This window comes from Moschus berezovskii, chromosome 7, assembly GCF_049115385.1.
Source record: "Moschus berezovskii isolate FMDL1 chromosome 7, NW_MosBer_1.0, whole genome shotgun sequence".
Lineage (NCBI taxonomy): Eukaryota > Metazoa > Chordata > Mammalia > Artiodactyla > Moschidae > Moschus > Moschus berezovskii.
The window spans coordinates 97,031,587-97,175,765 of NC_142466.1; the positions used below are offsets into that span (position 1 = coordinate 97,031,587).

Here is a 144,179-nt window from a genome sequence, read left to right on the forward strand (position 1 = left end):
ATACTACGCCTCATCACACCTCCCCTTCTGAGAGTCTTCAGTTTTGGGAGATGATCCATTCTTGTCTGAGCCAATGTTTTCTATCACTGTTGTGGAAAATACCCTAAGTGGTACTTTGTCTAAAATTTCTATCTTGTATAAGGTATCATGCCACATACTTTTCCTGCTGAATGTGATGGAATCTCAGGGAGACGAGGCAGTTCAGAATCACGATTTGACAGGTGCGTCTAGTCAGACCTGCAGTGCCCCTTCCTGGGGTCACTCTGGTGGAGGTCACACTCACTCCCTGTGACAGCCCCTTTCAGTTCAGTTCAGTCGCTCAGTCGTGTCCGACTCTTTGCGACCCCGTGAATCGCAGCACACCAGGCCTCCCTGTCCATCACCAACTCCCGGAGTTCACCCAAACTCATGTCCATCAAGTTGGTGATGCCATCCAGCCATCTCTTCTCTGTCGTCCCCTTCTCCTCCTGCCCCCAATCCCTCCCAGCATACGGTCTTTTCCAGTGAATCAACTGTTCACATCAGGTGGCCTAAGTATTGGAATTTCAGCTTCAACATCAGTCCTTCCAATGAACACCCAGGACTGATCGCCTTTAGAATGGACTGGTTGGATCTCCTTGCAGTCCAAGGGACTCTCAAGAGTCTTCTCCAGCACCACAGTTCAAAAGCATCAATTCTTTGGCACTCACCTTTCTTCACAGTCCAACTCTCACATCCATACATGACTACTGCAAAAACCGTAGCCTTGACTAGATGGACCTTTGTTGGCAAAGTCATGTCTCTGCTTTTTAATATGCTATCTAGGTTGGTCATAACTTTCCTTCCAAGGGGTAAGCGTCTTTTAATTTCATGGCTGCAATCACCATCTGGAGTGATTTTGGAGCCCCCCAAAATAAAGTCTGACACTGTTTGCACTGTTTCCCCATCTATTTCCCATAAAGTGGCAGCCCCTTAAAGAGGTCCTAAAGGGGATAATGAGCCCATTTTAAAGGTGGAGATCTGAAGCCTGACCACCACACCCTGAGTGACAGGGCATGAAGACAGAGATGAGTCGCCTGTTAGGACATGAAGAGCTGAAATGATTTCTTGCTAAGAGATGGTTAGTTTCCAATGAGAGATCTAAGAGTTCCTCATGTACAATAATGGAAACCATTAGCCCAAGGTACCTGTGTCAACTGTCTCCAGACTCCCCATGTACAGCATCCTTCAAGCCTCTAAAAGCACATGGTGAATGGCTGGCATTCTGACTATCCTTTCTCTGAAACCCCTGCCACTGCTCACTTGCATGTTCTCTCTCTCTCACACACACACACAAATACACGGGACCTCAACCTACTGTCCTGGCACTCAAACTTGTTTTGCCAGAACAGAATATATATTATGTTGTTGCTTTGCTTACAGAGGATCCCCTAAAACACAGGGCTCTGTGTAGTACCCTCTCGCCTTCTCTACCACAGAGATCTGGTCCACAGGGAATGACTCCGTCAGAGAGGATTATTGTTTTCAGAAACCAACGCGCAGCCCCATAGACCTCAATTGTAACTACAAATGGAAGTCCCTGTAACACCCTTGAATGAACTAACAAAATGCATGGAGGGCTCTCTGATAGATCACAAATGTGTGGCATGAGGAAGTTCATGCTCATGGCCGGTTGCTTAGCCCTGTCTGACTCTTTGTGACCCTATGAACCCTAGACTGGCAGCCTCCTCTGTCCATGGACTTTTCCAGGCAAGAACAGTGGAGTGGGTTGCCATTTCCTCCTCCAGGGGATCTTCCCAATCCAGGGAGCTAACATGAGTCTCCTGTATCTCCTGCATTGGCAGGCAGATTCTTTACCACTGAGCTACCAGGTAAGCCCCCATGAGGAAGTTGCTGCTGCTGCTGCTAAGTCACTTCAGTCGTGTCCAACTCTGTGTGACCCCAGAGACGGAAGCCCACCAGGCTCCCCCCTCCCTGGGATTCTCCAGGCAAGAACACTGGAGTGGGTTGCCATTTCCTTCTCCAATGTGTGAAAGTGAAAAGTGAAAGTAAAGTCGCTCAGTCGTGTCTGACCCTCAGCGACCCCACGAACCACAGCCTACCAGGCTCCTCCATCCATGGGATTTTCCAGGCAAGAGTACTGGAGTGGCTTGCCATTGCTGACAAGAGTTGATCTTACAAAGAAGTCTGTGAGAGAATTAAAACAGAGAAATACAAAGTGTGAGTGCGTATTAGAGGATCCAGGACGCAAGCAGGTGTAGCTCTCACCCGCCCCCTCTGGCCTGAGGATGCTAACACTGACCATTAATCATATTGCCTGAGATGGTTGTTGAGACCAAACTTCATTGCCATCCTCGTTTCTCTAACATAACAAGCCATGTGCTTCCTCACCCCAGGGCCTTTGCACATGCTGTTTCTGCTGCCTCTCTTCAGCTCACTAGCCCTCCCGATTCAGGCCTCGGCTTAAATGCCATCCCAGCAAGTCCACCTTCAACCCCTGGACCATGTTAGGCCAGGTTAACTCACACTGAGCACGTTCCACTCTGTAACCAATTAACATAGCTGTGTGAGTCGTACAACTGTATAAGTTATATACAGCTTATATAGTATATGCAACCACATGGGTGTTGCAGGATAGTTAGTGATACTAGTAGCTTGAGCCCATCCTCCCGTGTGGGCTGTGAGCTTTGTGAGGAGCAGGCTGACTCTCCTGTTTAAATTTGGGCTCTGGATGGCTGGCATGAAACTGACATAGCTTGAGCCTCTAAAGTCCTAGACTGTCAGACACTTGCCACATAGAATGAAAGTTGTGAGTAAAGCAGCCCACTGTCCCTAAGGGACCTGGGTCTCTGACACAGGGACACAGCCCAGAGGTTCAACCTGGGGGCACAGCTTCTCTCAACACACGCTCTTGCCTCTCTTATCTTTGCGGTTCCCAAGGAGGCCCATGCAGCTCTGCAGGGCAAGCCTATCCACCCATAGTTTCATTCCAATTTCACCTAAACTTCCTCATTTACAAATCCTGAAAAGATTTTCTTAATTGGCAAGATGCCCAAAGATCTGTTTGGCGAGCAACGGGCTCACTGCAACAGGTCAATGAACGGGAGGAGGTCCCAGGTGAGAAGGCGCATCGATCTTAGACAGAGCGTGGTGCTCCGTGACAAGCTGGGTGCTGGCCGCGCCCCCAGCACTTGGTCCGGTAGGCTCCATGCGGTGACCTGGCCTGTGGTCTCTGTCTTCTCCAGATTCCATCACTGACCTTTTAAAAATTGAGATAAAATTCACCTACTGTAACGTTCACCCTTTAAAATTGAAAAAGTTAAAGTGTTAGTCACTCAGTCGTGTCTAACTGTGACCCCAGGGACTGTAGCCCGCCAGGCTCCTCCATCCATGGAATTCTCCAGGCACAAATACTGGAGTGGGTTGCCATTCCCTTCTTCAGGGGATCTTCCTGACCCAGGGATTGAACCCATATTTCCTGTGCCTTCTGCATTGCAGGCAGATTCTTTATCACTAAGCCACCTGGGAAGCCCTGTAAAAGTAAACTTTTAATTCAGTAGGGTTTTTTTTTGTTTTTTAGTATATTTACAAGGTTGTGCGACCATCTCCACCATCTAGTTCCACAACATTTTCATAATCCAAAAAAAGAACCCCCAGAACAGTTACTGAACTGAACTCCCCATCCCCACCCAGCCCCTGGCAACCTCTGATCTGCTTCCGCACCTGTCTCTATCAGTTTAGTTCAGTTGCTGTCATGTCCGACTCTTTGTGACCCCATGGACTGCAGCTCGCCAGGCTTCTCTGTCCATGACCAACTCCCGGAGCTTGCTCAAACTCACGTCCATCGAGTCGGTGATGCCACCCAACCATCTCATCCTCTGTTGTCCCCTTCTCCTCCTGCTTTCAATCTGTCTCTATAGATTACCCTGATCTGGACATTTCACAGAAATGGAAACCTGACATGGCCTGTGTGTCTGGTTTATTTCACTCAGTGTGATGTTTCAAGGTTCACATGGACCAGTATTTCCTTCCTTTCATGGCTGAATACCATTGCACCATATGGGTAGACCATATTTTGCTCGTGTAGTCATCAGTTGATGGACATTTGGGTTGTTTCTTTTGTCCACAGTGAATAATGCAGCTATAAACACGTGTGTGCAAACTTTTATGTGGACATGTTTTCATTCCTCTTGGGTTTTAAACCCAGGAGTGGAAGCACTGGTTTGTGTAGTAACTCTACCATTTTAAGGAACCGTCAGACTGTTTTCCAAAGCGACTGCACCATATGCCTTCCCACCAGCAGGGTGAACAATGGTTCCTGTTTTCCCACATCCTCACTAACACCTGTCTTTTTGAGTAGAGCCACCTTGGTGTGGAATGAGTGTGAATATATTACTTTTGAGTAAATAGATTTCCTCTATCATGCCAAAACTCACAATCCAACACATAATCATGAGCATGTCCATGTGTACTTGGAACTGTGATATGAGAGCTGTGTATGTATAGGATACTTGAAGCAGGTTCAACCACTTCTTACCTGCGTGACCTTGTGCAAGTTATTTATCATTTCTCAACCTCAGTTTCCTTGCCTATAAAATGGAGATGGTAATGTCTGTTGGGAGATTTAATGAGATAATATACACAAAGTCTCTAGAAAAATGCCTGGCAAATAGTAAGCTATCATGTCTCTCATTATCATTAATTTAAAGATTTTTTTTGATGTGAACCATTTTTAAAATCTTTATTGAATTTGTTACAATATTGCTTCTGTTGTTTATGTTCTGGTTTTTTGGCCATAAGGCATGAGGGATCTTCGTTCTCCCAACCAGGGATTAAACCCACACCCTCTGCATTGGAAGGCAAGCTCTTAACCACTGGAATGCCAGGAAAGTCCTTCTCATTATTATTTTAATGTAAATTGATGCTGCTACTGCTGCTGCTAAGTCACTTCAGTCGTGTCCGACTCTGTGTGACCACATAGACGGAAGCCCACCAGGCTCCCCCGTCCCTGGGATTCTCCAGGCAAGAACACTGGAGTAGGTTGCCATTTCCTTCTCCAATGTGTGAAAGTGAAAAGTGAAAGTGAAGTCGCTCAGTCGTGTCCGACCCTTAGCAACCCCATGGACTACAGCCTATCAGGCTCCTCCATCCATGGGATTTTCTAGGCAATAGTACTGGAGTGGCTTGCCATTGCCTTCTCTGAAATTGATGCTACTGAGCTCCTTTTAGTGACAGAGTGACTTAATTTGTTAGTGCCAATTAGAGACACCATAGTGATCCACTTACCATCACTTGATGTAACCAAGGGACCCACAACCCAGAGACAATCTCTGCAGACAGTTGGCCAGGGTGGGTCTGAGGCCCGAAATGTGTGGTTAACCTCAGAGCATGGTGTTACAGGCTCCAGCCAGCTGGTCAAGATGGGCACTGACCACTTAGGATGAAGCCCAAAGGTAACAACTCACACAACTGCGTTCCTAGTGGTTTGCCATAGCTCTCAGTAACCTCTTTCCCGAGGTACCCAAGGCTGACCTGCAGGGCTGCAGAGCTGTCCGGAAAACACACTGCTGGCAAGCTAGACTTTCTAAAGCCCTTTCAGTTTTCAGTCTCCAATTCCTCCTTCCCCAAGGCTGATTCATCGCCTCATCTCTGGACGTTTCTTACCGGTTCCAGGCCTGGTGACCTTTTTCTCCAGTCATGACTGCGCAGACCCTCTTGTGGATATAAAGCACCTGTCTTGGTGTCTCCTGCAGTTTACTTCACAGTGGTTCATCCAGCCAGCCCGAGGGGTGACATGGTGTCACAAGCTCATGGGGTCTTTGACCCTCAGAGCAGAGCAGAGGCTCCGCATACCTCGCCATCTTGTCTTACATCACAGGGGGCCTGTGTGGGCCTCTTTCACCTTGCTTGACTACAGCTCCAGAAGGCCAGGCGACCTCTCCAGGGCCCTGAGGCAGCTCAGATAGCCCAAGTATTTGGGTTTCTCTGTGCAGCCCTGTCCTCTACATACCAGGCTACTCTGGAGGCAGCTCCAACGCGGAGCTGATTAGAAACGCAGATTCTCAGGCCTCACCACACGCCCACTGAGTCAGAATCTGCATTTCATGCTTCAGGAGAATCATGTTTTTAACCCACTAGTCTCCAACCAACAGACAAGTCTCAGAGCAACGCCCTGGGCAGCTGCTCTGCTCAGAGGCCCTTAGTCAGAACGTTCTGTTCTCTGCGGGCCTCGTCCTCATCAGCTGATCAGGCCGCAGCCCTCCCCTCTCCTCACTGGCCTCCACAGCTGCTTCCTCGTCCCTCCATGCGTGATGTCACCCCCAGCCGCCAGACAGGTGTCTGCTTCCCGCGCACATGCACGCTCACCTGTTCACACTCACCTGCACACGCATGTGTGAGCTGCGTCACTTTGGGCGTCCAACTCCTTGTGACCCTGTGGACTGTAGCCCACCAGGCTCCTCTGTCCATGGGATTCTCCAGGAAAGAACACTGAAGTGGGTTGCTGTGCCCGCCTCCAGGGGATCTTCCTGACCCAGGGACTGAACCCGCGTCTCACATGTCTCCTGCACTGGCAGGCAGGTTCTTTACCACTAGCACCACCTGGAAAGCCACACATGCATATGCTCACACATGTCCACGTGTTCACGTATTACACACGCGTGTACTTTATACATGGGTGTGTATACACATGCACGCATATTTAAACACATGCTTGTATACCCACTGAACACACACACATGCATACTCATGTGTGCACACTTACACACTTGTGAGTACACACGAGACCCTGCTCTCAACCTCTGGGACCAGCAGAGAAAGGGAAAAGACAGACTGATTCTAACATACATGCAGACTCTCTATAAAACCTGTGGTAAAATACACAAACCTCTCTTCTGAGAGAGATCAGGATTTTTCAGCCTGTCCTTTGAAAGCCTGTTTTGTAAATCTGTATATATTGAGAAAAAGTGAAATATATTGAGGAAGTCAGAGGTCTGAATGAATGAAGATCAGCTGCATGGAGGCTGACTGACATGGTCAGGTCCTGATCACACTGGCAGGTGTGAGTTCATGGAAGGACAGGAAGTACCCACTCTGCGTTGCCCTCCAACAGGCAGGTGCCCAGAACTGGATGGACCCTGGACCTTGAGGTCTTCCTGTCCTCTTTAAGATGTGACCACCCACCCTATTTCAGTCTTGTGCACATGATCCCTGCCGGCTCCAGGGCAGAAACTGAGGCTCTCACAGCCCACTGTTCAAAGACCCTTTGCCCCTGAACTGAAGCCCCTGAAAAAGTCACACTGAACTTACAGGGAGAAACAGGAAGAAGGCAGATGGCCAGCATTGAAATGCATGGAATGTACCCTATCTACTGACTAATACATGGTATCAAGACTTACCTGTACAGTTTACAGAACAGCAATGAGACAGGCACCACCGGGTTAGGTTATGCTAAGGCCCTGTCCGCACTATCTGCCACAGCAGCTACAGGACACATGAAGCAATTTATATTACAATGAAATGAAATTCAAAATTCAGTGTCTCAGCCCCAAGGACCATTCCGGGTACTTAGAAACCACATGCAGCTAGCGCATTGGGCAGCACAGACAGAATATGTCCCTCATCCCCCAAGGTTCTACTGGACAGTCTTGTCTAAGCTGCTCAGTGCAAGCTCAGCTTTCTATACCACAGGTCTGAGTCTTACTACTCAGACACTCAAGTGGCCCCATCTGTAAAATGATGATAGTGCCTAACCTTGAAGAAGTTACTGTAAGATTTTTATAGCTCATATATGAAACATACACACAGAGCAACCAGTTTCCCAGCACGTACACACGTGGTGTTTTGCTGCCTGATACTGAGAGTCCCTTGGACTGCAAGGAGATCCAACCATTCTAAAGGAGATCAATCCCGGGTGTTCACTGGAAGGACTGATGCTAAAGCTGAAACTCCAACACTTTGGCCACCTCATACGAAGAGTTGACTCACTGGAAAAAGACTCTGATACTGGGAGGGATTGGGGGCAGGAGGAGAAGGGAACGACAGAGAATGAGATGGCTGGATGGCATCACCAACTCGATGGACATGAGTTTGGGTGAACTCTGGGAGGTGGTGATGGACAGGGAGGCCTGGCGTGCTGTGATTCATGAGGTCGCAAAGAGTCAGACATGACTGAGCGACTGAACTGAACTGAAATCTGAGTAACTACTGGGTCTTGGTCCACTTGGGCTGCTGTGACAGAAAACCAAATACTGGGTGGCTTTTAGACAAGAACTGCTCACAGTTCTGGAGGCTATAAGTCCAAGATCCAGGCACCAGCAGGAGGACCGGCTTCCTGGTTCATAGACGGATGACTTATTGCTGTCCACCATCACAAACAGGAAGGGGCAAGAGAGATCTCTAGAGTCTCTTTTGTAAGGTCACCAGTCCCATCAGGGGCTCTACCCTCATGCCCTATTCACCTCCCAAAGGTCCCACCTAATACCATCACATGGACCATCAGGATTTAACACAGGAATTTGGGGGAGACACAGCCTACACCATGGGCTCAAGTTTCTGTGAAGTGTCTTCATGCAGACACACATGCTTCTCCTTGGGGTCCTTATTTGTCTCTGATATGAGATACAGAAACCTGTATACCGATCAAGAAGCAACAGTTAGAACCGGACATGGAACAACGGACTGGTTCAAAATTTGGAAAGAAGTACGTGAAGGCTGCATATTGTCACCCTGCTGATTTAATTAATATGCAGAGTACATCATGCGAAATGCTGGGCTAGATGAAGCAGAAGCTGGAATCAAGATCACTGGGAGAAATATCAACAACCTCAGATATGCAGATGACACCACCCATGTTTCAGAAAGCGAAGAGGAACTAAAGCGCCTCTTGATGATAGAGGAGAATAAAAAAACTGACTTAAAACCCAACATTCAAAAAATTAAGATCATGGCATTGGTGCCATCACTTCATGGCAAATAGATGGGGAAACAATGGAAACAGTGACAGACTTAAATTTCCTTGGGTTCCAAAATCACTGCGGGAGAGCCATGAAATGAAAAGATGCTTGCTCCTTGGAAGAAAAGCTATGACAAACCTAGACGGTGTATTAAGAAGCAGAGACATTACTTTCCTGACAAAGGTCCATATAGTCAAAGCTATGGTTTTTCCAGTAGTTATGTACGGATGTGAGAGCTGGACCATAAAGAAGGCTGAGCGCTGAAGAATTGATGTTTTTGAACTGTGGTGTTGGAGAAGACTTTTGAGAGTCCCTTGGACAGCAAGGAGATCAAACCAGTAAATCCTAAAGGAAATCAACTCTGAATATTCATTTGAAGGACTGATGCTGAAGCTGAAACTCCAATACTTTGGCAACCTGATGTGGAGAGCCAACTCATAGGAAAACACCCTGATGCTGGGAAAGATTGTGAAGGTGGGAGAAGAAGCAGACGACAGAGGACGAGATGGTTGGATGGCATTACTGACTCGATGGGCAGGACTGAGCAAACTCTGGGAGACAGTGAAGGGCAGATAAGCCTGGTGTACTGCAGTCGATAGGGTCGCAAAGCATATGACAAGTCTGAGCAACTGAACAGCAGTATCTCTGATCCCATAAAGGCCTGAGGAAATCTGACTCTGAAATGCTTGCAACATTCCTGTCCAACCCAGGATTTATCTCCACCTTGGATTCTTCCAATATGTTCTTCTGAAATGCAAGGTCATTTTGGAAGACTTTACCCTGATTTCAGCTGCTTTACCCTGGTTAGGTCTGAGTGGCTTGTTACTCCCTTGGAAAGGGTTTATTGCTCACCGTTGTGCTGGTAGCCATCAGCGGATAAGTGATAACTCAAGGTCCATAACGTCTCTCCACCAGAATCCTCTGCAAGCCACAGGTTGCAAGCTTCTCTTTCTAGGTCCTTCATCCACAAATCCAAACCACCTTTTAGGAAATTCCCCAGCAGCCCAGCAGTTAAGACTCTGCACTTAAACCACAGAGGGCACTGGTTAACTAAGACCCCACATGCTGTTCACTGTGCCTCTTGGGAAAAAACACCTTTTATTCTTGAAAGATTTTCATCTCTCATTCAAAGATGCACCAGTAAATGCCATTTCTTAGTAGCAACCACCAGGCAACCATATTTCTAAGGACTTCCTTAGAAACGATTAAATGTGGATTTGTGGATTTTAAAAGACAATTTCAACTTACTGCAAAGTCAGGACACACCCCTGGAGGAGGCCTTCCAATTCACAACTGCTGTGGGTCCCAGACAGAGAAGGATGGAGGCAGTGTGAGTTACTCATTAACCACTAATTCACTGTTGTGGTGGCCAACCTCTCCAAAATACATTATTTATTTTGAAAGACATTATAACCTAAGACTGATATTAGGTTTTACTCTTTTGTACATAATTTAGACAATAATATCACTGATATTCAGAGAGACAGATACATCTACACAGACATGAAATAAATCAGAGAAGTTTTGGAATGACCAGCATCAGAGGCTTCTAAGACATGGGTCGTAAAACAAAGCACAGGCCAAGGCCAAGTCTGCCACAAGAACAGAGGTGGGTATCACCTGGTTGCCTTTTCCCCTGGACTCAAAATCTTATGTTCCTATGCTGTGAAAGATGGCAACCAGTTCCTAAGCATGAACATTTGTCTTCATTAGAGTGTGGGCATTCCTTTCAGGGCTCCAGGTCTCATCAAACACTACACATTTCGGAACACATGGTGCCCACTAGGGGAAACAAAGCTCTCATGGCAAAGTGCAGCCAGCAGAACCCAGAGGTGATCTCCCATAAATGTGGCATGCTGCAGTTCATGGGGTCACAAGGAGTCAGACACGACTTAGGGACTGAGTAACAGTAACGTGGAAGGTGGCTCTCTTCCCTTTGCCTCTGGATGCAGCTGTCTTTCTTGTCTGGACCTTGAAGGAGGAAGCACACCCAAACCTGCGAAGAAATGAGAAACTGGCGGTCACTGCCCTTGAGGTCAAGGCTGTGGGTGGCATTAGCCAACCACTAACTTACTGAGTAGAACATCCAGGCCATGGAAACACCAGGATGGCAGGGGCAGACTGCAAGGGACATGCAAACTGCCCAAGAGGAATAGCAAGGTGTTTCCAGTTATGACTGTGGAGGAATTCCCTTGCAATGACAGCAACTGGAAACTGATATGGAGAAACCTCATAAAGTAGCACATGCAGAAACTGTTCAGTTGCTGTCATGTCTGACTCTTTGCAACCCCATGAATTGCACCACAGCAGCCTCCCCTGTCCTTCACTAAGTCCCAGAGCTTGCTCAAACTCATGTCCACTGAGTCGGTGATGCCACCCAACCATCTCATCCTCTGCTGCCACCTTCTCCTCTTGCCCTCAATCTTTCCCAGTATCAGGATCTTTTCCAATGACTCGGTTCTTCACATCTGGTGACCAAAGTATAGGAGATTCAGCTTCAGCATCAGTCCTTCCAACGATGGATGATTGTAATGATTCAGGGTTGATTTCCATTAGTAATGACTGGTTTGATCTCCTTGCTTCTGAAGGGACTCTGAAGAATCTTCTCCAGCATCACAATTCGAAAGCATCAATTCTTCAGCGCTCAGCCAAAGAAATCATTGCTGTTGTTCAGTTGCTAACATGTCCGACTGTGAAACCCTATGGACTGCAGCATGCCAGGATTCCCTGAGCCTTCACCAACTCTTGGACTTTGAATTATGGTCCAACTCTCACACCCATACATGACTACTGGAAAAACCATAGATGGCCTTGATTAGATGGATCTTTGTCAGCAAAGTTTTGTCTCTGCTTTTTAAAACGCTGACTAGGTTTGTCATAGCTTTCCTTCCAAGTAGTGAGTGTCTTTTCATTTCATGGCTGCAATCACCATCCACAGTGATTTTGGACCCCAAGAAAATAAGTCTGCCATTGCTTCCACTTTTTTCCCTTTTATTTGCCATGAAATAATGTGACTGGTTGCCATGATCTTACTTTTTTGAATGTTGGGTATTAAACCAGACTTTTCACTCTCCTGTTTCACCTTCGTTAAGAGGATCTTTAGTTCTTCTTCGCTTTCTGCCATAGGGGTGGTGTCATTTGCATATCTGAGGTTGTTGATATTTCTCCCAGTTATCTTGATTCCAGCTTGTGCTTCATCCAGCCTGGCATTTCGCAAAATGTATTCAACATAGAAATTAAACAGGGTGACAATATACAGCCTTGTACTCCTTTCCCAATTTGGAACCAGTCTATTTATTGTTCCATGTCCAGTTCTAACTGTTGCTTCTTGACCTGCTATATATAGGTTTCTCAGGAGACAGGTAAGGTGGTCTGCTATTCCCATCTCTTGAAGAATTTTCCACAGTTTGTTGTGATCCACACAAAGAATTTAGCACAGTCAATGAAGCAGAAATAGGTGTTTTTCTGGAATTGCTTTGCTTTCTCTGTTATATAACAGACATTGGCAATTTGATCTCTGGTTCCTCTGCCTTTTCTAAACCTAGCTTGTACATCTAGAAGTTCTCAGTTCTCATACTGTTGAAACCTAACTTGAACGATTTTGATCATTACCTTGCTAACATGTGAAATGAGCACAAATGTGTGGTTTTAACATTCTTTGACATAGCTCTTCTTTAGGATTGGGATGAAAACTGCCCTTTTCCTGTCCTGCAGCCACTGCTAAGTTTCCAAATTTGCTGGCATATTGAGTGCAGCACTTTAACAGCATCATCTTTTAGGATTTGAAATAGCTCAGCTGATATTCTATCACTTCCTCTAGTTTTGCTCCTAGTAATGCTTCCCTAAGACCCACTTGACTTCGCATTCCAGGATGTCTGAGAGCTCTTAGGTGAGTGATCACACCATCATGGTTATCTGGTTCGTTAAAGACGTTTTTTATACAGTTCCTCTGTATATTCCTGCCACCTCTTCTTAGTATCTTCTGCTTCTGTTAGGTCCCCATTGATTCTGTCCTTTATTGTGCCCATTTTTGCATGAAATGTTCCCTTGGTATCTCTAATTTCTTTGCATTGATTAACGAGGAAGTCTTTATCTCTCCTTGTTATTCTTTGCAACTCTGCATTCAGATGGATATATCTTTTTCTCCTTTGCCTTTCACTTCTGCTCTTTTATCAGCTATTTGTAAGGCCTCCTCAGACAACCATCTGGCCTTTTTGCATTTCTTTTGCTTGGGGATGGTTTTGGTCAACACTTCCTATACAATGTCACCAACCTCTGTCCATAGTTCTTCAGGCACTCGGGAGCTGGCAGACAGCCTGAGGTGGACAGCCATTTAAAGATGGGCCTCTCAGGTGAAGCTGAGATGGATCTGCTCAGAGTGCTTCTTCTAACACATAAAAGTAACCTAGGCACTGTATTAGCTTACTCCTTTTTTCAGCAACATGCTTTCATATACTTCCCTTTTGGGGGGATTTTCTGCTCAAAATAACTCACACCAGAACTCTTTCAAAAGGATACTCTGGATAGTACTTCCCAGGGGACTAGATAGGACTTTACGATCTGAAAAAATCTGTGACACAAGAATCTTAAAATCTCGCCTTTAAAGATCATAAAAAGTAAATAAATTAAGCACAAAATTATATTAACATGACCCTGAAAAAAAAAAACAAAGGTACGTCTAATTTATGGAAATTATGGTTTCTACAAAGTGTAAGGGCTTCCCTGGTGGCTCAGAGGTTAAAGCGTCTGCCTCCAGTGCGGGAGACCTGGGTTCGATCCCTGGGTTGGGAAGATCCCCTGGAGAAGGAAACAGTAACCCACTCCAGTATTCTTGCCTGGAGAATCCCATGGACAGAGAAGCCTGGTAGGCTACAGTCCATGGGGTCGCAAAGAGTCGGACACGACTGAGCGACGGAATGGAACGGCACAAAGTATAAAGGGATTTTGTTAATACGGTTAGCTACAAAACAAACTTAATTTTCTTGGTAAAATTAACAATCAGCCTCAGAGTAAAAGCTTTAAATAAATTTTGAAAAATTTCTAATTCAGTTCAGTGCTGAAGGAACACAAACCTACGTCAAACCTAGGATGCTTTCCACAGTATAATGAAAACATTTTTAAAAACTGGTACACAAAGGTCCCATTTTAATAGTTTCTCTCCTCAAAATATTTAAAATGTTTTGAAATCCAGTAAATTCTCCCATATCAGAAAGATAAAGCAGGTAAAGTTGGTCTTTTCTCCAAAGGAGATAGAGATAAGAAAACAGAGCTACTATAGTAAGATGGCATCCAGACAAAAATCATGCCTTTCTGTCGGAAGCCGGCATGAGAGACCCCGCCCATGACAAGGTCTTGGCTTGAGGAGCTGGCACGCAAGGCCGTCCAGACCTCCGGGGATTTCTCGGGGCCGCCCCATCATATACTCCCGGGCCTCCGTCTCTTCTTCTTCTGATGCTTGGTAGTCCTCTGTGCTTTCTAAGAATTCTGACTCCTGCTCAAATATCCCCCTTGAAGCCTTTGCATGGTAGCAATACAGTCCCTGGGGGTGTATGGGCCCTATAAACAGGCCAGAAATGAAGAAACTATTTTTACACAGAACATCCTAACCCTTCTGGCCCTGTTGGGGTTATAAATGTCAATTTAGAATTTGGAATGCTCAAGACTGCACAAAGCGCCCCTGGCATAAAACTAAGTCTGCTAACAATAGGCCTAAACACTCCACAAGCAAAATAGATACAAAGCCTTTCACGAGTTTAGAAGGGCCCCTTAGAATGAGATCTGGAGGGAGCTCATGAGACTCTTGGCCCTCAAGGTCACATACCAGTGCTTCCTGCCCCCTGTCCATGGTGTGCCTGGGAGTACACTAGAAGAAAACATAGAGATAAAGGTTGATAACAAAATGAATAAGCATATAGTATTAGTGTAGAAAATTGTCTCTGCAGATGTATGGGGATAGAGCCCAAAAACAAGATACCATGCTACATAGGGAGTCACAAAGTCTGCCCAGAACTGAGGCTCACAAGATAAGGCTTGCTAATAGTTTTTACAGTTGACTAACTGCTACACACATAAAGCCATTTCTCATGCCTTGTGGCCTTGATGTCTTAAGAGCCCATTGTTTAAGAGTTATGCGTAAAGGTACTGACTGTTCTAGAAGATGGTCTATGACTGCATTCCTGGTACAATTTTATCAAGTCAATCCCTCCTCCCTTTTTAGTATTGCTGGTTTTAGGGTATATAAGCACTGATGTAGAAAAATAAAGCAGTCTTGATTTTGCACTCAACTAAGACTCGATTCACTTTTTTTTCTCTTTTCTCGCCGACGCCGCTCATCTGGAGGGTACCCCTGGACTCGGCGGGGGCAGGACCCCAGCACCTTTCACCCTTTTTCCGTGTGAAATCAGATGGGTTTAAGCACTTTGGAAACAAATGACAAACAATGTTAGAATATTTTAAATTATAAAGACAGAAACTGAGGGAAAGATTTTGGATTTTTCCGATAGTAACAGTAAGTAACTTGAAATCTAACTTTGCACCTCATGATAAAACTATAAAGGGTGCGTAAAACCTGAGAAGCACAGGTATGACAACCCAACCAGGCAGGTCCTGACCACAGTCAAACAAATCCTGCTAGAACAAGGAACACGAGTTAGTCCTGCTGCCTCGCAGAAAGCCCTTGGCTGGAGGAGGCTGGGCAGTAACAGCCCTAGCGGATTCCAATGTATTAGCAGTCTGTTGCCCAATGGTGGGTGGCTGGAAGACTTTTGACTGAGAACATGCTGCAATTTACATTCTGTTTTCTCATCCTAAAAGTTACAGCACACCCTTCTTTAGTGTCACAGAGAACTACAATGCTTATATGGCAGTTGGAAGCTACTCCACAGGGCACAGCCTAGTAGGGATGACACTGGTTAGGAACAAACACCTTCATAAACTTCATCAGCCAAAGTAATTGTTGATATAACCCAACTTGCTGAGCCAGGTGAGCAGTGGGAAGACTGAGATATAGTAACACTTAGAACAGATACAAGCTAACTGCTATCCAAATTACTCTGCTACTAGTTTAAATGTCGTAGTTTAAATAAGGTCCCTTATTCTGAGGTATTTTTGCAAAAAAAAAAAAAAGTTACCCTTTCCTAATGAACAGGAAATCATAACTTATTCTGGATAAACAAATGAAAAGTTCAGGGATGTTTAAAAAAAAATCATGCAAAGAAAGAAACTGAGCACAGAGATATTTTCAAATAGAGAACAGAGAGCAGAGTGTAGATATCTGCCCAAGGCTGATTCTGTTAGGCCTTGCGAACTTACCCTGTAAAGTCCAGCTGCTGAATCACACTGTCCCCCAAAGTCCCAACTTATAACCACCATAAAACTCATGCACTGGTGAATTTAACCACATAACAGTGACCACGAGTTTTAGGAGCCATCTCAGTAAAGTGTCTCTCTGAGGTGGCAGTTCAGTTCAGTTCAGTCGCTCAGTCGTGACCGACTCTGAGACCCCATGAATCACAGCACACCAGGCCTCCCTGTCCATCACCAACTCCCGGAGTTCACTCAAACTCATGTCCATCGAGGCGGCAGTACACTGTATCAATTTATATCATCTGAAAAGAGAGAAGACAACCCAGAGGGATAGGGTGGGAAAGGAGGTAGGTTCAGGATGGGGGGGAAACATGTATACCTGTGGCCAATGCATGCTGATGTATGGCAAAAACCATCACAATATTATAAAGTAGTTATCCTCCAATCAAAATCAATTGATTAATTAAAAAAATAACTTTCTTTAAAAAAAGAAAGAGCAATCTTCCACAGGAGACTTAAAAATTCACTGAAAGGTGGAAAATTTTCAAGGGCAAAGTAACAATGTATACCTGCTTTGTTCTATACAGTATTTTAGGTATCTTATGAAATTATTTTATATTATCCACATTTACAAAACATACCACAGGCAAGTGTATATTTCTACTACTATCTGAAGAGCATTAAAGCTGAATTGTGTTAGAATTGACTTATGTACAGGTTATAATAAACACAACATAGCAACATTTGAAATTTCACTTTTAAGTCTGTATAAACCCTCACCTCCAGTTTTAACTTCTAGACCAAACGTCTAGAATGTTCCCTAAACATTAACCCTTTAGAGGAAGGACAAAACACCCTCAACCACTTCCCAGGCGCCCCACGGAACACAGGCAATGGCATAGTTATATACCAGCTGCCAGCTATCATTCTCTCACAATCTTGAGGGTTATTTCTTTTAGCACCCATGAAAATAAAATGAAATTCTGTTGCAGTTTAAATAAAGCTGTTGGCATTACTTAGAGTGTAGGACCCAATGTTAAAAATCCATACCAGAAATTAATAATGGGATGTCAAATACCAAGGTGAATTTTAATACCCATAAATTTCCACACCACTTCCGCGACCATGCAGAAACATAATTAACTTTTAAAAGCTCTCCAAAGAGGGACCGATCTCAGACCATGTTAAAGAAAAAGCAACTGTGGTGATTAAAGACACAGTGAATCAAGGCCTCACTGAGGTGGAAGGGAGGACAGTGATCGTTACTCTATTACACGTAACAGTTACATTTCATGGGGCTTAACTATCCTGGTTTAAAGACACATGTCCCCTCATAGGCGGCAGGACACTGTTTAAATTACTCTGAATCGGGCTCCTGGCTGATACCACAAACCTCTAGGCACCTCTAGGCACCACGTTTAACAAAAGCCCTGAGGAGGCAGTTCAGTGTTCATGAGCCCTATGACAATGTGAGAACATAAGCAAAGCTTTATCCATCGAGATTACCTTTATAGTCTACTTCTCAGTCACAATAAAATGGAAAACACGGAACCACCACTAACCCTTCAGCAGTGCTTTTTATAACAATTTTTACATATGCTAGGAGATGCTAGTGTTCTGAAAAAACACAAAAACGGAAATCTTCCCGACTGATGTTATATAAGTGAAACTAAACTTAGGATCTCAAAGATTATAAAATCAAAGCAAAACGTGGCAATGCCTGAAATGACAGAGCCACTGCCTGTATATAAGGCTCTGCCACTCAATGAAATCCCAGCACAAAAGGGACTCATCCTTCCTGCATCAGGCTCAGGCTTGCACCATTGGAAACTCACAGGCAACTTGAGTGTGTCGGGCAGGATTCTCCCTAACTAGATGAGGAAAAGAAGGTACAAAGGCTAAGTAATCTGCCTAAGGTCACACCAGTAGAAAGTGAGTGACTAGAACTCAGACTTGGTTCTTCTTTTAATGCTCTTTTTAGTACACTAAACTATCCATCTCTATTATATAAAACCAGAATTAGTATTAATTTTTAAATAAGTAGACTGCCAAAAATAATGCCCTCCCAGTAAGATTTCTTTTCCATTTTAAGCTTAACAATAAGAAAATCCAATATGGTGCTACAGATTGAATTGCATTTCCTCAAAATTTACCTGGCACCTCAAAATGTGACTGTGTTTGGAGACAGGGCCTTTAAATAGGCCCTGGTATTTTCCAGGCAAGAATACTGGAGTGGGTTGCCACTGCCCTCTCAGGGAAACTTTCCAACCCAGGGATCAAACCTGGGTCTCCTGCATTACAGGCAGATTTTCTACAGTCTGAGCCACCAGGCAAACCCTTTAAATAAGCAGTTAAGGTTAAATGAGATGGTTACAGTGGACCCTAATCCAATATGACTGATGTTTTTACAAGAAGAGATCAGGACATGGACACAGGGAACACCATGTGAAGATGGAGGGAGAGAACACATGTCTACAAGCCAAAAATTAAAGCCTCGGGAGAAACCAAGCCTGCTGACATCTCAGTCATGGACTGTCAGCTTCCAGAACTGAGAGAGAACAAATGTCTATTGTTTACTAAGCCCCCGGGTCTGTGATGTTTGTTACAGCAGCCTGAGCTGATACATATAATATGCAGAGCAGTAGCAGGAAAAAATCCTCCACTGGTCTACCACATATAATTTGATCAGAGCATGGCCCTTTTAAAAAAACTGCAACTATCAAATTTTTAAAAAGGGCCAGTGACAACAGCTTCTTCTTTTTTTACAAATGCTTGTGAATTAAAGAGACATCCAGTAATAGGTGTTAAGATTCCTGTGCTGTGTGATCTCCCTCTTACAAACTGATCAGAAGCAGTGATTCTGGTTGTAGGACAATTCAGACCGTGGACTCCATCCCTTCAGACATGTTTTTCACTGCTCTACTCTGCTGGACTGGTCTGAAAATGAGCACAACCTTGTCCTTCTAGTGTGACAGATCAGATTTGGAATATTCAAGACAAATTCAGTGGTTAAAACTACTTTACCATTGTACTACAGGACATGAAGCAGTACTTTGCTCAAAATAGGTCCCCCATAAATCAGACACACAGAGAGTCCACCACAAAGTCTAACTCTTGTGAGAAAAGCGAGGGTCACCAGGGATTACTCTCCTTGTTTCTCTATTGGGAAAGTGCACAGTGCACAAGTAGTCACGTCCAGATTTCTTATAGATCCTGTAGGAGACAAATTCAAGGCAAAAGCTTTAAAGCTACTTTCACAATCAATAGTTGAAGACAATTTAGAATGCTGAATTTCAATCTTCAGTTGTTAATGTCTTTATGTTAATGTCAAGGGTTTTAAACGGTCTTCCTTCTCTACTTTTCACATCATGATCTGCTCTGGTTCCAATATGAAGACACAGAATTCAAAAACTCTATGTAATATGCCAATCCTATAAAAGATTTCCAGGTAGTTCACATGGTACTTCAAGCTCTTATGTTTTCCCAGAGGATGAATTTTCAAGGCGTAAGCTGAAAGTAATGGCGGAGGATGGAGATAAAAACAGAAACAGGAACGTGCCTACAGTATACATGGCAGCCTACTCACCTACTGTTAACAGCCAACATAAAAAAGAAATGCATGGAAAGGGCCCAGACTTCCAGGTCGCTATCACCAGAGCTGACTGGTGTCAACACACCACCTGGTCCAGTGCCCTTCACATAAAAATTAAGCAGAAAGAATGCAATGTCATTTTAAGCAAAATAATGTGCCAAGGCAGTACCCCAAAACCATCTGCCACTGAGTTACCAAAACCTACGAGTTTTATGGCCAATGTAAGGACAGAGACTATCTAAGAATGTCTGGAGAAACAGTTTACAGACTCACTTAATCTGAAATTCAGCAGCCTAAGAACTGGAGAACTACATATAAATTCAGCAACCTAAGAACTATATATATATATATATGAATGACAAACTAATTACTCTAATTAGATAGGAGTCCAGGTTTAATAGGAGTAAAAATATAAAATGGTACCTACATTCTTGTATTGGAAATTTTTTAAATATTCCCCATATAATTTCTCTCTAAATAATAGATATTTTTGTATCTTTTATTAGCTATCATTTTGGGTTATAGTTCTCACTATAAAGAGACATAGCTTTCTGCATTCTAGTGACTTAGTCACTCCACTGAAGTAACTTAATTCCGATGCAAGAATGCAGCAGCTTGCAGCCTTGGCACAGTGTTGGGGGGTCTGAGTTTCGTTCGCTTCTGTAATCCTAGACAAGGGACCCCACCCTCATCTCTTTTACAACAGTACAACATGAAAAAACATCATGCCTTCTTCACAGGATTAAGAATGAAATGAAGGGAATTCTCTGGCGCTTCCACTTCAGGGGGCATACGTTCAGTCTCTGGTTGGGGAGCTAAGATCCCACATGCTGTGTGGCATGGCAAAAAAAAACACACACATACACAAAAGCCAACAGCAAAACAAAATACACAACCAAAACAAAAAGCATTAAATGAAATGGGTGGAAAGTGCTTGGTAAGGTACTTATTAGGCACTTTTGCTAGTGCTTTATTAGTGTCAAATGCTCTTATCACAGAGCTGACGGTACCAAATGAAGAAACAATGCGAGGTAAGCCCACCCCTGCAATTCTCCTACAGTGGTGACTGCTTTAGACTCAGGTCTTCAGTTTACAAGTAGCAGTCCGCAACCGCCCACCTTCAGACTAAGCCTGCCTTGTTATTTTGGGGAAAAAATATTTCCAGAGCTGTACCTTCAGTTATTGCTGAAAAAGTGATTTACCTTCAGGAAGAAGACTATAAGATCTCGCTCAGGGTGAACACCTATGCTTCCAGGTCCATCTCCTCCCTATATCTGTCTGTGGCTCCTCCCACCAGAGCCTGAGAGGCGATCCTGCATCCCCCTGGCCACTGCCTTGGCAGTGGCCATTGTGCCTGCCACGCCAAGCCTCCCCAGCCACTCTGCTAGCAGGAAAGGTGACCTGTCCTGTCCCAGCTTTAACCATAGACCCTTGGGCCAAACAAGGTAACATTAAAAAAAAAAAAAACTAATTAAGTGTAGGAATACCATAAATTCTTTTTCCTCTGATAAAATTATCCAGGAAGATAAAACAGAGTACATACAGTTTCAGTATTACTTATATGCCTTGGTGCGAGATTTTTCACTACAAAATCTAATTGGTACTTAAGTATTAATAAAAACAATATGCAATTAATAGCAAGAAAAGATATGAAAGTATAAAACACATTATTTAATCCTATTTAAAACAATTCTTTTTAAGTTTAAAATTTTATGATAAACTGAAACTTCTTATTAATTGCTAATCACAAAGTTTAATACTTTGGACCATATAAAATATTGAGGCTACTGATTATTGCCCCTTTTCTTTTCAGGTAGTATTAATTATCATTCAAATAAAACTTCTACTTCTTTTTTTCCTATATGAATACCTGACATTTACATTGGTGAAAAGAGGTGAAAAAGTTACTTAAAATCTTCAAATAAAACTTCAAAAAATCTTTTCACAGAAGCAGGTTGAAGACATTGCAGTCTGCTCATAAGCACAAAATTTGCAGTCAAAAGTTGCACATAAAGGGTTTATTTTAAATGTTTTAAGGATAGGATAGAGTTACATCATAATTATAAAAATTACTTACAGAATTAACAGCTTTATATTGTTTATACTTCTAAATGCAGAGAACAGGGAACTGTCTACACATTGTATAAAATAAAATTAAAATTAAAAATGAATTCAAGCTTGAAAGATGAGGTCATTTACCTAATTTTAAAATGCGAACACGAAGACCTCTGAACTATACACATTCGTTCAACTGCACTAATGATGGAAAATACAAAAAGCGCAGCATTTCCAAGGAACCACAGACATTTCAACCATAATTGTTTTCTGTTATAATAATTATTCCTGTTTTGTCTTTGGAGAACTTTCTTTTTTTAAGACAATCAGCTTAATAATGTTTTCAGGCACTACAATTTGTGACAATCAAAACAGTCTTCTAATGGGTCCACGGCGTTCAGAGATTCAAGCCCAATGCACTTCGGGGTTTGGCACGTAAAACAATAATAGAAATGAAATCTGGTTTAGAAGCCAACTGTGATTGTTTTAAGAATGCACAGTCCCTTCAAATGCTGCAAGACATACACAACGGGAAAAATCACCTTCTGTTGGCACTACATTTGCTTCACCAGTGCATTTATATCCTACAACCACTAAAACAGCACAGTTAAGCAAATATACAGAAACTGAAAACAAATAAAAACAAAGATAGAAAACAAAAAACCTAAATATATTTAACATGCAATTTTAGTTAGTTACATTGAACATTCTACTTAGAATAGAGCATGCAAAAAAGGATGGTCTGCTTTTAAGGTCTTCCTTTGAAGCTTTACATGGCAGCCAGACATCACACACGCACACACACGACACAATAATACTATAGCAGGTCAATGAGAAAGGCCAATACATTTTATACAGAGATTCATGTCTTGTGTTGTCACAAGTCCCATGATAATTTTGGAAATTAATGTTGTATTCCTAGAACAAGGAACCAACATTCCGATACCAGGAAAATGCAAGCAATGCATGCAGATCTGAAACATGAGCCTAAATGAAGCCTGAAATACTCAGCTGGGAAGCAGAGTTAGTCACGGCATCAGGAAGTGTGGTTTAAGCCACCAAAAGAAAAAGAATGAAAAAAAAAAAAGGGGGGAAAAACAACAACATAAATCCCCTTCCCCTTCCTTCAACTCTAAAGGCAATAAATGGAACAATGATTAAAATAATGATAACAAATCACATGTCACATTTATCTAGAGAGTGGCAGATCATGTGGTATATTAAAAGTTGCTAAAGGTACTTGCAGAAAAACCACAATGCAAGTCATTAAGTAATGCAAGAAATGGTTCAACTGATCCAACCCTCAGGAATACCACCAAAGGACTTTGTTTTTCAGCCTACAGTCACTGTGTCCTATTCATGCAGTGCACACTGGACAACTCACTCTCTTGGCCATCCGTGTCCACTTGGACTCGGGAAGCTGGGCTCAGCCTTGAGAGTCACATGCAGGAACCCTTACAAGAGCCACCAGCAGAACAGACGACAGATCTGTAGCGTGACACTTGCTTCAACCACAGAAGGAACACCTAGACCTAGGTACTCACTGCATGGAGAAGCTCACCCCTGACCACCCTGGGTGAGGGCACACTGCAGAGAACCAGGGTGCTGGATTTACATGGTACACAAGGTCACCATATACCAGCACAACAAGGCAAAGCCTTCCTGAAAGCAAAAATGGGCATCAGACAAACCACGTACAGCATGGCCTTGAAACTAAATCATCTCTTTAACATCAAGAACAGCTATGAGAGGGGTCACACAGACCTGGTGTTTGATCGCCAGCCTATGTATTTAAGCTTTCTGTCCAAATCTTAGGTAAGATTTTCAACCTCTACAAGACTGGTTTCACAAACCATCTTTCTCCCAGCCAGCTTTCAAACTGCCAGGGATCATCCAAAACATAGTGATAGGCTGATGTTTTGCTGCTAAAAGAACCACTTTTGCAGTTCTATTTTAGTTCAAACAGCCTTGCAGGGAAGGTTTCAACGGCTAAGGGCTGCTATCAGTCGCACCCACAAGCCAGTGCAGGTGACCGACCCTGATGTGGCGGGACCCACCAAATGAAATGAATCCACATTAACAGCACACCATGATCAAGAGTACACAGCACCAAAAAAGGTGTCAGGAATTTAAGCTGTTAATTGTCGAGACATTCTTTGAGGGGGGGAAAGTCGAGGGGGAGAAGCCTTCTGACCATAATCATACACCAGTAATAACAGTAATAATAACAAAGGGATCCGCAAGAACTTGGTAAAGACAACAATGCCATTATTACATTTCTAATATAAAAGTACTATGTTCTTCCAGGAACTTACCAAATACACATAAACCACTGATATACTGTTGCCTTTTAAATCCAAGTACTAAAACCCAGACTAGTACTAATTTGTACAAATAGTGGACCAAATGCATTATCCAAAATACACTTGTATGACACAATGTGGACCAAGTACCTGGGCTTTGCTTTAAAGAAGTATTTAAGATTAAAAAAAAAAATGTAAACAAAAAATGTACAAAGCTTAGAATTAAAGGCAGTCTTTTACCTAGATTTCTAATTGTTTTGTAAATTCTAATGTGGGTCATTAAACATCCGCAAGTGATTCATGTTTGAATTTACAATTTAAAGCCTCTGGATTGAAATGGTGCTCTGAACTTCTGACTTTCAACATAAGCTGAATGTCCCCATGTTCTTCCTGTGCCCAGATTTAATTTTTAAATAAACAGCAGTGATATAAAGTCAAGCACTCCTGTTAAACTGGAGAAAATTATTTAACTCCTATCTCAATCCACAAAGAACTGCCAATGAAGTGTGTGTGTGTGTGTGTGTGTGTGTATACACAGATCTGTGTGTGTGTGTATATATATATTATATATGTACACACACAGATATAGATAGGTAGAGATATACATACATATATATCTAAAAAAAAAAAGGCAGTAACAAAAATGCAACCAAACTATGCTTGCATTGTGGCAGCAGAATAAGTGTTAAGGGTGAAGGGGAAAGTGGATAAGATCTATTACAGTTTTAAATGACATGATACTAGCTTAACTTTTACCAGACTTGCCTGTAACTCCCTTCCAAACAGACAGACTTCTTTTAAGAGGAAGGAGTTCCTTACACAAAATGCTTTGTGTTCACATAAATCTGTACGATTCAGAACAAAACCAGTTCTGCTGGCAGAGATTGTGGGTTCGCAGGGACATTTAAGCTTTCATTAAACTGGAAAGCAATCAAGTCTTTATGTCTACAAATTATACATTTAATAGTTCCACAAATTTGGTAAAGTTCGTGATGACATCTAGGATGTTTTCACCAAATCGTAGACATAAATATGGAAATCATCATCAAACTTGATGAAATAGACAGACGGTTTGGCTTCTACTTGATGAATGACCATGCCAGTCCTTTTAGAGCCATCTTCTTTGGCATATTCCACTTGTTTGCCCACCAGGCTGTCCACAACTTCTCCCGGTTCCCTTTCTGCTGGAGGTGAATCATCTGTATTTAAAGGGGGGAGATAAAGAAGAATTTAGAGTCAGTTTTTAGATACACACCAACTCACGTATTTTAATAATTTTTAAAAATGTTTTTAATATCCTGCAGTCAATCTTGATTTTCTAGACCAAGAGTCAGCAAACTTTTTCTTCAATGGCCAAACAATAAATATTTCAGGCTTGAAGCCATATGATCTCTGTACCAACTACTCAGCTATATCTCTTTGTGTGAAAATAGCCACAGATGACACATAAATGAATGGTATGGCTGTGTGCCAATAAAACTTTATTTACAAAAATCTAGATATGTAAACAATTTCAAAAATCATAACCAGAAATTCCTCTGGCTCATATTTAATTATAGATATAACTACCTAATGAAGTAATAAGGACTAAATGAAGGAAAAGGTCAAGAAAAAACTAAATACCGTTCACCCTTGAACTACAGGAGTTTGAACTGTATGGGTCCACTTATACCGGGATTTTTTCCAACAGGAAACAGATCTGCAATTGCTTGAATCCATGGATACAGAGGAACCACAGAAATGAAGGGCTGCCCATAAGTTATATGCAAATTTTCAACTGCCCAGAGGGATCAGTTCCCCGCCTCAACCCCGAAGTTGTTCAGTTGTCAACTATAATAATATCTCCTTTAAAAAAAAAATTTTTATTGACATACAGTTGATTTACAATGTTGTGTTTGTTGATTTACAATGTTGTGTTTGTTGATTTACAATGTTGTTGTGTTTTATAACTTCTTAAAAATAAGTCTGCATTGGTGATTTCCCTGGTGGTCCAGTGGTTGAGAATCCTCCTTCCAATGCAGGGGATGCGGGTTTGATCTCTGGTCGGGTAACAAAGATCCTGCAAGTCATAGGCCAACTAAAGCCCATGGGTGCTGCAACTAGAGACCACAGGCTCTGGAGCTTGCACACCTCAACCAGAGAGAAGCCTGCACATTTCACAAGGAAGGTCTCGCATGCCACAACTAAGACCTGATGCAGCCAAATAATAAATCTAATTCCTTTTAGTGAAACAAAGTCTTGCTTTACTCTGAAATGATTTTAAAGCAGACAATGCCTACTGCAATTACTGAGAATGTACTACACACTTAAAATGCCTAAGAATCCCTGCCTTATCTTGGGACTTCTTGAAGCTTTTTTCCCTCAACTTCATTTCATTACACATGGTCCTCCTAACCCAGTTTCAAAATAAGAGAGATTTCTCATGCTATAAAAACAGGTGCTAGGTGAACTCAACTGAATCTCAGAGGATGGATGGGGCACCTGAACTTTTTTTAAAAGTCCCTAAGAAAATCTGAGTGTTGAAATACATTGCTCACCCTATGACCTAACAAGAACTCTGTAAATTCTAGGAAAACACATAAAAATGAGAGCAGATTATCACTGTCAACAACAAAGAAACAATGGACAAAGGGGACAGGGGGTTGGCAAGGGGATGGCGCTAGGCAGTTACATTTCTATTTTAAGAAACCCCTTACAGGTCCCGAGTAACTCAAACTCTTTCCTATGGAGCGACAGAGAGCCTTCAAGTAGGACGACCAGGTATCCTGGTTGTCCATGCTTATGCCAGTCAACCTGACACACTAGTTAGCAGTGCGCCTTTTAATTTCCACATGTATCTTGGCCTGGACCATATCTTGTATTTACATTAACAGCAGTTTGCTCTGTGATTATAATAAATTCTCTCACTGAATGATATAATCCGGAACCTGCAATTCTGATCTCACATAATACAAACAATCCACATGAGCATGTTATCAGTTCTGGAGGAGTAAAGAGGAAATCTAAGCTGAACTCTTCTTCAAGTAGCAGCATCATACTACACCACGCTTCCACGGCATCTCATGTGGATGAAGAAATCCCATATACATGACTGCCATACGTTTTATAGTAACCATGAATGAAGAAGCAAGAGACTCAAACAAAGGCCACCACAGAGCTCTTTGTATCGGAACCTCATCACGGATTCTAACAGCAAATAAACTTGCATACCACTCAAAAGAAAGAAGTGAGAGGATAAAGACATGATCGGTACAGGTAATGGGTGATGTGCAAATGACCCCATACTTTCTATCATCAAGTCAACAGTACCTGTTTTAGACATTTCTCTACAAAAACGTTAAAAATTTCATACAGGTTGGAGAAAAGCTTTTAAGGAATGCTCTCACCCCTAAATTCTTGCCTATATAGTTTCCGTTATACATTTATAACAAATACACACAAACTAAAAAAAAAAAAAAAAACCTCTAAGAAGGCAGAAGTCGGGGCCAGGTGACCATGAGTGGGTTCACTGAGCAGCATGTTCAGAGGGAGAGCTTAAAAAAAAAGACACAAAAACGAAGAGAGGATATCACACTGCTAATATATCCATTATCTATCAGCCACATCTAAGGCCAAGACTTCATGTGTTTGAGGAAAAGCTATTGAGTAGTTAAAATAAAGGCTCACCTAAATGTGAAATTAAGAAAATAATTCTAGTCACAACAGCATCAAAAAGAATGAAATACTTAGGAATACATTTAAAAAGTGCAAAACTTAGAAAACTACAAAACATTATTCACAGAAAAAAAAAAATCAATGAATGGAAAAAACATCCCACGCTCATGGGTCAATAGCTTAACATTGTTAAGATGGCAATACTCTCATGCCAAACTGACCGAGAGATTCAACACAATACCTAACACAATCTCAGCTGACTTCTTTGCAGAAATCAACAAGCTGATTCTAAAATTTATATGAAATTGCAAAGAACAGCCAAAACAATTCTGAAAGAAAAGGAGGAAGATTCACACTTCTTGATTCTAAATGAAGAAGTTGGACCTGACATCACTTCACAAACAAAAATTAACTCAAAATGTATCAAAGAGCCAAGTAAGAGTTAAAGACCAACATATACGAGGCTTCTGGAAGACATGAGGTAAATCTTTATAACCTTGGATTTGGCAAGGGATTATTAGATATGACTCCAAAAGCATGAGCAACAGAAGGAAAAATAGACAACTTGGATGTCATAAAATTAAAAACTTTTGTACTTCAAAGAAGGCTATCAAGAAAGTAAAAACTCTGAGAATAAGAAAAAGTATCTGCAAGTCATGTATCTGACAAGAGACTTGTACCTAGACTACTGACTCCAACTCAGTAACAAAAAGACAATATAACTGAAACGACAGGCCAAGGCCATGAGTAGATTTCTCCAAACAAGACAAACCAAAGGCCCGTAACACATGAAGAGATACTTGACAATTTCAGTCATCAAAAATATGAAAAACAAAATCACAATGAGGTATCATTTTACTACCACCAGGATGCCTAGATTCGAAAGCTCAGAGATGAATGAATAAACAAAATACATCTATCCAATGGAGTTGTATTTGGGCATTAAAAGAAATGAAGTATGGACACACAGTACAACATGGGTGAGTCTGGAAAACACTAAGCTGAGTGAAAGAAGCCAGTTACAAAGGACCCCATATTAGATATGCCATTCATATAAAAATCCAAAGTTCAGAACAGGGAGAGGAAAATATTCTTGGCAAGAGGGTGAATAATTTTACAACCTACCTAAAACGATCACTTACCCCTAATAATTAAAATTTTTAAATGTATCTCCATAAGAATTCATCAAAGACCTTGTTTTGAAATTCAAATTCCTTTTGAAGTATCAAAAGTAAAAGCTGTCAATTTATACTTACTAGAATCGGGCATAATGCGAAGGTCGCCTTCTTTATAATCATCTAAGAGCTGGTACATGTATAAGACAGGATCTTTCTCATAGGTGATGTAAAACCATGTGTTCATGATAGGGGCGCGAGCTAAGACCATTCCCCTCCACTCGTCTTTAGAGCCATCCTCTGTCTCAAACATGTGCTCCACTGCTTTGCCAATCATTGTGTCGGCTAGGTGTGCATCACTGATTCGAGATGTTGCTAGGGACAAAAAAAAGCAAACAACTGTTTACAAAATACGCACTGTGAAGACTGAGCTTACTTAAAGAAATGATTCTGAAGTACACTACCAGGCTACAGAATCATGTGGCGGGCTGTACAAAGGACAACCACCAAACTCATATTACTGACGCAGCCCAGGATGGATACCATGGAATTACTATGCCCCAAGTCATGTTACTGACAGAATCTGTTTTTCTCTGAATTCATCTGCTCTTGGTACTGTACTTAATTATAACTTTTAGTTGTTTATTCAAGGTATAAAGTATTTTGGTTACAATTTAATAATTATTTTTAAATTATTAATAATTATAGACTTACAGAAGAGTTTCAAAATTAGTATTGTCCCTATATAACTTTTACCCACTTTCCCTTTACATTTGTTTATTTACAAAATGGTCATTTATTAAAATCAAAATATTAACCTTCAAGGCATAGGTTTTTACTCTTGCCCCTACAATCTATTTTTTACAGTAATCAGAGTGGTATTTGTGGCAGTTACACCTGATTATGTTGATTATTTGCTTAAAATACTCCAGCATTTTCTTTTCATAATCTGAATAACAAAGCGTGTCTCCAGAGCCAAAGCCCCTCAGCCATCATTCCCTGCTGGTCCTCTGCCCTCCTGTTCTGTGACCTTCTTCCTACTGCCTGCACATCAGCAGCACAGGCAACTTTTTCTGGGATGCCCTTGGGCTGACCATGGACCCCACATCCTCAGGTGCTGGCTCTTCCTGAGCAGGTATCCTGAGGCTCTCCAGGACCATGAGGCTCTCCAGGTCCTGAGGCTCTCCAGGACCATGTTATGAAAAGCGCCCCGCTGCTCAGTCACCTGAGTTTTATTTCTTAAAGACATTCACCACTGTCCATAATCATCTTGTTTTACACGTTTGTTTACTTGCTTTTAGACTGCACAGTGATGACAGCAGAGGCCTTTCCCATCTTATTTTCAATACTATGATCACAGGGGTTCAACATTTGCTGTGTGAATTAATTATTTCAGAGGAAAAGCAGGTTGTTCTAGATTGTCATTAGGAACACCGGTGAAAAATGACAAGCTTCTTTTCTTTTTTAATACTGAGAAAATTATGGAGGAGCCTATATTGGAGTTGGTGATGGACAGGGAGGCCTGGCGTGCTGTGATTCATGGGGTCGCAAAGAGTCGGACACGACTGAGCTACTTAACTGAACTGATTGATGTTAAGATTTTTCCATTCTTCATATTTCAGATAATTCTTTAAGGAAAAAAAGGCACTTCTATCTCATTCATGAGGGCTTTTATTTTTGTTTAAAGATACTGCTATTCAATTTTATCAGAAAGACACTCTAAACACAAATGGTAGTTTTGTTTACATGTGCAATAATTACCAAAAATAATAGATTCTCTGTTGCACAACACTAAAGCAAAATCCCACCAGTTTCTCCAAACCAGAAGATATCAAACTTTCTGATCCCAGGACTCCTAAAATTTCTGAGCATTTGTTTCTATGAATGATAAATATCAGCATCAACTATCTTAGAAATTATAAATGATGTACCTAAAGATATTTTAAGACACCCACAGAAATACATTTTTAAGGAAAAATAACTATTTTTTATATATTTTAATATATATCTAGCTTTAGAAACAAGCAGCTAGACTCATATCTGTTTCAATATTCAACCTTTTTGCATGCACTTTTAGTTGACATGTAAAATCACAAAGATATGCTGCTGAAAAAGAGTATTTTATTAGTTTTTTCAAATAAATCTAGATATTCTTCTCTGATATCACATCAAAACTCAGCAAGTCTTGGCTTTCCTTAAAGGTTAATTGCACTGTAGAACCTGAAATCATTATCAATAAACTTCTGTCAAAATACTAAATTAAAATTCGTCTGCAGAATACATAAAGAATTCCTATAACTCTGCAACAAACAAAACAAATTGAAATAACCCAATAAAAAATGTGGGCAAAGGAATAGGTATTTCTGCAAAGATGACATATGAATGGTCAAAAAGCATATTAAAAGATGCTTAGGAGAAGGAAATGGCAACCCACTCCAGTGTTCTTGCCTGGAGAATCCCAGGGATGGGGGAGCCTGGTGGGCTGCTGTCTATGCGGTCACACAGAGTCGGACACGACTGAAGTGACTGAGCAGCAGCAGCATCACTAATCATCAAAAAAAAAATTCAAATCAAAACCAACAGAAAATAACAAATGTTGGTGAGGATGAGAAGTTGAAATCCTTATGCACTGTTGGTGGGACTGTAAAATGTTAATGAACACTATGGAAAAACGGTATGTATACAGGCACCTCAAAAAATTAAACAAAAATTACTACCACTTCATGGTAAATGCCCAAAAGAACTGAAAACAGGGTTTGAAGAGATATTTGTACATCCATGTCACAGCAGCACTTTTCACAATAGCCATGGTAGAAGGAACCCACCAAGAGTCCAACCAGGGATGAATGGGGAAAAAATGTGGTATACACATACAATGGAATATTACTCAGCCTTAGAAAGGAAGGAAATCCTGTCACGTGCTACAACATGAATGAACCTTAAGGATGCTATGCTAAGGGAAAGAATCCAGTCACAAAAAAGCAATACAACATGATTCTACTTATGATATACCTAAAGTTATCAAATTCACAGAAACAGGATGGGGGGTACAGGGGAGCTGGTGGGAGGGGGAAAATGAGTTGTTTAATGGGGAAAGAACTGCAAAATAAAAACATGTGGAAATGTATTCCATGACAATGTGAATATACTTAACACCTCTGAACTGTACACTTGAAAACAGTTATGGTAGTAAATTTAATGTTTTGTGTTTTTACCACAACCACCAAAAAAACCTGTTGGTCTTTGAATGGATCTTTCACCAATACATGATTTGGTAACATCATGCACTGCTCATATCAAAAATATATTCACTGAGCTATGCAGATCTTCGGAAACCTCAGTATGTAACTGTGAAAGGATGAGAGTGATAAAGGCAAATTACACCTAAAGATTATTATGAATTTTGATCTCATAAGGCACGTGAATATGCTTCAGGGAACCTCAACAGTCCCCAGACCACGCTCTGGGAGTCAGAACTCTGTGATGTCCCTTTCTCTCACCTTTAGCTAAAGTTAAGGAAAACAAAACTAACTTAAATGTATTGCCTACAGCAAATTAGGAAAAACCATTTTCTTTCTACACGGAATATAAATGAAGTCCAAATAACTTTTCAGAATGAAGTATCACAGGGAATACTATAATTAACTAATAATTATATTAGGCATATAACACTGCTGGTTTGCACATAGGCCTTTGGATTTCCTTTTGAAAATTGTTTTTCTGCTTACAAAAGCAATCTATGTCTATTGATGTAAACTGAAATGCCCAGAACTAGAAAAAAAAACATTAAGAAAATCTTAAATCTCATCACCAGAGACACTCATATATCTCTGGATATCTTGGTTTGGTAAAAATCACTGCTTTTTTTATAAATCAAGCTAAGTTTTTTCTGCTCTATGATGACAAAAGAACTAACACAGGTCATGTGGCAGAATACAGTAAAATCTCAAATAAACTAGCAGTCTTGCCCTTGAAGGGGTCAGAAAAAGAATTATGATAATTAATGAGCACAAATAATTGATATAAAGGTGAGGATATTTTTTAAGCCCTGAAGGGAAGATTCTTCCATGTTAGTTTCTAATGTGGGAAATGGTCTGCTCTCAAGATCAAGAGGAAAGAGGACATGCCTCGCAAGGAACAATGTGTTCAGTCACACTTAAAAGAGATAAAGTTTAAAATGCCAAAGATTTACTATTACACAATTAGTTACCTGTAGTTAAAAACACAAATTTAAAGAAAGACTTCTGTGAAAACGGAACTATATTTATACAGGATGAGTAAAGACAACACCTGCTATCTAAAGCGAAGATTAAAAAGTAACTTGCTGCTCTGCTAAACTTAACCTGATGGGGAAGCATTGTCCAGGAACAAAGGGACAGGGGACTGGGTAAGCTTCTTCCCTTGACAATCTGATTCCAAAATTCTGTCCTCCAAGTACAGAACTGCTGAAGCTATATTTGTAAAAATATAGGCTTTTAAAGGACAATTACAAAAACATAAACCAGATTCAGGCAACAGCAGCATCACTGTAAAAATGCAAATACTCTGAAGAAAGGAACATTAATTTGGGAGTATTCTATTGATCTTAAAAATAAAACCTATTTTATTTTATTCTGAAAAATAAAACCAGTCATTATGCCTAAGGTATACAAGGCAAAACTGATTCATATGACATTTAAAGTCATTCATAGCTCCTATGACCATTTGTGTATATAAACTGAGGCTGTCATTAAAAAAAAAGAGAGAAAAAGCCATTCATTTCTCACAAACCTTGCAAAACAAACCCTTAAAAATGTAATAAAATTCACATGCATTGGTTGCTTAAATTTTGGCTGAAAGTGCAATGATCACTTTTGTAATAATACACAATGAAAGATACACTTCACCTAAAAGATTCTAAATTAAACACATGAAAGTTTTCTTAGCTATTATATGATGAAATAAGTACACTGAATATTTGAGCTAATGAGAAACACTCTTACCCATCAGAGTCCAGATAAACTGGGAGCAAAATGTGGGAAATAATCATATTAGAAATTATTAGACTGTCAACTTCTTAGACAACAATTTTATACATCTTTATATCCCTCACAGTTCCTTTGAACTGTGGTTTCAGGACATCGGCTCAGCAGTTTTCATGGTCTTAGGTGACTGATTTAAGTATGTATCAGAACTGCTTACTCTCCACTAAAAAGACAAATACCAGTAATGCAAATAATCAAAAAGCATCCATTTCAGAAATCCTTTTTAAAGCATATAATGCACAAATAGTAAAGAGAACTTACCAACTCTATCAGGGAGGACTTCAAGCGCAGAAACTCTTTCATCTTTATTAAGTTCTAGTCCATAAACACAGTCAAATCCATCGTATTTTATAAGATACAAAGAAGGGTTTACAGGCACCTGGTCCAGAACGGTTCCTTTCCACTGGGTGACAGGGCCATTCCCCTCCTTCCACCCATGCTGAATCCTGCAGCCTACGATGTTCCGCCGAGGCTGGGAAACAGGTTTGCTTGGTCCCACACTGCTCCGATGTTTTCTGCATTCACACATATACACACGTAAGGTATCTTCTCAAAGTATGCACTCCGACCAACACAACTACTGCTAGCTAGCACGCTCTCATCAGAAATGATCCCTGTGCTGGCTAACGCTGCCACACCCAGGGTTCAGGTGGCTCCAGCCAGCCATCTCCCAGTCCCACAGCCTTGCAGCAGTGGCTCACAGGGGGCCCATTTCAAGCAATAGGAGCTCCCTGTGCACCTTAAGTGTGGAGGCAGAAAAACACAGGACTAGCCCGTAGCAACTAAGCCCTAAAATAAAGCATCAGTTTTTCAGCTTTCTGAGTTTCTTTCAATTCAATAAACTTTCAGTTATCCAAATTAATCAAAGAAAGACAAGGGCTGACTACATGAAATAACTGCGTGTGCATATGGCTTTATGAAACAGAAATCCATTTCTGGTCAAAACGAAATGTGTAACTATTCAATTTCAACCATTCTTATGCCCACATAACTTTATTCCCACTGGCTTAAACAGTAAGAATAAACTAGACATTTAACTTTTTCTTAAACTAAGTCCAGGCTGGCTTACATTCATACATTTATACCATCATTACTTCTCTAGAAAGCACATAACCTTCAACCCTTAAATCTGTAGCAAATAATGTACTATTGAAAATTATTCAAGTGACATACATCAGTTACAAACAATTGAAAAACCTACATACAATGTTTACAAATAATACACCTGGCTCTTGATGTCAGGGGAAAAAAAACCTTCATTTCATGGAGCAATCCAAAGACAAGGGACAAGACTTGGCTTGAACGCAAGTTGAAGGCCAAAGCCATGCTGGCACATGGATGCTGCTATATGCCAAGAATGAAAAAATTTAGAGGGCAGAAAAAGTTGCTCTTCTGCCTCACTTTTATAGGCATAAAGCTCTCATGTGGTAAACCATAAAAGTGGTGAATAAATGGCACAAATACAAATGTACCTTAAAAAAACAAGCAATTTATTATAGGATGTAATATTTAAAATTACAATTGTATATATTTGAAGTAGATCAGCTTGGTAAACTTAGTGGGTTTGTGAAACAGAGAAAACAGGTTATACAGCAAACCATTAAAGCTGCCTTAATAAGGCCTATAATCAGTTGACACAATCCTTTACCTAAGCAAGAGAGGGAACACCATTTGAGGAACATCTCAGAAGGAAAACTCCTCCAGTCAGACTGTAAAAGGATTCAAAGGATTACATACAGGATTGTGAGACCATGAGACCAGAAGATGCTGTGTCTGCCCCAGCACTTAAGGCTATGAACACACACAGCCAAAAGGCCTCCCAGGAAAGGCAGAACCATGCACTGAGGCCATAAGCTGAGAATAACATCCTGAATAGGACGAGGCCTGGGGATACAGGAAAGATAAGGGTCAGGTGCTAGGCAGACCTCAACAGGCAATACAGAGGAGACAACACAGAAGTGTATGAAGTGCGCCAAGAAGCTCTGCAGCACGGACAGCTCTCCTGGTATAGTGTCACCCCTTCCCATGTACACAAGTCTCAGGAGAGGACCATGGTGGCAACAACGGGCAACGGAAGCAAACCCAAGAATATGTCCATAAGGTAGATGGAAACTACCACCTAACATTATGCACACACAAAGGCCATGAAAGAGGTACTTACATCAGAAACAGAACAGCCCAGATGAGAGGCAGCCACACGAGAGAAGATGCAAGAAAAATCAGACACAGTCAAGAAACAAGCCGCAATTTGAAATCTTTTCAGAAATGAAGACTAGACTAGAGGAACGTGGAAGAAACTGACACCAAGGAGCATTTAAGGAAAATTGTTGTTTTTGGGTCATTAAGTCGTGTCCAACTCTGCAATCCCACAGACTGCAGCACATTAGACTCCTCTGTCCTCCAGTATCTCCCAGAGTTTGCTCAAATTCATGTCCATTTAAGGATAACAGATAATAAAAAAAGAGACAGATGGGAACAGATATGAAATTCCAACTTCTATATAACAGAATCACCCAATAGCTAAAATCAGAGGAACAGAAAAAATACTAAAATAATTCAAGAAAAATATCCTGAAAGACTGAAATGTACAAACACATCCCTGGTAAAACTGACACAGAACTACTGACGCTGAAACAACCAGTAAAACAAAAAAACTTTAAGGAAAATAACATCTCCTGGGCATCCAAGCAAAAGAACTGCATCACTTGTAAGGAAAAGCAAATCACAATGTGACAGTGATCCTGTGTGCCATCAAATAAGAGTGATGAACTTTCAAGTTCTCAGGAAAGAAAATGTGAGGTGATGATTTCATAGTCAGCCAAGAATTCTATACTATCCTCCAAGTAAAAGTACACAGATAAAACTGTAAACAAATAAGAACTTGAGGAATATTGTTTGTTCTTACAGATGCTTCCTGAAGAAGTTAACAGTTGGCCATCCACATCCATGGGTTCCACATCCTCAGATTCAACCAAATGTGGACAGAAAAACAAAGTTCCAAAAAAGCAAAGCTTGAATTCGCCACATGCAGGCAACAATTTACACATCATCTACATTGTATTCATAACCATTTACACAGTATTTACTCTGTATTAGGTATTATGAGTAATCTAGAGACAATCTGAAGTATACAGGAGGATATGTGGGGCTTATGTGCAAATACCAGGCCATTTTATATAATGGACTTGAGCATCCGTGGATTTTGGTATAGAGTCAAGGGTCCTAGAATCAATCCACTCCAGATACCAAGGGACCACTGTATAGGACAGTTTCAGATAATCGAGAATGCTTAGAAAGCTTTCAGCACAGAGCTGATAGTAAGCAGTGAGCATCTTTTACTGCAGAAAAAACATAGGGAAAAGAGAAATACAGCATATGTAACTATTATCTGCTCTGACAAAAGAGTTAACACCACTCTGAAAAGGGGAAGGGAAGAAGAATACCTGTAAAGTACAAGTTCACTAAACAAAAGAGTATGACTTGGAACAGAGTACCTTATATTAAATGGAGAGAAACCAGAGAAGCGGGAGCTAAATTCAATACTGTTCATAGTAAGGAACCAAACTATATAACCTAAAATAAATAAAGATTGGTTAATTTTAAAAGACTGCAGTATAAAACTTAGTGAAGAGAAAAGCCTTTATAACATACCATCAGTAACTTGAAACTACTAATACTACTCAAACCTAAAAGTGAACTCAAGACCTCTTCATAATCCCTAAAAATGGGCCACTACATCCAACTGGCCCTCTGTGGGGATATATGGCTGTGAAGATGACTACATTTCTTCTTTAGAATACAGGTATCTTTTCGAGCATTACATTTTTCTTTAATAGACAATTACCTATCTTCTTTTGATCTTTAGGAAAAAGTCCTAGTGAGCCATCCTGTGTACAGGATCAGGTTTTCTTCAAAGCAAAGGCAGAGGTTGGTCCCCAAAACTCACTGAAGAAAGAATTCAGTCATATACACCATTTTATAATTCCCAGACATTCTATTATTATTACCAAAATTATAAGCAAATATAGCATCTTCACCAGTGTGATGATTAATTTTAATGTGTCAAGTCTACATGAAACTAACATGTAAATCAGCAGATAGACTGCCTTCCATTACATAGGTGAGTCTCATCCAATCAGTTGAAGGTATTAATATCAGCTCTTCCCTGGATTTCCAATCTCTCTGTGCACACACCATTGGTGCTGTTTCTCTGGAAAACACTGACTACAAACAGAAAAGATTCTATCATAGATTCAGAGGCATGAAATTTTCTACTACCATGATTCTCAACAAAACCAATATACAATTAGCAACTGATAGCAGAAAAGGGCAAATGGAAGACTCAGAGTAGTTCAGTCATTCATCCTTCCTGCACTCACTAGTGGCATTCTTCTGTAATGTGCAGTTGCTTCTGAAGAGGGAGATGCATGATGCTCTCTTTAATCACATCTCAGAACAAGCAGTTTTCATCCTGGTCACCTCCAGTGGAAGTACAGGAGACTCTCTTCCCTCTTCCGAACAACACGAGGGACTCAAATCTAGCTAGCAAGCAGCCCTATTCAGAGTGGTTCCTATATCCTTTAATTCTGAAGAAACATGACCCTTCCTTTTTTGCATGGATTTTATTTTCTCACTTTCTTTAAGGGAATTTTAATCATTAACTTTTGTTACGTAATATGTGGTAATAATATGCCTGGATTACTCCCTGGTTCAGGGAACTTCCTGCAAGCCGTATGGCACGGTCAAAAAAATACAAATAAATAAATAACCTACTTATTAAGTTTACGATTTTCTACTAAAGTACACAATTAAAACCAAAGCAAGATTAAAAATAACCAAAAAGAATTAAATAACATAAAAAAATTCTTAGTAAAGGAAGGAAAAAAACTTTAAAAACAAACATCTTAGCACCTTAGTAACCCTTTCCTGGCCACTGTCACCACACTACCAGAAAGTTAGTCTTTTGTTCCAAACTATTATTAATCTTGCTCGGTTCAGTTCAGTCGTTAAGTCATATCCAACTCTGCCACCCCATGAACCACAGCACACCAGGCCTCCCTTTCCATAATCAACTCCCGGAGTTTACCCAAACTCGTGTCCAATGAGTCGGTGATGCCATCCAACCATCTCATCCTCTGTCATCCCCTTCTCCTCCTACCCTCAATCTTTCCCAGCATCAGGGTCTTTTCAAATGGGTCAGCTCTTCGCATCAGGTGGCCAAAGTATTGGAGTTTCAGCTTCAACATCAGTCCTTCCAATGAATATCCAGGACTGATCTCCTTTAGGATGGACTGGTTGGATCTCCCTGCAGTCAAGGGACTCTCAAGAGTCTTCTCCAACACCACAGTTCAAAAGCATCAATTCTCGGCGCTCAGCTTTCTTTACAGTCCAACTTTCACATCTGAAAGTTTCCAAGGCTGGAAAAACCACAGCCTTGACTAGACAGACCTTTGTTGACAATGTAATGTCTCTGCTTTTTAATATTCTGTCTAGGTTGGTCATAACTTTTCTTTCAAGGAGTAAGCGTCTTAATTTCATGGCTGCAGTCACCATCTGCAGTGATTTTGGAGCCTCCAAAATACAAAGTCAGCCACTGTTTCCAGTTTCCCCATCTATCTGCCATGACTGGATGCCATGATCTTCGTTTTCTTAATGTTGAGCTTCAGGCCAACCTTTTCACTCTCCTCTTTCACTTTCATCAAGAGGCTCTTTAGTTCTTCGCTTTCTGTCATAAGGGTGCTGTCATCTGCATATCTGAGGTTATTGATATTTCTCCCGGCAATCTTGATTCCAGCTTGTGCTTCTTCCAGCCCAGTGTTTCTCATAATGTACTCTGCATATAAGTTAAATAACCAGGGTGACAATATACAGCCTTGACATACTCCTCCTACTTGGAACCAGTGGGTTGTTCCATGTCCAGTACTAACTGTTGCTTCCTGACCTGCCTACAGGTTGCTACTATCTTAAAAATAATTTTTTTAAAACATTCCCTTATTTAGTAGTAAACAAAGAGGATTTTTGTTGCTTTTTGCAACAAATTTTGCAACATTTATTTTCTTCTCATGTATATTTGGTCTTTCTAGATATATTCTCTGGTAGTCAGACAGGGTTCACAAATGCAAACTACAAATTCTTGCAAGCCTCAAAATACTGTTATTTTGTTCTCATCCTTGACTCGCCTAGGTATGCAAGGCAGGCTCAAATTCGCTTTGCCCTCAGTACCTTTATTGCAAAAAGGTATTTTCATTGTCTTTTATCTTCCAGAGTCACAGATACCAGATGCCAATCTGATCCTTGCTCCTGTGAGGGTAATCCATCTTCCTCTTCAAGTTGTTTTAGAATTTTGCTACTAGATTCTGAAATGTCCCTAGGACTCGTGACATGTTTCTCAGTATCCCTCACTAGGGCTTGGTCAATTTCTTGAATTAGGTAAAATAGGGTTGAATTTCAGCTTATCTATTGAATATCTTACCTAATATTTTGATTTCTATGAACTGATCATTTATCTTAAATGACTCTTTTCTGTAACGAGTGCAACACCTGATGTGAGGATACTTCTCACTTTTCTGACTGCTTACGAACTTCTGGGTTCAGCCTTGTCTTTGTTGCATCTGCTGCCATCTGAGTGGCAGCATTCTTCACACCTGCAGGAGAGCAAGGTTAACTCTCCTGCTCTATGTATGACTTTCTTTGATGCTGTCAGAGTTCCTCAGGTGCCTGATGATTCCTGGTGTCCATACTTTCAGATGCAAGGGAAGATAGAAAGTGGTATCCATAACTGAGATGTATTTCTTCAGGCCAAGTCAGGGTCTGTGATGTCTGAGTATGAAGTACAGGTTCTGATAAAGCAGCCAGGATCCGGGTAATTTCAGAGCAGCTGAGACTGTGTGGCAAGTTCAAACCAAGGGAGGTAAGGTGAACACCTACTGCCTAATGCAGCTGGTTTCTCACCCGTAATGACAAAGGTAACTGCAGCCAGCCTGTGCTGTCCAGAAGCTAGGGGTCTAGTTTGAACATTCAACTTTTTGGAGGTCTTCTTTTTCAGCTCAAAGTTGTTGAGAGTTCCTGAGCTTAGCTTAGTTTTTATATTGATATAAATCTATTCCTGTCTGCTGTGTATCTTGCAGAGATTTCTCAGTGTTCTGATCTGTTGGTAGGATGATCTTTCTATCTCAGTAACAAAAACTGCAAACTTAATGCAAATTACAGGGAAGTATTATTTTCTATCTGCTTATAGAATAAATACAACCCTCCTAGTGAACAAACAATCTGGCATCCATTGTCTCAGTGATTTTATGTCTAGGAATTGATCAAAAGAAAACAATGGACAAGCACAAAACTACAGCAAACAGTATGTTCTGAGCAGTGTTTGTATCACAGGAAACTGGATATAAAGTTCAACAGGTCTCAGTGATTTATAAGTAATACTATATATGATGAATAACTACATAGCTATTAAAATCACAGAAAAAATATAAAGACATTTTATAAACAATATGTCTTTAAAAATATAAAGACATTTTAAAAACATACACAATCATCCAAACAGATATGCAGGAAAAAAACTTTCAAAACAAACATTAAATTAATCTCTGGATGACGGTGGATCAGAAATGTCTTTCTCTGCATTCACCTGTTATTTTCAAATTTTTCTATGACTTAAGTACTTTACTTTTATAGGCAGATAAAATACAATTTGTAATTATGCTTAAATTAATGCAATGGATTCCTATTCTGCAAGAAACTATATATAAAAATAGATTTATACATATTAGCATTATAAATTTCAATTTCTGTTGGCTTTTCAGTCAAGAGTAATTTCACTTTTAGAATACCATTTCACTAATTCTAAAAGAAGAATTAAATATCTAATATAGGTACCATTTTTGCCAAATTTATTTAATGAACAACCTAATTTGATTGAAAAGGTAGAGGCAGGAAAGAATGAACAATGGGACTTCCTGGAGGTCCAGTGGTTGGGACTCCAAGCTCCCACTGCAGGGGGCACGAGTGTGAGGAACTAGGAGCTGCACACCAAAGTGCAGCCCCCAAAAAAAGAAAAAGAAAAAAGAAAAGAATGAATGGATGCCTCAATGAATACCAAAGACAAAAACAGCAATAAGAATAATACTTTTAAAAATCGTAAGCCAAGTTTTCCAATTATCGCTCCCTGAATGTCCAAACTGTTCAAATACCCTTACAGCCAAAGTTTACAAGTATTGTTTTAAAATATTTTAAAATGTCAAAATAGCAATTATTATTTAATGTTAAGAGTGAAAAAATATTTACTACTTTATTTTTGTATTTGAAATTTTCCATACTAGAGAAGTTAAAAATTACATATTAAACAAATTTTTTTGTTTTTTTTTAAATTCTAATCACTAATTCAGATTCAAAAATCAGTAAGAAAATTTTTAATAAAAATTAAAGCTTACTTACATAAGTTGAAATAGTATATATAAAAGTAAACAATAAGAACATGTCAGATAACTAGCAGAAGATACAAAAAGATCAAAAACACACTTAGATGGTCACATCTCTAGGTAGTTCAATCTAACAGCAGTATAGAGCTTCCATGATGGTCCTACTGTGGTTAAGAACCTGCCTTGTAATTCAGGGGACACTGGCTTGATCCCTGGTCCGTGAAGATCCCACATGCCATGGAACAATTGCAACTACTGAGCCCCCACTCCAGAGCCTGCAAGTTGTACTGAGCCCGTGTGCTGCAACTGCTGAAGCCCTCAAGCTCTAGAGCCCATGCTCTGCAACAAGAGAAGCCTCTGCAATGGGAAGCCAATGCACCACAACTAGAGAGTACCCCTGCTCTCTGCTAGAGAAGGTTCATGTTGCAGCAACAAAGATCCAGTGCAGCCAAAAATAGAACAGAACAGAACAGAAACATATTTTTTAAAGGAACAGTACAGGGAGTTCCCTGGTGGTCCAGTGGTTAGGACTTCAAACTTTCACAACTGAAGACTGAGTTTCAATCTCTGGTTGGAGAACTAAGATCCCACAAGCCAGTGCAAAAGGGATGCAAGAGTAACAATTTAAAGCAACTTACTTTTTTTAATTTAAAATGAGAGTTTCTGGAATATGGTGATTTTGCTTTATATGTTTTCCTTGAATATGTTATTTTTAATAGACTTAGTGTCTGGCATTTTCTTGGGGAAAAAAGTCTTTTAGACTTTAGTGTTCTTAACTATCACTTACCAGGTAGTCAATAAACAAACAGCAAAATTATAAACAAATACCAAGACATCTCATTCAACTGAGGACACCTGGAATTACAGAACCAAGGGCAAATAAAAGACTGTATTGTGTCAGGATCCAAACGATTCAAGGGTAAAAGTAGAGAAACAAGAATTAAACCTCTATAATCACTTTCCTTGTCATCTCCATAGGCTATACACAGCTTTTCCTGTAGTTTCAATGGGAGTAAATGGTGACCAAGTATACAGCATCCAATCACCTTTCATTGCTGTAATTGTGTATATTAATTTCCAAACAACTTGACTTTGTTATCTGATATGCTTTAAGATATCAGTTCTGATGATGGTTTAGGCCAGTGCTTCTCAAACTTGCTGCTGCTGCTGCTAAGTCACTTCAGTCGTGTCCGACTCTGTGTGACCCCATAGACGGAAGCCCACCAGGCTCCCCCATCCCTGGGATTCTCCAGGCAAGAACACTGGAATGGGTTGCCATTTCCTTCTCCAATGTGTGAAAGTGAAAAGTGAAAGTGAAGTCGCTCAGTCGTGTCCGACCCTTAGCGACCCCACAGACTGCAGCCTACCAGGCTCCTCCATCCATGGGATTTTCTAGGCAATAGTACTGGAGTGGCTTGCCATTGCCTTCTTAGGCATGCATCAAATCACCTACAGCTTCTGAAAACAGTTACCCAAGCCCTGTCCCAGAAACTCTGAGTTCCATTCTGCAGGTCTGAAGAAGAACCAAAGACTTTCTAATAAGCTTCCAAGTGCGCTGCTGACCTAGGTACCACACCTTTGGTAGCAGAACTGATCCAGAATAAACAGTAACCTCTATACATCCATGTTCCCAAAAAGGAAAACCAAGACTACAGAAAACATTTCTGTACTTTGCTCAATACTTTAAATAACGGTACCGAAAGTACCATTCCAATTATTCTGTCATCAAGAAAAGAATTCCTGAGAGCAAACTAGTGGTTACCAGTAAGGAAAGGGAAGGTGGAGGGGCAAAGCAGAAACAGGAGATTAAGTATAAACTCCTGTATATAAAACAAACAAGGATATACTGTTCAGTATAAGGAATCTAGCCAATATTTCATAATAACTACAAATGGAGTATAATCTCTAAAAATTGTGAAATACTATGTTGTACGCCTAGAACTTTGTATAACTCAATTATATGCTGATTTAAGAAACAAAATCTGTGCTGAAAGACCTTTCACCCTTTATCTAGACTCCCTTAATGACTTAAGTTGACTACTTCTCATCAGTAAATATCTTACTTTTACAGTCAATATTTAAAGGCACTGTACTTCTTACATTTTCAACTATTATAATTCTCCTATAATAAACCAGTAATGACTGCCACATACTACATACTTTGGTGTATGAATTAATTAACTGACCTCTTTCCTTATTTTTTTTTTTTACTTTTTTAATACTGTGAGATAAAAGCAGCTTCCTTACTGTGTTCCAGCAGATTTCAAAAGAAACTAAGTCAAAATAATTGTCTTTTTGCAAGATGCACAGCAGCACATAGAGAAAAAAACTGCTTCTCTAGTACTTGTTGCTTGTTAAGAGTTCTACAGCTGAAACTGGCATTCCCAGCTTAAACCGACAATAAAAAAACAGGATGGAGAAAGTCAAGTTTTCTCTCCAAATCACTCTGTTTTTTTCGTTATTTTGTCTACACACTGTGCACACTGAGAGTATTCAGATGTCCATGGCAAGCATCCAAACGCCTCAAGGGTTTTCCAAAGCACTATTCACTTTCACTGGTGTGAATAACAGAGCTACTGGCAAATTGATTAAAAAGTATTCCACATTTGACCAGTTTAAGACTGTCAATACCATGGTTCATTTAGATGCTTGCTCCAACTGTGATCCAGATCTGTGTGCTTGTGACAGAAATATTTTTCATATACGAGACAACAAAACATACAGTTCAGGAAACAGGACGTGGTATCAATAGTTACTATGGCTTCCAGAATCATACTGTCCTGTTTCTGAATCCTAGCTATTTCTTAGATGTGATGACCGCAGACTCAAACTCTCTTCGCACAGGGTTCGAGGTCCCTACTTGACAAGGGATGTCATGAAGGAGACTACCCCGGGGACAAAAGGAGGAGGAGGGGAAGGGACACAGTGACAGCCTTGGTCAGTGACTAGCACTGGTGTCTTAGAAAAAGGAAAACATTCCCTGGAAATCCTCAATTCAGTGTGTTAACAGCTCCTGATCCATTTTCCAAATGTACATTAGTGGAAAAGATACCAGAGCCCAGTCACACCTCCCTGAAATGTAAACCTATCGACTATCCAAATTAAGGAAGAAAAAGAGCCAGACCCACATTCAAAAACTAAAACAAAGAGTCACTACAGCTACATCCACCTTATTTGTCACCCAACTACACTTGCCTTCAGGATGTCCGTCAGTGAAGACATAATTCCCAAACAACCTCCTGGGAAGCCAGAAAAGAAATGTCCACCAGCTTGCCCCCAAAGTACACCAAAGACCCTGGCTCACTGGCTCACAAGAAGCACAAAAGTTTCTATTTACTTCAAAAAATGAGAACAAGACTTAGCTATGCAACATTTCTGGGTGCAGAGACACTGCTCCAAGCACTTTGGACCTGATTACCAGAATCCCCTCACACCCACGGAGGTAGGAGGTGCCGTTTACAGGACATGGGCCCTGCCAGCCCTTGTCTCCTGGGTGTTCCTGTGACTCTCTCAAGCAAGCAGAGGCACGTTCACATGGAGTTATTATCGCGCAGTCCCCCTGGACCAACATGGAAAGCGAGAGGAGACACAACCACGGGTCAGTGGCTGCACGAGGAGTCTGAGTGGCTCACTCTCTGGAGGGCCACAGTGGAGGCGGCACGGAGAGAGCGAGGCTCCAAGTTCTGCTTTCCTGTATTTGCTTGCTATAAACACTCCATCTGGAATGAAAACCTGAAAACCTCTGTTCCAGTCCAGCACCATGACTTAACACAAGTTAAGCTGAGCGTTATGCACACGAGGGTTTTGGTAAAGCCCACAGCTGGGCCAGTGGGGCTTCCCACTCCAAGGCCAGCCCCTCCACCACCCATCATCCCCACTTACCCATTCAAGGACAACAGTTAACAGCTTTCATTTGTGATATGCGGAAACTTCTGTTTCAGTTTTTCCCACCCCACCCATCCTCAAATTTGCACTGACATCAGAAAAACGTAGGAAAATGACTGATAACTTTTCAACTTCTCCTTTTTGCTATGTTCAAAACTTCTACTCTTTAAGTGCGACAAGCATACATTAAAGCCCTAGATCACATTTCCTGCATCATGTAATAGATGGGATGAGAGATTCTTTAGCTGAATATGTATGGACTTCAAAAATCAAATGCATAGGTATTTATTCCTTTTTAGGGGAAAAAAGATGAACAATGCTAGTTTTGCAAAGTTAATGTATAATTCACTTTCATCTCCCATTCTATTTTTCTTTCATTACCTTCTATTTATGCCAAGAGATGGTTTACTACTTACGGTAAAGATAATGAGTGGAGATATATTACATAAATTATTAGATCACTAGATATGACAGAACTGTGAAGATGATGGCCAAATAAGTGAAATTTGAGAAATGTTTTATCAAACCTCAGGACTTGCCCTATCTTCATATTTTTACTTTTCAAGTCATTTCTTAAACTGAGTATCACATATACTTACATTACACATCCAAGTTTTCCTTTAAATAGAGACATGTTTTAACTACCAACAATTAATGAAAGGCACCTTTATTCATCCAGACCTTCTATAACAGCCCAGAGGACTCTCACACTTTTCGACTACTACAGAGTGGTGACTAAGAGGCACAAGCATTTCAATATGAATAACTTGAAAATAACTGTATAATCAGTCTTGGGAGGTGCTAGGGTCATAATGAGGGTCTCCCATATTTAACAACCTTATGATGAACACTCATACAATCATAGTTGATTTGTTAGAGAGGATTTCATGGTGCAGTAGCCATCACAGTACCACAGTACCAGTCGATGCTGTTGTTTAAGACAGTAACTCAATTTTATTTTTGGATATAACTATACACATACAAAAATATTGCAGGAAGGAAAAAGGTTGCTTTTACACTCTAGTACCTACAGAATTTAAGATTCATACCACATTTGTCACTTAAAATTATCTTTCAACATGAATATGCTTTCTCTACAATATCCTCATTCATTTGAAAATCTTATGAAGAAGTGAGTGTGCCTGGCAGAGTGCTAGCAAGGTCCTCGATGAACAGGGACAAGATAGCACACCACTACTCAGTGTGCAGCGAGGCTCCATGTGAGGCTGGATGCTCTGAGGGTTCAAGAGAGGCCCTCACAGAGATGACCTCACAGCCCATGTAACCAAAGGCCACAGTGTGCTATCTAAAAAGGCAAGTTTCTGTAAAATAGATAACCAGTGCAAGTTCAATGCATGAAGCAGGTCACTCAAAGCCGGTGCTCTGGGACAACCCAAAGGAGAGGGATGGGGTGGGAAGGGACGAGGGAGTGGGGTTCAGGATGGGGGACACATGTGCACCCGTGGCCAATTCATGTCAATGTATGGCAAAAACTATCACAATGTTTAATTATCCTCCAATTACAATTAATTAAACAAAAAATAAATAAAAAGGCAAGTTTCAGAACCACTTACTTGTGGGATGTCCTTTTCTTCATCATGCTTGCAGATACACCAGCATGGCCTAAAAGAGAAGTGAGCATACTTTAATGAAAACTGGATTAAAAAATAGTTCAAACTCAGGAAAAAGCTAACTTATGAAAACTGCCATATAAAGTATGAAATTAAAATAAACCACAAGGGAATTCCCTGGAGGTCCAGTGGTTAGGACTCTGCACTACTCTGTGCTTTCACTGCCAAAGGTCCAGGTTCCATTCCTGGTTAGGGAACTCTGTAGAATCCCCTAAGCCACACGACGTGGCCAAAAAATAAAAATAAAAACCCAAAAGAGCCAGAATGTAAGAAAACCATTTGCTTACTTATCTTTTAAACGGAAGATATAGGGGTCCTGGGAAGATAAATGACAGGAAGAGCAGTTTACCTGCCTAAATTGGCCATAAAAAACAAAAAAAGCAAAATCACATGAATAAAAACTACAGCCAAAAAAAATGACAATCCTAGTCATAAAGTAGAAAAAGGTATAGAACTCATCTTCCTGCCACAAACAACTAGAAAATGGGACAAGAGATATGAAACATCTGGATCCAGGCATCAGACAACAGGCAGCACAGGACTGTGGAACCAGGGAGCAGAAAACCCACACAAGGGCCCCTCCACCGACCAAGTGCACCCCAAGAACCATTTGAGGACATGGTGCATGAAGGGTAACCAAGATCCCTGAGGCTGTCCTACACGGAGAGTCAGAGGGAAGCTAAGGAGGTGAGATGGGCTGGGAGTCGTGTGTCAGAGTGCCGGCAAGGAGAGAGATGATCTCGCAGGGGGCTCCAAACATCTGGAAAAGGCATGGTGGTCTTCAGTCTTTGGCTAGATACTAACTTGCAAAGGTATGAGAGCTCTTCAAACTCCATCGAGCCACCTCTTTGAACACACAGGACAATCAGGAAAAACCATAAAGATAATAATCCCTTGGCAGGAGGATGAAGCAGCCCTAAGAAGAAAATCTGCTACAGCCACATCCCAGAACTCGCTTGCCAAAACAAAACTCCAATATTCAGTAAAGGACACCCAACCCTTTTAAGGACACCCAACCCTTTTAAGGACACCCAACCCTTTTAAGGACACCCAACCCTTTTAAGGACACCCAACCCTTTTACTGGTGTCCTTTACTGAATATTGGAGTTTTGTTTTGGCAAGCGAGTTCTGGGATGTGGCTGTAGCAGATTTTCTTCTTAGGGCTGCTTCATCCTCCTGCCAAGGGATGTCCAACACCCCAACTACAAGTACTAGGTCCGTGGGAAAGCAGCAAACTATAACCCCATAAGCAAACAGGTTATAACCAAAACAATGTAACTAGCAAGTAAAGATGCTAAAAGAATGATTAACAACTATGCTCAAACAGTTAAAGGAAGACATAAACACTTAAAACAGATGAGTGGGGGAAGAATAAATAAATGAAACTGATGAAAAATACATGATCCAAAATGAAGAAGAAGAAAAAAAAAATCCACTGGATGTGGTTAGTAGCAGATCAGCCCCCACAAATAAAAAAGCAGTCAATGCGAGACATTGTAACACAACATATTCAAAATAGAACACAAACAGCCTCAGTCTTCTAGGACAATATCAACTGGACCAGCATAAATGAAATGGACTCCACAAAAGAGGACAGAGGGGTGAAGAAAAAGTCTGACAAAAATAACAGCAGAAAGGTTTTCATATGTGATACGTACATAAACATAGAGCAAACAAGGTCAATGAAGCCAAAGAAAGATAAAAACCAAAGGGAAAAAACAAGGCACATTCTAACCAACTTCTGAAAACCAGTGACATAGAAAATAATTTTAAACAGCCAAACAATAAAAGACATCTTAAATTCAGGGAAACAAAACAGTGTCTCCAGATTTGTCCTCAGAAACAATGTTGGCCAGAAAAAAAAGTGGAATAAATCTTCAAGGTGCTGCTAAGATAAAGAAAACAATCTACTTGTGAACACTATATATAGCAAAAATCTTTCCAACCCAACAATATTATTTCACTAAATATAGTTTAAATACATCAATTAAGAGAACACACAAAGAAGGAAGAAACAGTTATTAAAATCAAAGGTGCATCAAAAACAATATTCCAGAATGATAACAGGGTCAATTAAGAAGCCGCAACACTCTTTCCTTTCTAGGGTGTGGGAGGTAAGATGGCAGCGCAGATTTCCAAGAAGAGGAAGTTTGTCTTTCAAGAAGATGGCATCTTCAAAGCAGAACTGAACGAGTTTCTCACTCAGGAGATGGCTGAAGATGGGTACTCTGGAGTTGAGGTCTGAGTTACACCAACCAGGGCAGAAATCATTATCATGGCCACAAGGACAGAGAATGCTCTTGGTGAGGAGGGCTGGCAGATCCAGGAATTGACTGTTGTGGTTCAGAAGACATGTGGCTTCCCTGAGGGCAGTGTAGGGCCATATGCTGAAAAGGCAGCCACAGGAAGTCTGTGCCACTGTCCAGGCAAAGTCTCTGCATTACAGACTCCCAGGAGGCCATGCTGTGCAAAGGGCATACTATGGTGTGCTGAGGTTCATCATGGGGCCAAAGGCTGTGAGGTCGTGGTGTCTGGGAAACTCCAAGGATAGAGGGCTAACTCCATGAAGTTTGTGGATAGCCTCATGATCCACAGTGGGGACCCTGTTAACTACTATGCTGACACCTCCCTACGCCACGTGCTGCTCAGACAGGGTGTGCTGGGCATCAAGGTAAAGATCACGCTGCCTTGGGACCCAACCGGTAAGACTGGCCCTAAGAAGCTTTTGCTTGATCACGGGAACACTGTGGAACCCAGAGATGAAAATGCTGCCTACTGACCCCATGAACAGAAGAATGGGAAGCCAGAGCTGCCTGCCATGCCCTAGCCAGTAACTAAGGCAAGATAGATTTCCTTGGCCCCTGGGTCTGGAGCCTGGATGTTGCTCTATAAAGATCTTTAATAAAATATTTTTAAAAGACAAAAACAAAGAAGCCACAACAGGGCTGGTGGTCCTGTGGTTACGACTCCCAGTTCTCATTACTGAGGGCCTGAGTTCAATATCTGGTAAGGGAACTAAGATCCCACAGTCATGTAACACAGTCAAAAATAAACAAAAGAAAAAAAAGGAAGCTTTAACAATCTTAAAAGTCTATAAACCTAATTATAGTATGCTGAAATATATAAAGCAAAAACTGTCAGAATAAGAAAAACTGACATACTCATATTTAAAAATACAAACACTTCTCAGTAACTGATATAACAAGTGGGTAAGAATATAAGAAAAGGATATAGAAGACCTAAACACCACAAACAGCCAACGAGGCTTAGATGACATTTACAGAATGTCAATCCAGTAATGCCAAAATAAACCTTTTTTCCAAGTTCACATAGGACATTAACCCAGATACACCATATGCTACTCAGAATACAAACTCTCAATACACTTAACGTGAAACTATACAAAATATGTCCTCTGACTACATCAGAATTAAATTAGAAATAAATATCTGTAAATACCCCAATATCTGAAAATTAAACAATCTTCTAAAACTTCATGTTCCAAACACAAAGTCACAATGAAAATTCAAATATTTTGAATATGAAAACAACAACTGATCAATATCTACAGAGTGCTTCAAAAGCAGTGTATATCATATTGATCGAAATTCACACTAAGTAACACAATACACCTGGCTGGAGGAAGAAGGCTTCTGGGTTATCTGCAAGGTTCTCTCCTTGGCATTACATCAAGACATGCAGTTTTTAAACATAAATTTATGCAACTACATAACAATTCTAAAAAGATAAATGAAAAAGGATATATATGGTCAGTTGGTCTGTGCAAGACTGTCCATTCTACTTCACAGATAAAAACTGCCAAACATGATCCCAAATGCTGAGAGCCATTCTCCCTCAATTTCACCCAGCATGTTCACATACAGTGAATGAAGTGGGCAGCTCATACATGAAGATACAGACTGAACAGCGATCAAATCTACCCGAAGCATCTCTAGAAGAGCCCCTTCAGCAGTATGAAGTGCAGCTGCAAATGCCTATGGATGGTCGTCCAGCTGATCCTGTCAACCCACACTAAATTTCATAATTGCACTTTATGTCCACTTCACTTTTGGTCTCAAAGTTCCTCCTTAGTACAGAGGATATTAATCAGTATCTTCACCCTCAAAGAGGCTCTAGTGAAAAAAGTAGACAATAAATAAGAATAAATGAGTAATATAAACAGAAAAATGGAATGTCTAAGAAAAAACAAACGGACATGGCAGATGGGCTTCCCTGATGGTTCAGTGGTAAAGAATCCACTGCCAATGCAGGAAATATGGGTTTGATCCCTGGTCTGGTAAGATCCTACATACTGCAGAACAACTGAGCCCCTATGCCACTACTATTGAGCCTGTGTTCTAAACAGACCCCAGGAACTGCAACTGAGTCCGCTGGCCTAGAGCCAGCACTCCACAACAAAAGAAGCCACTGCAATGAAAAGCCTGCACAGCAAAGAAGGCCCTTTGCAACCCCATGGACAGTAGCCTACCACACCCCTCCGTCCATGGGATTTTCCAGGCAAGAGTACTGGAGTGCGGTGCCACTTCCTTCTCCAGAGGATTTTCCCAACCCAGGGATCGAACCTGGTCTCCCACATTGTAGGCAGACGCTTTACCATCTGAGCCACCAGGGAAGTCCTAAATAAGATCCATCATGACCAAAATAATATTTTCTAAAAATCAAAGAGATTTTTAAAAAAGACACAGCAGAAATCAAAAACACTAAAACAGAAATGAAGAATGCTTTGATAGACTCATTAGTAGACTGAATAGACTCAGCTAAGGAAACAACTTCTGAGCTTGAAGATAAGTCAACAGAAACTTCCAATACTGAAAAGTAAAGAGAAAAAAAGATAAAGATGCAGGGAAAAACACAATATCCAAGAACTGTTAAATAACAACGTAAGTGTAATACGTACATAATGAGAATATCAGAAAGACAAGAAAGAAACAGGAAAAAATATGTAAAATATTTAATAATGATAATTTGCCCCAAATTAATGTCAGACACCAAAACACAGTTAAGGAAGCACAGAGAATACCAACCAGGAAAACTGCCAAGGAAACAAAAATTAAACCTAAATAGGCTTTTCATATTCAAATGTGAGAAAAATCAAAGATAAAGGAAAAAACCACTTAAGCCAGAATTAAAAAAAAAAATTAAGAATTGATCCTACTTGTCCTCAGAAAGCATGGAAGCAAAAAGAGACTGGAGTGAAATATTTATAGTGAAAAGAAAGAAAAAACCTAAAATTTTGTATTCTGCAAAAGTATCCTTCAAAACTGAGAGAAACAGACTTGCTCAAACACAGATGAGGGAATCTGTTGCCAGTAGATCTGTCCTCCAAAAAGTGTTAGAAGAAATTATTCCAAGAGAAGAAAAACAAGATAGCTCTGAAACTCAGATCTACATAAACAAAGAATATTAGAAATTGAATAAGTGAAAGTAATATAAAAACTTTCATTTTTCTGATTTTTAATTGAACTGATAACATTTTGTTCATAGTAATATTAGCAACAATGTACTAGATTATGGAGCTTATATGTAAGTGAAAGACAATAATACAAAGGACTGGAGTGGAAGAATTAGAATACTTTGCTGTTACAAGATATTCTCGCAACCAGTGAAGCTCTACCTCATTATCTGACAGTGTACCAGAATTAGTATACTGCAAACTCTACAGCTAAAAAAAAAAAAAAAAAAAAAGTATAACTGACAAGGTAAAAAAAGAGAGTAAAGGGAATCATAAAAGGGGACTTGCCTTGTGGTCCAGGAATCTGCTTACCAACAGAGGGGACATGGGTTCCATCCCTTGTCTGGGAAGACCACATATACCACAGGGCAACCAACTAAGCCTGTGAGCCACAGCTACTGAGCCAACCCACCAAAACCACTGAAGCCTGCTTGTTCCAGAGCCCCAGTGCCGCAACTACTGAAGCCCGCACTCCTGAGTACCTGTGCTCTGCAACAAGAGAAGTCACCACAATGAGAAGCCTGAGGACTGCAACTAGAAAACAGGACCCACTCACACAAACTAAAAAGGATGGCTGTGCGCAGCAATGACAACACAGTGCAGTCATAAATAAATAAGCAAGAAAAAACTTTGAAAGGCAGAAAAAGAGTTCAGTTCAGTTCAGTTCAGTCGCTCAGTCGTGTCCGACTCTCCGCGACCCCATGAATCACAGCACGCCAGGCCTCCCTGTCCATCACCAACTCCCGGAGTTCACTCAAACTCATGTCCACAGAGTCGGTGATGCCATCCAGCCATCTCATTCTCCGTCGTCCCCTTCTCCTCCCGCCCCCAACCTTTCCCAGCATCAGAGTCTTTTCCAGTGAGTCAACTCGTCGCATGAGGTGGCCAAAGTATTGCAGTTTCAGCTTTAGCATCAGTCCCTCCAATGAACATCCAGGATTGATCTCCTTTAGAATGGACTGGTTGGATCTCCTTGCAGAATAAGGGACTCTCAAGAGTCTTCTCCAACACCACAGTTCAAAAGCATTGATTCTTCGGCGATCAGCTTTCTTCACAGTCCAACTCTCACATCCATACATGACCACGGGAAAAACCATTGCCTTGACTAGACGGACCTTGGTTGGCAAAGTAATGTCTCTGCTTTTTAATATACTATCAAGGTTGGTCATAACTTTCCTTCCAAGGAGCAAGCGTCTTTTAATTTCATGGCTGCAATCAGCATCTGCAGTGATTTTGGAGCCCAAAAAAACAAAGTCTGACACTGTTTCCACTGTTTTTCCATCTATTTCCCATGAAGTGATGGGACCAGATGCCATGATCTTTGTTTTCTGAATGTTGAGCTTCAAGCCAACCTTTTCACTCTCCTCTTTCACTTTCATCAAGAGGCCTTTGAGTTCCTCTTCACTTTCTGCCATAAGGGTGGTGTCATCTGCATATCTGAGGTTATTGATATTTCTCCTGGCAATCTTGATTCCAGCTTGTGCTTCTTCCAGCCCAGCGTTCCTCATGATGTACTCTGCATATAAGTTAAATAAGCAAGGTGACAATATACAGCCTTGACGTACACCTTTTCCTATTTGGAACCAGTCGGTTGTTCCATGTCCAGTTCTGACTGTTGCTTCCTGACCTGCATACAGGTTTCTCAAGAGGCAGGTCAGGTGGTCTGGGATTCCCATCTCTTTCAGAATGTTCCACAGTTTATGGTGATCCACACAGTCAAAGGCTTTGGCATAGTCAATGAAGCAGAAATAGATGTTTTTCTGAAACTCTCTTGCTTTCTCCATGATCCAGCGGATGTTGGCAATTTGATCTCTGGTGCCTCTGCCTTTTCTAAAACCTGCTTGAACATCTGGGAGTTCACGGTTTACATACTGCTGAAGCCTGGCTTGGAGAATTTTGAGCATGACTTTACTAGCGTGTGAGATGAGTGCAATTGTGCGGTAGTTTGAGCATTCTTTGGCATTGCCTTTCTTTGGGATTGGAATGAAGACTGACCTCTTCCAGTCCTGTGGCCACTGCTGAGTTTTCCAAATCTGCTGGCATATTGAGTGCAGCACTTTCACAGCATCATCTTTCAAGACTTGAAATAGCTCCACTGGAATTCCATCACCTCCACTAGCTTTGTTCGTAGTGATGCTTTCTAAGGCCCACTTGACTTCACATTCCAAGATGTCTGGCTCTAGGTCGGTGATCACGTTATCGTGACTATCTTGATCGTGAAGATCTTTTTTGTACAGTTCTTCTGTGTATTCCTGCCACCTCTTCTTAATATCTTCTGCTTCTGTTAGGTCCATACCATTTCTGTCCTTTATCACGCCCATCTTTGCATGAAATGTTCCCTTGGAATCTCTAATTTTCTTGAAGAGCTCTCTTGTTTTTCCTATTCTGTTGTTTTCCTCTATTTCTTTGCATTGATCACTGAGGAAGGCTTTCTTATCTCTCCTTGCTATTCTTTGGAACTCTGCATTCAGATGCTTATATCTTTCCTTTTCGCCTCTCTTCTTTTCACAGCTATTTGTAAGGCCTCCTCAGACAGCCATTTCGCTCTTTTGCATTTCTTTTCCATGGGGATGGTCTTGGTCCCTGTCTCCTGTTCAATGTCACGAACCTCCGTCCAGAGTTCATCAGGCACTCTATCAATCAGATCTAGTCCCTTAAATCTATTTCTCACTTCCACTGTATAATCATAAGGGATTTGATTGAGGTCATATCTGAATGGTCTAGTGGTTTTCCCTACTTTCTTCAATTTAAGCCTGAACTTCGCAATAAGGAGTTCATGATCTGAGCCACAGTCAGCTCCTGGTCTTGTTTTTGCTAACTGTATACAGCTTCTCCATCTTTGGTTGCAAAGAATATAATCAATCTGATTTCGATGTTGACCATCTGGTGATGTCCATGTGTAGAGTCTTCTCTTGTGTTGTTGGAAGAGGGTGTTTGCTATGACCAGTGCATTCTCTTGACAAAACTCTATTAGCCTTTGCCCTGCTTCATTCCGTGCTCCAAGGCCAAATTTGCCAGTTACTCCAGGTGTTTCTTGACTTCCTACTTTTGCATTCCAGTCCTGGGGAGCTACCCCACGCCTGAGGCCAGGGTCGGCGGCCGAGAGGAGCTACCCCACGTCCAACAGGCGGTGGCTTGCCGGGCGCAGGAGGGCCGAGAGGAGCTACTCCGCGTTCAAGGTCAGGAGGGGCGGCCTTGAGGAGATACCCCTCGTCCAAGGTAAGGTACAGCGGCTGCACTTTGCTGGAGTGGCTGTGAAGAGATTTTCCAGGACCAAGGTAAGAGAAACCCAAATAAGACGGTAGGTATTGCTAGGGGGCACCAGAGGGCAGACTAACTGAAATCATAATCACAGGAAACTAGCTGATCTGATCACATGGACCACAGCCGAATGTGGTCCCCTGGAGAAGGGAATGGCAAACCACTTCAGTATACTTGCCTTGAGAACCCCATGAACAGTAACAAAGGGCAAAATGATAGGATACTGAATGAGGAATTCCCAAGGTCGGTAGGTGCCCAGTATGCTACTGGAGCTCAGTGGAGAAATAACTATAGAAGGAATAAAGGGATGGAGCAAAAGCAAAACCAATACCCAGTTGTGGATGTGACCAGTGATAGAAACAAGGTCTGCGGCTGTAAAGAGCAATATTGCATAGGAACCTGGAATGTTAGGTCCATGAATCAAGGCAAATTGGAAGTGGTCAAACAGGAGATGGCAACAGTGAACGTCGACATTCTAGGAATCAGTGAATTAAAATGGACTGGAATGGGTGAATTTAACTCAGATGACCATTATATCTACTACTGTGGGCAGGAATCCCTTAGAAGAAATGGAGTAGCCATCATGGTCAACAAAAGAGTCCGAAATGCAGTACTTGGATGCAATCTTAAAAATGACAGAATGATTTCTGTTCGTTTCCAAGGCAAACCATTCAATATTACAGTAATCCAGGCCTATGCCCCAACCAGTAATGCTGAAGAAGCCGAAGTTAATCGGTTCTATGAAGACCTACAAGACCTTTTTAGAAAAAGAGTAGAAGACAAAAATATGAACAAAGAACAAGGGCAATGACTAGAAAATAACAATGAGTATGGCAGATATTAATCCAATAATCTCCTTAAATGCCAATGGTCTGAGTAAGCACTCCAATAGACTGTCATATTGAATGAAAAAGCAATACCACACTGTAGATTTTCTGTAAGAAATTAACTTTAGAAACAAAGAAATATTCAGAGTGAAAGTAAACAGATGGAGAAAGAGGTAGCAAGGCAACAAAGATCAAAAGAAAGCCGTTAAAGGGGTATCTGGGCTTCCCAATAAAAGTGAAAGTCCCTCTTTGTGATCCCATGGACTATACAGTCCACGGAATTCTCCAGGATACTGGAGTGGGTAGCCTTTCCCTTCTCCAAGGGATCTGCCCAACCCAGGGATCGAACCCAGATTTCCTGAATTACAGGTGGATTCTTTACCAGCTGAGCTGCCAATTTCAGAGAGAAATTTAAGAGCAAAGAAATTCACTGGGGATACAGAAAAGCATTACATAATGATTATGGTCTCAATTCTCCAAGAAGACATAACAATCCTTAATGTGACAGCATCAAACTAGTTGAGGCAAAAACCAATAGGAACTACAAGGAGAAATAGGTGAATCCACTATCACAGTTGAAAACACTTCACTGTCTCTATCAGAAATGGACAGCTTCAGCCTTAAGAAAATCGGAAAAAGACACAGCTGAACCCAATACTACCATTAATCACATGGATAAAACTGACATATATATAGCACTTTACCCAACAACAGAAGAATATACCTTCTTCTCAAGATCCCCTGGAGTATTTATCAAGGGGCCTATATTGTGAACCATCAAACACACTTTAACAAATTTAAAAGAGGATAAAAGAAATATCCTCAGACCACAATGAGATCTACACTCAGTATTAGAAAGACAGCTGGAAAATCCCCAAATACTCAAAGATTAAATAACACATTTCTAAATACATGGTTTGAAGATGAAATTTTAAGACAAAAATATTTGAACTAAATGAAAACGAAAGTACAATTTGCTAAAATCGGTGGGATTCAGATAAAGCAGTGCTTAAAGGGGTATTTGGGCTTCCCAGGTGTCCCAGATGGTAAAATATCTGGCTGCAATGCAGGAGATGATCCCTGGGTTGGGATGATCCTCTGGAAAAGGGAATGGTGATTGCAACCATGAAATTAAAAGACACTTACTCCTTGGAAGGAAAGTTATGACCAACCCAGACAGCATATTAAAAAGCAGAGATATTACTTTGCCAACAAAGGTCTGTCTAGTCAAGGTTATGGTTTTTCCAGTGGTCATGTATGGATGTGCGAGTTGGACTGTGGAGAAAGATGAGTGCCGAAGAATTGATGTTTTTTAATTGTGGTGTTGGAGAAGACTCTTGAGAGTCCCTTGGACTGCAAGGAGATCCAACCAGTCCATTCTAAAGGAGATCAGTCCTGGGTGTTCATTGGAGGGACTGATGCTGAAACTCCAATACTTTGGCCACCTCATGCGAAGAGTTGACTCACTGGAAAGACTCTGATTATGGGAGGGATTGGGGGCAGGAGGAGAAGGGGATGACAGAGGATGAGATGGCTGGATGGCATCACCGACTCGATGCATATGAGTCTGGGTGAACTCCGGGAGTTGGTAATGGACAGGGAGGCCTGGCATGCTGCGATTCATGGGGTCTCAAAGAGTCGGATACGACTGAGCAACTGAACTGAACAGTATTCTTGCCTGGAGAATTCCACAGATAGAGGAGTCTGGCAGGTTACAGTCCATGCCATGAGGTTGCAAAGAGTTGGACATGACTGAGTGACTAATGCTAACTAAAGGAAAATTTATAGGACTAAATGCATATACCGAAAGAGGAAAGATTTAAAACCAAAAATCTACGTTTCCAATTTAGGAAACCAGAAAAAGAAGAGCAAATTAAAAGCAAAGTAAGCAGATATTAAAAAACTTAGAAATCAACAAAATTTAAATTAGCAAGTCAACACAAAAAAGTCAACAAAATCAAAACCTGGTTCTTCAAAAAGACCCAAACTGATAAATCTCTAGCTGCACTAACCAAGAATAAAAGAAACAAATCACTAGTACGAAAGATGAAAGAAGACATCAGTACTGATTCCACATACAAAATATATATATGAGGTAAACTACAAAACTGTTATCAAAGAAATTAAAGAACCATTTAAATGGATAAATATTCCATGCTCATGGACAGGAAGACTCAATATCATTAAGATGTCAGCTCTTCCCCACTTGATCCATAGATTTTAAACGCAATTCCAATCAAATTTCTAGCAAGTTATTTTGAGGATGGAGAGGCAAAATGACACAAATAACCAACAGGATATTGAAGATTAAAAACAAAGCTGGAGACATTACCGGACTTCGTGACCTGCTATATAGCTACATTAATCATGACAGTGTAAAAGAACTGGTGAAAGAATGAACCAATAGATCAAAAAAAACAAAACAGAATAGAGAGCCCTAAGAGATTCTCCATAAATACAGTCAACTGTCCTTTGACAAATGAACAAAGGTAATACAAATGAAGACAGTGTTTTCAACAAATGGTGCTGGAACAACTGGACTGCTACATGCATAAAAGTGAATTTAGACACAGACCTTATATCCATCACAGAAAATGAACTGGTAATAGATCATATACCTAAATGCAAAATTAAAGACTAAAATACAAAACCCCTAAAAGATTGTAATAGGAGAAAATCTAGATAACCTTGGTTATGTTGAACACATTTTAGATACTGAGTCTGCCAAAAAGTTCATTCACTTTTCCTATAAGATGGCTGTAGTAGTGCTTAGCTGTCTTTAACTTCATTTGAAACAATTCTGTTAGACTGTATTGTGACAGCTGTCATCTCAGTGTGCATCAAAAAAAAAAAAAATCAAAACTGGTGAAATTTTGTGTAGCCATTTCCAGTCATTTTAATACTGAAGACAGAAGAAAACTTTATTATTTCAAGAAAACACAACTGATTTGTGCAGTGGAGAAGGTGCTGTGACTTATCAGGTAGACCAGTTGAAGTTGACAGCCATTAAACCCAGACATTAACTGAGAAAGATCAATGTCATACCATGTGGGAGACAGCCAACATACTCAAAACATCCAAATCAAGTGCTGAAAATCATTTGCATCAGTTTAGTTATGTTAATCACTTTGGTATTTGGGTTTCACATAAGTGGGAAAAACCTTCTTTTTAAAAAAAAATTTATTTTTGGCTGTGCTGGGTCTTTGCTGTTGCACATCGGCTTTCTCTAGTTGCAGCAAATGGGGGCTACTCTCTAGCTGCAGCACCAAGGGCTTCTCATTGTGGTGGCTTCTGCAGAGTACAGGCTCTAGGCATGTAGGCTTCAGTTGTTGTGGCACAACGGGCATAAGGTGTCTTGCAACATGTGGGATCTTTCCAGACCAGGAACCAAACCCGCGTCCACTGGAACGGCAGGTGGATTCCTGATCACTGGACCACAAGGGAAGACCCATGAAGAAACAGTATTTCTGCAAGCAATTCTACCTAAACGTAATGAAAACATTCTGTTTTTAAAACAAACTGTGATGAGCGATGAAAAGTGGACACTGAATAATAATTGCAAGAGATTGTGGGACAAGCAAAAGGAACCACCACACCAAAGGCTGGTCTTCATCCAAAGATCATATAGTATATATGGTGGGATTTGGAAGGGAGTCCTCTATTATGAGCTCCTTCTGGAAAATCAAACCAACAAGTACTGCTCCCAATTAGACCACTTGACAAAAAGTATCCAGAATTAGTCAACAGAAAACACATAATCTTTCATCAGGATAACACAAGATCACATGTTTGATCAGGTAAAAACTGTAACAGCTTTGCTGGGAACTTCTGATTCATATACCATTTCACCAGACACTGCACCTTCAAAATTCCATTTATTTCAGTCTTTACAAAATTCTCTTAATGGAAACAATTTCAAATCCCTGGAAGACTTAAAAAGCACCTGGAACAGTTCCTTGCTCAAGAAGATATAAAGTTTTGGGAAGAAGGAATTATGAAGTTGCCTAAAAAATCACAGAAGGTAATGGAACAAAAAACAATGAATATGTCATCCAATAAAGTACTTGGAGAAAATGAAAAAAGTGTCTTTTTTTTGCCAACCCAATACAATGCCAAAGGCACAATCCATGAAAGAAATAGTTAACTGATAAGTCGGACTTAATTAAAATTTAAAACTTCTGCTCTATGAGACAATGTCAAGATGCTAAGAAAATATTTGTGAAAGACATATCTGATAAAGTACTGTTATCCATAATATACACAGAACTTTTAAAATTCAGCAACAAGAAAACTGATTATAAACATCCTTTAAAAAATGAACCAAAAACCTTAATATACACCTCATCAAAGAAGACAGAGATGGTAAATAAACACATGAAAAGATGCTTTATATCATAGGTCATCAGAGAAATACAGGCTCAAAACAATGAGACACCACTAAGATACTGTTAGAATGGTGAAACTGACAACACCAAACACTGGAGAGGATGTGAAGCAACTGGATTCTCATTTAAAGCTGACAGAAATGCAAATTTGGCAGTTTCTATTCTTGCTTGGAGAATCCCAGGGACGGGGGAGCCTGGTGGGCTTCCGTCTATGGGGTCACACAGAGTCGGACACGACTGAAGTGACTTAGCAGCAGCAGCAACAAAACTCTTACCATATGATCCAGAAATTATGCTCCCTGACACTTACCTAAAGGAGGTGAAAATTTATATCCATATAAAAGCCTACACATGGATGTTCATAGGACTTTTATTCATAAGTACCAAAACCTGGAAGCAATCAACAAGACATCCTTCAGTAGGTGAATGGATAAACACTTGGTACTATATCCAGACAACAGATTATTCAGTACTGAAAGAAAAAAGAGCCATCAAGCCATGAAAAGACATGGAGGAAACTTAAATCCGTAATACTAACTTGGTAAGTTGACATATTTTATGACTCCAACTATATGATATTCTGGAAAAGTCAAAAACTATGGAGACAATGAAAGGTCAGACAATAAAAGGTTAAGGGGGAGGCAGGGATGAACAGCTGCAGCAAAGAGGAATTTTAGGGCCGTGAAGCCACTCTGTATGATACTCTAAGGGTGGATTCGTGTCATTACTTATTTGTCAAGACCCACAGAGCATACATCACCAAGAGTGAACACTACAGTGAACTACAGACTTAGGATGATGATGTGTCCCTGTAACAAATGCTTTTATTTAACAAAAGTACAACTGGGTATGGGATGCTGCTGCTGGGAAACACTGAAGAGACGGGATATATGAGGAGCCATTGCACCTGTGGCTCAATTCTGCTATGACCTGAAACTGCTCTGTACAAAAACAGTCTATTTTTTAAAAATTCTTTATAAAAAACAGAGGTACTAGACTTACTCTTTGACCATCAACACTGGGCTAGATTAACAAGAGGTAAGCGATGCCTTCAAAACTGAGGTAAAATTACTTCAAAGCCTGAATTCTGTAATCAGATAAATTACCGACTGGCATTTACATTCACGTATGGGCTTGAAAATCTACAGCTTAAACAAATCTCTCAAAATTATTGGAAGATACTCCAGAAATTGAGAGAAAAGCACTGTAGACACACAGGACTCAAGAAACCATGTCAGAAGTCCAGCACAACTCCTGAGAAGTAGGCTAAGAGACCCATACAGATGGGAGCAAGAGACAAGGGACTCAAAAAGGTTTTCTCCAAGAAGCTGCCACACAACAGCGTGTAAGATAAATTAGTAATAACACAGACAAAAGTTATTATCTCTGACATCAAAAGACTTTCAGAAAGCAGAGAAGAAAAAAACGGGTGAGATAAGAACAGAAAAAGGCCAAAGAGGCCTTTAAAACTACAGTGATACCACTCCTCGTCCATCAGATGGAAAAAAATCTACACTGCTGACGACATACATCACTGGCAAGACTGTGTAAGAAACACTGACAAATTACTTGCTGGCAAGAATGCAAACTGGTACAAAGCCCATACAGGGGAAGGTGAGGGTATCTTACAGAACTACATATATATTTAAGATCTGATTCAGTGCTACCTCAAGAAATCTATCCCAGTGACAGTGGTAAGACAAATGGGCAAGACTATTCATTGCAGTTATTATTTCCAATAGCAGGAGAGTAGAAACAACACAAATGTCCAAATAAATGACTACTCTACAAACTAACTTCGTACTTCTACACAATGGAATACTATTCAATTGTAAAGAACCATGAACCATTTCTCTATATGTTGCTAAGAAGAGGTCACCACTACGTACAGTTCAGTGAAAAGGCAAGTAACAGAAGAACAGGTAGGTATGTATATATTAATTGGGCACTAAGATTAGTTTGTTATTGACAAAGGCTTCATATCATCCATCTGAGGATCACAGATTTTCCAGCGGAAAACAGAACAAGACCCTTCACTAGGTAGCTACAGTTACATCTATTTGTTGATTGAAGTGAGTAAAAACAAGTGTAATTTACAAAATAAACTGTTCTGTGATTCATCTAACAGTACAGTCACTTGAATTGTCCTAAACAATAACAGGCAAGAAAAACTATATACACTCAAACTGTTTTAACAAGCTCATCCAGACACAAGTTTCAAAATAATTAGCGTTTTTTTTTTTTAATTTACTTTTACTTTATTATTTATTTTTGGCTGCGCGGGCCTTCTCTTGTTGCAGTGCAGACTTCTCACTGCAGCGGTGTTTCTTGCCGCGGAGCACAGGCCCAATAGTGGTGGTGCACGGCTTTGATTGCCCCTTAGCATGTGGGATCTTCCCATGTCTCCTGCATTGGCAGGCAGATTCTTTATCACTGAGCCACCAAGGAAGCCCTTTTTATATGCATTTTTGAAAATTGTTATTAGAGACAATTTCAGTAAATCTGAGAACTGAAAAGGATATGAATGAATCACTATACATTACACCTGTAGATTTCTAACGATAAATTCATCCACTGCCTATTCATGAAACTTTTTTTATACACACTTCAGCTAGGCAAGAGTACACACTAAGAAACAAAGGCACAGCAACCAGGAAAAAGGAGAATCTAACATATAAAAGAGAAACCCCAAGGATGACAATGTTGTATCAGATCGAGAGAATAATCAACAGAATAGAAAATGACAGAAGGTGATAGAAAAAAACTCTCTTAAGAAAAACAAGGACAGATGGATTATCTATTACATTCAGCATGCAGGAAATTATACTGAGAGGAGTTTCATAAAGCTGTTAGAGGTTCTAGGAAACTTCAACTTGCAAAGAAACTTAAACAAATAGAAAAAAAAAAAGCAATCACAAAACTCCAAGAAAAACATAATGTACCCAAAAAAAGTAACCATACTGCATTACTTGGTTCAAACGTTCAATATTTATGTGGTAATCATGACAGAAACAATAAATACATTTTTAGCCAAAGCTTTTTTAGACGTTTAAAGAAGTAGTAAAACTGTCACTGTTTGCAGATGACATAATGCTATGCATAGAAAATTCTAAAAGATGCTATCAGAAAACTACTAGAGCTCATCAATGAATTTGATAAAGTTGCTGGATACAAAATTAATATACAGAAATCATTTGTATTTCTGTACACTAACAATGAAGTATCAGAAAGAGAGATTAAGGAAACAAGTTCATTTACTACTGCATCAAAAAGATTCTAAGGACTTCACTGGGGTCCAGTGGCTAAGATTCCATGCTCCCAATGCAGAGGGGATGCATTCAATCCCTGCTCATGGAACTAGATCCATATGCTACAAATAAGGTTTCACATGCCACAATGAAAAGATCTTCTATGCTGCAATGAAGATCGAAGATTCTATGGGCCACGTCTAAGACCTGGTGCAGCCAAATAAATTTATTGTTGTTTCTGTTCAGTCGCTAAGTCATGTCCGACTCTTTGTGACCCCATGCAGCACACCAGGCTCCCCAGTCGTTCACTGTCTCCAGGAGTTTGCTCAGATTTACGTTCGTTGAGTTGGTGATGCTATCTACTATCTCACCACCTCTGTCGCCCCCTTCTCCTCTTGCCCTCAAAGCATCAGGGTCTTTTCCAATGAGTCTGCTCTTCACAACAGGTAGGCAAAGTACTAGAGCTTCAGCATCAGGCCTTCCAATGAATATTCAGGGTTGATTTCCTTTAGGATTGACCACTTTCACTTCCTTGCAGTCCGAGGGACTCTCAAGAGTCTTCTCCAGCACCATAATTAATAAACATCAATTCTTCGTCACTCAGCCTTCTTTATGGTCCAACTCTCACATTCATACCTAACTACTGGAAAAACCATAGCTTAACTACTTTGTCAGCAAAGTGATGTCTCTGCTTTTTAATACGCTGTCTAGGGTTGTCATAGCTTTTCTTCCAAGGAGCAAGTGTCTTTTAATTTCATGGCTGCAGTCACTGTCCATGTTGATTTTGGAACCCAAGAAAATAAAGTCTGTCACTGCTTCCACTTTCCCCCATCTATTTGCCATGAAGTGAGGGGACCGGATGCCACCTTAGTTTCTTGAATATCAAGTTTTAAGCCAGCTTTTTCACTCTTCTCTTTCACCCTCACCAAGAAGCTCTTTAGTTGCTCTTCACTTCTGCCATTAGAGTGGTATCATCTACATACCTGAGGTTGTTGATATTTCTCTTGGCAATCTTGACTCCAGCTTGTGAGTCATCCAGCCCAGCGTTTCACATGATGTACTCTGCATAGAAGTTAAATAAACAGGGTGACAATATACAGCTTGTCATATTCCTTTCCCAATTTGGAACCAGTCAGTTGTTCCATGTCCCACTCTAATTGTTGCTTCTTGACCTGCAAACAGGTTCCTCAGGAGACAAGTAAGGTGGTCTGGTATTCTTATCTCTTTAAGAATTTTCCAGTTTGTTGTGATCCACAAAGTCAAGGCTTTAGCAAAGTCAATGAAGAAGAAGTAAATGATTTTCTGGAATTCCCTGGCTTTCTCTATGATCCAACAAATGTTGGCAATCTGATCTCTAGTTCCTCTGCCTTTTTTAAAACCAGCCTGTACATTCGGAAGTTCTTGGTTCACAAACTCCTGAAGCCTCGCTTGAAGGATCTGGGGCATAACCTTGCTAGCAAGTGAAACAAGTACAATTCTACAGTAATTTGAACACTCTTTGGCACTGCCTTCCTTTGAAATTGGAATGAAAACTGACCTTTTCCAGTACTGTGACCATTGCTGAGTTTTCCAAATTTGCTGATGTATTAAGTGCAGCACTTTAACAGCATCATCTTCTAGGATTGTAAATAGCTCAGCTGGAATTCTACCACCTCTCCACTAGCTTTGTTGGTAGTAAATGCTAAGGCCCACTTGACTTCACACTCCAGGGTTTCTGACTCTAGGTGAGTGACCACAAAATCGTGAATATTCAAGTCATTAAGACCTTTTCTGTACAGTTCTTCTGTGTATTCTTGCCACCCTTCTTACTCGGCTTCTGATAGGTCCTTACCATTTCTGTCCTTTATCATGCCCCTCCTTACATGAAATAGTCCCTTAATATCTCCAGTTTTCTTGAAGAAATCTCTAGTTACACAAGCCTCTTTACCACAACAAGGCGGTGATCCATGAACAGGAGCCAAATAAATAAATAAATATCAAAAAATAATAGTAAAGCATTAAAAAAGAGATTTATCTAAAAATAAAGCCTAAGGAAGCAGAATACCAGAACTTCAAAAACTATAAAACACTGATGAAAAGAAATTGAAGATATACTGTGTTCTTAAAATGGAAGAACCAATAATGTTAAAATGGCCACACTACCCAAAAAAATCTACAGTCAATACAATTCCTTTCAAATTACCAATGGTCTTTTCCATAGAACTAGAACAAAAAATTTTATCTGTATGGAAGCACAAAAGAATCCAAATAGCCACAGCAATTTTGAGAAAGAACACACCTGAGAAATCATGCTCCCTGACTTCAGACTATACTACAAAGATACAGTAATCAAACAGCACGGTACTGGCACAAAAACAGGCATAGAGATCAATGGATAGGAAAGAAAGCCTAGAAATAAACTCACACACTTTGAGTTTGTGAGTGGCAAGAATATACAATTGAGAGTTTGTAAGGAGGCAAGAACATACAACAGAGAAAAGACAGTCTCTTCAGTTAGTACTGCTGGGAAAACTGGACAGCTACATGTTAATGGATGAAATTACAACATTCTCTTAACACCATATACAAAAATAAACTCAAAAGGAATTAGACCTAAATGTAAGACTGGGTACTATAAAACTCCTAGGGGAAAACAGAACACTCCGACATAAATCGCAGCAATATTTCGGGAAGTGGGGGGAGTGGAGGGGGCAGCTGGCTCTGTCTCTTATGGTAATGGAAATAAAAGCAAAACTTTTACAAATGGGATCTAATTAAACTTAAAAAGTTTTTGTACAGCAAAGAAAACCATAACAAAGCAAAAAGTCAATCTAAAGACTGGGAGAAAATATTTGCAAATGATGCTACCAACAGGGACTAATTTTCAAAATATACCAACTTCATACAGCTTAGTATCAAAAAATAAACAACCCAATCAAAAAAGGACAGAAGATCTAAACAGACATTTCTCCAAAGATGACACACAGATGGGTAACAGGCATATGAAAATAAGCTCAACATTGCTAATTATTACAGAAATGCAAATCAAAAGTACAAACAATGAGGTATCTGACTGATAGACACCAGTCAGAATGACAGTCTTTAAAAAGTCAACAAACAATAAATGCTATAGAGAGTGTGGTACTCTTCTACACTGTTAGAGAACGTAAAATGGTTCAGTTACTATGGAGAACAGTACAGAGGTTCCTTAAAAAACTAAAATCAGAGCTACCTTAGATATGATACTGCAGTCCATGCATCTCAATGTTCATAACAGCACTAACTACAACAGCCAAGACCTAGAAATAACCATCAACAGATGAATGGATAAAGATGTGGTATACATATACAACAGACTATTACTCAGACATAAAAACAGATGAAATAATAGCACTGCAGCTACATGTATAGACCTAGAGATTACCATATTAACTGAAGTCAAGGAAAAATATCACATGCTATCACCTACATGTGAAATTAAAAAAAATAATAATACAAATGAACTTATTTACAAAACTGAAATAGACTCACAGACATAGAAGACAAACTTATGGTTACCAAAGGAGATATAATGGGGGGTGGGGATAAATTAGGAGTTTCCAATTAACATAAACACACTATGATACATAGAATAGGTAAACAAGGACCTACCATATAGCGGAGGGAACAATACTCAGTATCTTGTAACATCCTATCATGGAAAAGAATCTGAAAAACAGATATGTATATGCAGGTGGTGCTAGTGGTAAAGAACCCGCCCGCCAATGCAGGAGACATAAGAGATGCAGGTTCAATCTCTGGGTCGGGAAAATCCCTTCGAGAAGAAAATGGCAACCTGCTCCAGTATTCTTGCCTGGAAACTCCCAGGGACAGAGGAACCTGGTGGGCTACAGTCTACAGAGCTGCAAAGAGTCGGACACGACTGAAGCAACTTAACAGCAGCGGCGGCGGCAGCAGCACATATACAACTGAATCACGTTGCTGAATACCTGAAACTAACTCTGAAACTAATACCTGAAAGCACTGCAAATTAGCTGTATTTCAATAAAAAAATTAAACAGACTGCATTGTTTTAAAAAAACAAAAAGAAAAAAAAATAAAAAGGCTAATGAGAGGAAAAGATGTGAAAAAGAATGCTGAACAGGTTTCAGTATCTAATAAAGAGAAATTTGTATACTCATTATTTACAAATACTGAAGGCAAAAATCAAAATGAACAGAATGCCTACTTTTTGATAAGTCTTGGCACTATTTGACATTTCACTCATGAATTTCTATTGATTGATATAAAAATCGAGGTTTTAAAAACATCTGAATATAGTAAAAATAGTTGTTAATCTGAGTATTAGGCACATCCATCTATTATTACCATTCCCTGTACTTTTCAGTATGATTAAAATATGTCATAAAGGGAGAAAATTTATATTTGATAAACTGGTAAAAATGGAGGCTAACTCTGCGGGGAAAATACGAAAAAAAGTTTTATCAGGTAAAAGGACTTGTGGCTCAACATCATTAGGTATATATAAACTAGCACTTCAGAAACCAATTAAAATTCAACATAATTACACAGATAAATCTAAGTTATTTAAAAAACAGAAATCCCTATTATGCTGAACTATGTATATAGAGACAATGCAAATATTCAATTTTCAAATTTTTATTGATCACACATGCCCTAATGACAAACACTGTCAGGTATTAGGATTTGCCCACTGTGGTGGTTTTAAAACAGGACCACAATTCTATGACACTTCTCACATAGAGCAGAATACACGCCCACTCCCTTGAACCTGAGCAGACCTCTGAGACTGCATCAATGAATAAAATGCAACAAAAATGAATCCATATAACTTTCAGGACTCCCAACAGAAGACACCATGCATCTGTGCCTGTTTCTCTTCAGGTACTTGCTCTAGGAGCCTTATAAGTCCAGATATCCAATGGCCCACAGTAGAAGAGAAATACCCTAGGAGCGTTACACACTGAAGGTTCCCCACTTCAGTTTTGAGATGGCACCAGACTAGGGGCATATCTGAGCCACCATAGCAACTCTGGAATGTCTATCTAGGTTTCTTGATGCATGAAAATAAGAAACCCCCTTTCCAGGTGAACTTTGTTAATGGGCACATTTTTTACTGATATAAGGATTTATATCAGTTTATGTTAACAGGAAAAATGATTAAGATAATTTTATAAATAATACTGATCAAGGGATCATTAATGTAAGAGTATAATACATAACAGTGAAAAATAAATGACCCCAAGATCTTACATGTGCAAATATTAAACAATAGGCCAACTGGAATTTACAGAGTACCCACTCTGTCTTTAGTGCTATGCCACATGCTCTAAGAAATTATCAAAGGATAAGAAAATGTAAGATCAAAGTACTGACTAGGATTAGACAATCTCCCCCGTAACAGTAACATCTCCTGGTTTGGCTCCTTCAATTACTTATACCATACTACACATCACTCTAATCAATTCTCTCTCCTAACTAAGAATATGACCTTAAATCAATGAAGAAAATAGGAGTGATGAATTCACCTGGGATACAATTCACTTGGGATACAATTACTGTTTCAAGCTACAGAAACATGGGGGTTCACTGATCAACAACTTTTGTTGACAGCAATTTTTGCAACAAATGAGATGAAATAAACATTTTGTTAAAATAGTATGATCAACAAAAACAAAGTTTTTTGCAGAGTAGCTATAACGTGGTAGGCAGGTAGCTAAGCACCTAACACACAAAAACACATGTATTTCTTCATAATAACCCCAGTAGATACATAACAGTACTATTGTTTAGATAAGGAAAAACAAGGCTTAAGAAGATACAAAATGCATCAATGTTTACACAGCTAGTAAAAGAGCAGGACAGGACTTCCCTGGTGGTACAGTGGATAAGAATCCGTCTGCCAATGCAGGGGACACAAGTTCGATCCCTGGTCTGAGAAGATTCCACGTGTCGCAGAGCAATTTAAGCCTGTGTGCAACTTGAACCTGAGCTCTAGAGCCCACATGTGGCAACTGAACCTGCGCTCTAGAGCCCACATGTGGCAACTTGAATCTGCTCTCCAGAGCCCGCATGTGGCAACTACTGAAGCCAGCGTGTCTAGAGCTTGTGCTCTGCATCAAGAAGTCACAGCAATGAACCACAAAGCGCAGCCCCCGCTAGCAGAAACTAGAGAACCTGATCGTGGTAACAGAGATCTGGTGTAAACAAAAATAAATAAACAAATTATTTTAAAAATTTTAAGAAGTAAAGAAATAAAAAACGAGCAAGATAGAACTGATGAGAGTTGGAATCAGAATAGTAAACTCTCAGCTGACTTACACTCCAGTCTGTCACCATGACTGCAAGTTAATCTTATCAACAAATCTAACAGTTGAATCAATGTTTATAAGAGAGGAACTAAAATCAAAGAGATAAAGGAATTTAAAATCTTAATCCCTGTGGCTCCTCTACAAAGGAATTACGAACTCCATAGCAAATAAATATAATAAATTCTAAACCACACAGCAACCATTTGTAAGATTAGTAATTTTGCTAGCTGAATTCTCAGATTCACTTATATTTGACAGATGTTTTCAATATTCAAATGTATTTCTGGAATGGAGAAAAATGTAAGTCCAAAAGAGAACATTGGGTTTCCCTGATGGCTCGGTGGTAAAGAATCTGCCTACCAACACAGGAGACTCAAGTTGGATCCCTGGGTCAGGAACCCTGGGTCAGGAAGATCCCTAAAGAAAAAAAATGGCAACCCACTCCAGTATTCTTGCCTGGGAAATCCCATGGACAGAGAAGCCTGGGGGGCTACACAGTCCATGGCATCAAAAAAGAATCAGACACAACTTAGTGACTAAACAACAACAACAACAAAAGAATATATTACTTACCTATTTTATTTTGTAGCCTATAAGATTTTGACCTTTTGGTTTTCTAGGGTAGACAAAAACTATGCAAAGTCTAAACTTCTAGTATCAGCTGTATGCCACAAAAGTAAGAATTTCTATTAAATATTAATTTCATTTCCATACATTACATTCCAGTAAAGTTCTTTCAAATAAATATACAAAAAACTGAGTTTACCTTTTTTCCTATTAAATACTCTAAATCTCACTAAATCTCATACTCACCTAGTCATCTCACTTTCACTTCTTTCAAAAACCAATGATAAAACCTTTACTTACTATAAACTTCTTAAGTATTTACAATTCACTTGCTAAATTTACTGGACATCCATAACTCACTGCAAAAGACCAGAGGAAAAATTAACATGATTCCCTACCTTTCAAAAACCTAAACCTGTGTTTTTCACATGTATAAAATACTAGAAATCACAAAACTTTTAGCAAAACACGAGGAATTACATGAGAGCATTCCCCATTTTTACAACTGTTTCAAATTTATTGTACTAAAGTAAGTATAGAACTGCACTGCCTACCTGCATCAGCTCTGGACCGTTGGCCAGGTGTCTTTCCGAATGGGGTCTTCATTCATCTGTATTTAAGTGAGCAGCACAGCTGCTGGACTAGGGTGAAAATTCAATATGCTCCAATTTGAAACTTTTCACAGAATTTCAATGTTCTTGTTAATCCATCATCCCAAGCGCTTTTTTTTTAACAAGTTCAGCAAAAATACGTGAAATCTTAAGTACTCTGTAAAACAGTGAAATAACAGTTCATTACTAGAGCATCACACAAGAGCAAACTTCTCCAAGTAAGCCATCAAACGTGACATTATTTTAAATGTAACATCAGTGAAAACGCACTTTGCCCAGAAGCAATTAATTTCTCAGTCCTCGGTGCCAAGGACTGCACAGAGAAGCAAGAGAAAAGGAAGTACTAGACCCTTCAACAAAGAAAAGGGCAGTTCCTTGGCGGTCAATTGAACATAATACAGCCTTGGGCTTCCCACACTGTATCCCAATCCATTTTGCTGGCAGAAATCAGAAAAGGGTAGACACTGGTATGTCAAGAAAGATTTAGACCGGCACAGCGCATCTTCTTGATGAGACACAAAAAGACCCAGCAAGACACAAGAGTGAGAACCAGGTGCAGCAGGTACACAGTAGAACAACTGCTGGAGGATGAGCCAACACTGGAATCTACTTCAAGCCTGAGCCTCTGCTAGGTGGAAGGTCGGTAAACCACAAGACTTGGGCAAGATAAGGGATTACAGTCAATAAGACTTAGCAGTTCCCTTTCTGCTCCCAAGATTCCAGAAACCAGAGGGAAAGATCCAATCACTCTGGAGGACCCTTAAAGAAATTTTCACTCATTCCCATGCAAAAAGTTAAATCATCTTATAAAAATGGTTTATCCTTTAAACCAAATTTGGGTCCGGTTTACAGTCCACGTAGTAAAACATCTATGGAAACATATTCTCAAAAAACACAAAAATATCTACCACAAATTTCAGTTCACAAACTGAACCACCTGACTACATTCAGTTCTCATGTATTAGTTACCGTATCTACAACTTATAGCCATGTATTCACAGATTTAAGAACTAAATGGAATGCATTTTCTAGAGACTAAACTATTAAAAAAACAGTTAAAATAATTTAAAAAGTCTAAATAACAAGGGGAAAAGGAATCATTTTAACTGGTAAAAAATTCTTAACTACACAAGTAAAACTTTAGAAAATCTCAAGGGAAATTTAAAATCAAATGAACTTTATAATTCAATGAATATTCAGAATGACTATTGTTTGAAGCTAAGGTAGAAGGGGAGAGACACTACACAAGTAAGTAAGCAAAGGAGATAGCATCTCAAGTGGCAGTAAGTTACAGGGCAATCCCTCAGAGATATGGCGGGTTCAGTTCCAGACTACCACAATAAAGCAATTATCGTCAATTGTCAACTACAAACTGGTGTTTGCCATCTGCCTCTGTGGAGATTGAACACTGTGCTGATGCAGCTGTTGACCCTCAACACCCCCTGAGGGAGTTCAGGGTAGAGAATAAGGCATTCTGTGCTCCACAGAATCTGGTGAAACAGGTCTTTAGATAATTAGATATTTTCAAGAACTGATTTCATGACCCCATCTTTGCATCTCCTCATATCTAGAAAAGCACTAAATCCCTTCATGAAGACATCAGCTCCTCATGACTAGCAGAAAACCTCTTATTAGGATAAGAGTTTGATCGCACTGAACTCCCCCTTCACCAAAATCTTTATATTCACTTTCCCTCACTACCTCTGGATCAGTCTCTCAGAGCTATATGAGATGCTGTCTCCCTGGCTGCAGTCCTCATTTTCTCCCAAATAAAACTTAACTCTCAAGTTGTTTTTAAGTCGACACAATAAAGTGAGTCACATGAATTTTTTGGTTTCCAATGCATATAAAAGTTATGTTCACATTATACTGCTGTCTATTAAGTAAGTATGCAGCAGCATTATACCTGAAGAAAACTACATGCATCTCTTGATTTTAAAAGATTCTATTGCTAAAAAAGCTAACCATCATCTGCCAACGCCAGGCTGCCACAAACCTTCAACAAAACAAGGTATGCCTGTAATGAAAAAAATCGGAATCAGTATCACCAAGCCCGTGCTCATTCTGCTCACCGCACAGCAGGGCAGTGAACCCAAGAGGCAAGGTGCAGAGACAAGCTGGCTGGCCACGGAGACGGCAGACCAACGTCTGAAAAGAACCATCCCGTCTGGGTCCGGATGCCAGGTTCTTTTATAGAACCCAAGAGAGAAGCAATGAAGAACCACAGTCGAAAGGCAGAATAGAGACTGAGGCAGTGAGGAAGTAAAGTAAAAAGGGTTTTCAGTCTTGCAAATATCTCCAGGAATGGCCACGCCTCTGGAGAGAACGTGTAAATCTTTTTTTTGCAGCCATTCACAAGTGGGCAGGGTCAGATTATCTATGAGCTGAACAAGGCATTTTAGTTTAACAGGCAAACAATAAAGTTTGTGGAAGTGATGGAATTCCAGCAGAGCTATTTAAAATCCTAAAAGATGATGCTAGTGAAGTGCTGCACTCAATATGTCAGCAAATCTGGAAAACACAGCAGTGGCCACAGGACTGGAAAAGGTCAATCCTCACTCATCCCAGTTCCCAAGAAGGGCAGTAGTAAAGAATGGTCAAACAGGACAATTACACTCATCTCCCATTCTAGCAAGGTTATATTCAAAATCCTCCAAGCTAAGCTTCAGCATTACGTGAACCGAGAACTTCCAGATGTTCAACCTGGGTTTAGAAAAAGAAGAGGAACCAGAGATCAAATCGCCAACATTTGCTGGATCATAGAGAAAGCAACGGAATTCCAGAAAAACATCTGCCTCTGTTTCACTGACTACACTAAAGCCTTTGACTGTGTGAATCACAACAATCTGTTGAAAACTCTTAAAGAGATGGGAATAGCAGACTATTACCTGTCTCCTGAGAAATCTGTATGCAGGTCAAGAAGCAACAGTTCATGGAACAACTGACTGGCTCAGGATTGAGAAAGGAGTACAAGGCTGTTATTGTCACTGTTTATTTCACTTATATGCAAAGCACATGACGAGAAATGCTGGGCTGAATGACTCACAAGCTAGAAGATTTGCCAGGAGAAACATCAAAATTTCAGATATGCAGACGATCCCACTCTAACGACAGAAAGTGAAGAGAAACTAAAGAGCTTCTTGATGAGGGTGAAGGTAGGAGAGTGAAAAAGCCAGCTTAAAACTCAATATTATAAAAACTAAGATCATGCATTCAGTCCCATCACTTCATGGCAAATAGAAGGGGAAAAGGTGTAAGCAGTGACAGATTTCCTCTTCTTGAGCTCTAAAATCACACATGGTGACTGCAGCCATGAAATTAGAAGACCACTGCTTCTAAGCAGGGAAGCTATGACAAACAGTGTGTTAAAAAGCATGGACTTCATTTTGCCGACAAAGGTCTATACAATCAAGGCTATGGTCTTTCCAGTCATTCCAGTCACATATGGATGTTAGAGCTGCACATTAAAGAAGCAGAGCAAGGAAGAACTGATGCTTTTGAAATGTGATGCTGGAGGAGACCCTTGAGAGTACCTTGGGAAGCAAGGAGATCAAACTAGTCAGTCTTAAAGGAAACCAACCCTGAATACTCTGGAAGGACTGAAGCTGAAGCTCCAATACTTTGGCCACCTAATGCAAAGAGCTGGGCTACTTCCCCGGTAGACAGTGGTAAAGATTCTGCCTGCAGTACAAGGGCTGCAGGTGACATGGGTTTAATCACTGGGTTGGGATGATCCCCTGAAGGGGGGCATGGCAACCCACTCCAGTATTCTTGCTGGAGAACCCAAAGACAGAGGAGCCTGGCAGGCTACAGTCCATGGGCTCACAGTGTAGGACACAAAAGAAGTGACTCTGCACACACGCACAATGCAAACAGCTAACTCATTGGCAAAGACCCTCATGCTGGGAAAGATTGAAGGAAGAAGGAGAAGAGGGAGACAGAGGATGAGATGGCTGGATGGCATCACAGATTCAACGGGCATGAACTTGGGCAAACTCTGGGAGATGATAAGAAACAGGGAAGCCTGGTGTGCTGCAGTTCATTGGGTAACGAAGAGTACTTGGCGACTGAAAAAGAGGCAGAGAGGCAGGGTCCTTAGAGGCAGGCCATTAAGTAAGATTTGAAAGGCAAAATGGTTGTCTGAGAAGGCCTTACTGTGAAAAGAAGAAAAGCTGTGAAAAGAAGCAAAAAGCAAAGGAGAAAGGAGAGATTTATCCATTTGAATACAGAGTTCCAAAGAATAGCAAGGAGAAATAAGAAAGCCTTCCGCAGTGATCAACGCAAAGAAAGAGGAAAACAATAGAATGGGAGAGACTAGAGATCTCTTCAAGAATATTAGAGATACCAAGGGAACATTTCATCCAAAGATGGACTCAATAAAGGACAGAGATGGCATGGACCTAACAGAAGCAGAAGATACTAAGAAGAGGTGGCAAGAATACACAGAAGAACTGTACAAAAAAGATCTTCACGACCCAGATAATCACAAAGGTGTGATCACTCACCTAGAGCCAGACATCCTGGAATGTGAAGTCAAGTGGGCCTTAGGAAGCATCACTACAAACAAAGCTAGTGAAGGTGAAGGAATTCCTGTTGAGCTATTTCAAATCCTGAAAGATGATGCTGTGAAAGTACTGCACTCAATATGCCAGCTAATTTGGAAAACTCAGCAGTGGTCGGTCACAGGACTGGAAAAGGTCAGTGTTCATTCCAATCCCAAAGAAAGGCAATGCCAATGAATGCTCAAACTACCACACAATTTCACTCATCTCACACGCTAGTAAAGTCATGCTCAAAATCCTCCAAGCCAGGCTTCAACAGTACGTGAACCATGAACTTCCAGATGTTCAAGCTGGATTTAGAAAAGGCAGAGGAACCAGAGATCAAACTGCCAACATCTGCTGGATCATCGAAAAAGCAAGAGAGTTCCAGAAAAACATCTATTTCTGCTTTACTGACTATGCCAAAGACTTTGACTGTGTGGATCACAACAAACTGTGGAAAATTCTTCAAGAGATGGTAATACCTGACCTGTATCCTGAGAAATCTGTATGCAGGCCAAGAAGCAACAGTTAGAACTGGACATGGAACAACAGACTAGTTCCAAATCGGGAAAGGCTGTATTTTGTCACCTTGCTTATTTAACTTATATGCGGAGTAAATCATGAAAAGAGTTCAATCTGGAGTTCACCTGGGCTGGATGAAGCACAAGCTGGAATCAAGATTGCTGGGAGATATACCAATAACCTCAGATATGCAGATGACACCACCCTTATGGCAGAAAGCGAAGAACTAAAAAGTCTTTTGATGAAAGTGAAAGAGGTGAGTGAGAAAGTTGGATTAAAGCTCAACATGAAGAAAACAAAGATCTGGTCCCATCACTTCATGGCAAATAGATGGGGAAACAATGGAAACAGTCAAAGTCTTTATTTTGGGGGGCTCCAATAATCACTGCAGATGATGACTGCATCCATGAAATTAAAAGACACTTGCTCCTTGGAAGAAAAGTTATAACCAACTTAGACAGCATGTTAAATAGCAGAGACATTACTTTGCCAACAAAGATCCATCTAGTCAAAGCTATGGTTTTCCAGTAGTCCTGTATGGACGTGAGAGTTGGACTAAAGAAAGCTGAGCACCGAAGAATTGATGCTTCTGAAATGTGGTGTTGGAGAAGATGTCTTGAGAGTCCCTTGAACAGCAAGGAGATCCAACCAGTCCATCCTAAAGGAGATGAGTCCTGAGTATTCACTGGAAGGACTGATGCTGAAGCTGAAACTCCAATACTCTGGCCACCTCATGCAAAGAACTGACTCATTTGAAAAGACCCTGATGCTAGGAAAGACTGAAGGAAGGAGGAGAAGGGGACGACAGAGGATGAGATGGTTGGATGGCATCACCAACTCAATGGGACATGAGTCTGAGTAGGCTCCAGGAGTTGGTGATGAACAGGGAGGCCTGACGTGCTGCAGTCCATGGGGTTGCAAAGAGTCAGACACGACTGAGCACCTGAACTGAACAACTGAACTGAACAAGTAAAATCACAGCAAAAAAAAGCAAGTTGAAGAAACAGATCCAACATGGAGTCAGAATTGGTTGGTCTCTGTAGAAGCAGCAGCATCTCCTCTAAAGGTGACTTTTCCCCCACACAAGGTTCCCAAGCTGTTTCCAGGGCTCTCCCACATTGAGCTGAGGAAATCAGTCTAGGTGACAACAAAGACAGACATCCACCTTTCCCAAGAGTCCACCCAACAGCCATGCAAGCCTCACACAGCTCTACCTCTTTCACACCAGAAATCTCAGCTTCCACATTCAACTCTTCCCACGCTGCTATAGCTTTCCCTACCGGAACCCTACAGCCCTTATCCTCCAATCGTCCAAGCCTCTCCATTGCCTTAAGGCAGTCCCCACCATCCAGTAGCTCCCTCCAAAGTGGTTATTTGTGTTCTCCACTATCTTTACTTACACGATCTCTCCTACCCCTACACCCTAATGTGCAGGCATGTGCCACAGCACTCACATTAATAGTAATAACAGGCCTCCCTTCTTCTTCAAAAGAATTGATGCTTTTGAACTGTGGTGCTGGAGAAGGCTCTTCAGAGTCCTGTGGACTGCAAGGAGATCCAACCAGTCCATCCTAAAGGAAATCAGTCCTGAATATTCATTGGAAGGACTGACCCTGAAGCTGAAACTCCAATACTTTGCCCACCTGATGCGAAGGGGCCACTCATTAGAAAAGACACTAATGGTGGGGAAAGACTGAAGGCAGAAGGGGATGACAGAGGATGAGATGGTTGGATGGCATCACCAACTCTATATATTCGAGTTTGAGCAAGTTCCGGGAGTTAGTGATGGACAGGGAAGCCTGGGGTGCTGCAGTCCATGGGGTCGCAAAGAATTGGCCACAAACAGAGCGACTAAACTGAACTTTTTGTTGCAGACCTCTATCTGCCTATTAACCCTCTAGTCATCTGCACACATTTTTGAAAATCTGGTTCCTGGTTTGCTTGTTTTCCATTACATTTTTGGCAACATAAGATCCTTTGAACAACATGCCCCCTTGGTTTTAAGACATCTTTACTTCAATATACCCAACTCCAGCCAACTATCTCCACAGTCACAACCTCAACCTTCTCATTGACCAATCACTCCAATACCTTTGGAATCTTTGTTTTAAGCATCTTACATTCAAAACAACCTCTAGTCACTCCAATTTTCTTACACCAGCCATCCTACTCCCAACAATTACTTTATGCAACCACTACCTCCAAACTGTGGCTTGATTTTTATCTCCTTGGGTACTAACCGCCCTCATTACTCAGCTTAGATTCCACAGATGGTCAACTACATAGTGACTTCCTTGCTTGTCTCTGGCACTTTCCGCCAAAACCAACTTCTTGCTTACTACAGCCACAATTTGAGCCATTAAGCATGGCTGAAAAACTTCTAACTTAAACTCTTATATCTCAAGTGAGTTTTTGACAATGCCCACCCTCAGCAGGTAAGCTTCCTTTTTGCTAGTCAGATGGAAGCAAACAAGAGAACTACTCATTTTCCCACTACCAAATTTATCAGCTGACTGGTACCTTCTCCTACTATAGTAACAGACAAACTGTTTCAATTCATCCCTTTCATATGTTTTGCAAATCCCATCTTCTGTATCAATTTCCCTTACCACTAAAATATTCTCATCAGCACCTAACAAAGGATACAGTATTTTCCAATTTTAAAAACATCTCCCAACTCTGTTCCTTTTCTGACATTCTTCACAAAGCTACTTCAAAAATTAAAGAATATTTTAACCTACACAAGTATCAATGTTCCCTAACATAATAAATCAACTTGGTTCTATAACATAAAAAATTTGGCTTACTGATGATCTAAAGGCACCCTTCTCACTAGCAGATATAAGCTTGTCTTTGTATGATTTTCTATTGCTTACCACTGTACTAAAATTTTCAGGTTAAACTTGTTACAATACTTTCACAGAAAGTAAAACACACAGACTGAAGAGTTGCAGCAGTAAAGGATACAGGAGCTTTTTTAATAATACAAAAGTCCTTCCCTATTTTTGAGTTGCAATTACTATTCCAAACTGCCTGATTTTATCTTAGAAATGATATATACCAAAATCTCATTTCTAAGATAGCAGGAGTCACAATTTTTTTCAAATGTCACAGAAAATGTTATCAAGTGAAGCTTAATTTGATGGCCATAAAAAAGATAGCCCTGTATTCAGGATTAAACCCAGCAGACTGCTAACCCCATGAGGCGAAAGGCTTCTAGAAAATAATGTTGCATAGTACCAAAGAATCACCCCAAATTACCTGCTGATTATGAACGGTGCTTGACAGCGGAGGGACCAAACCATTCAACACCACTAATTATGAGCCAACCACACTTCGGAGTCTTCCAGACATGACGTAATGCAAAGCACACCACACACAAGAGCAGGTAAGAAGCTTCTACAAGACAAATGGGTCATATTCTATAAAAGTTCAATGTCACAAGAAAATAAAAGACAGACATACTGATCTAGATTAAGAGACTAAACGCAGACAAGTAAATCCTAAATGCATGGTTTGGAGGGGGAAAAGCTGTAGAAGACACTGAAGACAAACGGGGAAATTTAAACAGGGACCATATAATAGATAGCACGTTATGACATCATCATTGAACTTTAAAGGCACAATGACATTATAGTTATGCACAAGAATACACTTATTTTTAGGAAACGCATACTAAAATTTCTACAGGTAGGGTGACATAATGTCTGCAAGTGAATTTCAAATAGTTCAGGGGAAGAAAGCAATACATACAACAAACAATCAAGTGAAAATAACAAAATATTAATTTCTGAATCTAAACAAAGAATATACCTATTCTCCAAATTCCTACTTCAATTTAAATTTTAAAAATAAATAAAATTTTTCATAATAAAATTTGGAGAAAAGATGATCTTAGATTTCCTTTTGCTAAATCCATCTGTATTAAATATAGCTAGCTATCCAGGTATGCAATTTTGCTGCTGCTGCTGCTGCTAAGTCACGTCAGTCGTGTCTGACTCTGTGCAACCCCATAGACGGCAGCCCAACAGGCTCCTCTGTCCCTGGGATTCTCCAGGCAAGAACACTGGAGTGGGCTGCCATTGCCTTATCCAGTTAAAACATCTAAGAAGAATTAATTCAGTAACCATAATTCAGTCACTGAATTCACCTGGTAGCACGTGCCCTTATGGAATATGAATTCCTGGAGGAAATAACCAGGTGCTAGACAACTTTTAAAATGTCATGAATTTAGTTTTGAAGCTCAAAATTCTTCTATAACCATCTCAAAGGTTGTTTGTCCCCAAGCACATGCTGTGTCTTACACACTAATATACATGTGACAACTCAGACTCTGCACAGCCACCATGAGGCACACACGCTATAGCTGTTCCATTTTGGAAATTTAAAAACCTATGGCACCGAAATTAAAACAGCTCTCAAGTGGGCTGCAAGAAGTATTACTGAGATATATTTATTTTAAAAATAAACACAGGGACTTCCCTGGTGGTCCAGTGGTTAAAATTCTGCACTTCCACTGAGGGGGCTTGGGTTCAATCTCTGGTAGGTGAACTAAGATTCCACATGCCACACAGTGTGGCCCCCAAACCAAACAAAAATTAAAAACATAGATTGTGCCCATAAAGGAAAAGGACACCACAAAAAAAATCAATGACACAGCGCTGTTGTCTCCAAAAAGGTTAAAAAATGAATGTTTCAAATTTTCAGACATAAAATTAATAAACACAAAGCAGAAGTTACATATCAAAATATTTGCTGCCAGCTGCTATCACCAAACAGTGCTATTTATAAATTACTAAAGCTGCTTAAGCTAAAGTGCCATGTTCCAAAGAAGTCTCAACACCAATGCAAAAGTACACAGGAACACTAAAGGCCAAACACATCACGTGTAAGCTGAAGTTTGAGCTGCCAACAAGGGTCTTAAAGTTGTCATCATAGAGGGCTCAGAGTGTGGGGGGGAATTTATCTTAACACAAATATTTATGTGAAAAATGACATATGGCTAAAATCTGAATAGGACCTAAACATTAAACAAAAAATAATTTTCTTAACTAAGATACTGTAGATACAAAGAAAAACACGCAAATCTTTAAAGTGTTATGATGCCTGCAATTTACTCCAACTTTCAAATGGCTCAACAAAAAATATTAGGAGAGCAAAATGTTAGCAAATGAAATCTCAATGGAGAACATACAGGTATAACTAAGCTATAGTTTTAACCTTTCAATGCAGAGGAAATTTCATTTTAAAAGCTTGGGGGATAGGGAACAACAGAGAGTGGAGAATAGCAAAGTTTGGAACTAGTGGCAACAGCACAGATTTACTACACGTACTCAACAGTCTGTAGCTTATTTCCTAAGGCAAGGTTTTTTTAAAAAATAGATTAAGAAAAGGCGGCAAAATATTTGCAACTCCTGAATCTGGATGGCAAGTATACAGATGTTCAAATGCCTGTTTCAACTTTTCTATATGTTTGAAAATTTTCACATAAAATGGTTAAGAGAGACAAAGAGTCAATGGTTTCAGATTTTATAAATCTGGAAAGAAGAAGCCTTGGTTTACAACTTAGAACCTTCCTAACCACATAAAAGATTTACTAGAAAGTCCAGTCACAGATGTTTCAATGGATGGCAGGTAAAACCAGCACTCTAGGTCTCCAGTGCCGACTTCCCTTTCGCTAAAACTTTAAAATTAAAATGAAGGGCTCAATTTGAACACAACATCATTAACTACCCAATGTTTGGCTACAGTATATACCAAACTATCAATATAAACAAAACCATTAAACAGTCTAAATCACTAGACATCTAAACACCAAGTTCTAATATAAGAGCTCTTAAACATGGACAAAATTCACTAGTACCATGAACCTGGACAAGGGAAAAAATCTATCTTCATTTTCCTTTTACTTCCATCATGTGTATGAAACCACAATATTATGAGTATCACTGACTTTCTCAAACAATAGAAATCACAAATCTTTCCAACCCCCACTGCATATGTTACAGATCTCAAAATAGCTTTAAAGCTCATCCACTACTTCTAAATTAAGTTACATGGCCTGCCACAGAACAGACATGACCAGAGCCAACAGGGTATTAGTCATCAAACTATGAAAACAGAATTGGTGACTGCTGTAAAACAAAGAGTTTGGCTGGCCTTCATCCCAGTTCCTAGGAAGTACCTTCTAAATCCTTGGAATGTACTTAGTAACAGGAGTACTTTTGATTTATGATCCCCTAGATAGTTTGTGCTAACAGGATGACTCACCAAAAAGATCAACTACGGGATTAGAGAATTGGGATTTTGAATCCCCTGACAGCAGTCAATTTTCAAAGAGAGAAGCTAAAGATTGAGCTCAACGTTATGGCCAATGATTCAATCAGCCATGCTCACATAACAAAGCCCCAAAAAACACTTTGGACAGTCAAGTTTCCCTGGTCAACAATACTCCAGCCCTACACCCCGTTACATATCCATGTGCAGGACAGTGATACTCCTGAGTCCACCAAAGAAAACTGGATGATTCCCACTCAGACTATTACAAACCTCTTCCTGTGTGTTTCTTCTTTTGGATGGTCATGGATTTGGATCCTTTTCTGCTATAATGAAACTGTATCATAAGGATAGCATTTTCCTGAGTTCTATGAGTTCTTCTAGTAAATTCTCAAATCTGAGGTGGTCATGGGAACCCCTGACTTTGTAGCCAGGTGGTCAGAAATGTGGATGGCTTGTGGACCCCAAGTTTATTGCTGGTATCTGCAGTGAGGGCAGTTTTACGGAGGATAATGCTTCAACATGTAAAGTGTAGCCTCACTCTGAGTAGCTAGCGTGTTAGGATTATATGCACTGACCCACAGATCTATAATGCTGTCCTGTATTCCCTATCATCAATTATTTATGGATCAATATGCTACAGTCCATGGGCTCGCAGAGCCAGACACGACTGAGTGACTGAACAACCAACAACAAACGTGAAAGGTCAAAGACCGCCTCAATTCACTCTGATAAACCCCAAGAACGACCACTTCAGTACTTTAAAATATAAGAATTGTTTACCTATGTCTTATCTGCCACATAATATATTAACCAAAAAGTACTATTACTAAGTTAAAGTTTTCATATTTTAGTTAACTATTTAAATGTAACTTACTTCTCCTTTGCTTCCTTGAATTTAACTTACTGTATTCAGAAACATTCTGAGAAGATATCCATAGGTTTTGCCAGACTGCCAAAAGACCCATGACAAAACCATTCCTACCTAAAACCACTGGCAAAAAAAACAACTCCAAATCTTTGGTGTGTCTTTACAAGGATACACACAGGAATCACTAAAGAACAGACAATCCTGGTGGTGATGGAATACCATCACTGGGGATGGACTGGTAATTTAGACCACTCACCTGAAAGCTAGAATATTAAAATAAAATCTGAAAGAACAACGCTAACAAAAACTGTTGGGAACCAGGGTTTCTTATAGGAATGGTTAATTCCAGGTAAGGGGGAGGAAATCCATGAAGAGCCTGGAACATCTGCGCATACCAGAAGCCAGGAAGTTATCCAACTTAAGAAGGTATCACTGGAGTGGTGTCACAGAGACAAAGGGGGTTCTTTTACAGTATTTTCTTGACTGTTATACCGTTCACCCTCTGTACCTATAAGTTCCACATCCACAGATTCAACCTACCTTAGATAAAAAATATTCAAGGGAAAAAAAATTCCAAAGTTCCCCCATAGCACTACTACCTACACAGCATTTATGTTGCATTTGCAACCACTTAGCAGTACTTATGTTGCATTTTAGTTCAGTTCAGTTCAGTCTCTCAGTCGTGTCCGATTCTCCGCGACCCCATGAATCACAGCACGCCAGGCCTCCCTGTCCATCACCAACTCCCGGAGTTCACTCAAATTCATGTCCACAGAGTCGGTGATGTCATCCAGCCATCTCATTCTGTCGTCCCCGTCTCCTCCCGCCCCCAACCTTTCCCAGCATCAGAGTCTTTTCCAGTGAGTCAACTCGTCGCATGAGGTGGCCAAAGTATTGCAGTTTCAGCTTTAGCATCAGTCCTTCCAATGAACACCCAGGACTGATCTCCCTTAGAATGGACTGGTTGGATCTCCTTGCAGTACAAGGGACTCTCAAGAGTCTTCTCCAACACCACAGTTCAAAAGCATTGATTCTTCGGCGATCAGCTTTCTTCACAGTCCAACTCTCACATCCATACATGAGGTATTATAAATAGTTTAGAAATGACTAAGTATATGGGAGGATGTGCATAGGTTACATGAAAACTATGTCGTTTTATGGAAAAGACTTGAGCATCCATGGCTTTCTTCAAGGGATACTAGTACTAATCCCCCGCCGATATTGAGGAACAACTGTATATGACGGAAAATGTCCCCAGACCAAAACTTGAACACACACTGACACATACCCTAATCACACGCTTGTAGGTATCAAAGAACTTGAAGTGCTTCCAGAGGTAGGGCCTTGAGAGGTAAACCCCAAATTTGCCACTTTTATCCCTAAGGGTAATGGCCAAGTGTTCGGGGCAGCTAAAAGGTAACAACTTTGCAAGGTGAGGGGCCAAAGGCCAGAACCCAGGGACTACCAAAAGGAGAGGGCTAGTAAATCCATCTCTCTGTAAGATGGAATCCTGAACTGCTCTTGGGATCTAAGGGAATGTTAAAAGACCCAGCTGCAACTCATCTCTACCTTAAAACTTAGCTGAGATGATCCTAAGCCACCTGATCCCTCAGATGTCTGGCAAAGCAAGCATAAATCCTCGCCAGGAATACCATCCCAGAGCCCAAATTATCTCAAACAATTTAAAAAATATAATCTACTACATGTGCAACCATGTAAGTTAAGTTAGCCCACAAAGAGACAAAATAAAACCCAGCAGAAACAACAAATAACAACAACCAAAAAAAGCAAGACCCACTAACGTCTAAAGAGCCTCTTGATGAAAATGAAAGAGGAGAGTGAAAAAGTTGGCTTAAAGCTCAACATTCAGAAAACTAAGATCATGGCACCCGGTCCCATCACTTCATGGGAAATAGATGGGGAAACAGTGGACACAGTGTCAGACTTTATTTTGGGGGGCTACAAAATCACTGCAGATGGTGACTATAGTCATAAAATTAAAAGACACTTACTCCTTGGAAGGAAAGTTATGACCAACCTAGACAGCATATTAAAAAGCAGAGACATTACTTTGCCAACAAAGGTCCGTCTAGTCAAGGCTATGGTTTTTACAGTAGTCATGTATGGATGTGAGAGTTGGACTACAAAGGCGGCTGAGCACCAAAGAATTGATGCTTTTGAACTGTGGTGTTGGAGAAGACTCTTGAAGAGTCCCTTGGACTGCAAGGAGATCCAACCAGTCCATTCTAAAGGAGATCAATCCTGGGTGTTCATTGGAAGGACTGACGCTAAAGCTGAAACTCCAATACTTTGGCCACCTCATGCGAAGAGCTGACTCATTTGAAAAGACCCTGATGCTGAGAAAGACTGAGTGCAGGAGGAGAAGGGGATGACAGAGGATGAGATGGTTGGATGGCATCACCGACTCGATGGACATGGGTTTGGGTGGACTCCGGGAGTTGGTGACTGACAGGGAGGCCTGGTTCATGGGGTCGCAAAGAGTCGGACACAACTGAGCGACTGAATTGAACTGAACTGGGCTGCCAGCTACTGCAGTTACAAAATTATCCTTTAAAGTAAGTTATGGGAGAAAGGCTACAGGAATAAATAACTAAATAAAAAAACATCTGCAACTATCACATTCAAAGTGATTAAAAATAAGATATAAAACTCTGGTAGAAAACTACCACAGAATCAGATTTTTCCAGAAGTGAAAAAAACACAATAAACTCAATGGACAGATTATCAGTAAATTAGTCTTGTTAAAAATTAGTGAACAAAGGGAGATCAGAAGAAATACCAAGAATGAAGCATGCCAAGGGTAAATAAAACACCAGGAAAGTCTCCCCAAGTATTTTAATGGTGTGGAGTGTTGGGAGACAGGGCAGCAGAAATACATTAAAAGACAATGCTTGCAAACATCTCAAAAGAATAAAAAGCATTACCGTAGATTCAGTAAGACCTGTAAACACAAAATATAAATTAAAAAATATATAAAATACAAAATACAAACACAAAATATAAATTAAAAATCAGAAAAACTGTTCAAAATGATATAAATAAAAAGCATGAAGTAAAAAAGATTCTATCCATGACAGCAAATACTAAACTAACTCAAGAAGAAACAATAAAAGCTGAAAATGTAATTCAGTAACTTCAACACCTTAGAAGAAAACCGACAAGTTAAAACTCTATACATATCAAAAATATCCTTCAAAAACAAATAACAAATTGAGATACTTTTAGACTAACACAAACTCATAGAATTCACTATTAGGAGTCACAGAACAGGGGAGAATCAAAGAGTGTTCTTCAGGCAGAAGGAAAACGAAACTGGAATTGGACTGGAATTACAGCAAGCAATGAAGAGCAATGAAAAGGGTTAAGGTAAATGGCTAGTACTAGGGGACTCCCTGGAGGTCCAGTGGCTAGGACTTTGCCCTCCAATGCAGGGGACATGTGTTGATCCCTGGTCACTGAACTTAGATTCCACATGCCATGGGACAGCTAAGACCACTCGCTAAAACTAGTGAGGCTGCACGCCACAAGTGGATAAAAGTCCACACGCGGTTACGAAGAGCCCGCCTGCTTCAGCAAAGATTCCACATGCCGCAACCAAGATCTGACAATTAAATAATAAATAAATGGCCATTACTGTACAAATTAATAACGTATAAGATAAAATATACACAGAGTTAAAATAGGACCAACTGAGCTACATAAGTGCAAATAAAATAAATGGAGTTTCAGCGTCCACAAAGAGGGGGAAATAACCAAATGTTAAGATTTTGACAAGTCAAAGATGCATGTTTTAAGTAACCTTGAGATTATCAGAGTTAAAAAAAAAAAAGGACATCCAAAGAAATGAGGAAAAGACACATAAAACAGGTACAATAAACAGAAAACACAAGAACATATTTAAACCCAACTATGTCAGTCATTTTGTTAAATATCAATAGACCAAACACTCCAGTTACAAGAAATATTGTCAGACTAGATTTTTTAAATCCCAGCTATGTATTGTTGACAACAGAAAAATCCATGGAAAGCCACAGAAAGACTGCAAATAAAAGTTAAAAAAATTAAAAGGCACACACTATACCTACTAATCAGAGAAAAGATAATGCAATTACATTAATATTAAGCTAATCGAACTTTACTTCTAATAATACTTTTGCCTTAAAGGACACATAAAGACTCAACGGTGAGGAAAATATACAATGCTAAACATGTATGCACCTAGTAACATAACCACAAAATAGATAAAGCAAAAATTATCATTAAGGAGAAACAGACAAATGCAAAGTAAGCATACCAATACATTTCTCTTGATAACCAATACAACCAGCAAACCGAAGGGAAAAAAGGACAGGAAGAATTTAACACAACTAGCAAAGCTGAACTAACAAATATACAACACTGCATCCAACAAATGTACAAGCACATTCCTTCCAAGCACGCACAGGTCATTTGCAAAAACTGATTCAGAGCTGTGTCGTGGCACACAGCAGGCAGAAAGGACGTGCTTGCCCGCACTACTCCTTCCTCTTTCTCTACTCCGTATTTGTGGGAGCAGCAGCAGTGTCCATGACCCAGTTGCCAACAAGCAGCTCTCTGTCAGCGCGCAGGAGCTACACACTCTCCAGGTGAGCAGCCAGGAGACAGTCGCCCAGATCAAGGCTCATGTAGTCTCACTGGAGAGCACTGCTCCAAAGGATCAAGTCCTGCTCCTGACAGGCTCGCCCGGAGAGGATGAGGCTACCCTGGGTCAGTGTGGGTTAAAGGTTCTGAGCACTCTGGAAGTAGCCAGCCTCATGCTTGGTCCATGGTTCCCTGGCCCCCGCTGGGAAAGTAAGGGTCAGACTCCAAAGGTGGCCAAACAAGAGGAAAGGAAGGCAGACTGGGCCAAGAAGCCTGTGCAAAGAGCCAGCACTTTGTCAGTGCTGTGCCCACTTTGGGCAAGAAGGGCCCCAGTGCCAACTCTCAAGTCCTTCGTAATCCTGGCTTTCTCTAATAAAGCCACTTAGCCCAATCATATAGGAAAAAAAAAAAAGAACCTGATCAGATTGCATGTGAGGCCATAAAGCAAGCTTCAAAAAATGTCGTAAGCTTTTAATTATATAGTATTCTGACCACAAAGAAATCAAAACAGAAATCAGAAAAAAGCACACAGAATACAGAAGATTCTTAGAGCAAAGAAACTATTCTGTATGTAACTATAATGGTGGATACAAATGTAAAGACTCACAGACTATATAAAACCAAGAGTGAACCCTGGTGGTCCAGTGACTAATACTCCATGTTCCCAACACACGCGGCCCGGGTTTGGTTCCTAGTCAGGGAACCAGTGATAGATCCCACATTCCACAACCAAGAGTCAGCAGGACTCAACTAAAGACCACACATGCATCACTGAAAACGGAAGATCCCGCATGCCACAACTGAAACCTCGCACAGCCAAATAAACAAACAAATATATTTTTAAAAAGAAGAGTGAACCCTATGTGATCCTGGCTGACAATGATGTCAACGTAGGTCCATCCACTCTAACAAATGTACAGTGTGGTACAGGATGTGGCTCATAGGCGAGGCTATGCTTGTGTGGGGTCAGGGGGTGCAGGGAACTCTGTACTTTCTACTCAGCACTGCTGTGAACCTAAAGCTCCCCTTAAAAACAAAAGTGTATTTGGAAATAAGAAACAAAAAGTTTATCTGGCAGGCTAGGTTAATGAGTATGCAAACAACTCTCAAAATCTTCGTTGCTTGAGACCACAGAAATTCCCACTTCCTGCCTTCTCCCTCTTTTCTCCACTCTTTCCCATCTGCTCCCCCGCCCCCAGCTCTCAGTCTGCTCTAGACACACAAAGACCTGCACTGCAGGAAGGTCCACTTGTAAACACCATCACTGGCAAGAAAAAGGGAAAACGGCAAATCTCACCACTGCTCTTAAAGCCTGTGTGACAAGTCTCTTCAGCTCACACTTCACTGGCCAAGACAAATCACATGACTACTCTACTTTGGAGGCAGAAACTAAAAGCAAAAATACTGCCACACACTCTCAGAAAAGATTTAAACTTAATACTGGGGAGGATGTGGAGTCACAAGAATGCATTCATCAGAAAAGAAACTGATAGGTATACCCACACTGGATGTCTGGCATTATCTAATACTGAACACAGGCATAAAAGACCCAACAATTCTTCTCCTAAGTCTACCCAACAGAAAAGCAATCAAGAAACATGTACCTGAATGTTCAGAGCACATCCACTTACACGAGCCCCGCGACACTCATGAAATGAGCCTCCTGGATCACCTAATATGGGGAGCTGCTCGGTTCTAAATCCATCATGGCCCTTCCCCCAGACCAATACTTCCCACAGGCTGTTCTAGCCAATGACTGGCCGTAGGCAGGATGCTAACGTAGGCCCATTTCAGCAGGGCAAGGGACTCCTCTGGTCCCAACTTTGGCTAGAGGACATGTCACTGGCCTTGCTAACACTTTCTTGGAACAGCACTTAAGTCCTAAGTTACCAGACATTCTCTGTAATTTCTTCCTCCTCCACATACATCAGACCTGCAAGGGGCTGTTCACTCTCTCACAAGTATTTCTCCCAATACAGAAAAATCTAATCCCAACATCCTGTCTTGTGCTTGGGGGGAACTGAACAGTCTCAAAGTGGGAACAACCTAATATTTTTCAGCAGGAGAATGAACAGCCATGGATAATACATGAGTAAATCATTACACGCATAAACAAACTACAACTATACATGACCTTGTGAATGAAATGAATGACAAAAATGAGCACCAGTTGCATGGGTAGTATGTCACAAACCACAGATTTGTAATTACTTCTGTACTTTCAGTATATTTCACTGAAGAAAAGAAAAAAAGGCAAGACTCTGAGAAGTCAACTGTCCTTAAACCAAAAGGGGAATTGGCTACTTACTACTAACCAGATACAACCACTATGGAGAACAGTGTGGAGGTTCCTTAATAACTAAGAATAAAAGTACCATCCGGGTAGGCTCAGTCGTGTCCGACTCCTCGCGCCTCCGTGGACTGCAGCCCACCAGGCTCCTCTATCCATGAAATTTTCCAGGCAAGAATATTGGAGTGGGTTGCCATCTGCTCCTCCAGAGGATCTTCCTGACCCAGGGGTCGAACCAGTGTTTCCTGAGTTTCCCACATTAGTAGGCAGATTCTTTATCACAGAGCCACCTGGGAAGCCCAAAGGTGACGCTGAGGGTGATGAGGGCCAAAGGGAAAAAGAATTCCTTTCTCTTTTTCTCCCTCCCTCTCTCCCGCTTCTTACCTTCACCTTAGTATTCATTTGAGCACAGACATCAATGCTACTCTCAAAACTACCATATATGACTCAGCAATCCCACTACTGGGCATACTCCCTGAGAAAACCATAATTCTAAAGGACACATGTACCCCAATGTTCACAGCAGCACTATTTACAACAGCAAGGATATGGAAGCAATTTAGATGTCCACTGACAGATGAATGGATAAATATGTGGTGCATATATACAATGGAATATTACTCAGCAGCCATAAAAAGGAACAAAACTGGGTCATTTGAAGTGACGTGGATGAACCTAGAATCTGTCACACAGCAGAGGGAAGTTAGAAAGAGAAAAACAAATATCGTGTATACACGGAATATATGTGGAATCTAGAAAAAGGGTGCTGAGGAACCAAACTGCAGAACAGGAACAAAGATGCAGATATAGAGGATGGACTTTGGGTGGGTGGGGGAGGAAATCGAGAGAGTAGCGCTGACATATACACTCTGCTGCTGCTGCTGCTGCTGCTGCTGAGTCACTTCAGTCGTGTCCGACTCTGTGTGACCCCTTAGACGGAAGCCCACCAGGCTCCCCTGCCCCTGGGATTCTCCAGGCAAGAACACTGGAGTGGGTTGCCATTTCCTTCTCCAATGTGTGAAAGTGAAAAGTGAAACTGAAGTCGCTCAGTCGTGTCCGACCCTTAGCGATCCCACGGACTGCAGCCTACCAGGCTCCTCCATCCATGGGATTTTCTAGGCAAGAGTACTGGAGTGGCTTGCCATTGCCTTCTCCGATATCTACCATCTGTAAACAGACAGCTGCTGAGAGGCTGTCGCAGAGCACAGGAAGCTGGTCTTGGTGCTCTGGGATGACCTAGAAGGGTGGGACGCAGCGGGTGGGAGGCTCAAGATAGAGGGGACATATGCATACTTATAGCTGATGCACGCTTTTGTATAGCAGAAACACAACACTGTAAAGCAGCTATACTCCAATCAAAAAATGATAAAATAAAAAGACTATAGGCAATTTATATTTCTTCAGTGAAGCCACTTTCCAAAATATGTAAATTATTTATAAAGTCAATGCATTTTAGGTGAACACCACTTTATGGGCCAAAACTTGTGGTGAAGAGTAATTACGAAGAGAAAGCACATAAGGTTGCTTTTATCTTTTACTAAGTCCATTTAAAAGATTCAAGAGATTAGATCTGATAGACAGAGTGCCTGATAAACTATGGACGGAGGTTCGTGACATTGTACAACAGGCAGGGATCAATCCATCTCCAAGAAAAAGAAATGTAAAAAAGCAACATGGCTGTCTGAGGAGGCCTTACAAATAGCTGTGAAAAGAAGAGAAGCGAAAAGCAAAAGAGAAAAGGATAGATATATTCATTTGAATGCAGAGTTCCAAAGAATGGCAAGGAGATAAGAAAGCCTTCTGCAGAGATCAATGCAAAGAAATAGAGGAAAACGATAGAATGGGAAAGACTAGAGATCTCTTCAAGAAAATTAGAGATACCAAGGGAACATTTCACACAAAGTTGGGCTCAATAAAGGACAGAAATAGCATGGACCTAACAGAAGCAGAAGATACTAAGAGGTGGAAAGAATACACAGAAGAACTGTACAAAAAAGATCTTCAAGACCCAGATAATCATGATGGTGTGATCACCTAAAACCAGACATCCTGGAATGTCAAGTCAAGTGGGCCTTAGGGAGCATCACTACGAACAAAGCTAGTGGAGGTGACAGAATTCCAGTTGAGCTATTCAAATTCTGAAAGATGATGCTGTGAAAGTGCTGCAATCAATACGCCAGCAAATTTGGAAAACTCAGCAGTGGTCACAGGACTGGAAAAGGTAAGTTTTCATTCCAATCCTTAAGAAAGGCAATGCCAAAGAATGCTCAAACTACCCCACAATTATACTCATCTCACACGCTAGTAAAGTAATGCTCAAAATTCTCCAAGCCAGACTTCAACAGTACGTCGTGAACCGTGTACTTCCAGATGTTCAAGCTGCTTTTAAAAAAGGCAGAGGAATCAGAGATCAAATTGCCAACATCTGCTGGATCATCGAAAAAGCAAGAGTTCCATAAAAACATCTATTTCTGCTTTACTGACTATGCCAAAGTCTTTGATTGTGTGGATCACAACAAACTGGAAAATTCAAGATATGGGAATACCAGACCACCTGACCTGCCTCTTAAAAAACCTGTATGCAGGTCAGGAAGTAACAGTTACAAATGGACATGGAACAATAGACTGGTTCCAAATAGGGAAAGGAGCACGTCAAGGCTGTATATTGTCACCGTGCTTATTTAACTTCTATGCAGAGTACATCATAAGAAATGCTGGGCTGGAGGAAGCACAAGCTGGAATCAAGATTACCGGGAGAAATATCAATAACCTCAGATATGCAGATGACACCACCCTTATGGCAGAAAGTGAAGAGGAACTAAAAAGCTTCTTGATGAAAGTAAGAGAGGAGAGTGAAAAAGTTGGCTTAAAGCTCCACATTCAGAAAACAAAGATCATGGCAACCAGTCCCATCACTTCATGGCAAACAGAGAAACAGTGGCAGACTTTATTTTTGGGGGCTTCAAAATCACTGCAGATGGTGATTGCAGTCATGAAGCTAAAAGATGCTTTCCTTGAAAGGAAAGTTATGACCAACCTAGACAGTATATTAAAAAGCAAAGACATTACTTTGCCAACAAAGATCCATCTGGTCAAAGCTATGGTTTTTCCAGAAGTCATGTATGGATGTGAGAGTTGGACTATAACGCTAAACACCAAAGAATTGATGCTTTTGAACTGTGGTGTTGGAGAAGACTCTTTAGAGTCCCGTGGACTGCAAGGAGATCCAACTAGTCCATTCTAAAGGAGATCAATCCTGGGTGTTCATTGGAAGGACTGATGCTGAAGCTGAAACTCCAATACTTTGGTCACCTGATGTGAAGAACTGACTCATCTGAAAAGACCCTGATGCTGGGAAATGTTGAAGGCAGAAGGAGAAGGGGATGACAACAGAGGGTGAGATGGCTGGATGGCATCACCGACTCAATGGACATGATTTTGAGTAAGCTCCGGGAGTTAATGATGGACAGGGAGGCCTGGCATGCTACAATCCATGAAGTGGCAAAGAGTCAGACACAACTGACCAACTGAATTGAACTGAGGCCATTTAAAGAAAAACTTTTTATGATTATACAAAAATAGCAGAGTAACCAAAAATTACCAATTATAACCCAATGATTAATTCTAAATAAAAAAGGCCATTTAACAGACCTTCCAGCCCAGGATGCAACTGTCACCATGGCATTTACAGATCCCAGTTCAGCGTCCTGTCCACATCAATAAATTTGGACTAACCCAACTTTACATTCCCTCCACAATCATCTCACACCCTTAACATCCATTCCTACAATTATTCCCCAGGCAAACTCTTTTGGAGAATAGGTCTACCTCTTCATAATTCACACATCGCACCTCATCCTTTGAGGCCTTCTGGGAGGATTCTCAGTTCAGTCGCTCAGTCGTGTCCAACTCTTTGCAACCCCATGAATCACAGCATGCCAAGCCCCCTGTCCATCACCAACTCTCGGAGTTCACTCAAACTCATGTCCATCGAGTCGGTGATGCCATCCAGCCATCTCATTCTCTGTCATCCCCTTCTCCTGCCCCCAATCCCTCCCAGCATCAGACTCTTTTCCAGTGAGTCAACTCGTCGAATGAGGTGGCCAAAGTATTGGAATTTCAGCTTTAGCATCAGTCCTTCCAATGAACACCGAGGATTGATCTCCTTCAGAATGGACTGGCTGGATCTCCTTGCAGTCCAAGGGACTCGCAAGAGTCTTCTCCAGCACCACAGTTCAAAAGCATCAATTCTTCAGCGATCAGCTTCCTTCACAGTCCAACTCTCACATCCATACATGACCACTGGAAAAACCATAGCCTTGACTAGACGGACCTTTGTTGGCAAAGTAATGTCTCTGCTTTTTAATATACTATCTAGGTTGGTCATAATTTCTGGGGAGGATTCTAGGGGAAGCCAAATGCAGGGTTTTCAGGCAAACATAGATTAAGTTCAGACAGGGGATGAAAAGGCTGCTTCTACTGGCAAAGGTAGTCCAACAGAATTTAGGTGTTCAAAATCTCCAGCTAAATCAGAAACTGACCATATGTCTATAATCCAATTTTCAGGTTTCCACTCCTAGCCACTCAAAGTTCTCACCTACTAACAGGGAATTCAATTTGCAGTTTTAGGGCAGTCACAGAAACTTTCTGTTCCATTATGTGGAACCCTTGCTGGGAATTTAAAACCCTGAGCTCATCATTTTGCTCTGTAATGCTTTAACTTGGCTAGGCTAAACTGCATTCCCAGGATTTCCCTTGTATTTGTTTCAGGACTGGGTGGGCCACAGAGAGACTACTGTGCAACAGGCAGAGGGCACATCTGGTAGGACATCTGCACTAACTCCCCATCTGCCTCGCTAATGCGAGGCTGCAACAGCTACTCTACCCTCCCCCAGGCTCCCTGAGTCTCTGTCTCCTGGGCAAAGTGTGTGCGGTCAGCTCCAAGACAAAGGCCCAGCTCTTTCTGGATGCCCACACAACCAATGTCAGAAGCAACACAACTGACACAGCTTTCCATCTGTCTTGCTGTGGCTTCCAGTTTGTTTTCTCCCCCAAGGCACTTCCCCCTTTCTCTCTCAAATTCCTGTCCTACGGACTACAACTCTAGCATGAGGCACACAAGCAGCCTTATCAACAAGCTGCATCGCCAGCTCCTACACTGTATTAACTGAGATCTCTGAATAAGACTGTCAGACAGACCCCTGGACAGAAAACCACACATTTAACCACACAGCCTCAATGTGCCTTTGGACAATGCTAGCTAGGGCCCAGGGGATGTGAGCTCTCAGAACCCAAGAACTGAGCTAAGGACCAGAAAAGTATTCATGGACAAAAACAATTAAGAATCTCTGCTCTCATGAAGCTCAGCCTTTTTGAGAAAACAAAACTCGTTAAATCATGTGAACAAAAGTAACCCTGTAATTTTGATAAGCACTTGGAAGGACAGCAATGTCTCTAATATAAGGACTTGAGGAAAGTCAAGAAAAAACTTCAAAACCTTCAGAAAACTGATGGTTACTGTAAGCAAGAGATGGATATATGGAGATTCTCTATTCTACCTTTATTATAAAATTTACAAACACTTTCATCAAAACAGCTTTCATCAGAAAGTGATGCTTGAGACAAGGAAGGCAGACTAAGAAGAACAGAAATTTGGACAGAAAAGCATTCCAGGAAGAGGGAAAGAACAAGTGCCACGCCCCCTAGTGGCGGAGATGATGATGGGCACTGGAGATATGAGAAGCACCTGCATGGCTGGAGCAAAGGGAGATGCAGTGCAGGTGAGGTCAAGGCCCCAGAGGATAAAAATTATGCACACCCTTGAGGCCTGCTATGAAGCGCTGTCCTTAAAGCAAGGGGAAGCCACTGAGAGTTTCATGTAAACGGTGATACAATTAGATTTGCCTTTTTTTAAAAAACAGGTTTAATTTCTGACACTAAGAAATTATAATACAGACTTTTTACCTTTTACCCAACAATCTCACTATCTTGAAACTATACCTGATCAAATACAAAACAATGTATCAAACAAGGTTATTCACTGTAGTAATTTTTTAACAGCAGCAGAATATAAACATTGTATCTATATTTAGGAAATGAACTACGAGCACAAGAGTACATACCAAGAATATAAAAGTGTATATGAAGTGATCTCCAGAATATACTAAGAAGAAAGAAACAACTGTGTATACAAGCTTTTTGGAAACAAAAGCATACACAAACTTTTTTTTAAAGAAAAGCAGGTAAAAAAATGTTTCCTTATATTTCAAAAATAAGTGGACAAATAAACCAGAAATAAAAATGGAACAGGAGAACAGTTTAGAGATAGGAAAAGAAGGGAGAATGTGAACACACCTTTATAATGCAGCTTTGACTCTGGAACTATATAAATGTTTTACACAGTGAAAAAAATACGTTCAGAAAAAGATTAAAGCAATCCTTAAATGTTAGGGATTTCATTCAAATAAACCAAACTAATAATCAAATTGATTACAAAATCAGAGAGAAAATGTCTTCAAATGATTCTATAATTCAGAATGGGAACATTTTTAAAACAAAGGGAATAAAACAGAAACCTACAATCATTCTACTGTTAAAAAGTTTTCGAACTACTATGTTTATACTGTAGGATAAAGGAAAGTTAATAAGAATGCAAATTTTTAACATCAGAGAAGAATAAACTCAAAGTAAAAACCCTATGAAGTTAAATGCGAACTGGAACTAGCAACACAAAATCAAAACTAGTATTTCCCAAGTCTGTCCAATGACAGCAAGAGCCTCTCAGTGGCAGTAAGTACACAGCACCAGATTTTGGTATCTAAACTCCACTCACTGCCTGATAAAAAGAGCTAAAAGAACTGGTTGATAGACACTGGGCAGAAAAAGCACAAAGTGGGTCTCAGACACCTTGTAACATAAGCAAGAAACAGTTCAAAGGTTAACAGGGTCACATCCAAGGGAAGAAAACGAGTTTGAAAGGACCAAGCCACGACCAAACGAGGACAAGCTGAGGAAAAATGACGATGAGTGCTTGACTAGGACACACTGAAGGCATAAAATTCCAAAGGTCCACAGTGACCCTAGAGAGAGCAGAAGGAAGTACACAGTAACAAATCAACCCTGTACACAGGGAAAAGAACATTCGTACCCTTGTGTCAAGACCTAAAACTCATGCTAGGAATATTAATTCAGATATGACTCGTTAATATATCAGAGAAGGCAGTGGCACCCCACTCCAGTATTCTTGCCTGGAAAATCCCATGGACGGAGGAGCCTGGTGGGCTGAAGTCCACGGGGTCTCGAAGAGTCGGACACGACTGAGTGACTTCACTTTCACCTTCCACTTCACACACTGGAGAAGGAAATGGCAACCCACTCCAGTGTTCTTGCCTGGAGAATCCCAGGGACGGGGAGCCTGGTGGACTGCCGACTATGGGGTCGCACAGAGTCGGACCCAACTGAAGCGACTTAGCAGCAGCAGCAGTAGTTAATATATGGATAAGTAGGTCATATAGACATACATGTCTATAAGTATATAGACCATCTATAAATAAATACGTAGATCATTTGCAGACAAGTCCAAATATTAAACCTAAGTTATAACGATGTAACTGTAAGCAAGCTGAACAACAAATATAAGCAAACAAATATAATCTAAGTTTAAAAAGTTGTCCTGCCTTTTATTACTACAATCTAAAAACATTTCAAGTGGTATTTAAAAACTTCATTAGTCTCTTTATTTACTCTCTCAACATTTGGATAAAACAATATCCATGATGAATTGATCCTTTCTCTATCACACACCCCACCCCCAAAAAAGTCAGCACATTTAACATTTCAGTGTCTCCAGACAAACTGCCTTTGCTTCAAATTATTTTATCCTTATTCAACAGCCTTGTAAACTTGAGCTGGAACACTGGTAGACTCCTTCAATCCATCTATCAGAAGGTTTAATGCCTTTCAATGGCTCCCCGCACCCCACCACCACCACCACCACCCTTAGAAAAAAACAGCAACTACTTTAATGTGATATGTTCAATTATTTAAAATCTGGCCCCAAATTCATTCCTAGACAGACTGATCATGTCAAACTTAAGTGGTGTCAGCAGGTGTATGGTCAATACCCACAGGGAACTTATGATATCCAAAAGCCCTAGGAATCACTCACATGGGAGTGACAGATAACACAGCAAAACTTTTGATTGTAATGGTCTAACACTCTTCATGACTCTGCTCCTCTTGTTCCTTCATCTAGACTGCTTTCCTCTAACCTATCTTCTTAACCCTGCAGGAACATCACCTTCTCTCCCCAGATGTCTCACCATATGCCTGGGTATCTTCCCTACCAAGCTGTAAGGTCTCTAAGGGCACATCTTCATATGTCATGCCCAAATCTGACTTATGGCAATTTTAAAGCCGTAAATAAGCACCCAATAAAAGTTTTAATTAAAAATTTAATAGAGGACAAGCACAACTAAGCAACCTATTGTTGAAAAAAAATGCTAATAACTGGAGCAAAGTTCAAAAGCATGGAGAAGGAAATCAACGACTGGCACCAGCTGCTGCATTTCAGGGCTGTACTGGGAGCTCGACACAGCCACTGCATTTAACTACTGTAGTGGCCTTACACGATCGGCTCATCCCAGCTTACAGTAGAGGAGTAGCGCTTAGAAGGGCTATGTGATCAATCAGGTATGTGGCTTTGGACCAGTAAGGAGTGGGGTTGGATTTCAACCCAGACTCTTCAGAGTTGAAGGCCATTCGATCTCCACGTCCAACTCCAGAGCTCACATCTTTTTCAAATGGACTCCCCATTTCCAATTTCTTTTTGTTCAAAGGAAAGAAAAAAAACACAATTAAGCATCTAATAAATATAAGGAAGTATTTCCATGATATATTTTTCGCAACAAAGTAGAATTCTAATCCAAACGAAATATCCAACAACACTGTTATTTTTAATCTCTGCAATAATCCACCCCAGTAGTATCCTTTTTATGTGTTTCTAACTGTGTTCATTTGAAGGACTGATGCTAGAGCTGAAACTCCAATACTTTGGCCACCTCATGCAGAAGAGTTGACTCATTGGAAAAGACTCTGATGCTGGGAGGGATGGGGGCAGGAGGAGAAGGGGACGACAGAGGATGAGATGGCTGGATGGCATCACCAACTCGATGCATATGAGTTTGGGTGAACTCCGGGAGTTGGTGATGGACAGGGAGGCCTGGCGTGCTGCAATTCATGGGGTCGCAAAGAGTCGGACACGACTGAGCGACTGAACTGAACATACCAGAGGAAAAAATGCTAACAATTAAGGAGTACAGCCAATGGAGTTTAACTGTATACAATCAGGTAAGTCATTGGGAAGAGAGATCGCTGCATGATTAAATTTCTTCTAGTTAAGATTTCAAATAGCTCATAATTATATCAATACCGTAAGAGTCAAATCTGAGGTACTCTTTCCCACAGGATGCACAGGCAAACAAAGATCACATCAACCTTCCACTCCACGATTCATGAGAATGGTACCATTACCTGGAAGGACACCAATGACCAACATTTCGCTGTTACCTATATTTCATGAGTGTTACTAGATATTACACTAAAGACAAAGTATTTAAGGTCAACTATGGAAAATAATGCTAGTACTATTTCTCAGCACCACTAACCGGATACTGTGAATTGTGACCCTGGGGGAAAAGGAAAAGAACATGCACTGTTTCCCAAACTAAGGTGACCAAGGACTCCTTTGATTTTCCTGTAGAATTTCTTAGCATGAGTGTCACAAAGAATACCACCTTAAATGCTGCTTCATACATATACCCAAAACAAAGTAAATATTATGGCTGTGTTCTGAACTAGTAAATAAAGAAACAGTACTATCAAAACTCTGGGGATCATCGAAAATCTTTTTGAAAAAAAATTCTAAGTTAATCATAGAGATGACTGAAGCTCTCTTTCCTTAACTCATTTCACAGCATTTTGAAGTAACCATTTTGCTACTCAAAGAAATTCTATTTTCTCACAAGAAACACATACCTACTACCGACGATTCTGGCAAACATTTAACGACCTTTACATGTAATTAACAAGTCAAATCCCATGAACACAGGGGCCTGGTAGGTTAGTCCATAAGGTCACAAAAAGAGTCGGACACGAGTTAGCTGCTGAACAACAAATCAAGTCTGATAACAAAGGTTCTGTAAATTGTTATCTACAATTTTTTGGTATTTGCCTCTGATCCAAGGACTGGGGGAAGGGCAGACGCTTCCTCATCTCACTTGACCCTCATCTGAAATTTCACAGCCTCTTAAAAGTTCACAACCTCTAAGAACGTTAACAAACTCAATCTGTCCTGCTATATACATACACCCTCAAGTACAGGTTTAGTTTTCATTTCCTACGAAAGCTATGTAGAAAGCAATTACTGTACTCTCCATCAATCCCTTCAGACCGCAGAGTTCCTTCCAGAAAATTCCAACAGAAGTTATATAGGAATTCGCATTTGGGGAGGTATGTCGTCTTTGGCAGAAGTCATGTTACACAGCGCAATCCTTTAACACTTAAATGTATTGAGGGTTGGTTTATGACGTACAGCAGATCTGTATTTGCTACTTCAACGTGCATGGAAAACCCTCTCCAAAACCAGAAATCCCAACCCACAAATCATAAAAAAAAGCAAATAAGCGTGAAGCAACTGCGTAAACAGATTTGGGGTGCCTATTTCGTGGCATTTATGGCTGAGGCCACCACTAAAATTCAATCCGGTAAAGTCGACAACGCATCCCCAACAGGAGAGATGAACAGAGTCAAACCGTAGGCACTGCGCAGTTTCCGCGCCGTGCGATTAATCTCAGCAAATGCTTGCGGAATGCGCTCAAGGTCACTCGTGATGAAAAAGAAAAGTGTGTGTGTGTTTGAGTGTGCGTGTGCAGAAACGCCCGCCGTCGGCCAGTCCCGCGCAGAGCTGCCCAGGGCGCGTGGACAGGCAGCCAAGGGGGCGGGGGAAATGGGGGGGGTACCGAGAGCCCCGAAAAACCACCTTCTCCGCCAAGCCCACTGCTGCAGAACCCCGGCAGCCACCCGGGAGGTCACGCCGTCGTAGGTACACAGCCCTGGGTAGGAGAGCAACGCCAGGCCTCCGGAGGGTCCCGATCTCGGGGAACCCCCTCCCCTTTCTGTGGTCCGGTTCCAGCGCCCCTCCAGCTCCGGAGACCAGTCCCCCTTCCCACCCCCACCTCCCTCCGCCCTCCGCCCAGCCCCTCCCCGCGCCCCGAGGGCCGGCTCCCCTCCCCCCCCACATCCCCTCCCACCACCCGCGGGACCAGCCCCCACGCCCGCCCCAGGGGACTGCTACACCGCCCGCTCAGGCCCCGAGGGTCCCATTCCTTCCTCCCCCGCCCAGCCCGGTTATGCAACACTCAGCCGCCCCGCCCCCCCGCCAGCGCCCGCCGCATTGCCCCCCCTCCCCGGGCCCGGCCGCCCCGCGCCCCCCGCCCGCTCCAGCGCCGAGGCCTCCCGAACAAAGCGCGCGGGGCCGGCCGGCCGGGCCGGGGGCGGCGGCCATGTTGGCGGGGGCGGCGAACAAAGGCGCGCGGCCCGAGCCCGAGGCCCCCGCCCGAAGCCCGGCCGGCAGGGGGCGCTGTACAGGCGCCGCCCGCCGCCCGGACAATGCGCCGCGGCCCGCTGCTCCCCGGGCGCCACCGCCCCTCAACGCGCCCCGCCCGCGGCCCCGCTGCGGCGCCCGCTCCCCGGCGGTGCACAGGCCTCACCTGCTGGCCTCCCAGGCCGCCGTCCGCAGCCCTTGGGCCCGGCCGTCCCGCGCCGCGCTCCCGCCCCGGCCCGACCGAGCCAGACGGCGCCGCCCCGCCCCCGCTCCGCTCCGCGGCCGCCGCCGCCCGCCCCCGACCGCACGGCGCACGCGCACTGCGCCCGCCGACTGCACCGGCACCGCCGCCCGGCCCGGGCCCGACGGGCTGCATTGCGCAGGCGCCCCAGTTGGAGGGCGGGGCCTAGCGGACAGGGGGCGGGGCCTGGCGGCAGGACTCGGCTTGAGGCTGCTCACCTGGCGGCGGGGCGGGACCGAATAAAGGAGGGCCCGGGGGTGGAGCGGGGCCTGATGGTGCAGCAGGGCGGGGCCTGGCACCGCTCACCTGGTAGCCAAGCACAGCGGACCAGGGCCTGGCGCCGGGGTGGGGCCTGGCAGCGGGGAGGGGCCGGGCGCGGCTCTCACCTGGGGGCGGGGCCTGGCTGGGTCCCAGCTGCGCGCCGAGAGGCGGCATTAAGGGCCCAGAGGCCGGGGACCGGGGACGGCGCGAGTATCGCCGGAAGTCTGGCATCCTTAGAAGTTTCGTTTTCGCGGGGAGGGAGGGCTTTCACCGACTGACTGATCCTCCCTGTCCTTGAATTTAAGCAGCAAGTCGATCTGCGTTGCACACGCCTCCCCTTTGGAAGAAGCGGAGTACAGTGACAAGGCCATCCGCTGACAGAGCTGTGGTGGCCGAGGAAACGCAGCACCCAGCGCCGAGGGCCTCCCGATCGGGCCCCACCGCCGCACTGCGCCACCGCGGCCGAAATTCGGGTCTCGCCCACTCACCTGCCCTACCTGGCGGGGGAGGACGAGCCTGGCAGCGCTTGACAACGCACTCCCTCCTTGTCCGTACTCCGCCGCCTCCACAAACTGGCCAACTCGCTCGACTTTCCGCAGAAGTCAGGAGCCAGGCATTCTCACGGTCACTGGCGAACTTGTTTGCCTTCTGTTTCACCCAAGACGCCCTTTGAATGTCAGGTTGGTTGGTTGCAGGAAGAGGGGGAAAGCAAGGAAGAGTCCGGAACAGTTTTGACTCCTTCGGAGTGCAATGCCTGCAGGCCGTACCCGGGGTCTGAATCCCTACCCCGCACCCCAGCCTGGAGCTCTACCTGCTTCAATCCCAAGACTGGCGCTCTCCTCTCCCCTCGTCCGCATACCCCCTCAACTCTCACCCAGCACTTCCCTCCCCCACTTGCCCGGTGCCCTCCCCTCCCCCAGCCCCACCACCACTCTGGCGTCCTCCACAGTCACTGGGCGGACGTGGTTCCTAGAATGCGAAAAGCTTCGCCTGCCCAAATGTTGTCGGGTCAAATGACAGACGTATTATTGGAAAGCGCTCTGTCCATCGTAACCTGCAGCCCAATTGTCACTTACCATTACTCTGTGGGATTTTGCTGGCACCTTTTTCTTCCAAGTAAGATTGATACGTGCCTGTTGGAACAATTAAAGTGCTCATCTCAGATGACACTTGGCAAGAACTGCAAGTTCACAGGCCAACTAGAGGACCAATTTAGATACAGATATACAAAAGTGTGTCACTGTACTTACCAATGAGAAAGCGTTGGGAAATTAACTTTCCATAATGTTCAATGTTTATGACCCAGACAGTAGTGGAAAGGGAGAAATTTCCCTCTTGAGTTCTTAGGCGGTGGGGCAAAATTGACACAAGACAGATTAGCAGGAGAAAAACAAATTTGAATGCATACACGTATAGGTCTCAGAAATTGGATATATGGGGTGGCCAAAGCAGGCAGATTTTATACTTTTTAGACAAAAAATAAATTTGTCAGGAGTTGACCAGATAGGGTTGGGATGCTCGATTAGTGAAAAATCTAAACAGAATTTGGCCTTGGGATAATAAATTTAAAATTAACAAGGTTTGTTTATACAGGCTTTTCAGCCTGATTTCCTTGTTTCTGGTGATAAGGATCTCTCTGTACCTTCTGGTACAAGGAAGGTATTTGTTGTTCAGTTGCTCAGTCCTGCCTGATTCTTTTTCGACCCTCCATGGACTGTTGCTCCCCAAACTCCTCTGTCCATGGGATGTCCCAGGCAAGAATACTGGAACGGGTTGCCATTTCCTTCTCCAGAGGCAAATTCTTTACTGCTGAGCCACCCTGAGAAAGGTATCGAAACCTTTGAAAGAATGACATAGCCCAAGGACACAACCAAATAAGTCCAAGATGGCAGATGAGTTGACTTCCACTAGACATTGAGCCTCAGTATATGCTCACTGTAACACATCAGCAAGCTAAATGACATACCCACAGGTGCCATAACAGTTCAAGGGCGAGCCGTAAAGGTCGAAAAATGAGTGGTGGTCCCAATTCCTGGAAATCCCCACCCCTTCCCCAAAAGAGCTAAAATACTCCCCCCACTCATCAGCTTATGAAATTACCCACCCCTGTAAAAACTGACAAGTCAGTGGAATGTTTCTCTCTGAATAAATCCACTTCTTATCCATGACTCTGTCTCTCACTGAATTCTTTCTGGGATGAGACCTCAAGAACCTGAGTTTCATTAAGTCCTGAGAACATGTGTGTGATCTCAGTTAAAACTGAGTTCAAGTCCCAATCTGAGTTGCATGGCTTCAGCAATTTTCACATGGGAGATTTTTTTTCCTATTTTTAAGGAGACAGAGGGGAAGGTCAGAGTGTCCCTCTTGCACTGACCCTTTCTTAAGTAACTGCATGCATGCTAAGTCACTTCAGTCAGGTCTGACTCTTTGCGACCCTATGGACTGTAGCCCACTAGGCTCCTCTGTCCATGGGATTCTCCAGCCAAGAATACTGGTATGGCTTGCCGTGCCCTCCTCCAAGGGATCTTCCCAACCCAGGGATTGAACCGCAGTCTCTTATGTCTCCTTCATTGTCAGGTGGGTTCTTTACCACTAATGCCACCTGGGAAGCCTGTAAGTAACTTTAATACAAAACCATTAATGTTCCGTTGAGGCACATTTGTAGGCAGTCCACTGAGTGCCCCAACAACCTCAACCAGAAGGCTGTGAGTCCCTTCCTTTCCTGTTCTGAATGGAGAGGTCTGGCCATCTTGCTTCCCAGGAAGCTTCAGTAGACCCCACACTAACTAACGTGTCTTCCTATGAGTGGGGAGGGAGCTGGATTGTTGCAATACTCTTTCTTTGGAAGTGGTACCTGAAGAACCAAAGAGGACCACTTTCATCTCAAGAATCCTGTTTCTCAAAAGGTACTCTCTGTACTCATTCTTGGCTTAACTTGCTCCTGAAACCACAGGAAAATAATCAGTTAGAGTACTATGCCCCTTCCAGGCTTCTCTCCAACAGTTTGAAACTATCACCATCACAGTACTGTTGGATGAAAAAGAGAACCAGAAGAGTCTTTCACAATCCCTGGTTCAACATATAACAACTGGACCCTATCAAGGCACAGGACACTGCATTTGCCTCTGGAGGGGACTCTGTCTACATACACAAGAATGTTTACACTTCATGAAGGGAACATCACATGGTGCTGAAAAAAGTATTTACTGAATGGATGACTCCAAGAAAGGATAGCAGGCGCAGAGTTCAGTCATCTGGTCAACTGTGCAGCTTCCTCCCCTGGCTCATTCCCACTTTTCTCCAGGTCATTCCAGCAGCCAAATATATGCTTCAAAATGATACCTTCTCAGAGAAGCCTCTTCTGACCACCTGCACAAGTAGATTGCCCTCTATTCTCTTTAACTGTCATCCTTATTTTTCTTTGTAGCACTGATTCTCTTGTAGTTACATACAGCACTGACTTGTTAAGTCACCACCCACCCCATTATAAAGTCCAAAGGCCAGAGACAATATGTTTTCCTTTGTACCTTGCAGAGGACTGTAAGGGTTCAACAACTATTTATTATAAATAAATAGATGACTTGTCTGAATACTGGATCATGTGGCTTTGTTGACAAAGGGTTCAGAAGGAGCCTCAAGTGCCAAGATACTGGGGAATTTAGACTCTTCTTACCTACTCACAGATTTATATCAAGGTTCAACAGAAACTCTATACAGACCTATGCACATGTGAGGGAGTTTCTCCATAGCTTGGGAAACAATTGAAGATGTTCGGTCAGGTTTGTGGGGTGACTTTAAAATCAATCAGGTGCTATCTAGAAGATAATTTAGAGTGGGAATTATGACATAAAGGAGACCATGTAGGAGGCTACTGTAATAACTTTGGGGGACACAATTTGAACTGGATACAGTGCTTATGCAAAGGATAGTATCAGTTCAATTCAGTCGCTCAGTTGTGTCCGACTCTTTGCGACCCCATGAATCACAGCACGCCAGGCCTCCCTGTCCATCACCAACTCCCGGAGTTCACTCAAACTCATGTCCATCGAGTCGGTGATGCCATCCAACCATCTCTTTCTCTGTCGTCCCCGTCTCCTCCCACCCCCAATCCTTTCTAGCATCAGACTCTTTTCCAGTGAGTCAGCTCTTTGCATGAGGTGGCCAAAGTATTGGAGTTTCAGCTTTAGCATCAGTCCTTCCAATGAACACACAGCATTGATCTCCTTTAGAATGGACTGGTTGGATCTCCTTGCAGTCCAAGGGACTCTCAAGAGTCTTCTCCAACACCACAGTTCAAAAGCATCAATTCTTCGATGATCAGCTTTCTTCACAGTCCAACTCTCACATCCATACATGACCACGGGAAAAACCATAGCCTTGACTAGACGGACCTTTGTTGGCAAAGTAATGTCTCTGCTTTTTAATATGCTATCTAGGTTGGTCATAACTTTTCTTCCAAGGAGTAAGCGTCTTTTAATTTCCTGGCTGCAATCAGCATCTGCAGTGATTTTGGAGCCCCAAAAAATAAAGTCTGACACTGTTTCCACTGTTTTTCCATCTATTTGTCATGAAGTGATGGGACCAGATGCCATGATCTTCGTTTTCTTAATGTTGAGCTTCAAGCCAACCTTTTCACTCTCCTCTTTCACTTTCATCAAGAGGCTTTTGAGTTCCTCTTCACTTTCTGCCATAAGGGTGGTGTCATCTGCATATCTGAGGTTATTGATATTTCTCCCGGCAATCTTGATTCCAGCCTGTGCTTCTTCCAGCCCAGCGTTCCTCATGATGTACTCTGCATATAAGTTAAATAAGCAGGGTGACAATATACAACCTTGACGTACTCCTTTTCCTATTTGGAACCAGTCTGTTGTTCCATGTCCAGTTCTAACTGTTGCTTCCTGACCTGCATACAGGTTTCTCAAGAAGCAGGATAGTATAATTACTTTTAAAGAGCAAGAATCCAACTCCATGATAGAGGGGAGTTATGTTATTGAAGAGGGGGATGATGGTGGTATTTTGGTTAGGCTGAGAAGGAAGAACTCCTTATGATTTAAATAAATATCCTAAAAAGTTTTAATTAAATGATATGATGATATAGTCATGCTGATTTCTCTCAACAGAATAGTTTTGCCTGGTTTTGAACTTTATATAAATGGAATCAAACAGTGACATACCTATATATCACATGACACTTGAATACTATTTATGCATCCCTAGGGAAACTGCACTAGAACTGGAAGATAGCTGCTCTTGGATATACTCCTAGAAGAGAAATTGCTGAATAAAGAATATGAATATTAATAGGTATCACATTCATACAATGATGTGAACAGTTTAGATCTTTACCAGTGCAGTAGGTGAACAAAACCATATCCCATGATAGTTTTTGTTTGCATTTATCTCATTTTAAGAGAGATTGTTCGTTTTTCATATATTTAAAAGTCATTTGAGCCTATGAAACCCACTAAAAACTATTGGAAGTAATAAACGAGTTCAGCAAGGTTGTAGGATATAAAATCAATATACAAAAATCAATCGTATTTCTATACAGTAGCAGTGGGCAAACCAAAAGTGGAATTTAGAAAACAATTCCCTTTTATTATAGATTTCAAAAGAATAAATTAAGAATGAATTTAACAAAAGTACAAAATTTATACTCTGAAAATTACCAAACAACGATGAAAGAAATTAAAGAACTAGATAAGTTTGCAAGTATTTCATGTTCACAAACTGGAAGACTTTACAGATGGCAGTACTCTCCAAATTGATATACAGATTCAATGAAACCCTTATCAAAATCCCGATGACTTTTTTGCAGAATTTGAAGAGCTGATTCTAAAATTTGCATACAAATTTAAGGGATCCAAAATAGCCAAAACAATACTGAAAAAGAAGAAGAAAGTTTGAGGAATCACACTTCTCAATTTTTTTTTCTCTGCACTGGGTCTTCATTGTTGTAAGTAGAATTGAGCAGTACAAACCTTTTCTAGCAGCAGTGAACAGAGGCTGCTCTCTAGTTGAAATGTGCAGGCTTCTCATTGACAGAGGAGCCTGGTGGGCTACAGTACATAGGGTAACAAAGAGTTGGACATGACTAAAGCAATTAGCAGCACAGCAGCAGCGCTACATATGAAATGTCCCAAAGAGGCAAATCTGTAAAGACAGAAAGTAGATTAGTTATTGCCTGGAGCTGGGGGATAGGAAGATTGAGGGGTGATGACTAAAGGGTGCAGAGTTTCTTTTGAGAGTAATGAAAAGGTTCTAAAATTAATTATGATAATAGAATCATAACTTTGGGAATATACTAAAAACCATGAAATTTTACACTTGAAATGGTTGAATTATCTGGTAAATGAATTTAATCTCAGGAGAAGCTGTTCAAAAATGAAAAGAAAAAAGATCATTTGATATTTATTTCTTGTGAATTGTCTATATCCTTGGTGAATTCTTCTATTTGGATTTTTGTTTTTTCTCCTTATTTGTAGGAACTCTGAAGAATACTAGTCTCATGTCATATGTGTAGCAAAAATTTTACCCATTTTTTTTTTATTTTACCCAATTGTTTAATTTGGGTTTTTATTTTGTTTGTAGTATTTTTTTTTCCCCTGCAAAGGCTTTGTTAGCCCAAGGCAATAAAACAGCCAGTTATTTTACCAGTGAAGCAAATCTATTTGGGACTAGAAAACAAGTGTAATTTGAGACATACAACTATGACAAACCACATACAAGTCGAGCAAAGAAAAGAAAGTTTTTGTTGAGGAGAAGGAAAAGTTGGGAGGGGCTGTTGTAAATAAAAAGTCCACTAGGGGAAACTGGGAGTTCAGGAATAGTAACTTTTCATTGGCTAAGTTGTGACAGTCTCTCGTTGTCTGAGCTGTGGCCAGGCAAAAAGAAAAATCTGTCTTCCTCCTGCTGGTGGCAATAAAGTAGGGTCATTCCTGTAGGATATGGAAAGTACTTCTCATCCAGTGGGATCTTATTGACTTCAAGGGGCACAAGTATGAGAGCTCCCCTTTCTGCCCTCCCAAATCTATTTTAGTGAGGTTTCCCGTCATTAAAAAGCAGAGACACCACTTTGCTGACAAAAGTCCATATAGATAAAGATATGTTTTTTCCAGTAGTTATGCAGGGTTGTGAGAGTTGGACCATAAAGAAAGTGCTGAAGAATTGATCCTTTTGAACTGTGGTACTGCAGAAGACTCTTGAGAGTCCCTTAGACAGAAAGGAGATCAAACGAATCAATCCTAAAGAAAATCAATTCTGAATATTCATTGAAAGGACTGATGCTGAAGCTAAGCTCCAATACTTTGGCCACCTGATGCCAAGAGTTGACTCACAGGAAAAGACCCTGATTCTGGGAGGGCAAGATGAGAAGGCAGCAACAAAGGATGAAATGGTTGGATGGCATCACCGACTCAATGAACGTGCATTTGAGCAAACTCTGAGAGATAGTAAAGGACAGGGAAGCCTAACATACTGCAGTCCATGGGGATGCAAAGTCAGACACAACTTAGTGACTGAACAACAATCCTTCATTAAGGGAATGAACAATATACCAGTAAATAATGGATGTTGTAGCCCTCAAGTCCTCAGTCGATGCAACTGCCCAGAATTGTTCACCATGAAGAAATTCAGGATGAATGGAGAATAGCAGGATTCCAGTGCTAGAAATTAAGGTGTGCATAAAAGAAATACTTTCAATGAGCCCAGACTCTTAGATCTTCACGTACATAGAAAAATGCTAACTTGAGATGTCTGGTTTTCTTTAATTAGTTTTCTTTAATTCTACTACCTGGTTTTTGTTGCAAATACTACTATGTATCCTCGCTCCTGCCTTATATCTTTGGAACAGTACCCCAGAGCTGTCTGAGATGCTGCTTCCCAGGATAAGTCCTCAGGAAGTCACCAAATACAATTGTTAACTTTTAGGTTGTACATTTTTTTCAGTCAAGAAATCTTTCATAGTTTAAAAATGTTATGTAGAGGACTTCCCTGGCAGTTCAGTAGTTAGAACTTCTAACCCAGGAACAAATATCCCACATGCCATAGGGTACAGCCAAAAAAAAAAAAATTATGCAAACAAATTTGTCACTCTTTTCTTATATTTCTTCTTTATTTTAACATGTTTAGAAAGGTCTTCCCTATACTGAAACAATGCATTCTTTCTCCTTTTATGTTCAGAAACATTTTTTGTTCTTTAAAAACTTAAAATTATAGATATAACTTTAAGCACAGGAGAAGACATATTTGATTTTGTCTTTAAATGTATTTTTATGTTTTTAATGTGGCTGACATTGTCAAATAGTCAAAATCTTCCACTTTCATTCCCTATCATGTTTAAATATTCAATCATCCACAGATGACTTCCCTAGAAATCAAAGACAGACTTTCCTAGGGGTCACTTGTTCTGGGTCTATATGTGTTTATGAATGTCCACTTTTGGCTGTGTGTGTGTTGTGTGTGGTTTTCCCTGTTCCAATGGTGTACACCTTGCTTGTGTGCATGCATGATAAGTCGCTTCAGTTATGTCTGACTCTTTGTGACCCCATGGACTGCAACATGCCAGGCCTCTCTGTCCCTCACCATCTCCTGAAGTTTGCCCAAGTTCATGTCCATTGCATTGGTGATGCCATCCAGCCATCTCATCCTCCGACACCCTCTTCTCCTGCCCTCAATCTTTCCCAGCATCAGGGACCTTTCCAGTGGGTCAACTGTTTGCATCAGATGACCCAAATACTGGAGTTTCAGCTTCAGCATAAGTCCTTCCAATGAGTATTCAGAGTTGATTTCCCTTAAGATTGACTGGTTAGATCTCCTTGCTGTCTCAGGACAGCAAAGGATTCTCAGGAGTCCTCTCCAACACCACAGTTTGAAGGCATTGATTCTTTGGCACTCCCCTTCTTTACTGTCCAGCTCTCACAACCGTACATGGCCACTGGGAAGACCATAGCCTTGACTATACAGACATTTGTCAGCAGAGTAATGTCTCTGCTTTTCAACACGCTGTCTAGGTTTGTCATAGCTTTCCTGCCAAGAAACAAACATCTTCTGATTTCATGGTTGCCATCACCATCCGCAGTGATTTTAGAGATCAAGAATAGGAAATCTCTCACCACTTCCACCTTTTCTCCCTCTATTTGCCATGAAGAAATGGGACCGGATGTTCTTGCTGAGGAGGCTATAATAAAGAACCCAACCCCTTCTTCCCCTGTCCAGATTTGCCTTAAGAGCATAAAAGCTCACTTCTTTGCTTTGTAAATTAGAAAAAAATAGCATAAAATGGAAGCGATTTAATCTGTGAAGCCACCATGCTTGTGAACAATGACCCTGAGTGGTGACTGTTTTCACAATTTGCCTTCAGGACTGAGTCTTCTGCCAGCTTCAGCCTTGGTGTAAGTGCTAGGTCCCTCCGCACCTCCTCTGGGTGTGAGGATGATTCAGAGGACTGAGCAAAGTCTGAAATACATACAGTGGGCATTGGCATCCTGCTGTTCAGCTGCTCAGCTGTGTCTGACTCTTTGTGACCCCATGGACTGCAGCATGCCAGGCTTCCCTGTCCTTCATCATCTCCTAGAGTTTGCCAAAACTCATGTCCATGAGTTGGTGATGCCCTCTAACCATCTCATCCTCTGTTGTCTACTTCTCCTCCTGTTGCAGAAACCAGTACTCGAGAAATCAAGCACCACACTGGGAGAGCTGGAGAACTCAGGTTTATTACGCCAGTGGGCCCAGAGGAGTTAACACTCTAAGCTCTGAGCCCTGAACAAAGGGGTTGCAGAGTTTTTATACATGGACAGGCATGATTAAGCAGATTTGGAGGGGCTGGGCAATTGCAAAGCGCAGGACAAAGGTGAGGAAGATAAGTTTCAATTCCTAGTATTGTGAGTCCCCACTTTCTGAGACTATGTAACCAACATGATCCAGACTTTGTAAGGAGCAAGCTGAGTTACAGAGGCAGAAGGAGCAGGAGGTTATGTAAAATTTTAACTCTTCTTCTTCATTCCCCCATCTTGAGGCTTCTATCACTCATTGTAGAAAGCATCATCTCATGTATTGGTAAGACATTCAGAGCTCCCCATCGTTTAGGGGGCTGGCTGGCATCACCAGCTCGATGGACATGAGTTTGAGTGAACTCCAAGGGTTGGTGATGGACAGGGAGGCCTGGCGTGCTGTGATTCATGGGGTCACAGAGTCGTACACGACTGAGCAACTGAAAAAAAAAAATGGAGCTGTTACCATTTGTAATATTATGGATTCAGTTTGAGAGGTTATGAACTGGATAATAGCATTGAGAATATAAGGGCCAAACAAGAGCGCCCCAAAGAACCTGAAGAGAGAACTGGTTAAAGGGAGAAGCCATGATGCCCAGCTCCAGATATTCTTCCAGTAACCCCAAGAATTAGCTGGTTTCTCTCTCTTTTTTATGATTTGTTCCCTTCGCTGTTGGGCTATGTCCCTGATTATTTCTGATTGGTTTACATAAAAGCAGCATTCTTCATTAAAGAAGAGGCAGAGTCCTCCCTTTTCAGCTGTCAGTAGGTCTAGCCCTCTCCTATTCTGTAAAACCACCTCAGCCAGGGAGTCTAGCTAGTCCTGTAATGAAGAGTACAGCAATAACACCAATTAGGGATAGAGGCCAGGGTTGACAATGAAGATCCATTGATATTTTGATAGCCAGATCCTCAAGCTTCCACCATGCATTGACCAGCCAGCTGCTAGAGTGTGGCTGGAGGAAGGCTGAAGAATCCTCAAGCTTCTGCCGTGCATTGACTAGTCAGCTTCTGGAGTGACTAGAGCAGGGCTCAGCGTCCTTCATGGGTGAGGGCCATTGTCTTTGGAACTGGACCTTGAGAAGGTTTTGGGGTTCCAGATTGCTTTCCAGGAATCCTCATCACAGGAAGTTGCTGCCTTCTTGACTCTGGAGTGGTGGATACAAGGGATGACACCTATAACTCTAATAGCAGTAGGGATTGCCAGGACAACTGTGTGAGGCCCTGTCCAAAATGGCTGAAGTGTTGGGTTTTTTCCCCCTAATCTTTAACCCATACTACATCTCCTGGCTGATAGGGATGAACCCAATTTCCCAAAGGAATGGATGTCCTTTCTAAGGTTTATTGGGCAATATGACAGAAGAGTTTTCCCAGGGCCTGGGGGTGTTGGGACATTTCCAGGTCAGCTAGTTGGTGGTGCTCTCTCTTGAGCTTTTCTATCACTGGGAATGGTCTCCCTTATAAGATCTCTAAGGGAGAATAGCCTGAGGACCATGGGATGCATTTACAGAGGGAGATGACAATCCACAGAAGGATAAGGTAGTTTGTTTCAGCATTGTCTGGGTGTTGGCTGGGGGTTATTTTTGTCATACTACTACTTGGAGAAACAAATTTAACAAGAAAGTCAAAGATATATGGCCCAAAGATTAATAGAAGTAGGAAAGCTGTTGTGGGGCTAGCCAGGAAAATCAGGTCCAGACATTGGTTCGTGATATTAGTGTTTCTCTAAGTATGAGAAGATGCAAGAATTTGGACTTATAAAAATCTTCAGCTGAAAACCTCTGACTATCCGAAGGCCTGTTTTCCAGGTTTTTCCTAGAGCACAGAATGCCTCATTTTTTTTTTGTCTCCGCTCTGAACTCCTTTCAAGGGGGTGTTGAAAGTCAGCATCTTGTAGTGGTCTTGATTTAATCTTTGTAGAGGCAGCTGGCAAGGGCCAAATTCCACTCAGCAGGGCTCCATCATAGCCACATATTTGACCATGTTTTGGGGGCATTTCATGGCCATTGTGTCCCACGGTGCTGGGAAGACTCTTTCCCAGATCTAACAAAGATTCCATTGACTAGCCACTCAATGTGTTGTCACTAGACCAGGGCTTGTAGGTAGCAAATGTCTCTGGACCATACCTGTCTTACTAGCCTCTTGGTCCAGGAAAATATTTCCTCTTGTTCCTTCTTCTCATATCTAGTGTTACATTATTACAATTATTGATCTCATTCAGTTCAGTTCAGTCACTCAGTTGTGTCTGACTCCTTGCAACCCCATGAATCACAGCATGCCAGGCCTCCCTGTCCATCACCAACTCCCGGAGTTCACTCAAACTCATGTCCATCGAGTCAGTGATGCCATCCAGGCATCTCATTCTCTGTCGTCCCCTTCTCCTCCTGCTCCCAATCCCTTCCAACATCAGAGTCTTTTCCAGTGAGTCATAAGGAACTGCATATTACCATTTTATCACAGGCTTAGTCACACATTTGGTAACATAAGAAATAATCTTCTGAAGCAAGCTACATAGAAAATAATATAGGTAGCAGATATTAGTAAGGTCACAAGCAAGAATTTAAGTCAAGAACTTTCATCTGGGTATAGCCCAGTACACCCCAGGACATCTGACTCAGTTAAATGATTATCAGTCAGTTCAGTTCAGCTCAGTCACTAAGTCGTGTCCGACTCTCTGCGACCCCATGAATCACAGCACACCAGGCCTGCCTGTCCATCACCAACTCCCAGAGTTCACCCAAACTCATGTCCATAGAGTCGGTGATGCCATCCAGCCATCTCATTCTCTGTTGTCCCCTTCTCCTCCCGCCCCCAATCCTTCCCAGCATCAGAGTCTTTTCCAGTGAGTCAACTCGTCGCATGAGGTGGCCAAAGCATTGCAGTTTCAGCTTTAGCATCAGTCCCTCCAATGAACACCCAGGATTGATCTCCTCTAGAATGGACTGGTTGGATCTCCTTGCAGTCCAAGGGACTCTCAAGAGTTTTCTCCAGCACCACAGTTCAAAAGCATCAATTCTTTGGCGATCAGCTTTCTTCACAGTCCAACACTCATATCCATACATGACCACTGGAAAAACCATAGCCTTGACTAGATGGACCTTGGTTGGCAAAGTAATGTCTCTGCTTTTTAATATGCTATCTAGGTTGGTCATAACTTTCCTTCCAAGGAGTAAGCGTCTTTTAATTTCATGGCTGCAATCAGCATCTGCAGTGATTTTGGAGCCCCAAAAAATAAAATTTGATACTGTTTCCACTGTTTTTCCATCTATTTCCCATGAAGTGATGGGACCAGATGCCATGATCTTTGTTTTCTGAATGTTGAGCTTCAAGCCAACCTTTTCACTCTCCTCTTTCACTTTCATCAAGAGGCTTTTGAGTTCCTCTTCACTTTCTGCCATAAGGGTGGTGTCATCTCCTGGTTGTACATCATGGAGCATCTGACCTTTATCCAAATATTGGTTACTAAGATAAGCCTTAGACACTATCTTAGAGTGTTCTTTTAATAACTTAATTAAATCTTTTAGTAATATAACATAACAGGGAACTATCTCAGAAGTGACTCTTAGTAAGCACAGACTTTAATTAACGGAACTAGTACTTAATATTCAATGAAACATAATTTTTTCTTTTTTGGAAAACTCACTGTGTGGGTATTAACACTGTAGCCAGGGGAGGCTTTAACCCATCAAATAAAAATGAGGTCTGTCAGGGAGCCGGGAAAAGCCAAGCAGCCGTCTTGGATTTCCCTTAGCCCTGGCTCTTTGATTTTTAGCTGTTGTTTATCCATTTTTAATTTCCTGATTTAGGAGCAGACTATTGCCATGTTTTAAAAGGACATCAGGATAGCATAAATCTAACCATGAGGGGTTATTTTTTGTAGAAGCAGAATGAACTTTATCTACATGTACCATAATCTTAAATAATGTTTATTTACTTAAATTGAAGAAAGTAGGGAAAACCACTAGACCATTCAGACATGACCTCAATCAAATCCCTTATGATTATACAGTGGAAGTGAGAAATAGATTTAAGGGACTAGATCTGATAGATAGAGTCCCTGATGAACTCTGGACGGAGGTTCGTGACATTGTACAGGAGACTGGGACCAAGACCATCCCCATGGAAAAGAAATGCAAAAAAGCAAAATGGCTGTCTGAGGAGGCCTTACAAATAGCTGTGAAAAGAAGAGAAGCAAGAAGCAAGGGACAAAAGGAAAGATATAAGCATCTGAATGCAGAGTTCCAAAGAATAGCAAGGAGAGATAAGAAAACCTTCCTCAGTGATCAATGCAAAGAAATAGAGGAAAACAACAGAATGGGAAAAACAAGAGAACTCTTCAAGAAAATTAGAGATTCCAAGGGAACATTTCATGCAAAGATGGGCTCGATAAAGGACAGAAATGGTACTGACCTAACAGAAGCAGAAGATATTAAGAAGAGGTGGCAAGAATACACAGAAGAACTGTACAAAAAAGATCTTCACAACCAAGATAGTCATGATAACGTGATCGCTGACCTAGAGCCAGGCATCTTGGAATGTGAAGTCAAGTGGGCCTTAGAAAGCATCACTACGAACAAAGCTAGTGGTGGTGATGGAATTCCAGTTGAGCTATTTCAAATCTTGAAAGATGATGCTGTGAAAGTGCTGCACTCAATATGCCAACAAATTTGGAAAACTCAGCAGTGGCCACAGGACTGGAAAAGGTCAGTCTTCATTCCAATCTGAAAGAAAGGCAATGCCAAAGAATGCTCAAACTACCGCACAATTGCACTCATCTCACACGCTAGTAAAGTGATACTCAAAATTCTCCAAGCCAGGCTTCAGCAATATGTGAACCGTGAACTTCCAGATGTTCAAGCAGGTTTTAGAAAAGGCAGAGGCACCAGAGATCAAATTGCCAACATCCGCTGGATCATGGAGAAAGCAAGAGAGTTCCAGAAAAATATCTATTTCTGCTTCATTGACTATGCCAAAGCCTTTGACTGTGTGGATCACCATAAACTGTGGAACATTCTGAAAGAGATGGGAATTCCAGACCACCTGACCTGCCTCTTGAGAAAATACAATACCTCTTGTATGCAGGTCAGGAAGCAACAGTCAGAACTGTACATGGAACAACAGACTGGTTCCAAATAGGAGGAGTATGTCAAGGCTATATATTGTCACCTTGCTTATTTAATTTATATGCAAAGTACATCATGAGGAATGCTGGGCTGGAAGAAGGACAAGCTGGAATCAAGATTGCTGGGAGAAATATCAATAACCTCAGATATGCAGATGATACCACCCTTATGGCAGAAAGTGAAGAGGAACTCAAAAGCCTCTTGATGAAAGTGAAAGAGGAGAGTAAAAAGGTTGGCTTGAAGCTCAACATTCAGAAAACAAAGATCATGGCATCTGGTCCCATCACTTCTTGGGAAATAGATGGGGAAACAGTGGAAACAGTGTCAGACTTTATTTTTTTGGGCTCCAAAATCACTGCAGATGCTGATTGCAGCCAGGAAATTAAAAGACGCTTACTCCTTGGAAGGAAAGTTATGACCAATCTTGATAGTATATTAAAAACCAAGGTCCGTCTAGTCAAGGCTATGGTTTTTCCCGTGGTCATGTATGGATGTGAGAGTTGGACTGTGAAGAAAGCTGATTGCTGAAGAATTGATGCTTTTGAACTGTGGTGCTGGAGAAGACCTTTAGAGTCCCTTGGACTGCAAGGAGATCCAACCAGTCCATTCTAGAGGAGATCAATCCTGGGTGTTCATTGGAGGGACTGATGCTAAAGCTGAAACTGCAATGCTTTGGCCACCTCATGAGACGAGTTGACTCACTGGAAAAGACTCTGATGCTGGGAAGGATTGGGGGCAGGAGGAGAAGGGGACGACAGAGAATGAGATGGCTGGATGGCATCACCGACTCTATGGACATGAGTTTGAGTGAACTCCGGGAGTTGGTGATGGACAGGAAGGCCTGGAGTGCTGTGATTCATGGGGTCGCGGAGAGTCGGACACGACTGACCGACTGAACTGAACTGAACTCTACCAAAGTAACAAAAAGATTTTTAAAATAAATATAAATCACTTAAAGGCAAAGAAGTTCATAATCTGTTATTGAAAGCTGCATTCTAAGATTTTATTTTCTAAACAGAGAGAAGACCAAATTCCAGTATGGTACCAGTGAAAGGTTGTTGCTGAACGAAAAGATGCAAGGATTCTTGGCCTCCGGAGAAGAATTCAATCCGGGGCCAGAGATGAGGCTTGATCACTCAGAGCTTTTGTGTAATAAAGTTTTATTAAAGTATGAAGGAGATAGAGAAAGCTTCTGACATAGGCATCAGAAAGGGGCAGAAAGAGTATCCCCCTGCTAGTCTTCCGCTCTATGTTATATAGTCACTAGCAGCCTGTTAATGAAAGAAAGGAATGTCTTAAATCTCAGAATGGCACCAGGCCCCCCATCTATAAGATGCATTTTGGGATAACCTTGGCACCAGATGATTCATCCCCGGCCATAAAATGATTGACTTGAATCTTGTAGAAGGGCAGATTACCATACAAATAGTTTCGTTTACATAGATTAGGGGAACAATACCTGAGCATAACATACTGGTTTGTCAAGTAGGTTCTGAGCCATTAGGAGGAACCAACTTGAAGACAGAGTTTGGGGTACATACCCTGGTGGCCCAGAGGTTAAAGTGTCTGCCTCCAATGCGGGAGACCCGGGTTCGATCCCTGGGTCGGGAAGATCCCCTGGAGAAGGAAATGGTAACCCACTCCAGTCTTCTTACCTGGAGAATCCCATGGACGGAGAAGCCTGGGAGGCTACAGTCCACGGGTCGCAAAGAGTCGGACACAACTGAGTGACTGAACGGAATGGAACATAGTACATTTACGTAGCTTAAGACAAACATTTCCATAGGAAAAATGTATTGGATAACTCAAGGTTTGAGAATAGTTAACTTCAAGTGAAACCAGGTGTCATTATAGCAACACAGTATTTCAAGAGAAACCTTCTTTTAAATTTGTATAGAGAAGGAAAAAAATATCGCTAGTTTGTTTCCTCCTGCTGCTTGAGAGAGAGAAAAATATCTGACACTTGCAGCCTATTTCCTCCATTTGGAGACCCCTGGGCTTCCTGCCTTTTACCCTCTCACCAGCTTACTGTTAATAACAAAATTTGTTTATCTGTTTAATCTTAGAAAGGCTTTTCCATAAATCTTGAAGAACTAGCAGTATTTTTCTAAAGGCATGAGAGTAAAACCATAGAAGACATGTTTAAAACCTGATTCTATTGCAATTGACAAAGAAACCTGGCCATTGTTGTGATATGTAACACTTTAATATGATAATTAGAATTATAATTAACCATATTTTATCAGGGCATATCAGATCTATATGAATTTTACATAATTTTAGGATATCTATATTAGTAACATCAACCATACAGTATAACCTGAAAAGATTCATCACCCCTTTCAAAGTACTTCTCATGTAATTTAACATGTCCAATGAACCAAGGTAGCTTAATAGCTCTTTGGAATGTCTCAGGGGCCCTCTGAAGCATCTCAAAGTTAGCTAGAAGTCAAGTTATTTGGGAAGTTTTGTCAATAAATGTCAAAAGGGTTTATAACAGTCAGGTAGGATCATATAAGTTACTGTGAAATAAGAGTTATTCACTTAGCCAAAGTTAACTAAGATTTCAAAGGTAAATATAGAACAGATCAATTAAGAGATAAAGAAACTTAAATCTATTATTAAAAGCAGTTCAACATCTGGAGAAAATACATCCTCTTAACAGAGAGAAAGGCCAAATTCAAGTTTTTCCACCAGCTTACTTTAAACTCATTTAGGTAAACTTTTTTTTTTTTCCAATGTTTCATATTTATTACTGAGTCTCGGACTGATAGTGAGGAAATAAGAAACATCGGGAGCCAAGCATTACAGTAGTGGTGTTCTCACTGTGATTTGGCTGCTTAAAAATGTGGTCTTAACATGTGTGCCACTTTTTATGTGAGACTGCTTATAGACCCGGCTTGGTTCTTCTCCAATGTCTTCTCTTGGAGTTTGTACCTGATTTTACTGCCAGTTTTCATTCGAATCCATTGAGGAATGGGACAATTCTGCTTTTGTTTCTTGGCCAGGAATCTCTTGATCCTGAAAGTCTTGTGAGTAGACATGATGAGGAGAGAACTCAACCGTACATAGGATGGCGGAGAAGAGAAAAGAGCCATTTAGGTAAACTTAATTAAAAATATTTTAAACTTAGTCAATGCTAAAGCTGAAACTGCAATACTTTGGCCACCTCATGTGACGAGTTGACTCACTGGAAAAGACTCTGATGCTGGGAAAGGTTGGGGGCGGGAGGAGAAGGGGACAACAGAGAATGAGATGGCTGGATGGCATCACCGACTCGATGGACATGAGTTTGAGTGAACTCCGGGAGTTGGTGATGGACAGGCAGGCCTGGCGTGCTGTGATTCATGGGGTCGTGGAGAGTCGGACACACGACTGAGCGACTGAACTGAACTGAACTGAATGATACACAAAACTTTTTTCAGGGTTCACTTTCCACAAACCTTCTAATCACTTTTTGCAACAGCCACCTCTAAGTCAGACCTTTCTTTTCCCTTCATAAAATGTAATTTTATTTTTTATATCTTTTTTATTAAAAATATATATCCTATTTTCCTTATTAGATTAGCAAACAAATATTAATGCTAGATATTTAATATTGAATATTTCCCAGTTCATGTGAATCTGAAATTCATTTAGGTTAACTTTTCTTGTATTTAGAATTGTTTGCTTTGTAAGTGCTTACATTTTTAGGCCAATTAAATTAGAACTCATTTATAGCTTTAACAATATTATGAGAAAAAAAGACATATACTGAGACATACATAAATCCAGACAGACAGACAGAGATCTTATAGTTTCCTGTTTGAGATTTAAAATATCTCTTTGAGCCCCTTGTTTTTCCCTTGCTTGAAGTTCTAATTTGCCCAAGGCTGAGGTCTCAGGCAAAGTGGGCTGTGTATTTCAAGGACATGGAAAGGGTTAACATCAAGCTTTTCCCTAGGCAGACCTTTTAACAAGCTAGTTGTTTTTAATTGCATATGCAAAAATAATTGGTTTTGCAGTTTCCAAAAGAAAAATTTCTCTCACTCCATTCAACCAACAATCACACACTCACAATCATTCAGAGGCTATCACAATGCCTCCCTTCTTCCAAGTCCCCAGTTTTCCTTAACTGTTGCTCTTGTCCTGGGACTTCCAAGGAGGCTATCAGTCACAATGCCTCCGTATCTGATGCTCCCTTCCTGGGAACTCCAAGAAGATGATCAGTCTCCTCTTCTACCCATTGGGATAGGACCTAACTGGGGACTGGCCCCGGGGTCTTACCTGATCCTGTGGCCATTCCTGGTGCGGTGGTCCAACCCTCCAATGAGTATGGCTGGGGCTAGGCCATTTGGAGAGTCCGAACACCGGTCCGAAAAAGAACCCAGAATGCCATCAGTTGGCTCACCTCCTCATTCGTCTCTGGGTTCCTTCACTCCAGCCCAGTCAAGCCACCAGTCTGGTGGCTCAAGGGGCCAGAATGGTTGGAATCTCTCAGGGGCCTCCAGAAATGTTGCAGAAACCAGTACTCGAGAAACCAAGCACCATACTTGAAGAGTTGGAGAACTCAGGTTTATTACGCCAATGGGCCCAGAGGGGTTAACACTCTAAACTCTGAGCCCTGAACAAAGGGGTTGCAGAATCTTTATACATGGACAGGCATAATTAAGTGGGTTTGCAGGGGCTGGGCAATTGCAAAGAGCAGGACAAGAGTGAGGGAGATAAGCTTCAATTCCTAGTATTGTGAGTCCCCACTTTCTGAGACTATGTGACCTACATGATCCAGACTTTGTAAGGAGCAAGCTGAGTTACAGAGACAGAAGGAGCAAGAGGCTATGTAAAATTTTAACTTTTTCTCTTCACTCCTGCCTTCAGTCTTTCCCAGCATCAAGGTCTTTTCCAGTGAGTCATCTCTTCCCATCAGGTGGAGAAAGTACTGGAACTTCAGCTTCAGCATCAGTCCAACCAATGAGTATTCAACGTTGATTTCCTTTAAGATTGACTGGCTTGATCTCCTTGTAGTCCAAGGGACTCTTAAGCGTATTCCCCAGCACCACAGTTTGAAGGCATCAGTTCTTCGGTGCTCACGCTTTATTTTCCACCTCTCATATCCGTACATGACTACTGGAAAAGCATAGCTTTGACTTTACAGACTTTAGCAGGCAAAGTAATGTCTCTGCTTTTTTATACACTGTCTAGGTTTGTCATTGCATCTTTTAATTTCATGGCTGCAGTCACGATCCAAGGTGATTTTGGAACCCAAGAAAATAAAGTTTGTCACTGTTTCCATTGTTTCAGCATCCTCAGTTCAGTTCAGTCGCTCAGTCATGTCCGACTCTTTGCAACCCCATGAATCACAGCACACAGGCCTCCCTGTCCATCACCAATTCCCGGAGTTCACTCAAACTCATGTCCATCGAGTCGGTGATGCCGTCCAGCCATCTCATTCTCTGTTGTCCCCTTCTCCTCCTGCCCCCAATCCTTCCCAGCATCAGAGTCTTTTCCAGTGAGTCAACTCTTTGCATGAGGTGGCCAAAGTATTGGACTTTCAGCTTTAGCATCAGTCCTTCCAATGAACACCCAGGATTGATCTCCTCTAGAATGGACTGTTTGGATCTCCTTGCAGTCCAAGGGACTTTCAAGAGTCTTCAGCATCCTAGCAGATAATAAATATCCAGGAGGTGCTGCCTGTGGCCAGAAGGAAACCAACACCCTTGGAGAAAGTAGCTAAAATATTAGCTTCCAGGCCTTGACAGCCTAGAGGCAGAGAGGCTCCCACCAGCAATAATCTCTCCCAAGCCCTGACCCCAGTGCCCTCTATCTTTCATAGCAAAACCAGCTTTTTGGAAGGAGAAAGGTGTCTTCATCTCAGGAGGACAGGGAAAAGCTGGTTTCATCTATTCTTTTGTTATCCCCCAAATCTGTGAGTCCCTAGTGAATTGGCATTTGAGTCTCAAACCCAGTTTGCATACTTTTCAAGTTTTTTGTCTCAAACTAGAATCTCTGACTTGAGACCTCAGAATTCTACTTTGTAAATCAAAAGCCAATAATTTTGTTATCTCCAGTCTTTTCACAATCAACTCTCCTTTGAAGCAGGATAGTTGGAATGTGCTAAGTACATTAATGCCAAACAAGTTTGATCTCAAGGTTGAAAACCTTTTGAGTAAGTACCCCAGGAGTGAATGTGCTCCTAATGTGTGTCCATATATATTATTGCTAATCTATATATTAAAAATTGGCAAAGCATAGCTTTTGCTTCTCTGCCTTGGATGTTAATTAAATTCAGTATAAGTTCACCCATTATCATTAGCACAGAGTACTTGCAGTGACTCTGTGCTAATGATAATGCTGAGATAATAGGTGGGCTTCCCTGAAGGCTCAGACAGTAAAGAATCCACTTGCTTGTGCTAATAGGAGGGGAAGAATTTTTAATTCCAGGAGAGATGATTTCTGGTTCTCAAGGAAAAATGTCAGCTGGCCCCTGGAAGCTCCCCTTGGAGTAGTAACCGATAAATCATTCCATTATTACCCTTGTTCACCCCTTATGTTCCAAGCAGTGAGCAGGCTCCTCAGCAGGCTCCAGACCCCTCCTCCATCATTGCAGATGAAGAGTTAGACTTCTGAGTGTAAAGAAAATAAAATGTTACTTGCTATTTCAGTTCTACAAAGATCAAGCCATTAGTCACTGCAGCTGCTCAATGACAGTGCACCTGAGGGGAATTCAGGATGGAGAAAAACCGGAAGCAGTCTGTGCTTTGGGTACCCATCCCTAGACAGCTAAGATGAATGGAGAAAAACCGGAAGCGGTCTGTGCTTTGGGTACCCATCCCTAGATAGCTAAGATGCATATCTAAGGAAAACTTTCAATGACCCCAGATTCTGGCTTCTTTTCATATACAGAAAAGCACTAAAATCATTAACTTGAGATGTTTATTCTTTAGGATTAGCAGTAATCTGATGTCAACTCCATGATTATTCATTTTTGGCTTGGTTTTGTTTTCCAGCAAAAACCTCATATATATCCTGGCTTCTCTGTACAGCTTCACAACAGTTTCTCAGAGCTGAGAGGCTGTCTCCCAGGCTATAATCTTCAGTAAGATCCTGAATATACTCATAGAACTCACATTGTATGTGATTTTTGTAAGTCAACATGAGTGATAGGTCATCCTTGGACACAAAGGAAAGATAAAGAACTTTTCTAGTTGAAACACTTTATCAGAAAGTTGATGCATACATGTTGTAAAAGATACAAAGAATGCCTGAAATGTATAAAATGAGCTCCACCTGCCCCTTTACTGTTCAGGGAAGGTACTTATTGACCTACAGAGCACCTCTCTTATTGGAAAAGTTCTTTCTTTTCAAAGCCCCTTTTAGATATCCTTCAGAATAGCTCTTCGTACACATTTCACCTACTTTGTGGAGCAAACTTTGTTTTTTAAGTCAATATTTGCTTTATCAGTATGAAAAGGTAAAAAGATATGACACTGAAAGATGCACGGTAGGTCGGTAGGTGCCCAATATGCTACTGGAGATCAGTGGAGAAATAACTCCAGAAAGAATGAAGAGATGGAGCCAAAGCAAAAACAACACCCAACTGTGGAAGTGACTGGTGATGGAAACAAAGTCTGATGCTGTAAAAAGCAATATTGCATAGGAACCTGGAATGTTAGGTCCATGAATCAAGGCAAATTGGAAGTGGTGATGGAGATGGCAAGAGTGAACATCGACATTTTAGAAATCAGTGAATTAAAATGGTAATTCTAATTACCCTTAGAATTAAGGGTATTCTAAATTTACCATCTAAAATTAAATTTAATTAAGATGACCATTATATCTACTACTGTGGTCAAGAATACCTTAGAAGAAATGGAGTAACCCTCATAGTCAACAAAAACAGTCCAAAATGGAGTACTTGGGTGCAATCTCAAGAATGACAGAATGATCTCTATTGGTTTCCGAGGAAAACCATTCAGTATCATAGTACTCCAAGTTTAAGTCCCAACCACTAATGCCAAAGAAGCTGAAGTTGAGCAGTTCTGTGAAGACCTATGAGACCATCTAAAACTAACACCAAAATAAAAGATGTCCTTTTCATCATAGTGGACTGGAATACAACAGTAAGAAGTCAAGAAATATCTGGAGTAACAGGCAAGTTTGGCCTTGGAGACAAAATGAAGCAGGGCAAAGGCTGACAGTTTTACCCAAAGAATGCACTGGTCATAACATACACCCTCTTCCAACAACACAAGAGAAGACTACACATGGATGTCACCAGATGGTCAACACCGAAATCAGATTGATTATATTCTTTGCAGCCAAAGATGGAGAAGCTCTATACAGTCAGCAAAAACAAGACCGGGAGCTGACTGTGGCTCAGATCGTGAACTCCTTATTGCCAAATTCAGACGTAAATTGAAGAAAGTAGGGAAAACCACTAGACCATTCTGGTATGACCTAAATGAAATCCATAACAATTATACAGTGGAAGTGAGAAAAAGATTTGAGGGACTAGATCTGATAGAATGCCCAAAGAATTATGGGCGGAAGTTAGTAATATTAGAATCGTGTGTGAAGTACAGCCATGTCCACTGGAGGTAACAGTCATCGTTTCCTGGGTGGTGGTGGGGGGCGGTCACCTTGGAAAAGCGCATGACCCCCACCTCCTTGGCCTTGAAGATGTAGGATCTGTAGGCTCCAACTCCCCTGGGATCCCTGCTGTCTCTCCCTCCCCTGGGGTGGGTTCACTCATTTTTTTGGTCTCTCTGAAAGTAATATGTTGAAAATTTAAAGGTTGGCCACACATGTGCATGGCCCACAGTCTGCATATATTGGACAGTGAGAATGGCCATCTGTCCCCTGCCCCCAGCCCCAGGTGTGCTCTGCGTCAAGGCTCAGGGGCACTGAGATGCCTCCTGCTCCCATGGCAGGCCCAGTAGGCCCTTCATCCTCTCCTTCAGGGGATGTTGACCCCAGAGCAGTCATGGGAACTGACCTGTATTGGGGTTTCCTAAATGTTGGGCCCTGTTCTCATAACCCCACCCGGGGGAGGGGCAGATAACAGGGACCCCAGGGGAGCTGGAGATGACAGATTCTGTATCTTCAAACACATCTCTGCTATTTTATATGCTGTCTAGGTTTGTCATGTGTCTTTTTATTTCATGTCTGCAGTCACCATCCACAGTGATTTTGGAACCACTTATTTCTTATTCTTTCTTATTTCAAGAAAATAAAATCTGTCACTGTTTCCATTGTTTCGGCATCCTAGCAAATAACAAACATGCAGGAGGTGTTATCTGTGGCCAGCAGAAAACCAGCACATTGTACAGGAGGTGGTGATCAAAACCATGCCCAAGAAAAAGAAATGCAAAAAGGCCAAATGGCTGTCTGAGGAGGCCTTACAAATAGCTGAGGAAAGAAGAGAAGCGAAAGGCAAAGGAGAGAAAGAAAGATACAACCGTCAGAATGCAGAGTTCCGAAGAAGAGCAAGGAGGGATAAGAAAGCCTTCCTCAGTGATCAATGCAAAGAAATAGAGGAAAACAACAGAATGGGAAAGACTGGGGACCTCTTCAAGAAAATTAGAGATTCCAAGCGAACATTTCATGCAAAGATGGGCTCAATAAAGGACAGAAATAGCATGGACCTAACAGAAGCAGAAGATATCAAGAAGACGTGGCAAGAACACACAGACGAACTGTACAAAAAAGATCTTCATGACCAGATAATCACCTAGAGACAAACATCCTGGAATGTGAAGTCAAGTGGGCCTTAGGAAGCATCACTACGAACAAAGCTAGTGTAGGTGATGGAATTCCAGTTGAGCTATTTCAAATTCTAAAAGATGATGCTGTGAAAGTGCTGTACTCAATATGCTAGCAAATTTGGAAAACTCAGCAGTGGCCACAGGACTGGAAAAGGTCCGTTTTCATTCCAATCCCTAAGAAAGGCAATGCCAAAGAATGCTCAAGACTCTGCACAATTGCACTCATCTCACCTGCTAGCAAAGTAATGCTCAAAGTTCTCCAAGCCAGGCTTCAACAATACGTGAACTGTGAACATTGAGATGTTCAAGCTGGATTTAGAAAAGGCAGAGGAACCAGAGATGAAATTGCCAAAATCCGCTGGATCTTTTAAAAATTGAGAGTTCTAGAAAACCGTCTATTTTTGCTTTATTGACTATACCAAAACCTTTGACTGTGTGGATCCAAAGAATCAGTGGAAAATTCTTCAAGAGATAGAAATATCAGACCACCTGACCTGCCTCTTCAGAAATCTGTATGCAGGTCAGGAAGCAATAGTTAGAAATGGACATGAAACAAGAAACTGGTTTCAAATCAGGAAAGAAGTACATCAAGGCTGTTTATTGTCACCATGCTTATTTACTTATATGCAAAGTACATCATGAGAAACGCTGGGCTGGATGAAGCACAGATGAAATCAAGATTGCCAGGAGAAATATCAATAACCTCAGATATGCAGATGACACCACACTTATGGCAGAGAGCAAAGAACTAAAGAGCCTCTTGATGAAAGTAAAAGAGGAGAGTGAAAAACTTGGCTTAAAACTCAACATTCAGAAAACTAAGATCATGGCATCTGGTCCCATCACTTCATGGGAAATAGATGGGGAAACAATGAAAACAGTGAGAGGTTTCTTTTTGGGGGGGCTCCAAATCACTGCAGGTGGTGTTTGCAGCCATGAAATCAAAAGACACTCGGTCCTTGGAAGAAAAGGTATGACCAACCTAGAACATGTATTAAAAAGCAGAGACATTACTTTACCAACAAAAGTCCATCTAGTCAAAGCTATGGTTTTTTCCAGTGGTCATGTATGGATGTGAGAGTTGGACTATAAAGAAAGCTGAGTGCAGAAGAATTGATGGTTTTGAACTGTGTTGTTGGAGAAGACTCTTGAGAGTCACTTGTTCAGCAAGGAGATCGAACTAGTCCATCTTAAAGGAAATCAGTCCTGAATATTCATTGGAAGAACTGATGCTAAAGCTGAAACTCCAATACTGGCCACCTGATGCGAAACTGACTCATTTGAAAAGACCCTGAATCTGGGAAAGATTGAAGGCGGGAGGAGAAGGGGTCGACAGAGAATGAGATGGTTGGATGGCATCACCAACTCAATGGACATTCAGTTCAGTTCAGTTCAGTAGCTTAATCATGTCTGAATCTTTGCAACCCCATGAACTGCAGGACACCAGGCCTCCCTCTCCGTCACCATCTCCCGAAGTCCACCCAAACCCATGTCCATTGAGTCGGTGAGGCCACCCAACCACCTCATCCTCTGTCATTCCCCTTCTCCTCCTGCCCTCAATCTTTCCCAGCATCAAGGTCTTTTCAAACGAGTCATCTCTTCGCAGGTAGCCAAAGTATTGGAGTTTCAGCTTCAGCATCAGTCCTTCCAATGAATATTCAGGACTGATTTTCTTTAGGATGGACTTGTTGGATCTCCTTGCCATCCAAGGGACTCTCAAGAGTCTTCTCCAACACCACTGATCAAAAGCATCAAATCTTCGGCAATCAGCTTTCTTCACAGTCCAACTCTCACATCCATACATGACCACTGGAAAAACCATAGCCTTGACTAGACGGACCATGGTTGGCAAAGTGTCTCTGCTTTTTAATATGCTATATAGGTTGGTGATAACTTTCCTTCCAAGGAGTAAGCATCTTTTAATTTCATGGCTGCAATCAGCATCTGCAGTGATTTTGGAGACCAAAAAATAAAGTCTGACACTGTTTCCACTGTTACCCCATCTATTTCCCATGAAGTGATGGGACCGGATGCCATGATCTTAGTTTTCTGAATGTTGAGCCTCAAGCCAACTTCATCACTCTCCTCTTTCACTTTCATCAAGAGGCTTTTGAGTTCCTCTTCACTTTCTGCCATAAGGGTGGTGTCATCTGCATATCTGAGGTTATTGATATTTCTCCTGGCAATCTTGATTGCATATTTCTCCTGGCAATCTTGATTCCAGCCTGTGCTTCTTCCAGCCCAGCGTTCCTCATAATGTACTCTGCATGTAAGTTAAATAAGCAGGGTGACAATATACAACCTTGACGTGCTCCTTTTCCTATTTGGAACCAGTCCGTGTTCCATGTCCAGTTCTAACTTTTGCTTCCTGGCCTGCATACAGGTTTCTCAAGAGGCAGGTCAGGTGGTCTGGGATTCCCATCTCTTTCAGAATGTTCCACAGTTTATTGTGATCCACACAGTCAAAGGCTTTGGCATAGTCATGTTTTTCTGGAACTCTCTTGCTTTTTCCATGATCCAGCGGATGTTGTTAATTTGATCTCTGGTTCCTCTGCCTTTTCTAAAAACTGCTTGAACATCTGGAAGTTCACGGTTCACGTATTGCTGAAGCCCGGCTTGGAGAATTTTGAGCATGACTTTACTAGCGTGTGAGATGAGTGCAATTGTTCAGTAGTTTGAGCATTCTTTGGCATTGCCTTTCTTAGGGATTGGAATGAAAACGGACCTTTTCCAGTCCTGAGGCCACTGCTGAGTTTTCCAAATTTGCTGGCATATTGAGTATACCACTTTCACAGCATCATCTTTCAGGATTTGAAATAGCTCAACTGGAATTCCATCACCTACACTAGCTTTGTTCGTAGTGATGCTTTCTAAGGCCCACTTGACTTCACATTCTAAGATGTGTGGCTCTAGGTGAGTGATCACACCATCGTGATTTTCTTGGTCGTGAAGATCTTTTTTGTATAATTCTTCTGTGTATTCTTGCCACCTCTTCTTGATATTTTCTGCTTCTTTTAGGTCCATACCATTTCTGTCCTTTATCGAGCCCATCTTTGCATGAAATGTTCCCTTGGAATCTCTAATTTTCTTGAAGAGATCTCTTGTTTTTCCTATTCTGTTGTTTTCCTCTATTTCTTTGCATTGATCACTGAGGAAGGCTTTCTTATCTCTCCTTGCTATTCTTTGGAACTCTGCATTCAGATGCTTATATCTTTCCTTTACTCCTTTGCTTTTCACTTCTCTTCTTTTCACAGCTATTTGTAAGGCCTCCTCAGACAGCCATTTTGCTTTTTTGCATTTCATTTCCATGGGGATGATCTTGGTCCCTGTCTCCCGTACAATGTCAGGAACCTCTATCCATAGTTCATTAGGCACTCTCTCTATGAGATCTAGTCCCTTAAATCTATTTCTCACTTCCACTGTATAATCATAAGGGATTTGATTTAGACCATATCTGAATGATCTAGTGGTTTTCCCTACTTTTTTCAATTTAAGTCTGAATTTGGCAATAAGGACTTCATGATCTGAGCCACAGTCAGCTCCTGGTCTTGTTTTTGCTAACTGTATAGAGCTTCTCCATCTTTGGCTGCAAAGAATATAATCAATCTGATTTCGCACGTCCAGGTCACACATTAATCTTGCCAGAGACCCTACCTTTGAATTATTGTTATAAAACCCGTCATCAAATCCTCCTGGATTGGACACACATGTTTTCAAGGCAGAAACTCAGTGTGTCTCCCTTTGCCTGGCAAAGTACTAAAGCTATCTTTTTCCCAGTCAGTTCAGTAGGTTGTGTCCAACTCTTTATGACCCCATGAGCAGCAGCATGCCTGGCTTCCCTATCACCAACCCCCCGAGCTTGGTCAAACTCATGTCCATTGAGTCGGTGATGCCATCCAACTATGTCATCCTCTGTCATCCTCTTCTTGTCCTGGCTTCAATCTTTCCAAGAATCAGGGTCTTTTCCAAGGAGTCAGTTATTCGCATCAGGTGGCCAAAGTATTGGAGCTTCAGCTTCATCATCAGTCCATCCAGTGAATATTCAAGACTTATTTCCTTTCAAATTGACTAATTTGATCTCCTTGCAATCCAGGGGACTCTCAAGAGTCTTCTCCAACACCACAGTTCAAAAGTATCAGTTCTTCAGCGCTCAGCTTTCTTCATGGTCCAACTCTCATGTACATATATGACTACTGGAAAAACCATATCTTTTTAGTTCATCCTTGCTTTCTCCCATAAGGGTGGTATCTTCATTTCTGAGGTTATTGATATTTCTCCCAGCAATCTTGATTCCATATTTGTTGACAAAGTAATGTCTCTGCTTTTTAATATGCTGTCTAGTTTTGTCATAGCTTTTCTTCCAAGGAGTAAGTATCTTTTAATTTCATGGCTGCAATCACCATCTGCAGTTGTTTTGGAGCCCCAAAAAATAAAGTCTGTCACTGCTTCCATTGTTTCCCCATCTACTGGCCTAGAAGTGATGGGACCAGATGCATGATCTTAGTTTTTTGAAAGTTGGGTTTTAAGCTAGCTTTTTCACTCTCCTCTTTCTCTTTCACCAAGAAACTTTTTAGTTCATCCTTGCTTTCTCCCATAAGGGTGGTATCTTCATTTCTGAGGTTATTGATATTTCTCCCAGCAATCTTGATTCCAGCTTGTGCTTCTTCCAGACCAGCATTTTGCATGATGTACTCTGCATAAAAGTTAAATAATCAGGGTGACAGTATATAGCCTTGACATACCCCTTTCCCTGTTTAGAACTAATACATTGTTCCATGCCAGGTTCTGTTTCTTCTTGACCAGCACACAGATTTCTCAGGAGGCAGATAAGGTGGTCTGGTATTTCCATTTCTTGAAGAATTTTCCAGGTTGTAATACACACAGTCAAAGGTTTTAGCATAGTCAATGAAGTAGAAGTAGATGTTTTCCTGGAATCCTCTTGCTTTTTCTATGATCCAACGGATGTTGATCTCTGGTTCTTCTGTCTTTTCTGAATCCAGTTTGAACATCTGGATGTTCACAGTTCATGTAGTGTTGAAGCTTAGCTTGGAGAATTTTGAGAATTACTTTGCTAGCAGGTGAGATGAGTGCAGTTGTGTGGTAGTTTGAACATTATTTGGCATTGCCTTTCTTTGGGATTGGATTGAAAACGACATTTTCCAGTCCTGTGGCCACTGATGAGTTTTCCAAATTTGTTGGCATATTGAGTGCAACACATTAACAGCATCATCTTTTAGGATTTGGTCTTTTTCTACTTTACCCAAAACTCTTTCTCTGAGATTTGATTTCATACTAATATGCAGAGAAACCAAGAGAGGGAGAGAAGGAAGCTTCTCAAACTTGTTCTACTTTCCTTTCCTTCTTTCTTCCCTCTTATTCTGTACCCCAACTTCCTTGTACCCCACACTCTTTTCTCAGTGTCCTGAGAGTTTTTCTATCTTCACTTCCCCTCCCAGACTGCCAGCTTCTCAGGCGTGGGAACCAGATTTTTAGCACCTTCTGAGGGCCCAGCTCAGTTAGGTGTTCAGTAAATATTTGGGGACTAAAGGCAGATTTTTTCACCCTTAGATTTTAGTATACAGACTGCCCAGACATTTTGGGGGTGCAGACAGCCAGATGCATCCTGCCTTATGAGTACGACAATGCTGTGGGCCATTTCCCCCAACTCTTGTCTCATTTCTTTGAAATTTCCCTGGCTGGATTGTCCCTGAGACAAATAGGTTTTTTTTGTCCTTCTATAGCAGGAGAGAAAGGGGCAGGGCACAACTTTTGAAAGAATGACATGGCCCAAGGACATAACATGAACCAATTAGAATCAAATGGGTCCAAGATGGCAGACAACTCAACTTTGATTAGACCTTGATACTCAATCAGCAAGCTGAATGACCCACCCAGAGGTGCCATGACAGTTCTAAGGCACTGTCAAAAGACCAAGGAGTGGGCACTGGCCAATTCCTGGATATCCCCACCCTTTCCCAAAAATAGTTGGAATAATCCTTCTGTTCATTGGGGTACGAAATTACCCAACCTATAAAAACTAACCACACAGTTTTGTGGCCAAACTCGCCCTCTGAGATGGCCTACACTGTCTGTGGAGTGTGTTCCTCCCTGAATCTGAATAAATTCACTTCTTACCTATTACTTTGTCTCTCACTGTATTCTTTCTCTGTTGAGACATCAAGAACCTGAGCTTCATTAGGTTCTTAAAAAAAACCAACGGTTGCCACCTGACTGAAACCAGGTATTGTGCATTTTGACTGGGTTTGAGTACCAGCATATGGGTTGGAGTCCCAATCTGAGGCATATGGTTTCACTTGGGATTATAGTTATATTTCAAAAAACAGATGGACCAAACATTTGCTGGTTCAAATCTCTGAGTAGGGGCGGGAAATTGATCCCCACATAGCCTGAGGTAACTTGGCCTAAGGGCGTGGCTTGTCTCATCTAAAAATAGCACTTGTTTCTGCCTCTCCCAGTCCAATAATTAAACACAAGCAGACAAATACACTCATTTTTTCCCCCAGTTTTCATATATTTATTGAGGGATACAGAGAAGAAGGCCTCTCCCTGCCAATGTAGGTGCTCACACTATCTTCAGTCACTCCAGGATTGGGCCCTGGGGGTCTTGGGGTTGGCTGAATCTGTTGGTTAGGTTCTCAGCATCTGGAGGAGCACTGCGGAGGTTTAGGATCAGTTCAGTTCAGTCGCTCAGTCGTGTCTGACTCTTTACGACCCCATGAATCACAGTACGCCAGGTCTCCCTGTCCATCACCAACTCCCGGAGTTCACTCAAACTCATGTCCATCAAGTCGGTGATGCCATCCAGCCATCTCATTCTCTGTCGTCCCCTTCTCCTCCCGCCCCCAACCTTTCCCAGCATCAGACTCTTTTCCAGTGAGTCAACTCGTCACATGAGGTGGCCAAAGTATTGGAGTTTCAGCTTTAGCATCAGTCCTTCCAATGAACACCCAGGATTGATCTCCTTTAGAATGGACTGGTTGGATCTCCTTGCAGTACAAGGGTACTTCTCCAGCACCACAATTCAAAAGCAATAATTCTTCGGCTATCAGCTTTCTTCACAGTCCAACTCTCACATCCATACATGACCACGGGAAAAACCATAGCCTTGATTAGACGGACCTTGTTTGGCAAAGTAATGTCTCTGCTTTTTAATATACTATCAAGGTTGGTCATAACTTTCCTTCCAAGGAGTAAGCGTCTTTTAATTTCATGGCTGCAATCAGCATCTGCAGTCATTTTGGAGCCCAAAAAAATAAAGTCTGACACTGTTTCCACTGTTTTTCCATCTATTTCCCATGAAGTGATGGGACCAGATGCCATGATCTTTGTTTTCTGAATGTTGAGCTTCAAGCCAACCTTTTCACTCTCCTCTTTCACTTTCATCAAGAGGCTTTTGAGTTCCTCTTCACTTTCTGCCATAAGGGTCGTGTCATCTGCATATCTGAGGTTTAGGATATCGCCTGGCTTATCATGGTGGCATACTTGGTATAGGGGCTCATTGTGGGCAGAGTTATAACCAGACCCCATATGGTGAAGGACGCCACCAGTACCAGGTCCTCGGCCCAGGCATTCTTGATGAAGACAATGAAGCTTACAGTCATCTTGGCCTACCAGCTACCCCAACTTAAGTCAGCTGGTTCACAAAGACTTTCTGCTTAACCAGGCTTTAGACAAGCTCCTCATTCTTGGCCTGTGGAAAATTATCTTGGTAAAAGATCCTGCTATGTCACTTTAACCAGATTCACCCACCCTTTATATCTAACCAAACTCTTCATCTCCCTACCCTGGATGGCTCATTCTTGATACCTTCATCAAGAATCCCCCATCCTGGATGTTTCCTCCTAGTGATTTCATGTCCACCAACCTCACAGTCTTCTCATTGGCTATAACCCTCCAGCCGTCTTTGTTCCATTCAGAGTCTGGCCTGATCTCTTGCCCCTTATTGCAATTGTCTTGAAAAAAACAAGTCTTCTTTACCATTTGAACAGGCATCGAATAATTTCCTTTAGCTTGTTTGAGAAGGAAACAGAGAAGTGGCCCTGTTGTCACTTCTTGGTCTGTTCCTACAGGTGACTGGACTATGGCCAGAGGGAATTTGGGGAGAGAGTTGTCAATTTCTGTATTTGGTAAGTGGACAGTGGACTGCCTCCCGAAATTCATGTCCTTCTTTAAAAAAATACAGAAAAATGAGGTGTGGGCAAAGTGGTGTTGGGGAAGGGCATGGCAGTGATCACTAGGGGAATGGTAGTTAAGTGTTACTTCTGCATTCTCAGAACTAAGGGAGAAGCACCTGTCTATCAACCTCTGGTGTTGGAGGGAGGATGGTGGGGAGAACACAAAGCAGGGGCGCAGCCTCATGGAGGCGTCTACACATGAGCCCATGTCCCTGCAGCTCACAGGAGGACACTGCAAGATCCTTTTATCAGTCTCGACCTGTTTTCACATCTAAGACAACGTGTGCTGAAGCGTACTCCCTCTGCTCCCCCTTTAGTTTCCGTTTTAAGATAATTTTATGTATTTATTTATTTTTCGCTGCACTAAGTCTTTGCTACTGTGCTCAGAGTAGTTTTCTCTAGTTGTGGTATGCAGGCTTTTCATCGCTGTGGTTTCTCTTATTGCAGAGCATGGGCTCTAGGGGGCATGGGTTTCAGTAGTTTCAGAATGTGGGCTCAGTAGTTGCAGCTCCCAGGCTCTGGAGCACAGACTTAATAGTTGTGGCACACAGACTTAGTTGCTGCATGGCTTGTGGGATCTCCCTGGATCAGGGATCTGATGTGTGCCTCCTGGGTTAGTAGGTTGATTCTTCACCAATGAGGATGATATTCTGGAGAAGGAAACGGCAACCCACTCCAGTATTCTTGCCTGGAAAATACCATGGACAGAGGAGCCTGGAAGGCTACAGTTCATGGAGTTGCAAGAGTCGGACATGATTTAGTGACAAACCTACCACCACCACCACCAGCACCAGGGAAACCGTCCTTTAATTTTTTTTAAAACAAAATTTTTGCAAAGAGCAAGAGACAGAGAATATAAGAGCTAGGTTGATTCATGAACAAACACAGATCAGTTAGGAGTATGTTGATATTACTTGTGTAACCCACCATCAGAAATGTTGCCTAGTAATGAGAATAAATCAATTAAAGCAATACAGATTATATTAGCGCTACTGATGCAAATATGAATACTCTATTTTCACTCTCTGCAAAGTACAGAAATGAAATGGGGCCATGAAAGAAAATTGATCCACTGCACAAGTACGTGAAAGTGGGAAAGGAGCAAGGACCATTCTTCTCTGCAAAGTTCCTAGACTCTGCATTTAACGTGTTGAATCACTTCTACCTTCTAAGAACTGTTTGAAAAGAAAATGCAAGTGTTATTCACTCAGTCCTGTCCGATTTTTTTGGATTGTAACCCTCCAGGCTCCTCTGTTCATGGGATCCTCCAGGCAAGACTGCTAGAGAGGGTGACTATTCCCTTCTCTATGGGAACTTCCCAATCCAGGAATCGAAAGCTGTTTAGCTGCCATTAAAAAGACAAAGACCATTGACACAGACTGCCTACAGTGTTTCTGCAGGAGCACACAGATTTATGTTTTGATGATCTATCTAGAGAAAATATGTGGTGTCTACAGCTGAAAGACCTCACACGACGAGTTGACTCACTGGAAAAGACTGATGCTGGGAAAGGTTGGGGGCGGGAGGAGAAGGGGACGACCGAGAGTGAGATGGCTGGATGCATCACCGACTCTGTGGACGTGAGTTTGAGTGAATTCCGGGAGTTGGTGATGGACAGGGAGGCCTGGCGTGCTGTGATTCATGGGGTCGCGGAGAGTCAGACACGACTGAGCGACTGAACTGAACTGAACTGAACTGAGCAGCTGAAAAAATTTAGAGTTCTAGGGACAAAGTTTTCTAGATATTAAATAAAATTTATGGAAAAAATGAACCAATATAACCCAATATAGTTTACGTTATAGTTTTTAAAAGCTCTATAGAAAACTCAGAAGAAATAATGCACAAATTCTTTTAATGGTTATGAAAACTGACTTTGGTTTTAATCTCACAATGCACCATAAACATTTTTCTATGCAATGAAACATAGAGGGCTGCAGTTGAATAATGAGAGTGACACTAAAGTATCGGATTAGCATGATAATGTATGAAATTTTAAGCTAACCTTTTAGATCATCTTTCTAGAGTGTGATTTCTTCTTGAACTGGAGACTAGAGTCAAGGGCCCAACTGCTAAGGAAAATTAAGCTGAGGAAAGAAGGTAGTGATGTATGGGGGGACGGATAGTGGCTTTTAAAACACAGCCTTCACTAGAGAAACAGAGCTATAAAATACCAGTGCAGTTAAAAACTCAACAAAACAATATACAGTCAAGCACCTAGAATTTTTTTTCAAGGTGATAGTGAATGTGTAGCTATTTGGGAAAAATATAAAAATTCTCCATGTCATCTATAGATATTCAAGTTTGTTGAAGGGTAGAAACTCTGAAAACAGACACGAAGTTACTTTTTGTAAGGGACATTTACATTTATAAAGGACATCTCCATTTGTATTGGTGTCTCCTGCTATGTACCAGGAAGAGGAGGATGACTCCAAATTACAAGAGAATTTACTCTGTGAAGGAGGCATACACTTTAATCTGCATCACAAACTTGTCTTTGTTTATCTTGTTCTTCTGGGTGACAACCCTCCCCCCCCAGCCTCCCATCACCACCAGTGGCTTCCCTTCCCCAACACCTTTCTTTTCTCTTTAGCTGAAGATGGTATTTAAAGTGGTGGATTGGGTAATCTGAGGATTGAATAATTTTTCTTGGGTACTTTCCTGTATCCATGAGGTATACATGTTAATAAGCTTCTTTTTTTTTTTTTCTGGTCAGTCTGTCTTTTTACAGGGAGGTCTCAGCCAAGAACTCAGGGTACAGGGAAAATTATTTTTCTTCCCCTCCATGTCAAGCATAAATTAAATCCCCAAATTAGTTGTGATACCGTGGAGTCCTGGGCAAGGGCCTTTCTGGGTCCCCCATTTCTTCAATTATAGGAAATAGCCTTCGTGGTCTTCCCTGAGTTCTAATGGGCAAATTCAAACAGTTGTTAATTGGGAAAGAGAGGGGATACAAGACCAGGGAGAAACAGTCAAGAACAACCTTGGGGTAAGGTCCTGTTTCCCCATCAACTTGTTGAAGGGAGGAAGCCAATTCTCACTCCATGCTGGAAATTGTTTCTTTGACTTGCTTTTATTATTATAATCATATTCAACGGCTTGCCTGGAGGACCCTGCCCCTCTGCTTGACTATAAACTGAAGTGCCTTTGTTCAGTTCATGGAGAGATAGTTTCCCTGCCCACCTGTGAATAGAAGAGATAAACACACCCATTCTGAAGGCTGGACATTCTCTTAGAGATGTTTTGCAAGACTGAAGACCCTTTCACTTGGCTTTCCCACTGTGTCAGCCTCTCTATTCTGTCTTCTGACTTTAGTTCCTTATTGCTTCTTTCTCTCTGCTCTATTAAAAATCCTGGCATCCAGACCCCAGTAAGATGGCTATTTTGAGTCAGAAGCCTGCCGTCTCCCCGGTCTGCTGGCTCCGGATTAAAGTCTCTTCCTTGTCAACACCTGGTTTCTCAGATTCATTGGCCTATCCCGTGGCAAGCAGAGCGAACTTGGACTTGGTAACAAACAGATACACACCACAGTATCTTTGAACTGTTTTTCAGATACTGAAACTCTCTTCAGGTGGAAGAATTTAGCAATTAATGATGATATACTGCCCAAAAGCATGTAGCCTCCAGACCAGTTGGACCTGGAGTTTGTTGATGTTGACTCCTACTTACCTCATCATTCATTCATCAGAAGAATGTCCATGGACTGATCACACTCTCTTTGAACAATTACTATTAAACAATTATCATAAAACTTTTTACTGTCTTCCCCAAGTAGGGGCATATGGTTTTGAAGGTATGAGCTCGCCGTATCTCCCTTTGCCTGGCAAAGCAATAAAGCTATCCTTTTATACTTCACTCAAAATTCTGTCTGAAATTTGATTCAGCACCGGAGCACAGAGAAGCTGAGCTTTCAGCATCAGTTGCTAAATTTGTGATAAATACTAGTTTTTCCAAGCCCAAATTTCTGATCTCAAAAATGAAAGAGGAGGGCTAGTAGTTGGAATATTTGTCTTAAGTCTCCATAACCTGTTTATGGTTTAACACTCTTGCAGATGAGGATGACTCAGAAATCTTACGTCCCCTGTGTCCGTGGAATAAGTGATCCCTATTAGCTGATCTAATCACATGGACCACAGCCGAATGTGGTCCCCTGGAGAAGGGAATGGCAAACCACTTCAGTATACTTGCCTTGTGAACCCCATGAACAGTAACAAAGGGTGCAGATGACACTACCCTTATGGCAGAAAGTGAAGAGGAACTCAAAAGCCTCTTGATGAAAGTGAAAGAGGAGAGTGAAAAGGTTGGCTTGAAGCTCAACATTCAGAAAACAAAGATCATGGCATCTGGTCCCATCACTTCATGGGAACTAGATGGAAAAACAGTGGAAACAGTGTCAGACTTTGTTTTTTTGGGCTCCAAAATCACTGCAGATGCTGATTGCAGCCATGAAATTAAAAGACGCTTGCTCCTTGGAAGGAAAGTTATGACCAACCTTGATAGTATATTAAAAAGCAGAGACATTACTTTGCCGACCAAGGTCCGTCTAGTCAAGGCAATGGTTTTTCCCGTGGTCATGTATGGATGTGAGAGTTGGACTGTGAAGAAAGCTGATCGCCGAAGAATCGATGCTTTTGAACTGTGGTGTTGGAGAAGACTCTTGAGAGTCCCTTATACTGCAAGGAGATCCAACCAGTCCATTCTAAAGGAGATCAATCCTGGATGTTCATTGGAGGGACTGATGCTAAAGCTGAAACTCCAATACTTTGGCCACCTCATGAGACGAGTTGACTCACTGGAAAAGACTCTGATGCTGGGAAAGGTTGGGGGCGGGAGGAGAAGGGGACGACGGAGAATGAGATGGCTGGATGGCATCACCGATTCTGTGGACATGAGTTTGAGTGAACTCCGGGAGTTGGTGATGGACAGGGAGGCCTGGCGTGCTGTGATTCATGGGGTCGCGGAGAGTCGGACACGACTGAGCGACTGAACTGAACTGAACTGAACTGATTGGCTGCCAAGAGGGAAACATTTTTCCTCTAGTCTTCATGACGGGCTGTCATGGGAGTGGATGTTGAGGGGTTAACATGTAACCCGGACAGCTGAGGCATTCTGGCTTTAGCTGTAACAAGCAGGATGTGATTTGTCACCTGCTCCCTGGCACTAATGCCCACAAGTTGATTGGCTTCAGACAGCTGACTTCTCAAGGGGCTGAAACACATACATTCACAGTGGGAATTTTGTCTTATGACCTCATCTCCTGGGGCATCATCTGTACACCACCTCCTTAGAGGAGACGGGGGAAGGTGCCTTTGTGGTATAGGGTGGTTAGTCCTCACCTCTTCCCTGGGGAAAGCGTCTGTTTTCCTTTTTAGGGGTAGTGATGCCTTCGTGAGGCTGTGTTTGATATGTTATAACAATGGGAATCTATGCCTATCATCCAACAAGTATTTGTGATGAAGTTGCTCTGCTCTCTGCCAGACGCTGCTGGGGATACAATCACATGTCATGTCTTGTCAAAATCAGGAATGTCTCAGTCAGGGGTTGTATTTGGCTGTGCATAATAGCCAAATAGACTCTTGAGTCACCCAAATAAGAGTGACTCAAATTACTAGGGCTTATGAAAAAGGTGGCGGGGGGTGCTGGTGATTGTTGGTGGAGAGCCGCAGCTGCATACCATGGTTAAGCTCTTCGTGCCTCCCACCTGCCTTCCCTCTGGTCCCCAGACAGAAAGGGACACGTGTGTTTGTCAGCAACAGACACGTCCCAGGGTGCATGCCCCTTTCCAGACACTTTCCCAGATGTTAAACTCAGCAACTTCCACTCATGTCTCCTTTGGTACCACAGCTGCAAGGAAAGCAATGCCGAGTAACTCATGATCTGTATTTGGTTATTTATTTTTCATTGTGTGTGTGTTTTCTTTTTAATTTGTGGCTTAATACAGATAACATAGGGCTTCTCAGGTGGCACTAGTGGTAAAGAACCTGCTTGCCAATGCAGGAGACATAGAGACAAGGGTTCAGTCTCTGGGTCAGGAAGATCCCCTGGAGGAGGGCCTGGCAACCCACTTCAGTATTCTTGCCTGGACAATCCCATAGACAGAGGAGCCTGGGGGCTACAGTCCGTGGACTCACAAAGAGTTGGGCATGACTAAAGCGACTTAGCATGCACGAACAGTTAAAATAAAACTTGACATCTTAACTGCTCTTAAGTGTGAAGTGTGCGGTTCAGTGGCATTAAGTAATTCACTCTGTTATGCAACGGTCACCCCCATCACCTCCAGCACTCTTTTCATCTTTCTAGAGTTAAACTTTATACCCAGTAAGCAATAGCTCCACATTTATCTGGGTTTTAAGTTGGTGAAAATCTTCTCAAATTTCTCTCATTTCAGTTCAGTTCAATCGCTCAGTCGTGTCCAACTCTTTGGGACCCCATGAATCACAGCACGCCAGGCCTCCCTGTCCATCACCAACTCCCGGAGTTCACTCAAATTCACGTCCACAGAGTCGGTAATGCCATCCAGCCATCTCATTCTCTGTCTCCCCCATCTCCTCCCGCCCCCAATCCCTCCCAGCATCAGAGTCTTTTCCAGTGAGTCAACTCGTCTCATGAGGTGGCCAAAGTATTGGAGTTTCAGCTTTAGCATCAGTCCTTCCAATGAACACCCAGGATCGATCTCCTTTAGAATGGACTGGTTGGATCTCCTTGCAGTCCAAGGGACTCTCAAGAGTCTTCTCCAGCACCACAGTTTAAAAGCATCAATTCTTCGGCGAACAGCCTTCTTCACAGTCCAACTCTCACATCCATATGTGACCACGGGAAAAACCATAGCCTTGACTAGATGGACCTTGGTTGGCAAAGTAATGTCTCTGCTTTTTAATATGCTATATAGGTTGGTCATAACTTTCCTTCCAAGGAGTAAGCATCTTTTAATTTCATGGCTGCAATCAGCATCTGCAGTGATTTTGGAGCCCAAAAAAATAAAATTTGATACTGTTTCCACTGTTTTTCCATCTATTTCCCATGAAGTGATGGGACCAGATGCCATGATCTTTGTTTTCTGAATGTTGAGCTTCAAGCCAACCTTTTCACTCTCCTCTTTCACTTTCATCAAGAGGCTTTTGAGTTCCTCTTCACTTTCTGCCATAAGGGTGGTGTCATCTGCATATCTGAGGTTATTGATATTTCTCCTGGCAATCTTGATTCCACATTCTAGCGCTCAGTTGTGTCCAACTCTTTGCGATCCCTTGGACTATAGCTATGGTTTTTCCAGTGCTCATGCATGGATGTGAGAGTTGGACTGTAAAGAAAGCTGAGCGCCAAAGAATTGATGCTTTTGTACTGTGGTGTTGGAGAAGACTCTTAAGAGTACCTCGGTTTGCAAGGAGATTCAAACTGTCAATCCTAAAGGAAATCAGTCCTGAGTATTTATTGGAAGGACAGATGCTGAAGCTGAAACTCCAATACTTTGGCCACCTGATGCGAAGAGCTGACTCATTGGAA

General features: G+C 41.5%; 1 protein-coding gene and 3 pseudogenes across 4 annotated transcripts; 2 read left to right on the plus strand and 2 right to left on the minus strand.

Moving 5' to 3' along the window:
• Positions 1 to 21,833: 21,833 nt before the first annotated feature.
• On the minus strand, positions 21,834 to 103,642 carry SPIN1 (spindlin 1). Of its 4 annotated transcripts, XM_055427527.2 has the most exons (8): positions 103,516 to 103,594; positions 80,931 to 81,068; positions 72,547 to 72,760; positions 66,098 to 66,176; positions 47,864 to 47,912; positions 34,243 to 34,496; positions 29,099 to 29,332; positions 21,834 to 25,387 (listed from the first exon to the last, which is right to left on the minus strand). In XM_055427527.2, the coding sequence occupies exons 3-8, from the start codon at positions 72,550 to 72,552 to the stop codon at positions 25,188 to 25,190; spliced, it is 822 nt and encodes a 273-aa protein (XP_055283502.1). In that variant the 5' UTR covers positions 72,553 to 72,760; positions 80,931 to 81,068; positions 103,516 to 103,594; the 3' UTR covers positions 21,834 to 25,187. The 4 variants fall into 4 exon arrangements, with proteins under 4 accessions (XP_055283502.1, XP_055283503.1, XP_088694311.1 ...); XM_055427528.2 differs by lacking the exon at positions 80,931 to 81,068 and having other exon boundaries at positions 103,516 to 103,642; XM_088838185.1 differs by lacking the exons at positions 66,098 to 66,176; positions 80,931 to 81,068 and having other exon boundaries at positions 103,516 to 103,642.
• On the plus strand, positions 50,040 to 50,747 carry LOC148777427 (small ribosomal subunit protein uS3 pseudogene; annotated as a pseudogene).
• Positions 86,205 to 89,830, plus strand: LOC148777428 (ubiquitin-like FUBI-ribosomal protein eS30 fusion protein pseudogene; annotated as a pseudogene).
• A 17,989-nt stretch (positions 103,643 to 121,631) lies between the features above and the next one.
• On the minus strand, positions 121,632 to 121,788 carry LOC148777429 (large ribosomal subunit protein eL39 pseudogene; annotated as a pseudogene).
• Positions 121,789 to 144,179: the final 22,391 nt, after the last annotated feature.

Bases quoted from the DNA above. Each gene is read 5' to 3' on its own strand.
- SPIN1 (XM_055427528.2), bottom strand. The intron at 47,913-66,097 runs GTATGTAGATGA...CTTCTCTTTTAG, and splicing joins AGAAATATCAACAACCTCAG to GCCATGCTGGTGTATCTGCA. The intron at 25,388-29,098 runs GTAAGTATAAAT...CTTTAAATACAG, and splicing joins TCGCATTATGCCCGATTCTA to ATGATTCACCTCCAGCAGAA.